Raw genomic sequence first — 144,179 nt, 5'->3', positions numbered from 1 at the left:
TATTGTGCTGTAAATCTTCCTGTCCTATTTTACCCTGATTTACTTAACTCTCATTTTCATTTTTTATGCCTTTCTCATATTACATGTGCATATACAAGCCATATCAAATTATATGAAGAATACATAAACACATCGTCTCAAAATAAACCTGTAGAATTGAATATGTTGACAACTCAGATGAAAATTTTAGGATAAAAGTAAACTAAGTAGACTGTGGAAAACAAGATGGAGTACACTCAAAAAATTAAAAATGGAATTCCCTTTTGATCCAGTGATGCCACTTCTGGGAATAAATCCTAAGAATCCTGAAACACCAATTATATATATATATACACACCAATACACCAATACAATGCACGCACATGCGCACACACACACACACACACACACATATATGTTCATAGCAGCACTATTTACAATAGACAAGATCTGAAAACAGCCTAAGTGCCCATTAGTAGACGAGTGGATATAAATGCTGTGGTACATTTACACAGTGGAATACTGCTCAGCATTAAAAAAAAAGAAGAAGAAACTCTTATCTTTTGCAACAGCATGGATGAACCTGGGAATATTATGCTAAATGAAATAAGCAAGGCAGTGAAGAACAAATACCATATAATCTCAATTATATGTGGAATATAATGAACACAATAAACTAATGAACAAAATAGAAACATCAACATATATACATGAAACAGACTGACAACTACCAGAGGACTAGGACTAGATGAAAGATGGTGATGGGATTAACCAAAGAACATTTATCCATGACCCATGGGCATGGTCAACAATATGGGGATGACTGAGGGAGAGGAAAGTGTGGGGTAGGTGGAAGTGGGAATGGGGAGGGGGAAACTGGAACAACTCCAGTATCGTAAACAATAAAATAGAAATAAAAATAAGTAAAAACAAGATGTTGCTGAAAACTATCAAACTTTTTGTCTTAATTAGTTTCTCCATAATTTGTAAACAATAATTTTGAGCGAGATTTATAGATTCAGAAGGAGAATAAGTATTAAAAGGTGTAGGAATTCTTTTTCCTATAGAATTTGAGAATTTGATTGCCACAGCAGTCTAACTTATATGCATGGAAGTATTAATTACTTTAAATGAATCCTTTGGGTGAAATGGTTCTGATTACTTAAAAATATTCATCTTTCACTTATTGTGACTCTTTGCTGACTTTATAGTTTTAATACTGGTGGAATACTTCATCAGATGTATGAAAAATAGATGTTTTATATTCTCTCTCATGTAACTAACTTTCTAGCAAGTTACACACTCTTTTGAAAAAATAAGCAAAATATTATAGGAGAATTGGCTGGAAATTGTCACACATATATCCTTATTACGTGAATATTCATCCTAGGAGATACCATTTCAAAATACTGACAAATAGAGGATAATGATTAACCATGGAGCACTTCAGGATTCTCTTTGGTTTAGTAGTTAAAATTTTTCCTTTAGGAGACCTATATCTTATTCTCAACACTATTGTTGACTGGTAGATTCAGCATTAACAATGTATCTTGAACAACAGCCTCATTAGGCTTTTGTTGGGCACCCACAGGGAAATTAATTTTCCCACTATGTCTTGGCTTCCCAAATTCCTTAGTATTTATTAGACAGGTACTATGTAAATGGTATTAAGTTTTTCAAGGAAATATGTTTGATGAGGGCAAGATGAAATATAAAATACATGATATGATCAAACATCAAAAATATATTAATGTTGCCATATGTTGAAAATAAATAAGAATTTTCAATCTCTCAGCAGACAAGTTTGTATGATTTCTCAAGGTCAACCAATGTCCCATACACTATCTTTTCATAAACCAAAAAGTAATCAGTTTTCTCCATCACTGCATAGGCTTTAAGAGCAGAGTATGTGATCATTTTTTCTTCCATTTTATTTACAAATTGAATTTTATCAGAATTGACTCAAATACTAAATTACTTCATATTTTTTCAATCATATTCAAGGAGCTTCTTTAAGAACTTCACCAATTACCTCCTCCAAAAATTGCAAAGCCTCAACACAATGAAACATGCAAAAGGAAAACCTTAGTTAGCACATTTTTCTTTTTTAATGTAAATTGAATGGGCCAAATTTTATGGTCTAATTTGATTTTTCCATGCTCTTACTGACACAGTCACAGTCTCAAAGGGGTTCATTATGTTGAATTAGTGCAAACTGAAGTGCATTAGATGATAGGCATTGCAGAAATTCTACTTCAGATAAAAACCCACAATTTTCAATAAAATGATATCTATTTTCTTGCCTATTATTTTCACAGAGATACAAATAGTAGGCTTTTGGCATTACACCTTGAGTTCTTAAAGTCAAAAGTTCTATTCTTGTTCAGTGATAGCTTTTGAAATGAAAGAAGAGGATTCTGGATTTCAATGACAATTGTCATATGATATTAGAAAGGTTCTTGAAAACCCAGAGACAGGCATCCTTACCTGTCTTATAACATGACTAGCATCAGATCTGATGAGTCATGCTTTAGCTCAAGGCCTTATACCTATTGTCACATGAATTCTTATTCAGATCTTTAAAGAAAGAACACCTATAACCTGGCTATTATATTGTAGAATTATTTAAAAATCCAAAATATTAAAATAATATAGTTCTTTTTGAAAGATGAAGTCAGGTATCAATGTGTAACAGATAGCTGAGTGAAATCTATGGCAGAGATGGACCAAGTAAATTCAGGAGATATAACTACACATCTTTCATTATTTCCATTTTTTCATTTTTATGTGGAAGACTTTCCATAGTATGAGAGAAATTAATTTTTTACTGATGATTAATTATGAGCTAATCAGTCTCTCCATTTTTCCAAACAATGCAGGAATCTTAACAGATTTTTATCCAATTAAAAATTATCCTGAGACTTCTGGCTAAGATGGAGGTGTAGGTAGACACACTGTGCCTCCCCTCACAACCAAAAAAAGGACAGCAACAATTTAAAAACAAAAAACAACCAGAGCTGACAGAAAACTGAACTATATGGAAGTCTGACAACCAAGGAGTTAAAGAAGAAACATTCATCCTGACCAGTAGGAGGGGCAGAGTCAGGCAGCCGGGGTGGAGAGGGCTTAAGGCAAAGCTGTGGCTGGCAGACCCAGCAAGGTGGTGGATTGTGGAGTGGCGTGCAGTTTGCAAGACAGCTGGTGGATTGGGTGGTCCCATATTCATACACAGATAAACCAGGTGAAACTGTATAGCAGGACAAACCACACAACCCAGGACCCCAGAACAGAGAAATAAAGTCTCAAACCACTGATTGAAAACACCTGTAGGGGGCATGAGATGCCAGGAGAAATTCCCAGCCTCACAGGAGAGTTCACTGAAGAGACCCACAGGGTCCTAGAACTTACACAGACCAACCCACATGGGAATCAGCACCAGAAGGGCCCAATTTGCTTGTGGGAAGTGGCAGACGGGACTGAAATCCAACAGAGAGTGGAGCAAGTGCCATTGTTTTCTCTTGGACTCCTGCCCCACATACAGCATCACAACTCAGTGACATAGATTACCCCACTAGCGTGAACACCTAAGGCTCTGACCCTCTCTATGTAACAGGTGTGTCAAGATAAAAAAAAATGGCCCAAACAAAAGAACAGATCAAAGCTCCAGAAAAAATACAACTAAGTGACAAGGAGATAGCCAACCTATCAGATGCACAGTTCAAAACACTGGTGATCAGGATGCTCACAGAACTGACTGAATTTGATCTCAAATTAGATGAAAAAATGAAGGCTATGCTAAGTGAAATAAAGAAAAATATACAGGGAACCAATAGTGATGGGAAGGAAACTGGGACTCAAATAAATGGTGTGGACCAGAAGGAAGAAAGAAACATCCAACCAAAAAACAATGAAGAAACAAGAATTCAAAAAAATGAAGAGAGGTTTAGGAACCTCCAGGACATCTTTAAACATTCCATAATCTGAATTACAGGGGTAACAAGTGGAAAAGTTATTTGAACAAATAATAAAGGAGAACTTCCACATTCTGACAAAGGAAACAGACTTCCAGGAAGTTCAGGAGGCTGAGGGAGTCCCAAAGAAGTTGGACCCAAGAAGGAACACACCAAGGCACATCATAATTACATTACACAAGATGAAAGATAAGGAGAAAATCTTAAAAGCAGCAAGACAAAAGGAGAGAGTTACCTACAAAGGAGTGCCCATAAAACTGTCTGCTGATTTCTCGAAAGAGATCTTACAGGCAAGAAGGGACTGGAAAGAAGTATTCTAAGTCATGAAAGGCAAGGACCTCCATCCAAGATTGCTCTAGCCAGCAAAGCTTTCATTTAGAATGGAAGGGCAGATAAAATGCTTCTCAGATAAGGTCAAGTTAAAGGAGTTCATCATCACCAAGTCCTTATTATAAGAAATGTTAGAGGGACTTACCTAAGAAAACGAAGATAAAAAACATGTACAGTAAAATGACAGCAAACTCACAATTATTACCAACCACACCTAAAACAAAAACAAAAACAAACGAAGCAAACATCTAGAACAGGAATGGAACTGCAGAGGTGAAGATCACATGGAGGGTTAGCAAAAGGGGAGTGGGAAGAGGGGAGAGGGGGAAAGGTACAGAGAGTAAGAAGAATAGATGGTAGGTAGAAAATAAACAGGGAGAGGGTAAGAATGGTACGGGAAATGTAGAAGCCAATGAACTTACATGTATGACACATGGACATGAACCATAGGGGGGAAATGTGGGTGGGAGGGGGTGTGCAGGGTGGAGGGGAGTGAAGGGGGGAAAATGGGACATCTGTAATAGCATAATCAATGAAATATATTTTAAAAAATAAATAAATAAAAAACAAATCACTTAAAAATTTATCCTTTCACATCTGACCTTTTGTTTTACAGGATGATGTTTGACCCACTGAGCTATACCAGTCAGGGCAAATAAAGCTCAATGGAAATAATTTAAAATTATATATTTTTTATCTACGAATTTCTCCTAGATTGTTTTCTTAAATTTCTTTAAAGAAATGCATTCTTTATATTTCTTCAGGCTAAAGTCTGTGGTTGATAAAATTTATGCATTTTTGTATGCTTGAAGGCATATGGATTTCACCTTCACTTTTGAATAGCAGTCATGACTCATGAAGTTCAGCACTTTGGGGATAGTATTTCATATGTCATCTTGCATCTATTGTTTCCAATATCATCAGTTTCTCATTTCTTTATGGTAATTTACCTACTCTATAATACCTTTTAGCATTTCATCTTTATTTTTGATACATTAAAGTTTCATCAAGCTGTGATTAGGGTGTGGGTTTTCTTTTATCCATCCTGCCATTGGTCTCATGCCTTGTTCATATTCTTTTTGTTTTTAATCTTCACTGGAGGACATGCTTATTGATTTTAGAGAGAGGGAAGTGAAAGGGGAAAAAGATGGGGAGAAACATTGGTGTGAGAAACATCAATAGGCTGCTCCTTGTTAGCACCCCCTCTGGGGACCAACCTAAAAACTATGTATATTGCCTAACCAGGAATGAAACCCATGACTTTTTGTCATATGGGATGATGCTCCAACCAACTGAGCCACACTGGACAGGGTACCTTGCTAGTATTCTTAAAATACTTGGTAGTTATTTTGTCTAATATAGCATTTTATTCTTATCTTCTATTTACTGCTTTAAATTTCTTTAAAAGACTCTGAACATCTGGAACTATTTCCTATACTTTAATTTTATATTTCTGTCTCAGCTCCTTGACAGGAAAGTGGACTGAGCAGAAAGAAAATGCCCCTTCTCATTCCAAACATATAAAAGTGCTAAATGGAATATTTTAAGATATGGAAGTGAAAGGTTGTTACAGAACACAACAAGGGGGGCGGGGGGGCTGGGACGATATACTATTATTGAAAGAAGGCCCCGGGTCCGTTATGTCCGCCGCCCTAGGAAAGACGTCTCTCAATGCCAGAGATTCGTGAAAAGGAAAGGAAATGTTTATTTAATGCTATACTAACTTAAAGTAGTGACCTAATATCTTTATCAAAAATCCTAAAGTCTCTAAAAACACCCACAAACACACAGTCTTTCCTTCCTTCCCCGCTTTGCTCAGTCCAGAGTACCATATCTCAGGAAAGGAAATAGAAGTCCATGGCTCAGGCGGTCCTCTGGTTCTTAGTCCTCCATCTCGACTGGGAGACCTCCCTGGGCTCCCGGCACCCTCGGCTGAGTCCCCAGGATCTCTGCTAAAACCAGGTGGTGGTTCCCCCTTCTAAAGCTGTGGGGGTCCCCACTCTGGCACAGGCATGTGGTCCTCTCTCCCAGGGCCACAGGAGTCTCCACTCTGTCAAGGCCACGTGGTTCCCCCTCCTCAGGGCTGTGGGAAGGGAGAGTCCCCACTCTGTCCAAAGCTGCGTGGTTCTCCCTCAATGGCTGCCATGTCTGGGTTTTAAATCCCCCGCACCAATCTTCTTCTGCAGGCCCATTTCCAACTCCTCCTCCACTTGGGCACACTTGCCCTCAATCTGCTGTCTTCTCCAGCTTTTCTGGTGGCCATCGTGGGTCTGGGCAGGTGTCACCCCATGTCATGGAGCCAATCTTCTCCCAGCTCCCACGCAGGCGCTGTAACTCAGAGGACCTGCCCCCCAGTCCCATCTTGGGGGGAGATCCCTTTCCATCCCCCTGGCCTTGAGCCTGGCCATAGCTATTTAGCATATCTAAGTGACCAGCCAAAGGCTATAGGTATGCTAAATGACCATGCCATGGATTAGCTGCAAAGCTGCCCTGCATGTTCTTGCTCTGTGTGCCCCTTCCCCCAACTCACACCTGTGGGGGGAAGGGGTGAAGACACCTTAAAATCTCCTGGACACCTTGAGTTCTGGACCCCATTTCAAATGCCTATTTGGGGTCCCCCCTCTTGGCTTCACCCTGTAACGAGGTGACTTTTCTCACAGTCCAGAAACTAAGAATAAACAGGCAAACTGGTAAGCAGCATTTGCAGCCATACATCTCAGAGGAGTGACATGGCTGCTCATGCATGATACTTCTAGAATTGTAACATGTGTAAGTGCAAGATGAGGAGAAAATTGAGAGTTGCTCCCCCCATTAAAAAGCAGTCGGAAAAAGACTGTGTTAACCATAGGCAGGAATTAAGTTTTTTTTTTCCCAATAGTGTACATCTATTACTCATTAAAATAGAGAGCCTTTCAAACCTAAGACTACATAACTTAGTCATGGAATGTGAGAATGTGTTACCTATATGTTGAAGTATACTCACTGACCAGCAGTGAGCATGGAATGTTGCGGATGGCTCGTCAAAACACGAGAAAGACATACACAGAGACAAGCAGTTTCTGTGGGGAAGTAAAAACAGAATGGCCACTCTCTCCAGAGGGGAGAGTGCCCTGTTTCCATTCCCAAGCAGATTTTTATTCTTCAATACTAATACCCTTTGCAAATTACAAGTAATTAGCTTTGAAAGGCACCGGCAGATCTCCCGCTGGGAACCTAAGCCAGAGTTTTGGGGGTTTTACCATTTAAAAAGACTACAGGACTTGAAAACTTAGTTTCATTTCTTCCCTATGCTTTCATATTTTAATTAAAGAGCATCCTCCAGCAAACAGATCTCACTGGATCTTGCATATTCTATGCCCCAGGCCTGATTACCCCAGGGATCCGCTGATTTTGGTCTGGGCTGCACCGCCCCTGCTATTTCCGCAGGCCTGAGTTAACAGAGAACACAAAGGCAGCCAGGAGACTTGGATTTCTCACAAGGACTCAGGCTTTAACAAAGCCTAGGGGACAGGGGTTGATGCCATCACCCCTTCTTATCCACAACCCCGAATCTCTTCCCTTAGGGCATTTTCACGTGATCCAGTCTATCTTAAGATCATTCTCTTTCCTAGAGAATTGTTACCTGTCATTGACTGCTGATCAATCAATAGGGAAGCCAGGCATTAGAACAGGCAGTGTTCATGCCAGGGAAATAAGTTTTGTCTCCTTAGTGGCTCCTGGTCTGGAGGTCTTTCACTCAGCCTAAGTCACGGGGGGTTACAGCTTCCTGAGACCAGGCAGGGAGGTCCCCAACAATATGTTGCAAAATGTGTGCACTAAGAAACAAATGAAAAAACTGATGTATGATAATTGAATATCCATGCAACCATCCATATTCAAGGCTTAGACTTGCCTGACACTACCTGCCAATAGTTCCTGCAAACAGGAGGTGAAGAGACAAATGATAAGTCACTTCAGAAAGTAAAATGCTAAGGAAGTGCACAGACTGAACGGGTTATGGAAGTTGAAACCTGGTGTAGTTGTAGAGATAAAGCCTGAGCTTCTACCATAAAAGAAATTTAAAAGTGCAGCACTTTAAATCCCATGCTAGCAAGATGATCCTGGCATACATTCATTGAGATTCCCAGGTTCCTTCCAGCTTATGACTCAGTGGCTGACACTGGATCACTGTTGACTGGGGCTCTGTCGTTCTGAGAGGCTCTTTCCTACTAGAAAATACTTGAGGGAAGTCAGCTTTGGGATCAAGTAATCACAGGCCTTGGACAACCAGGCCTGTTGCTTCATCGACAGTAAAATTTCCTAAGATGATTATAATTTGCTGTTGCTTCTTCTTGGCTTATCCCTCATTCTCTCCTTCATTCTGCTACCTTCCCACTCTGGCTATTGTGAAATAATAAGTGTGTTTGGGAAACAATATCTGGGTCCCTTTAATTGGCTGACTAGTCTTAATAGAAGGCCTTTGAGAAAAGTTTTAGGTCTTAATATTTAGAGGAACAGGAGTAGTTGGGTTCTCTAGTTCTAAGTTACTACAGAGATTTAGGGTCCATTTATTCCAGTTTCCCCTCCACATTTGACCAAGCTTACCTATGCTGTAGAATATTTGGTAAGAAAAGTAAGGTGCAACCAACAAAAATTTCTGGCTTTCTGATAATTTCCCTTTATAGCTACATACAAACTTTCACTTGGTATGTGTTCTGACTTCCAAGTCACTGGAAGCAACATTGTAATCAGTTATGCCCAAAGCATGACAAGAATGACCAGCTTTTACAACCTGCTGTGCTTCTCCTTTACCTTCCATGGCTTATCTTCTATATCAACACCATATATTTTAGATATTTCTAAGGAATCCCTTGTTCATGTAAAAAAATCCCATTTTAGTATGGTAAAGGTAAAGTTATTATAGTAAAAATATCCCAAATACAGTAACTTAAACAGTATAAAAATGTATCTCTCTTTCACGTAGCAAGCTAGTATTCCAGTTTGCTGGGGTCTCCATTCCACATAGTCATTCAAAGATCCTACTTCCTTTCATTTGTGTTTCTGCCATTCACTTAAGTGTTTGCATTTACCTGATTTATGAAAACTGGATCCTCAATGCATTTAGTGTCCAGACTTGAGAAATACATACCACCATTCATAATTTCCTGTTGGCAGAAACTCAGTTACATGGGTATTTCTAACTGACAGCAGGGCTGAGATACATTATTTCTAGAAACATGAATAGTCATGTTTCTGTTTAATTTAGTGACTTTATCAATAAAAGAAAGAAGGGGAGAATTGATACTGGGTCACTGTGAGCTGTCTTCACCTATAATCTAATGAAATTAAAGCAGTCTTCAAGTGCTTTAGAATGAGTACAATTAAAATGTTGAAATAAGTAAGAGGGAACATAACATAAAACCAGGAAATTAAGAAACAACATCCACTACAAAAAAATTAACAAGATCCAATATGGAAAAAACTCAAGCAGAAAGCCCACTGGTATGAATTTCAGACATTTAAATTAAAAAATGTACCCAATAAAAAATGTTAAACAAAAACAATGATAGTAACACAAAATGTGTGTTGTGCTTACTATTGTCTATCATAGTTTTAAGTGTTTTATGTATATTAACCTAATAAATATAGACTCGATCAGAAACAGGTAAAAAAGATTAGCGCATTGAAAGTCATATAGAATATGGTATAGGGAGTAGAACAGATGGAGAACAAGAAAAATAGAATAGGTGCTAGAACACAGTTTGTAAAATTTACTATATAACATTAATAAAGTGCTATTAAAACTTACTGGTTGGTAGATTTAACTGTGGGCAAAGCAAGAAACTATATTTTGTGAAAGTAACAAACACCACTTCCATAAAAATTTAGTGCTAATTCTATCTTCTTCCTTCTCTGCTTTCCTAATCCCTCCTCAAATTACTATTCCTTCTAAATGAGTTTCCCAGGCATGGAACTCACTCTTCTCTTTGTTTTGTCTCTTGATAACCTAAGCTACTTTTAGTATTAAAAATGTCACTTTATATAAATAATTCCAAACATATATCACTAGTCCTAATTTTTTTATTAGGTTTTTGGTGTTATTTCAAATATTTCTTCAAGAAATTTTAATATATTTTCTCAATTAATGTAAAATCCATTATGCTACAAACCAGACTAATCCTTTCCCTAAGAAGTCAATTTAGTTACTAAGTCTTTTCTGTCTTTCCATTAAGGGCCACACCTTTCTTCAGTTAGACAGTCATGAAATCTTTCAACCATTCATTTATGTAGCAAGTATATATTTAATAGCTATTATTAGATAGGCATCAGTGATAAAATGGAAAATGTACAGGTTAATGTACCTATACAGGGATCTTAACATTTGTATGCAGTAAAACAATACATTACATAATTATAGATGTTGTGTGTTTGTGACTCTGTGTGCATGTATGCACACTGCATAGAAATAGTGTGTTGTGATGGAGATCACTAGGGACAACCACAGGGCTGTCAGGGAAATCTCTTCTGTAAAGGGATGATTTAGACTAGTTGGGTTTGCCATAGAAAGGTCCCAGGAAGCATGTTCATGGACAAACATAAAGTCAGTACAACATTTTGACTTGAGAAAGAACATTTCATTCTGTTCTAGGAAGAGAAGGAATAACTGTAGTGTGAGGAAGAATACATGGAATGAGTTGGGAACTTTGTCACGGCCTCAGATATAAAACATTAAATATAGAGTATAGATTAAATTCAAAGTGAAAAAAAGAAACAGTCCTGTCCTTGAGGTTAAAAAATGTGAATTGTTATCACCTAAAGATTGGTAATATGTGAAATTGCCTTGGGAGATCATAGATAGGGAATAGCTTAGGTCACATACCCTACTTCCTTTGATATTGAGTGGTCAAAGTGGAAGATCTCCTATGGGGTGGTGGGAGTTGAAAGAGGGTTCAGTAAGACAAAATGATAACAAGGAAAATTTTATGAAAAAATGCAAGAGTATCTCAAGAAGAGAGACAGATGAATATGATGCTAAGAGAGATTAAATTCTTTTAAGGAAGCGTAATCATGCTCTTGTACTCAGACCTTTTTTGCAGGGGCATTTTTTACATGACATGATTTCGTTTTGCACTCAGCAGTTTCGTCTTTGTGGTCAGGAGTCCTTTTCAGTTTTTGTAAGCAAGTGTAACTAGTGACATATTTCAGGTATTAATAAATCTTAAGGTCTTTTTGATGATAGCATAGTGACAAAACTAAACCATTGTCAACTAAATGACAGTTTACTGATGACCTGGACAAAACTATACATGGCAGAGGCAGGATGCCTTTATTTAAAGTATATACATTTTATCTTTAGTAATTAGTCATATGAACATCTTTCTAAAATATGTTTTTTACTATTTTCTTAAATTGAAAAAATCAAAATAATTGATTTTGATAAATCAAAATAATTGATTCCTAAAGCTTCAATTCTCATTAGGTATATAACTCTTCATATTCCTGCAATTTGACATTATGGACATATGTGGGGCTGTTTATACTCACTCTACCTCCAGGGGTGTGTGTGTGTGTGTGTGTGTGTGTGTCTGGTTGTGTGATGGCTATTTGCTTGGTTTTTAAAATTTACTGGCTTAAGGATTTTTCCTTTTCCTATCTTAATTTTGGACTGCATGGGTTATATAACATGACTTCTTGCTTCACTGTCCTGATTACATAAATATAGTCTTGATTAAAAACAAAAAAAAAAAAAACTGGGTTCAAATTCCAGTTAATAACTTTGTATAATTTGTTGAAATAAGAAGTTAAGGCAAGTTATCTCATCAATAAAAATCCCATCCCATCTTTTCACAAAATGGTTGTGAGAACCAAATAATGTCTATGAAAGCAGCGGCAAAACCATGAAACATTACGTAATTATAGTCACTGGTATTATTAGATACTGAAAATTGCTATTCTAGAAACTCCATCCCTTAACTTACTTTCTGTACTCTTCTGTGAGACAGAAATTTTGGTAAAGATTTTTAGTATGAGTAATCAAAAGTAAGAGAATGCTTTTAGGTCAGAGGAGCTCTTGCTTTATGTTAACTGCAAAAGTTATTTGGGTCCATACACCCTCTTCTTTTCCTTTATGACAAGGCTATTAGGTTGTTAAGGTCACCTCTAAATGATATTTGGAATGTGCTTTACTCAGGCTTTGATGAATATTATGCAGCAAGACTTACGAATCATGTATGATATGTTTGCCTTTCATTGTACTATTATGTCTTTTTATTTAATTCCCAAGACGATAGTGAAATAAAGAACAAATAAGCTGTATCAGTGGCAACTATTGTTGAAAAACCAATCTTCTTATTCAAAATACCCAACTCATGGGCTCAGGAGTTTTGTAGTACACTTTGCTACTCAAGAAAGTAATAGTTCAATCTGCTAAAAAGAGCAAAATTAAGTTATCTAAACTTAGATTTAGATATCTAATCCTTCAGATTTCAGATAAGATGGCTCTTCCTTAGTGAAATTTTCCTAGGCCAGTCTTCTGTCTCTGCTGTGTGCTCTCCTTGGGACTGTTTATTGCAATTGTACTTAAATAATTAATTGAATAACTTGTTCAAAGTCAGTTCTCCTACTAAAATGTAAGCTTCAGAAAGCCTTAAAAATAATGTCTGACTTCATTTCCATATGCAAGGAATCAGTAGTGCTATTGGCTATGATAAATTAAAGGGTTTCACTTTGAGTTGGATGTTAGTTACATGGTGTTAGTCCTCAAGACCATCAGTTCATGGTACCTTTCCCTGTGTGGATGTCAGGTTAAGTCCAAGTGTTTATTACCTGGAGAGTACACATACATTTCTTTGTAATTGGAAAAACAGCATAATCGAAATATGGTCTCCATTTACAGTTGACTGCCTAATGTTCAGGATGATATGTTTGCCTTTCATTGATACCAAATTAAAAATAACAAAGAACACCATTCTATTATTTTTAATATAACAAATGCATATAGAAACCAATAGTTTTATTAGATCAGGGATTTCAAAACATCCTATATATATTTTACTTAAACATGATTAGTTTCTCCTAGCTAAAAAAAATTATAGATTTGCAAACAAGAAACTTGACACCTACTACTATATCCCACCTGCAAAATATGTCACATCTGTAAAAGTCTTTCCCACAGGCTTATAGTGAGGATTAAATGGGTTACCATGTTTGAAATTTCTTCACATACTCTAAAACACCATGCTGTTGTTAGTCGCTGTTTGTGTGTCCATTACAGAGAAGAGATAAAATAATTCTATTTTATGTTCTCAGTGGACATGGACTTGAAACACATTTATTAGACTGTCAAATCTTCCATGGGAGTTATGGTACATAAGAACTGCAGTAGAAATGCATTATGAGACCCAAAGGAAATGTTTGATTCTTAAAGATCATGTGCATGCGGCAACTATAAATGTGCTTGATTTTTCCATGCATAAGGTATAGATGTACATATGTACAATGCCACAAGTTCAATTACTTAAATTATATCTTTATGTGACACACTGAAATTTCACACACATACACACACAATCTCTGACTGAACTGAATCATGTCTATTTTTCATCTTCAAGCTAGAGAAAGGGTGCTGATTGGCCTACCTATAAAGTGCAAGTTTCAATTGCCCTGTGGGATATTTAAATTGCCTGGTTAATGAGAGACTAATGCCTAATAGTGCAGAATCTAATGATTCTAACTATTATTAATATAGACTGCTGCAGCAGATTAGAGAGTATAGAAACAGCTAACTTAATCACCTATGTAGTGCCCTTTGAGAACCAGGAAAATCTGTTCTCCAGTCTACCCCAGGAGTGTATCCTAGATGGGAGAAGCAGCATAAATTTAGAAGGACTATGTCTTCCTCCTCATAAAATGCCTGAGTTATTTCATTTTTGTCTGAGCAATGATGCAAGACTAAGACTCTGGCCAGTCCCACAGCATATAGAATCGCTGCAGGAGAAATCATTTCGCATACCTGTGACCTGCCTCCGATTATTTAAGAGGCACCCATTCATTTTGTGTAAATGTCGATGATAAGCTAAGCTTCAACAGTTATTTGGAGGAAATAAGGTTTGGCATAGCCCAGATGAAATTAATGAATATCTAACCTGTGAGCAGCAATATCAGAGCTGACAGCAGCAAAATTACAGAATCAGAGAAGCCAGAAACATTAAGGCGTAACTGGATGACATCCTTACGCCCAGGATTTTTAAAGGGTGGCATGGAATCTTGTGCACATCAAATTAGTCATCAGGTCAAATTGCAAGTGAATTCACCTTCTGTGTAAAACTTTAGAATTCCCACGGAGAGGACTTGGAAGGCAAACATATGGCTAGGTGAGCAGTCAGAGCACCTGATCCTGTATAATTACATGGAATGAGAATTTGATACATGACAGTAATTACCTAGCTGAAGGTGCAATTAGCCATTTGTGACCTCATTCTGAGTGGCAACTAATTAACCCTTAATGTTAAAAATGTCAACCTTCATCAAGATACCAAAGAGAAGTACTACATGATCAGCTAATACTTGCTGCAACCTATTAATGGTTGGATCTGTCATTAGAAATATGAATATATCATTTTTACATCAGCATTTATATTAAGATGTAGTATATGTTTCATTTCTTTTATTTTGTGGCTGCATTTTCTTTTATATCCTTGTATGGTTATAAATCTTTTTCTAAAATAAGAGTAAGTCTTCATGTGCATATAAAATCATCTCTCAGTGAGATAAAACCCAGTCAGGAGGTATAAAAAGAACTATAACTTGTCAGTGGCATGTGATGTCTCAGGATTATGGAAATGGTACTGAATCTGAAAAGATTTCTAACTATGCTGTCATTGTAATCATCACTTCCTCTCAACTCAAATATTGGCCTCACTGGAAATTGATTCTGGTATTTTGTTTTTGTTGTAAATGCTAAAGATATAAGAAACATTCTCTGAGATTATATGGAGAAGACTAAGATCAAGATACTTTTTAAACCACCAAATACTGGCCCAGTTATTTGCTGTCTATTTACTTCTTGTTGTTTACTATCAATAAAATCACAAAAGTTTAAAAATCTACATAATATATATGAGGTTGCTTCAACTAAGGAAAAGCACTGTATATTTTCTTCACAAAACTAAGGTTCAGAGAAGTAACCTCAAAGACAATCTTTCAAATAATTAGCATGGATCTGTACTCATTTGTCTGAAATAAATAAAATTATTAAATAAGATCAACATGACAAATATTTATATTGCAGATTGGAAACAAAATTTGGCACTGATGTTTCATTGTTTGGGACTCAACACTGGAAGCTGACGTGAGATGCTGAAATTCTGTAGGCTGTATGACTTGATTCTTTTCTTTCTTCAAGATTGTTTTAAAGGGTCTAAACTTAATCCCAATAATTTCATTTTTAAAAGAGATAAGTGAACTGTTTTCTCAAGCATCTTACAAACTCATGTTTCTGGAGCAGCAGGTACAATACAAATAAAAAGTCTGGCATCTTGTTCTTTGACTGGGATGTGTGGCAAGTTCAGAAAGGGTAACCGATTATAACTTGTTTGAAATTACATTGACATTTTTTATTATTTCAGATCACTCTAAAGACCTATTTTCCCTTAAATAAATTCTAAAATAAAGTATTACTTTGTCTGTGCTACATATAGAAAGGTATTTCATAGTGTATCAATTTGTCTGAAGCTGCCACAAGAACCTATGCATAGATGGGGAATGTTATGTTCAATTTAAGATGAGAAAAACCTCTGAAAATTCAATAATCTTTCAAACTAGAAAGAAGGTAAAACTTCTTATAGATAGAGAGAAGCAAGGAGTAAAAACAAAGAACAAAAGCAAACTATGACTTACTAATTAATGGAAAACAAAATTCCTACTAAAAAATTACACATAAAGTCATTTAGTTACAGGAGATGCTGTGCTTCCAAGGAGTTACTGAGTTTTTTCCAGTTTTCATTTGTTCAGGTTAGAAATTAAAACTATGTAACACAGATTGTGAGCTTAGCCACCAAGGTGGCACTTGAACCAGCCATTTCCACTGACTATTCAGCTTTCATGTCCACACCTCCAAGGCCCACACCAAGTAGGTCTGCTGCTGGACTGCTCACCCTTTCTGCTCCTTTTCAATGGAGGGGGGACGGCATTCTGGGCTCTCTGAATGAGAGCTAAACTCTGCCACTCAACAAGTGTGACTAATCCCATATTCCAAGGTATATTTGTTTATTCAAAACCATCTATTTCCATGTAAGGGTATGTGGGCCAGTAGAGAAATTTACATGTCAAACATGTATCTTAGCAGTTGATTTTGGCTTTTTTAATTGAATCACACATAATAAAATCTAAGAAGCTTGCCATAGCCACTTATTTAATGTGTGAATATAAGTCATTTTTTCATCAACAAGGTTTTCAGCGTTATTGCATTCTATCTAGATTTTAAATAATTGTTATTTGTAAGTATATATTTTATAAAAATATAAAATATTTTAAACATCTGGCTAAATATTTCAAAACACTAGCTGTGAATTTGTTTTATAGTTGAAAAAATTTTAATTGCCAAATGTAAAACTTTATCATTGATAAGAAATAAATTATTTTTAAAGTCACATAATTGAAGAGCATGTAAGTTATAAGAACTTACAAATAAATATCTGCATTCATCCAATTTTCAAAATACATAGCAGCATTTTTTAAATTTATAGTTTACCCATTTCTAGTCTTTCTTTTTAAAAAATAATGATCAGGTTCAAAATAGCAGCATAGGTAAACACGCTCACCTCCTCACATAACCACATCAAAATTACAACTCAACTACAGAAAAACCATCACTCAGAATTGTCAGAAATCAAGCTGAATAGAAGTCCTACAACTATGGAAGAAACTACAAGGTGACTTGCAGGAGGACTGGAGATGTGGAAGAGGCTGGTCCCACACCCACATGTAGTGGATAAAAATTGGGAGGGATATCTTGGGAGCAAAGGGTCCCTGACCAACACCAGGCCCCTAAGCCCAGAGTTCCAGTACCAGGAAGATAAGTGATAACTTCTGGCTATAAAAACAAGCAGGGATTGAAGCTGTGGAAGATGAACTGCTGAAGTCTCAGCCAGTTCCTCTTAAAGGGCCTGCACTCAGACTTACTCAGACTCATTTCCTCTGAGCTCCAGCACAGGAGAAACAGCTTGAAATGCACCAGAGATATATGGGGAGGAACTGAATTGCCTAGCATCAAGGCAAGAGCTGGGGAACAGCTTTCTCCCAAAGTGCTAGAAGAGGCTCCTTTTCTGAGCACACCCCCACAGAGCCACAGAGCCTACAGGTGGGCGCCATATCTGAGACTCCATCAATCTGGCTCACACTGTTTGCTCCACCCCAGTGATTTCCTGAGGCTCCACCCCAACCAACAGTTGGGTCCACCCGGGCCATTTCCAGTGGCTTTTCCATACAAATGGCTTGTCTTGGCTGGTGCTTCAGATTTTCCTAAATTCTCTCAAACAAATAGCATCTGGCCTCCATGTGCCCTGTGCCTATTGCTTAGTGGCCCCAGGCCTGGCACAAGCAGCAAAGCAGCTGGCCTTGGTTTATAGCTTGGACTCATTTAGGCACCTCCAAGCCCAGCACATGTATCAGCCACCTGCAGATTTCTTTGTAGCTTATTTTGATGGCCCCAAATAGAACACACAGGTTGGCTGACCTTGGCCTGCACATCCCAGGAGGTCCCAGAGCCAGCTGCACCCATAAACAGCTACAGACCAAAGCAGAGCACAACCACCCCATCACCTCACCAGGTGACACACTCAAGGGGCAGACTCAGTGGACACCAGAGCCCTGATGAAGAGAGTCTTTTTCTGTAGAATAGATTCCTGCACAGCTAATCATTCATGGTAGTTGGAGGTTGGTGATCAGTGGTCACTGCCAGATATTGCAGCTGATCGGTCTGGGTAAATCCCTCTGTTGACCTGCTAACAGCAATCAAGGCTTGGCTACAGAATGGGGGTGTACACAGTCTACATGATAGGTGTACCTCAGGTGCCCAGCCTGGGTGATTAGGGAGACTGTGCTACTGAACCTTATAAGACAATCACTACATTAGGCCACTCTGTCAATCTAGGAAGTCATAGCAGCTCTACCTAATATGTGGAAAGAAACACAGGGAGGCTGCCAAAATGAGGACATAAAGAAGCATGGTCCAAAAGAAGGAACAAAGCAAAACTCTAGAGGGAGAACTAAACAAAATGGAGACAAGCATTCTGCTAGATACAGAGTTCAAAACATTGGTTATAAGGATATTCAGGGAACTTACGGAGACCTTCAACAGCATAAAAAAATGTCATGGAAACCATAAAAAGAACTAGTCAAAAATGAAGGATACACTAACTGAAATGAAGAATAATTTACAGTATAGGGAATGGTGCTAAGAATCAAATCAGTGATTTAGCAAAAAGCAAAGTAAAAATACCCAATCACAACAAGAAGAAAAAAGAATCCAAAACAAATGAGGATAGTGCAAGGAACCACTAGGACAACTTCAAGTGTACAACATTAGCAACATTAGCATTAGCAGGGGTACTGGAACAAGAAGAGAAAGAGAAGAAATACTCTATCCAGCCAAGCTATCATTTAGAATTGAAGGACAGATAAAGAGCTTCTTAGACAAAAAAAGCTAAACAAGTTCATCCTTACCAAACCATTATTATACAGTTAAAGAGTCTTGAAGAAGAAGAAGAAAATATGAACAATAAAATGGTAATAATCACATATCTATCAATAACTGAATCTACAACAAAATAAATGAAAAAGTAGAAAAACAGAATCATATATACAGAGAACATTTTGATGGTTGTCAGATGGGAAGGGTGTCAAGGGTATGGGTGAAAAAGTTGTAGGGATTAAGAAACAGAAATTGGTTTACCTATTACAGAGTGGTCATGAGGATCAAAGTATAGCATAAGGAATAGAGTAGCCAAAGAACGTATGCGGGACTCACGGACATGGGCAACAGTGTAGGGATTGCATGAGGAAATAGGAGGGGATCAGGGTGGAGTGGGCCAAAGAGGGAAAATTTGGGACAACTGTAATAGCATAAACCATAAAATATAATTTAAATAAAAAATGTTCACATTTATTCATTGGATTAAACATTCAAATTCTGGATATATAATTTATACTTACAGCACATATTTTAGTAAGTAAAAGACCTGGATTTCAAATGCAGATGGCTGTGATTATCTCATTTGCAAATAATAATATTGTAAAAGAACCCAAAACTTAAAAATAAAAAGTCACCCTACACTTGAAATACAGAATTTGTTATACTGTGTTTCTTATGCAGAATATCCTATAGCAATCTACTTTTTTTATTACTTGCAGGCAAATCAATGTACCATAGAGAAAGTTATACACAAAAAATTATATGGAGATGTACGAGTTTGGAGATACATACCTCTAGCTAAGGCTTTCTCATCAGCTGATATCCAGAAGGGTGAGGATGTTTACTATTCTTAAACATATTATAAGTGTCTTCCAGATGGTGAGAGGAAAAGATTCAAGGAAAAAGTTGCTTTTGAAAAAGGCTTGATTTTAAAGTTCATCTAGATTTGGACAGCATTATTTGCATTAGAGAAATGGAAAAAGAATGTTCCTAAAGGGAAAATAATGTGCCAGTATATACGTACATGGATGTGTTTTGTACGTGTGTGTGTGTTGACATGGAGACATGAGTACAGAGGTGAAGTTCAGAATAGGTAAATCTATAGAGTCAGAAAATAAATTAATGTTTTCCAGAAACAGGTATTACAGACAAGGAATTTTTGCTAATGGATAGGGAGCTTCTTTTTGGCATGAGGAAATTGCTAGGGAATTGGATAGTGGTGATGGTTGTACGACCTTGTGAATATACTAAAACCCACTGAATTTTACACTTTGAAAGTATACATTTTATGGTATGTAAATTATATTTCAAAAACAGATATTTATGATTATGTACTGATAGAAATATATAATTATATGACTTAATTAGTGGAAAGCAAGTGAGCTCTTCCCCACAGTATAATTCCAATTAATAAGTATATAGGGAATTATGGAAAAAGATATTCATCATTTGACAAATACCATGGTAATAAAAATTTCAGGAATATAATAAAAAGATAGTAAAGCTAATAAGCAAATTTATGCTTAGAAACATGATTATTTGCACTGTGCAAGTATCTGCTCATTAAACAAATATAAAAGTAAAATGAAAAAAATATTTTTTAGGTGTGTCAAGGGCCATCTTCTCTCAAAAAATGTGTAAAAGGATCCTCTTCAAACAACAACAAATTTACTCTTAAGCTAGGTTTATCATATGTCATAGCTAAAGAGATCATGACATTTAAAATGTATCATCTTCCACCAGTTATAAGAATGCTCTTACACAAAATTATTCCTGTCTTACTCTATTATAATGAAATTCATGTTTTCAGTTCCATAAGACTTAGTGGAATTTCATCAAATTTTTGAATCACCACAGGCATAATATTCCCTTGACTGGAATCTTCTACTTCAAATTGTAGAAATATGTATTGGGTTAGCCAAAAAGTACATTTAGTTTTTTTTTTCCATAGAGCAAAAGACATATTTTTCATTTTTACCAATAACTTTATTGATATTTTGAGTATACTGGCCTTCTCCCACTACTGGCTTTTAGAAGTCAACAGTGCTGCTAAATATCCCCCAATGCATAAGACAGTCCCACAGCAAAGAATTATTTGGCCAAAATGTCAATAGTACCAGAAAACTTATCAAACCACTTTTGAAACATTCAATTAGTCACAACACTTTCTCCTTATACTGCACAAATCTTTTTTGTGTGTTTCAGTTGTATTTTTACCTTTCTTAAAATAATAAAGCATAATAATTTACCAATTTTGATGTTTTTTTAAATGCATGCTGATATGACAGCTGTCACAATACAATCTAACAAAATTGTCTCACATGAAGTTAAAGACAACTAAGCACTACTAGAGCCACCATATAGGAAAACTAAATGAACTTTATAGCCAATCCCATATTTCCTTCTGCTGTATCCAATAGCCCCATTCCCTCAGTGATTTTGATATAAAAAGTCCCCAGTACCAGTTTGAAGATTCTACCACATTCTTTTTTACCTGGATTTTGTTTTTATAATTTTTATATAATGTACAAAGAAAATATTTAATATACTCTACTATGTTATCAAATGCCTATGACATAAGAGGAAAGCAATATGAGCAATCATTTTTATTTTTTATTGATTATGCTATTACAGTTTTTCCAATTTTCCCCCTTTTTCCCCCTTCCACCATACCCCACCAACCCTCCAGCATTCTCCACTCCTTAGTTCATGTCCATGGGTTGCACACATAAATTCTTTGAGTTCTCTGTTTCCTATACCATTTTTAAAATCTCTCCCTGTCTATTTTATGCCTACCAATTATGCTTCTTCTTCCCTGTACCTTTCTCCGCCCCCCTCATTCCTCCCTTCCTCCTCCCCACTGAACTTCCTCCATGTAATGTCCATTTCTCTGATTCTATTCCTGTTCTAGATGTTTGCTTAGTTTTTGTTTTCATTGTTTTTCTTTTCTTTTAGGTTCATTTGTTGATAATTGTGAGTTTGTTGTCTTTTTACTGTTCATATTTTTTATCTTCTTTTTCTTAGATGAGTCCCTTTAATGCGTCATATGATAATTGCTTGGTGCTGATGAACTCCTTTAACTTGACCTTATCTGGGAAGCACTTTATCTGCCTTTCCATTCTAAATAATAGCTTTGCTTGATAGAGTATTCTTGGATGTAGGTCCTTGCCTTTCATGACTTTGAATACTTCTTTCCAGCCCCTTCTTGCCTGTAAGATTTCTTTTGAGAAACCACCTGATAACCTAATGGGAACTCCTTTGTAGGTAACTGTCCCTTTTTTCTCGCTGCTTTTAGATTTTTCTCTTTGTCTTTAATCTTGGGTAACTTAATGATGATGTGTCTTGGTGTATTCTTCTTTAGGTCTGACTTCTTTGGGACACTCTGGGCTTCCTGGACTTCTTGGAAGTCTATTTCCTTTGCCAGATTGGGGAAGTTTTCTTTCATTATTTGTTCAAATAAGTTTTCAATTTCTTGCTCTTGTTCTTCTCCTTCTGGCACCCCTATAATCTGGATATTTGAATGTTTCAGGTTGTCCCAGAGAATCCTCAGCCTCTCTTCATTTTTCTGGATTCTTATTTCTTCCTTCTGACCTGATTGAATGTCTAATTCTTCCTTTTGTTCCAAGTCATTGCTTTGAATCCTGGTTTCCTTCTTGTCACTGTTGGTTCCCTGAATATTTTGCTTTATTTCATTTTGGGTATCTTTCACTTGTTGTTTCATTTTTCAACCAAAGTCAGTCAGTTTTGTGAGCATTTTGATTACCAGAGCTTTAAATTCTCCATCAGATAGGTTGGCAGTCTCCTCATTGCTTAGTTCTCTTTCTGAGGTTTTGCTGTGTTCTTTCATTTGGGCCATATTTATTTGTCTTGGCTCAGCTGATAGGTTGTAAGGGGGTGGGGTCTTAGGTACTCACCAAGGCAGGGCAACCTTCTTTGCTGCATTTTGGTGCTGTTTATGTGGGAGGGGCCAGCGAGGGAACCGCACAGCCTGCCTGCTTGTCTCTAGCATACTTTTCAACAGACTCTTGTGTAAGACTGGGAGAAACTCCCACCGTGGCAACCCCAGCAGTAGCCCACAGTCAGCTCTGAGTCTCGGTTTTCCCCTTAAGTTGGCCTTTCTTGTACACCCTGCGAGCTCCGCAGCCACCCCCGCCCCTCAGCCACCTCTCTAGCTATTTTTCTGATTTGGTCTGAGTGGTCGTCTGCCTTACCAGTCTGGTTGTTCTGGTTGATTTTTTCTTTAACTCCTTGGTTGTCAGAGTTCCATGCAGTTTAACTTTCTGGCGCTTTTTGTTGTTTATTGATTTTAGATTGGTTGTTATCCTCCTTTTAGTTGTGCAAAGAGTTTCTACCTACACCTCCAGCTTGGCTGGAACTCAGATATGAGCATCTTATATTTATTTTTCCCCAATAGTGTCTATGGAAGAAAAAAGAAAAACTCATACATCAAATGAAAATTCTACCTCTATTGGATTTTTTCATTTTTATGTTAATTTATTCAGTTCAACTTCTATTTCATTTTATAAATAAGCCAATATACTAACATGCACTTGAGACTTTAATTATCAAAATAAGTTATAACACAAAGATAATAGTAAAATTTGATTATTGTGATTAAATAATTATTCTATGAGCACTTCCACAATCAAATTTGATTCAATTGAATTTAACTTCATGTGTTTTATAATGTTAAAATAAAACACATGATAAGATAAAAAATAAGATAGTATTCACATTTTAAGGATTTTTGTAATGCAGTCAAGAACAATAAGAAATAACTAACCAAAATGGCAGGTACTGTTAGTGATATGTCATTTTAGGTCTATTTCATAAGCAAAAGAGATTATCCTATTATGGTTTTATCACTAAAGCTAGGTTCTGGTTATGATTAACTATTTAGTTGGTTTGATATCTGGTTGACATACACAAGATAAAATATTTTTCAAATATATACATTCTGACAAGTGGTTCAAATTTAACTTTTTTATTGTTGTTCAATTACAGTTGTACCACCTGTTCCCCCATTGCTCTCCCTTACCCCACTCAGCCCCCAACTCCCACTATAAGTTCACATATATTTGCAGTATTCCACAGCATTCAAAATGTCAAATAATATTTACTGCTGAGGCATACAAGTTTTTCTTAGGAGATACTTATGCAAATACTAGTCCTATTTAATAATGTTTAGTTTATAATATGAGATAATATTATAATCCAAGGCAGCATAGTTCAAGGCAAAATAAAACTGTAGAAAAATAATTGAAAATCAAAAACCCAATGAAATTTAACAGTGTCAGATCTTTAAATAGAAACTTTCAAGAAAAAAATTCAGAGTATAAAAATTAGAATTATATATATACAAATATATATTTGCATATATATTATATATACACATATGTGCCCATAAAATGCATATATTTATATAAATTATGTATAAAAGTTTAAAGGGGAAAAATGGGAGCATCCTTATGTCGCCCAGGGTTTTCAAATCTCTGCATTCCTGTTACAAGTCACATCACCAATCACATCACCTCCTGCACCACAAGAAGAATCTCTATTTCAGCTTGCTTCCTTATTCATTTATTCTCCATTACAATGGAGCTCCTCTACACTTGTAATATTGTTCACAGATACTTCTTTTTATGTCTATAAACCTCCCTTTCAATATCCTTTACCTTTCCAATAGTTTTGGACCATATGTCAAATATATTTCTGTTAGCTTCTGCAATCATTCTCTAAGGATACCAATCAACAGTGATTCTTAGAATTGTTGATCTCCCATAATAATAATTAAATATAATTTCAATTATTTAGTAAATTATATCTTCCTTTTACACATAATATTTTAAGGTTTATGTTTTATTCCAACATACATTTTAAATTCTTCAAGAATAGTGAATTTTATTTATTTTATTTTTCATTTTCCATACAAAGGACATACCAAGTAATGCTATGAACAAATATATGCAAAATGAGTGAATGAGGACTTCTGGCCAAGATGAAGGTGTAGGTACATACACTTTGCCTCCTCACACAACCAAAAGAAGGACAACAACAAATTTAAAAACAAAGAACAACCAGAACTTCCAGAAGATAGAACTGTATGGAAGTCTGACAATTAGAAAGTTAAAGAAAAAACATTCATCAAGACTGGCAGGAGAAGCAGACACAGGCAGCTGGGGCAGAGAGGACACCAGTAAGGCAGAAGCTGGAGGAGTGGGTAGGGAGGTGGTGGCTGGCAGTCCCATGCTCGCATTTAGATAAACCAGGAGGAACACCTGGGGAACGAGACACACCAAACAACCCAAGGTTCCAGTGCAGGGAAATAAAGCCCCAAAACCTCTGGCTGTGGGGGATGAAGCAGCAAAAGAAACCCCCAGCCTCACAGAAGAATTTATTGGGGAGACCCACAGGGTCTTAGAATGTACACAAATCCACCCATCCAGGAGTCAGCACCAGAAGGGTCCAACTTGCTTGTGGGTAGCACAGGAAGTGACTGAAAGCCAGATGAGAACTGAGCAAGGGGCATTGTTCCCTCCTGGACCCCTCTCCCACAGACAGCACCACAATGCAGAGACCTGGTTTGCCCAGCCCTGTTGCAAATACCTAAGGCTCTGCCCCTTACTATGTAACAGGCCTGTTGAGACAAAGGAATATGGCCCTAATTAAAGAACAGATTAAAACTCCAGAAAAACAACCAAATGATGAAAAGATAGCCAATGTATCAGATGCAGAGTTCAAAACACTGGTAATCAGGATGCTCACAGAAATAGTTGAGTATGGTTGCAAAATAGAGGAAAAAGTGAAGGCTATCCAAAGTGAAATAAAGAAAAATATACAGGGAACCAAGACTGAAGGGAAGTAACTGAGACTCAAATCAATGATTTGGAGTAAAAGGAAGAAATAAGCATTCAACCAGAACAGAAGAAACAAAAATTCAAAAAAATGAGGAGAGGCTGAGGGATCTCTGGGACAACTTTAAACATTCCAACATCTGAATCACAGGGATGCCAGATGAAGAAGAGGAAAAGCAAGAAACTGCAGATTTATTTGAAAAAATAATGAAGGAGAACTTCTCTGATCTGGCAAAAGAAATAGACTTCCAGGAAGTCCAGGAAGCCCAGAGAGTCCCAAAGAAGTTGGACCAAGGAAGCATACACCAAGGTACCTCATAATTACATGAAGCAAGATTAAAGATAAGGAAGGAATCTTAAAAGTAGCAAGAGGAAAGGAGACAATTACCTATGAAAGAGTTCTCATAAGACTATCAGCTGATTTCTCAAAAGAAACCTTGCAGGCAAGAAGGGAAATGTATTGGTCTGGATGTTCAAATATGCATCTAAATGTGCACCATAATGTGTACTTTACTGCCAAAGAAGTTAGTTATGATCAATTCAACATATCTGCAAGTGTGCAGTTACAAAAATGTATGCTGACCCTACCAATCAAGCATCATGCAGGCAATGAGTGTAAGTACAGTTCTTAGCCATGAATTGCTTACTTGGTGTCTAATAGCTCAGCTCTGTAAGAGAATGGAAAATTACTACTATGTAAGACAATTTTACTGTTTGTTGGCTGAGCAGTGTATAAGAAAATGTAAATGTTCAACAATAAGCACATTATAAGTAAGAACTCTAACCTACTTATTCTCTTGTGTCTATTAGACATTTAGTAAACTTCAACTTGCAACAATGCAGTCTCACAAATAAATGAAACTGGATAGAAGGTAAAGGAATTTAGCTTTAAGGCCTTTCTTTACATTAGTATTGAGTGATTTAACAAAGTAAGAAAATTAAGCTATTAAAATACATGTATGACTTTCAAAGGAATAAAGTACCAAAAATTAAAATTATTAGAAAAAAAAGTCACCAAATTGCAATTTGTACCTTTAAAGACAAGACAAGATTTGGGAGGATAGGAGTGAGGAGTGAAAGTTCCCTTTTGTAGTCTACATATTAAACCTTTCTGTGTAGGCAGCTTTGAATGGTGGTTAAGACCATAGTGTCTGAAGCCACGCCATCTTGGATACATCTGGGCTCTGCCACTGATAACTGTGGGACAATTGCATTAGTTTCTTCAGCTGCAACATGGAAATACAATACTACTTACTTCTGGCAAAATCTTCTGCTTCACACTATCTACTTTCTCATTCTTTATTTTAGTAACAGAAACTTTTGAGTTTTAGCTGGTCACATGACATTCTACAGAGTTGAACTCCAAGCCTCCCTTGCAAGCAGGTGTGGCCATGTGTTTGAATACTGGTCAATAGTGTTCTAGGTCTCCCCTTAAGGACTAATAGCTTGTTAAGTTTCTTTGCCCCATATCACTAGCTAGTAATTGTCAATAATTGGAGCAATTGCACTTTATGCAGAGGTAGAAGTGCCTACTGAGGATGATAGAGCCATCACACTAGTCTGGTTCCCTGGACAATGCCATAGAGTAGAGCTTATATCCCCATCACAAACTATTAAACAAGAGGAAAGTAAAATTCTGTCTTCTTTAAGTGCTATAACTCTGTTCTTTTAGTACCTTAACCTATGTTTGCAGCATAACTACAACACTTAGCATTGTGATGAGAATTAAATGATCTATTATGTGCAAAGCATATAGAAAAGTGTCAGGAAAACACTTAAGTTCTATAGAAGTGTTTTCTATAATTATCTCAATTATTATTATCAATTTTAACCACACAGCAACCATAAAAATACCACTGTACTAAGAACTCATAATAATTTATAAAATTAAATAGAATTCAATATCTAAGATTAAACTACTCACCTTTAACTTATACAACATAAACAGACTCATTTTATATCTCACCATGACACAAAAGGCAGGGAAAATAGATGTGATACTTAGAAAACAGCATTGCATTCAATTTATTTTGTTTCTAATTAATGCATAGAATGAGAAAAATTAAAATTAAGAGTGACTTGATTAACAGGGTGATCTTTAGAATCTCAGCTTATGTCCCAGCTCTGAAATTTACTGCTTTGTCAAATCATTTGAATTTGCTAACCTTCAGATCTGCACCAATAAAATGATAGGAATACTAGTAAGTAAATAGCAGGCATTTCATTGCCTCTTTGCATCCCGTACTTTCCTGCTCCTTTGTACCAACCCTCTCTCAGGTCCAACAGTGGGACTGATCAGTCTAAGCCAATATGAGTTACGACCATTCCCTTGCCACAGTGATTAATTCATGCAATCTAAGCCAAGAAGCATATGGGCTGTGAGTGTGTGTATGTGTGTGTGTGTATTTAGGGAGGGGGAAATCAATGCAAAACCTGGTATTGTATGATGGTGTGCAGAGAAGCATTGCCTCTCTTTCCCCATGTGACTAAGAAGGTTAGTGCTCCAGTGGCAGCTTGAAGCCACTTCCAAACCTATTGCAAGTTTAAAATCCCCACAAAAGCAAAGTCTAGAGAGCCTTATAATAACAAGGCCAAGGTGCTTATTGACCCAGACAGCCTTTGGACTTTTCAGTCTTATAAATTGCCTTTGAGGTTTGAACCAGTTTAATCTTGGCTTTTTTTTAGACAAAATTAGACCCGGTTTAACGGTCTTATTATGTTTATTGTGTATAAATAAACTCTTATAGGAAATACAGTGATCTGCATATTGTACAAACCCATTTACTACTAGTTTTATGATGAAAAACAAGAGTAGTTACATCTATATTCACAAGAATTTTTGAATGCTATTACTCTTTGAAAGAATGTCCATTAATATAAAATGAAGCTGTTACATGTTTTCTTTAAAAAGTAGCATATGCACTTTCTAAAATACAATATGTTATATCCATTTCATGTTTTCTAAAAGGAATTTCATAGACTGCCTAGGTCATAGGAAGAGCTCACCCCCACCGAATGGTATTTTCGTATTTTATATATTAAATTCCATTGGATCCTAAATCAAACTAATTCTAGTTTTAGTTCATCCATTTTTAGCTGGTATTGGCAGTTATGTATCTCAAGAAACCTCCTGCCTGAACATGGAAGGCTTGAAACTGGCCAGTTAGAAACTTCACTTCTGAAACTGCTCAAAAATAACTCAAACTGTGTAAGTAAAATTAAATGTATTCCATATAATGGTGAAATATAAGATGAAAAGCAGAGGAACACTAGAAGAAAGGAAGTTTGGCTTTAATAAAAATGGAGCTTTAAGAGTTAAAATGTTTTAAAAGCTATTTCTGAAAAGATAGATCCAGAGGGTAAGATTTCATTGAGGTATAATCACAAACTTTGCTGAAGAGCACTCTAAGAATGCTTGCACAGATGTGGCCTCATAAATGACAGATACCTATCACACAGAACTACAGCCCCATCCCACATATTATCTTCCTGGACTCACTTAAACATACAGAGTTGAAAAATGCATTTATTGTATTGGTTATGCTTTTGTTGCTTTTTCTTGTTTGATGAATTGACCAACTCTGTGACTGCCACAGGCGACTATGTAAAGATAGTGTTATAGATACTGAGTTCCACAATTAGGAATATTTCAGAAAGGGGTGGGGGTGGGAATCTAAGTACCATACATGGAAATAGAAATATTACTTTGTTTAATGAGCTAAAGTGAAAAATAGAGCTGGTATTAGTAAATGACATCTTAAGAGGAAAAACATGATGCAAGAAACTGATATTTTTGAAAGAAATAAGAAAGTGGAATTTCTTTAATTTCAAGTGTACAAACAAGCATATCTATGTTCAGAGCAATACTAAAAACATCATGGGCTTTGGGTTTAGAGAGTTTAAAATTCTTTTCCAGGTCTGTAATTTTCTGGTTCTGTAATAAAACCTCTCCTAGTGCATTCACAATACAATAGAGATCTCTCTTTTGGGCTTGCTATGAAGATTAAGTAAGAAAATGGGAATATAATGGTTTGGAAATTAAAAGTCACTTAATGTCTATATAAAATTCTCTTTCATTGAATAAGAAAAAATATCATTATCATTATGTTGATTAGGGAAGGGCTGACTCCAGCAACAAACAATCCAAACATTGCAGTGGGTTAGCATAGCTATTTATTTCCAACTCATGGTCTACAGTGGGTGTTCAGGTTCAAAGAACAGCTGTCCTCTACATAACTACTCAGGATCCATGTTCATAGCAGCTCCACTGTGTTCAACACTTGGTTTACAAAGAAATTCGGATATCTACAATTCAATAAAGTAGAAAGAGATAAAGAGTATGAAGCAGATCCTTGCTTTGCAGGATATTGTATGGAATAGGCTGCTTTCATCCCGTTCTTAAGTGGACTACCTACCACCTCCATTTGCATGAAATATGGGAATCTACCTATATGCCCCGAGGAGAGAGGAACATGATGTTCTTGGACAGTGATTGGTCTTTGCCACAGCAGCCTCTCAATCCACCAAATATCTATCTGTAGCCTTCTTTCTATGAAGAGCACAGATAGTCCCTCCCTTAAGACAAAGTTCCTTTCATTAGTTACATCTCCATGAAATTCTAAAGTCTCTGGGTGATTCACAATCTTTTCCATCAGGTCTGGTCAAGGTTCCTCATGATACAACAATTTATAAAATAAAATACAAACCTTTTGCTTTACTCTACTTCCAATACACACATTACAAAGGATGAAGCCAGTATAAATAAGAGCAGTTAAATACATTCATTCTGAAAAGGGAAGATCAGAAAAACTTAGCAAGTACGAGACTCAACACAGATGAACTCCTACCAGGTAGCTGCTGTTTTAAACCCTTCCCCTGACAGTGGGAAAGAATCCTTGATTAAATTCACATTCTACTCCATGGTTCACTGTTGCTTTACTTTCTCTTATTCTCCAGAAATTTATTCAGTTATGGCTACCTACAGACTGTCTGAGGTATGGGTGTGAAGGGATCACATTTATTATTATCTACCCTTATGCTCACCACCTAAAAATAGATAATATGTTGAGTCCTTTTTCTAAATGAAAGTTCTTCAAAGCCTTTGTTTCTCAAGCATTTTTTGTTTTTTGCTTTTATTTCCTGACACTTGGGATGTATTCTTCAATAGATTTTCTAATAATTTGAGGCTCTTTGTTTAAAAAATGTTGCACATTTTGAATTTTTGCAATTACTGGCAGAGCCTCTCTTTTTTGCAATACCCTGCTAAAAGTTGCAAGTTTTTTCAATAGTTTCCTGGGTTTTTCCACTCTCCTTTCATAGAGCTAAAGTCTTGAAAAATACTTAGACCACATTCCAATTTGTTAGAGGCTAAATTTTGCCAAACATGCCACCACAGGATATGGGGCACCAGATTCCCAGCCCACTATAAATGTTTGTGTATAGCACTACCACTAAGCCAATGCAGGGCATGTTAGTATTTTTTACACTTTTTATTACAGTTTTCCCCTGCTTTCAGCTATAAATATCATCACAATAGTCAGGGTTTGTTAGCTTCTAAACTTCAGTAGACTCCAAATTTCAGTATCTTAATACCTTAGAAGTTTATTATCTTCTCATTTAGTCCTTGTGTGGATTAAGGGCAATGGAATACTTTTCTTAGCAAAAGGATACTAGAGTACAGTCTGAACTTGCATGGACTAAAACAAAGGGTGTTTTAAAAAACTTTGTGAGGGAGAGATCATAGGCCATGTGTTTTCTAATTGACTTTACTCAAAGGAAAAGTAAACTTTTTCTTATCTTCATGAAAGGAGGCAGTTTCACTACTTGGATGAAGGTGTCTCCTCAAATCTCATCAAATCAGGCTTCCCTCCTCCATTAGAAACTGGAAGATAGCAGCTTCTCGTTCTCTATGATAACATTTCAGAAGGAGGGCCTCTGGGTCCTTGAGAAAGGTATTGCTGGGTTGTAAAACTGGCAAGAATCTTTGTTAAAAAATTTACATCTTAACGGGCCAGAAAAAGAGCTTACTGCTATAAATTTTCTAAAGTAAATGCTCTAAGAAAGAGAGGTCAGGAGCCTAGAGTCTGAAATTAGCTGTCTAGAATTTAGTCAAGTTGAAGAGAACTTTAAGGCCTTCTTGAACAAAAGTCACTCAAGTCATCAGGCTGATGGCCAGTCTACTATCTTTAATACAAGGCTTCCAAGGTCACCCTGGAAGGTCAACAAAAAAGACAAAAAACATAAAGGAGCTCAGTATAGATTTTTCTCAGTTCTTCTGTTCACATGTCATTAAATATTTATATATATATATATTTCATCAGAGAGAATTTACTAACTTCTCATACCCAAATTCAGAGGAGGCTGGGGAATGCACACTTTATAAAGGGGATTTTGATAATGCACATTCTCTGCCACCATAAGGAATGAAACAGCCAAAGATATAAAAAGATGTAAAAATCTTTCCTCTTTCACATGAAACAGCAGCCAAGCTGAGGAAATTAGTGAAAACTTAAGCTAGAAAGGAATACTGTGTGATTTTAGCCACCGTCAATAGACAAATCAAGACAGCATGGCACCCTTACAAGACAATAGACTTCAGGACGACACTGCAGAAAATAGTACATATTGAAGATTATCTTAATTTTCAAGAAATCAAGTTTAGGTAATTTAAACAAAAAGGGAAACTATTTCTTTTAAAATATTAGGTAGCTGTAGGGTAAGTGAAGGCAGTCTGGTTTCCTCACCCAGGTGTCTGGGTAACTAAAGGAAGCAGTGTTCCCATAGCCGTAGAGGGACCTGGTAATTAGTGTTCTCATAGCCTTGAGACTGGGTCTGATAAACCATTTCCATAATATGAAGCAGGCTCACGTGCACAAAATTATGTTATGTTGTATATTGTTCTGGCAGTTTTCTGGTTTTGTTCCCCTCTAGTACTTACACAGGTAGGGACTCCCTACTGGGGTCAATTATGATGACAGACATGCAAGGGGACAGGTGCCACGATGGGTGCCACAATGGGGAGCAGGAGCCATGACATGAGACATGCAGATAGACAAGCAGCTTGCAGCATGCATGGCTCACCCACCCATGAATAAAGGCATGCCAGCCATCCCAATGGCTGCATGAATATTTTTCTGTCTGAACAAATACCATGAACCTGCCTGGCCTTGAAGGGTGGCAACACAGTAGCTCATTCAATCTATAGAAGTCTTAGAGAATATCCCAGTAAGAATTATTCCCTAACTACAAACAAAAGTGGGTCAAAGAAGAAACCTGCCAGAGCCAGTAGGCAGAGGCCATGGTTTTCCTGCTGATTCTCACTGTACAGGTGGCCGCTATAGTGAATGCTCCTACTAAATATGGTTATTGGATATTGTTGCTACCTCACCTGATTTTTATGTTTGCTTCTTTGTGTGATAAGTGACCCACTCAAAGTATGGAGTGGATGTATCTAACTGGTAGAGAGAAGGTCACAGTTTCATATATTAGTTACAAAGTTAGTCTGTGAATTTCAGTACCTGGCATTTTTATGTATGTATCTGTAAGATGCAGAAAAAGATGATGTGGTGAGATCAGCAACCTTCTCTGAAAAGGGGAAGGTATGAGCTTTAGGACCCTAGGAGCCTCACCAGAGGGCACACAAGCACAGGTGATGACATCTGAGTCAATGAGAATCATCTTATACTTTCTGGAAGCTGAAATGCTACTCTGTGGGGCCAGTTTCCTATCCAGGATCAGTCCTGGTCACAACCTTTTCTGGATAACAGTAAAAGATGTCAGTCCTGGGCAGGTGCACCTCATCAGTTTCAGTGTTATGCAATGCTTTATGTAATTTCTAGGTGCTGTGCACAAAAAAAGCAAATCTGAACAAACTTCCCACATATCACTTCCAAGCTAAAACAGCTTAAGTAAGTCAGAATCTTCACAAATTTCCTGTGTTAGGATCAGAACACATGTCACAAAGAAGTTTCTTAGAGTTATGTCAATGAACATTTCAACCACCTATTTGGGTGGTGGAAGAATAGAAAATTAGTAGGAAAATGAGTAGTTTCAATAAACCAAATATTTTAAGTATCAAGATAAAGCAAGGTAAACTATTTGCAAACTGACTATATACATCTAAATACTTAAAAAAGTAATAATATAGTGCTTTTGTGTAGTGACTTACATTTTTCAAAATATTTTTGTGTGGCAAATTCCTGCATAGGAATTTAGTTTAATTATAGAGCAAACTTAAAAAAATAAAATGATTGGTGTTAGGACAAATATCAGAAATTGGGTCTTCTAATTCCCAACCTGGTGGACAATGCACTATAATGCATATTACCTGACATAGATTCCAGGCTAGCTAGCAATTCAAGGATTCATAGATAATTCTGAAACAATATTAGGATAATGAATCTCAGGATAGTTATTAAAGTTGCATTTAACTTATTCACGCAATGGTATAACAAGTAGAATTTCATGGCTTCTGTATATAAGTAAAAAGAGTTAGAGCTATTTCATCCCAAAATAAACTTGTTATTAAGTGGATGGCACATCTAGGTTTAAAAAAATGTCATTCATCTAAACAGAGTGGATAAAACTTATGCTAAGATGACTTTTTAGAATGTAAATTTGTATAAATTTTAGCAAATAGAAAATCTTGACTACAATTTTTTTCCATTAGAACTATGTGGAAATTGATTAAAAGGTAAACTTCCCCAAAACAGATACTAAATAATTACCAAGCAAATTTTCAAGTGAAGAGCTGACAAAAGGATACTACAAGAAAATTGATTATTTTTCTGTAGTTCACTGTAATTAACTTCATCCTTGGGGCCCTTCTACTTCCCTATTTAGTGCCCTCTCCTCTGCCTCCTAAATTGTACCCAGATCAATATTCTCAAGTGACTTTAAACTATACACAGTCAAATATTATCCCATAAAAGTATAAAATATTAACACTAGTACTAAAGGGTTGGGCAAAAGGTTTATAGTTATGACTACATACAATCCAGTTTATTCTTGCATTATTATTTATTAATTACCACATTATTTTCCATATCAACAACTGTAAGCCTACTTTTTCCCTATTGTGTATTTGCACTTAGTAAGTGGAGGCTATATAATAACAGTTAAACAAAGAGTTTTTAAATTTTTGCCCTTTGAGACCTGGGTTTCATGAAACTACTTTTCTTAAAAGTTCCTATCTAGTACCCTTAAGATTATATAACCTAATAGCTTACTAACTACTTAGAAAATTGTGTTAAATTTGGAAAACAAAGAGAAAAGATGAGCAAAGAACAGAAATAAAAAAATAAGACTTTGAACAATAAAATACATAAGCTATACCTTAACAAGTTCCATTTAGATGGGCTTTTATATGTTTATTAAATTTTTTACAATGAGTTTGTTGTTTTGTCCTCATGTAAAGTTTATGGAAGGAATAGGAAAAGAAAGAAAACAGACCCATGCTAAGCAGTAGTAGGTGGCACCTACAAGGAATAATCATTCCCATTTTACAGCTGATGAAACTCCAGTTCATGTTCAACAAGCTTCTACTGGGAATTTATTGTGTATCTCATGCCAAGTACTTTTACATCTACTGTCAATGTAAACCTTTATGACAATCTTCAAGTTAGCCATTATTTTCTCTATTCTACAAATGATTGAGGCAAAAACATAAAGGTCCTCTTTTTTAAAATACATTTTATTGATTATGCTATTACAGTTGTCCCATTTCCCCCTTCACTCCCCTCCACCCTGCACACCCTCTCCCACCCACATTCCCCCCTTTAGTTCATGGCCATGTGTCGTAAGTTCTTTAGCTTCTACATTTCCCATACTATCCTTGCCCTCCCCCTCTCTATTTTCTATCTGCCATTTATGCTACTTATTCTCTGCACCTTTTCCTCCTCTCTCCTCCTCCCACTACCCTGTTGCTAACCCTCCATGTGATCTCCACCTTCGTGGTGCTGTTCCTGTTCTAGTTGTCCACCCAGTTTGTTTTTGCTTTTGTTTTAGGTGTGGTTGTTAATAATTGTGGGTTTGCTATAATTTTACTATAAATGTTTTTTTACCTTCTTTTTTCTTAGATAAGTTCCTTTAACACTTCTTATAATAAGGGCTTGGTGAATATGAGCTCCTTTAACTTGACCTTATCTGAGAAAGGCTTTATCTGCCCTTCCATTCTAAATGAAAGCTTTGCTGGCTAGAGCAATCTTGGATGGAGGTCCTTGCCTTTCATGACTTGGAATACTTCTTTCCAGCCCCTTCTTGCCTTATGGGCACTCCTCTGTAGACAACTGTCTCCTTATCTCTTGCTGCTTCTAGGATTCTCTCCTTCATTTTAATCCTGGGTAAAGTAATTATGATGTGCCTTGCTTGGTGTGTTCCTCCTTGGGTCCAAATTCTTTGGAACTCTCTGAGCTTCCAGGACTTCTTGGAAGTCTATTATTTCCTTTGCCAGAAAGGGGAAGTTCTCCTTTATTATTTGTTCAAATAACTTTTCCACTTGTTGCTCTTCCTCTTCCTCTTCTGGTATCCATATAATTCAGATGTTGGAATGTTTAAAGGTGTCCTGGAGGTTCCTAAGCCTCTCCTCATTTTTTTTTTAATTCTTGTTTCTTCATTCTTTTCTGGTTGGATGTTTCTTTCTTCCTTCTGGTCCACACCATTTATTTGAGTCCCAGTTTTCTTCCCAACACTATAGGTTCCCTGTACAATTTTCTTTATTTCACTTAACATAGCCTTCATTTTTTTCATCTAATTTGTGACCAAATTCAACCAATCCTGTGAGCATCCTGATCACCAGTGTTTTGAACTGTGCATCTGATAAGTTGGCTATCTCTTAGTCGCTTAGTTGTATTTTTTTCTGGAGCTTTGATCTGTTCTTTCATTTGGGCCTTTTTATTTTGTTTTGTCTTGTTGTACCTGCTTAGTAGTGAGGGGTGGAGCCTTAGATGTTCCAGGGTGGGGCAACCTAGTTGCTGGGTTGTGTTGCTGTATGTGGGGGAGTATGTGTTCCCCAGGAGGGAACAATGGCACTTGCTCAGCTGTCTGCTGGATTTCAGTCACTTCCCTAGCTTCCCCTAAGGAAACTGGGCTCTTCTGGTACTGATTCCTGGGTGGGTGGGTTTGTGTACATTCTAGGACCCTGTGGGTCTCTCCAACAAACTCTCCTGTGAGTCTGGGGTCTCTCCTAGCATGTCAACCCTCACAGGTGTTTTTAATCAGTGTTTTGAGGCTTTATTTCCTGGTGCTGGGACCCTGGGTTGTGAGGTCTGTCTCACTCCCCAGTTTTGCCTAGTTTATCTGCTCACAAATGTGGGACCACCTGGTCTGCCAGCTGCCTTTTGCACTACACCCCTCCACAGTCTGCTGCCTAGTTGGGTCAGCCATCTGCTGCCTTGTGAGTCTGGGATCTGCCAGCCACTGCTTTGCCTAGACCTTTCTCTGCCCGGCTGCCCAACTCCATCTCTCCTACCGGTCTGGATGAATGGGTCTACTTTAACTCCTTGGTTGTCATACTTCCATACAGTTCAATTTTCTGTCAGTTCTGGTTGTTTTTTGTTTCTAAATTGTTGTTGTCCTTATTTTGGTTGTCCGAGGAGGCACAGTGTGTCTATCTATGCCTCCATCTTGGCCGGAAGTCTCATTATTAAATTCTTAATTTTGAAATGACTATTTCTTGCTGAAGATACAAATTATTTTCTCAAGAAATTTATACGAGTGACACATTTTTGAGTTGCATATTTAATAAGGTTTTCTGTTGACTTCAGAATTAAATGATAATAAGCTGACTACCTATAGCATTTGGGCTTATAATATTTGGCCTCCAAAATTCTGTGAGAATAAAATACTCTGCAATTGTTAAAAAGAATGATAAAAATCTGTACAATCTAAATCGCAACACAAACTGTAACTAAAGTTTGCAAACTTATATTTAAAAAATGCAAAATTGTCCATACAGAATAATGTAAGTTGTGATGATTATTTTACTTTATTTTGTATTGTTGCTCAATTATACTTGTCCCCATTTTTCCCCATTGTTCTCCACTGCCCTGCCCACCCCCACTTCCCACATAGTTTTAAAGTGCTTGTAACAGTTCTCAGTTAATAGTAGATGCTATGAAAGCACATATTAATGTATGAACTTTATCTGTCTCTCTATCTTATAAGTAAGTATGGACTGTTTTTAGTGGGGGATACCTAAGTAATGGCTAATATTAGTTACCTTCAGGTCAGGGACCAGGAGACCAAAGAATGAATAGGGGAATTCAATTTTAATTTTACTCCTTAATATACAGTGTGAATTTTTAATATGTGTACAGATTATTTTCATTTAAATATCTTTAAGAAATAAAGATAAAAAATCAAGCTAATTCTAGAAACAATGCATTCTTTTTTAAAAATTAATATTCCAAGTAAAAATTATGAGAAAAACCTTACTGTTTGTATTAATTTGACTTATCTACTTGTTTTATCTGTATGTTTTCTTTATTTTGAGATTTTATAAGGCCATGTTTTACCTGATTATTTTTTAAACTTTGCTTTTATAATATTAAAATCCTTTTTCTTGTAAACTTGAAATTCTTCTTCCTTATTTCCTATGGTATAATTGATCATTACTTCTATTCTAGTTCCTCTTCTTTTCATTTGAGAATACGCACATTTTATAATTTAAGACATCATTCTAACTGTATCAGGTGTCCCTTTTTTTCTCAAGGCTCTCATTCCTTTTTTTTTTTTCTGCTGTGTTCTGGATAGGCTGCTCAGTGTATACAATCTCCTACTGAAGTCGTGCTTTACAATATCTGATCTACTCTCAACTGGCACAAATATAGATTATTTCATGTGTACATTTTCAAATTTCAAAATGTAGATCTTTTTGTTTTATTTTCTTCTCTCATTTAATGTAGTGAGTTTTTTTTTTTCATTTTGGTGGTGAATACAATCAGTATGTGTCCCTGCTCCAATTTTTAGAGGGCATACTTCATGTCATATTTGATGACAATAAACAGGTGCTCTAAAATATTAACTTCATACTATTTTATGTAGGACACTATTTATTAGACTATGATATTTTTGAAGGCAGAGATTTTGTCTCATATACTACTTAGATACACAATATGTAATTTTGCACTAATTACTTTGTAATTTAAATAAAATCATGCTAAATGAAGTATACTATGGTGGATTGAATTCTTGAACAGTAAAAAGGTATCAACAGAAAAAGCTTGTGATTTCTGAATAAAGTTCATAGTCATATTAATGTGCCAATGTTGTTTTCTTAATTTGGACAAATAGAACAGTTATATAATATGTTAGCATTAGGGAAGACTGTCAGTACCCAGAAAATCTGTACTAAAATTATTCCAAAATAAAATGTTTATTTAAAAATTATAATGAGAAATTTATCATTATCATTATTACATTTACAAATGACATCCAAAAAATTTCACAATCTGAATTGGTTCTGGGCCTCAGCTGTTATAGATAATAATGAAATACATTGCTAATTTCTTATCCCTTTTCTGTTATTAAAGACTACTCTTCCCCCACTAAATCTAGCTGGTTGAGTCTAGAAATACTCAGGGGTGGTATAAAAGCAATCACACAACTTTGTTTTAAGTTGTTCCATTCTGGCATTTTCGTAAACTGCTTCTCTCAAACTTTTGGAAAGAGTCTCCCTTGCAGCTTCTGGGACAGGCCAGTTCTCTGCCAGTTCACGGATCATTGCCATTGAACTCTGGACAGAGTTAAGAGAATGCTCTTCTTATCACTCCCTGCTGTTCCCTGTCACCTTGTTGTAAAAATGGTCCTGTCAGCTTTACCCTTTGCCTTTTATTGTCCATAGAATGACATATCTGGTCCTGTAGTCTAACGAGTAAACACAAACCATTCTATTCTCCTGACAAAATTTAGGATACTCTTGACCTTCCTTCAGTCAAAAAGTTATAGACTACAAGCCTTCAACATGTCTAGAAATAGGCATGGGTCCTACTTTATACCCTAAGCTGGGCCACTTTGCTACAGTTTATATTTTCAGTCTAAGGTTAATAGGAAAGTCATAGGGAATGCTAAATTTAGACTTGACTGTGACCTGGCCTTCAGACTGGAGTCAGTCCAGTTGGTCATCCTGACTAGGAAAACTAATGACCAGTGGCAACCAGGCAATACAGTGTCTGTCTGCTTGTTCACATTGCCAGAGGTGAAAGACCTCCTGTTCCATTTTAGAAACTCTATTCAAAAAGAAAGTATGTCTAGAAGATATTGTTTACAGTTACTCCACACATTTTAAGGAGTTCTTGAAAACCAGTGTCTTCTGCCCCTGAAAATAAAGATCAATAGATGTAATTTTGAATGTATACTTGGAAAGCTTGAAATGGCTTTGGGGTGAGTATGGGTCATTTTCTACTTTCATGAATTTGGCTGTTCTTGTCATGATCCTGTCAGAGTTTCTGCTGAAGCTGAGAACCTTTTCAAGTTCCTTGCCCTGTAGACTTCTCTGTGTTAGCTGAACAGGGTGTTGCCTGGTAGAATCTTGGTTAATGTCCATATATCTAAATGGATGCAGCCAGCGGATATCAGAAATGGTTTTTCTTCTCAAATAAACCCCAGCATTCTAATTAAAAAAGAAAATGCTATATGATCTTACTTATAAGAGGAATCTAATGAGCAAAATAGAACCAGAGGCATAGAATCATGGAACAAACTGACAACTGTAAATTGGGAGAAAGAAGGGGGGAGATTGATTGAAAGAAAGCAAAGGGATTAGTCAAAGAACATATATGAAGGACTCATGGACATGGACAATGGTGAGGGACTGATATGGTAGTGGGAGTGGGCTGGGTAAAGGGGGGTGAAGGGGAAAAGAGTGGGACAACTGTAACAACATAAACAATTAAAAATAAAAATAATAAATAGTAAATAAAATTGAGAAAGAAAGAGAGAAATAGAAGACAGATTTTTTTATCCACTTATTTATGCATCCACTGGTTGACTCCTATGTGTGCCCTGATTGGAGATTGAACCCATAACCCCAGTGTATCAGGACAGTGCTCCAGCCAGCTGAGCTACCCAGCCAAGCCTGTCTCAGCATTCTAAAATGTAACAGCTACCCGGGATTCAGTCCACTATTCTTCATTTTTGGGTAATAATCACATTGGTGTCTCTTATCAAAAGAATTTCTATTTGGAATAATGCCAGAGGATATAATGAATATAATTTGTTCTTAATGCCTTTTCTAATTGCCCTCATTTCCTTAATATTTTACACCATGTTCCAAGAAATTAAAAGATTATTTTATTCCATTTTCATATCATCTTATTTTTAAATGTAGTTTTTCATGACAAATACAAATAGGATATCAGGCCTGAATAATTTAGAGTAAATACTAAAGGAGGACTTCTTGGCTTACCAAGCAAGGGTTGAGAAGTTTTAAACTGAAGCATAAATAAGAACTATACTATATGTAGTGTAAAATGGCTAGCGTTTGTCAGCACTTAACATATTGTTTGTGCTCAATAAATATTAAATGATAGCATTTACTAAAATGACAATTTCATGAGTCACTACCCTTTCAGAACAGAAAAAGAATTGCCTCCAGCTATTTTGCAAAATTTTGAATAAAATCTCTAACTCATTTAAAGAACAGGTATTTTATACTAAAAGGATATTAAGAAATAAAAGTGAATCAAATTTTTTCCAAATTCAAAATAAAAAGGTAATTGAAACTAAATTTATTAGATCTCTAATTGTGTCAAGACAAATCTAATTTTCTTCTGAAATCATACTCTATTCGTGAAATTTTATTGATACCCACATGTTTGCTATTATTTTTATTTTGCATAGTTCAGCACTCTCATTCATTAAAAATGGCTCCACACTTTTAGAATGCTTGGCCAAAGGCAGAGGCACTGTAGTTGTGTTTTCTGCACCTGACTGCATATTGGAATCATCTGAGGGTTTTTCTGTCTTTTTGTTCGTTTGCTTGTTTGTTTGTTTTTAATATAGATTTCCAGAGCTCTCATCTAATTTCTAAATTATAACTTCTGACATTGAGGCACAGGAATCTGTATTTTTTTTCTCAAGATCTTTAGGGATTTCTGATCACCAACTGACATTCAAAAATCATTACTGTTTGTTATTAGTATTTTTAGAAAAGTATTCAATAAATGGAATCCATTGTTGTTAACAATTTAAAATCCAACAGGAAAAAGACCTGTCTTGATATCTTTTTAAATTAATCTAGCCCTTCATTTCTACATTCTTTTTAAAGAAGAGAGGTGTTTTTCTAGGCACTTAGCCCTAGTATTTAGAATAAGCCTTAGCTTTCCTCTCCACATGCAGGCTGTCCCTTGTTCCCATGACTGTACGGTCCTAAAGTCTTCTAAATTAATTGTTTCCTTTCTCTTTTACAATACTACCGCACTAACTCAGATAATAATTATGGTTCTGCTTTACATCTTTAATTGCTTTCCCATTACTGGAAAGAAAAGGTATACATCTCAGCTTGGTAAGAGAGTACCTAGTAGTTTGTTTGGGTCCAGGGTTTCTCATTGGTTATATTAATGTCACTACAACATGCCACACTGAGCTGCTTCTTTCCTTTTCTTTTTAAATTTCTTTGGGTTTTTGTTTGTTTGTTTGTTTGTTTACCCTCTGCATGAGGAGTAACATTGAGGATTATGGGGAAATGTGTTGATCTAAGAATTATTTAAATTGGATTATATAGGAAGGGTAGGGATTTTTCCAAACCAAGGAGATAGAGTAAAATAAAGCAGTTTTATATAAAGAAAATAGAGTAAAGCACCTCAACATCACCTCTTTATCTTAGGTTACATCTAGTCCAGGACTATATTTTTCATTACAAATTCTACTGAATAACATGCAATATATGTGATCCTAGAGATACTTTGACCAGTAAAGCAGGTTAAATCTGGCAAGTACATTTCCAAAAATCTTCCAAATTCATCTGTGACCTAGTGGTTAGACACTGAAGCTTTTCTCATTAGATAAAAATGTAGGTTATATTTCTGAGGAACGTGGAAGTCTCCTTATATATAACATGGATATTTAATTTATTTCCTAATTATGACCACCAATATCTCTTGATGTTTCTGAATAATTATAGTTCTTACTTTCTGTGTCAGTCATTGTTTCTACATAGCATAATTGAAAATAATGTATGTTACAAATCAAATATTCAATATACCATAATTTCTTCTGTATATAAATTGTTGGACAAAATCAATTTAAAAAAAAAAGGAAAGAAAGAAAATTGTGATGTCATCTTAAAACCCTTCATTTTACATGAGAGATACACCATTCTAACCAAGCTATGATTGGTAATGCATTTTCTTACCTTTCTAATACTATCTTTTGCTTAAAGCACAAATTTCTCTCATGTCTTTTCTCTGAGTCTGTAGTCTATGAGACTGCTTTCTCTCTATTCTTCTGGCCCTATCATAGTTTTTGGGTTGTTTTTTTTTTTTCTGATTACCAACTGTGGTGCTCTGAGATATGAACACTGGCTCTCTTTTTTAATCAGAGTACTTAAGCTCTCTTATTTTAAGCCCTAAGAGGGCATGCATGACTTTTCTTTAGCCATATATCTTTGCTAAAACAGTCTCAAACAAAAGTTTGCATACTTATCTACCTTTTACCTACTTCTCCAGTTTATTCTCTCACTGTCTTTAGTCATGCCCTACTTCCACCTAGGATGACCAACCATCTCAGTTTGCTCAGGAATGTGGGATTTCCCAGAATAGTCCTTAACAAACAAGAAAAGTTGATCACCCTAATGCTATCCTATTTTCTTTGTCTGGGAGATTGCTGATACTTGGTCAATGTTTGAAAAATGACATGGCTTTTTCTTCATCCAGAGCACTTCTTCCTACCAACTAACTCTTCTTTTGAAACTCATTTCAGGCAGAACCTCCAGAAACTTGTCTCTGAGCTTCCAAATCACCTGGCATAAAATATCCTTTTCAGGGAGTTTCAAGGCATGGATTATAAACATCCATCTTCCATTTCTAAACTGTGAGAGCTATACTGTATCTCCAAAATGCAACTCAGTTCAAGAAATATAGTTTGTATGAATAAAGGAAAGAATTTCTGTCTATGGAGGAAAAGTAACTCTTAGCCTCCATACTTTCAAGCATTCAGTTAGTAGTAATTGCTACCATGTCATAAGTCCACAGTGTGCCCCAGGTACTTTTCAACATGACATTGTTCACTCTCCCCACATCTTATAATTATGCCAGAGTCAAGTAGAGCTGCTTATCCAAGATCATCATGTTAATAAACACACATACACAAAGAAAGGTCCTGCCCTTTACTGCATACCTTTGTGAATCAATATGCTTAGGAAATCAAAATTGTTCAAAATTCAGAAAGCTAATAGAGTATATGCTTTATAATATCAAACATCCTAGTATATTCTTAGTATACCCTGTAATCAAACACATTAGTAGATGAATATTCACAGTAAATAGCATACATAGCAGCTATAATCTCTTATTAGTTCAGATTAAGTTTTGTCTTCACGTGTATTTTATAGGACATTTTCTTTTACTTCATATTTGCTTCTTTTTAATATTCTTGGAGGATTTTAGATTAAAAAAAACACGGACATGAGGTATATCTGGTATACCTAGGATTTGCAGTCAAATCTGATGTCAGAGCCCAAGATCTCTATGATATATATCTTGCTGGATTACTCTGACTAACTGTGATGTTCAACAGAACTTTCACTGCCCTGCAGCTTAGCTTTCTTAGTGTTTCCTGAAAAAGGAGTTACTTTCTATGACATTATAGTATATTACAAACAGATTGTAGTAAAGATCATTCTTAAACAGTCAAGATAGCTTCCTATAAATACTGAATTAAAGGTAATGTAGTATTTCTGATACAGGGTAGGTATACCCAAGAGTTGTGGACTTTTAATATCTTGTTTGATAATTATTTCAATTAACAGAAGCTATGTATTTAGTATTGTGCCAAGTAATAGAATTTATACGTTATGACTAATGATTTCTTTGTTTAGTTTTATGATTTCATATTATTACAACATATATATCTACTAACATTAATTTTATCTTAAGAATGTTTTGAGGGGTTCATTGCCTCCCTCGGGAAAACATAGAGCTCCCTGGAGTCCCAATGATCAGGGCTCATAAACCCAAGAGTTGGCTATTACACAGTGCACATGTGGGTGATTTGCCATTTGAAAGTCCTAAATGCATATTTTGTTTAAATTGTTCTCATATTCTGCTTTACCTCAGCTGCTTCAGAATTTGTCATCTCATCAATCATATTTATTAAGATTTCATACCCTTAAAATATTCTCCAGTTGATCTCAAATTGCTTTAATTTTAATCCTGAATTTTGGACCATTACAGGGAAAAATTAATACATCTTGATTAAGTAGTCATTAAAATAAAATGAGAAAACAATCCTTTAGAGAACAAGGCAGGATTACTTGTCAAAAACTGGTTATTTCTCTTGTTTATTCATTTTTGTCCTTGAGGCTCAATCTTTAGTAAGTCTCCTCTTTTGTTTTAGGTAGAAATTATATTGGTAAAAAATCATATAGGAGTTAGAGTTTATAAGATTATTTATCAGTTCTAATTTTGCTTAATAGATGTTTACATGGTCTTTAGTTTGTTTATTTGTATGTTAAACATGTTGGCTAACAGTATTATATATTAGATCTTAAATGTATGGTATTTTTTATCTTGCTCAGCTAAAACAGCATAAAAGTGGTTCTTGACTTTGCTTTTTATCCTGGTTATATTTGTCTTTGTTGTTATAATTCTATATATAAAAGATATAAACTCACTTTTCATATTTGGGTAAAATATAAAGTATTCAGTTACCCATCCAGTTGGTTTAAAATGCCCAGATGTTTGGCCTCTTGCAGGCGAGCAACCTAATTAATATTTCCCCTTTCACTGAGATGTTTGCCTTGTTCTGACAAAGTGTAGTAGAAAGAGCAACGTTTATAGGGTCATAAGACTTAAAAATTTTCCTTAATTCATTTGTAACATATGTGACTGACTATAAATTCATGAAATTTGGTTAATGAAGATACAGGATCAAATATTTCAAGTATTTTCTTAAAGAGGACCTTCATGTGGACTTCCAGCCAAGATGGACATATAGGCAGCCACACTATGCCTCCTCGCACAACAAAAATAAGGACAACAAAAATTTATAAACAAAGCCCTGGCTGGCGTAGCTCAGTGGATTGAGCACAGGCTGCAAACCAAAGCAGTGCAGGTTTGATTCCCAGTCAGGGCACATTCCTGGGTTGTAGGCCACGGCCCCCAGCAACGGCGCATTGATGTTTCTCTCTCTTTCTTTTTCCCCCTCCCTAAAAGTAAATAAATAAAATCTTTTTAAAAATCTTTTTAAAAAGAAATAACACTTCTTGATCTTTAAAAAATTAGAAACAAAAAAACAGCCAGTACTGACAGAAAATTGAACTGTATGGAAGTCCAACAACCAAGGAGTTAAACTAGACACATTTATCCATCCTGGTAGGAGGGGCGGAGTCGGGAGGCTGAGCGGAGAGGGGTTGTGGCAAAAAAAGGTGGCTGGCGGACCCAGCAAGGCAGCAGACTGTGGAGGGGTGCAGGCACATAAGGCTGCTGGTGGACTGGTGGGTCCCACAATCGCGCTCAGATAAATCAGGTGAAACTGGGGAGTGAGACAGACTGCCCAACCCAGGGTCCCAGTACAGGGAAATAAAGCTTCAAAACACCTATTTGAAAACCCCTACGGGGGGGGGGGGGGGAGGTGGAGCTGCCTGGAGAGACTCCCAGCCTCATAGAAGAGTTTATTGGAGAGAGCCACAGGGTCCTGAATGTACACAAGCCCACCCACCCAGGAATCATCACCAGAAGTACCCAGTTTCCTTGGGGGAAGCAGCAGAAGGGACTTAAATGCAGCAGACAGCTGAGCAAGTGCCATTGTTCCATCTTGTATCCCAGTCCCATATATAGCATCACAACCCAGCAACTAGGTTGCCCCGCCCTGGTGAACACCTAAAGCTCCACCCCACACTACTAAACAGGCATGACAAGATAAAAACAAAAATGGCCCAAAAGAAACAACAAATCAAAGCTCCAGAAAAAATACAACTAAGTGACCGAGGGATAGACAACCTATCAGATGCACTGGTAATCAGATTGCTCACAGGATTGGTTGAATTTGGTCACAAATTAGATGAAAAAAATGAGGGCTATGTTAAGTGAAATAAAGAAAATTGTACAGGGAACCTATAGTGTTGGGAAGGAAACTGGGACTCAAATAAATGGAGTGAACCGGAAGGATTAAACATCCAACCAGAAAAGAATGAAGAAACAAGAATTCAAAAAAAAATGAGGAGAGGCTTAGGAACCTCCAGGACACCTTTAAACATTCCAACATCTGAATTATATGGATACCAGAAGAGGAAGAGGAAGAGCAACAAGTGGAAAAGTTATTTGAACAAATAATAAAGGAGAACTTCCCCTTTCTGGCAAAGGAAATAATAGACTTCCAAGAAGTCCTGGAAGCTCAGAGAGTTCCAAAGAATTTGGACCCAAGGAGGAACACACCAAGCAAGGCACATCATAATTACTTTACCCAGGATTAAAATGAAGGAGAGAATCCTAGAAGCAGCAAGAGATAAGGAGACAGTTGTCTACAGAGGAGTGCCCATAAGGCAAGAAGGGGGCTGGAAAGAAGTATTCCAAGTCATGAAAGGCAAGGACCTCCATCCAAGATTGCTCTAGCCAGCAAAGCTTTCATTTAGAATGGAAGGGCAGATAAAGCCTTTCTCAGATAAGGTCAAGTTAAAGGAGCTCATATTCACCAAGCCCTTATTATAAGAAGTGTTAAAGGAACTTATCTAAGAAAAAGAAGGTAAAAAACATTTATAGTAAAATTATAGCAAACCCACAATTATTAACAACCACACCTAAAACAAAAGCAAAAACAAACTGGGTGGACAACTAGAACAGGAACAGCACCACGAAGGTGGAGATCACATGGAGGGTTAGCAACAGGGTAGTGGGAGGAGGAGAGATGGGGGAATGGTACAGAGAATAAGTAGCATAGATGGTAGGTAGAAAATAGAGAGGAGGAGGGCAAGGATAGTATGGGAAATGTAGAAGCTAAAGAACTTACGACACATGCACATGTACTAAAGGGAGGGAATGTGGGTGGGAGAGGGTGAGCAGGGTGGAGAGGAGTGAAGGGGGGAAATGGGACAACTGTAATAACATAATCAATAAAATAAATTTTTTAAAAAAGAGTTTTGGAAGTGATAATATAAAAATTAAATTTCTGTATTAAATTTTTGAATCTCAATTGAATATGAAACAAAACTATATACTATCATAAGAGATATACATAATACAAAATAGTGAAGTAAGTATCAAAATTAAAGTATGTACTAATCTATAGCAGCTTAGCACAAGTGAAAAAGAAAAGTAACAATATTTATATTAAACAAAATGTAATTTTAAATAAATGGAAATGTGAAAGTATTTTATAAATACATAATAATCATAAAACTGTACGTCCTAAAAGCACAGAATTAAAATGTATGTTCAAAAATTACTCATAATGTTAGATTTGAGAGAAACACAATTCAGATGACATAACTGATAATTACTGACAGATCATTTAGGATATGAGCTGAATACACACACACACATCATAGAAAATACTTACGTATTTTTAATTCTCTTTGTAAGTGCCCTCAAAGAGGGCATATGTGCTACAGAAATCTCAATAAGTATTTTCGGTAAGAACTGTAGAACAAACATTTTCTGAATGCAATGCCATAAAACTATGAATGTATGATATAGAGATAATATAACTAAGGGTTTATTGCATATGCAGGCATTGTTCTTGGCACATTATATATATATATATAAATTATTATATATATATATAAATTAAAATCTAGCATACTAGTAAGGAGAGACTGACAATAAACAAAATAAGGAAAAAATATATAATTTGTTCCACAGAGATTAGAAACACAAAGAAAAAAGGCAGGAATTAGTAAAAAGGAATACAATTCTAAATGATGGTGTTCTGAAATGTTTCTCTGGGACAATGACATTTGAGTAAAAAATAACTGAAGGAGGAGGAAGATTATTCCAGGCAACTGAAGCAATTCAGGCACAGTTAAGAGAAATGGAATAAAACACATTCTATAGTAAAAACTGAAAAAGATGTTGAAAACTTATGACTTTAAAAATTCTATGTTTGGACAATTTGTGATTTACAAAAGCACAGTTGTTAGATATTTTGGCACCAAAAGAGAGCACTATAACTAAACAGTATATATATATCATTAAAATTTAAGTATTATATTAAAGGAGGAATTATTTAATTTAGCATGGGACTGTTCAAGTTGGCTTCCAGAGAGGTGATAATTTAGTCTAGAAATAAAGTACAAATAAGAATCTCTAAAGAATATAGGAAAGTAATGCCAACTTAGACACATGATGTAGAAACGTGAAACACAGAGAAATGAAAATGTATGGATATGTCTAATGTCACACGGCAAAAGTTACATATGGTGAATGTCAGTCTGCATTTTGCAATCTACTGAGTAATGGAGAGGAGCATTTTAAGCAAAATTTCCTTTTTTATGCCAATTATCAGTTATTTTATGAAGATCTGTGGATGTTTGATTGAAGAGAGGGAAAACATGATAAAAAAAGTTGGATAAAAGGCTAAATATATCATCTTGGTGAGAAATGACAAAGGCATGGCCTCAGTAGTAACTAAAGGAATCTATTCATTAAAAATGAATACCAACCTCTCCATGCTTGAAGATCCACCTCTGTTAGCACTCTTGTGATCTCCCTGTGTGAACATAGGCACTTCACAAAGGATCTTTCTATGGGAGTCTTCCTTTACCAAATGTGCAGATCAAGACAAACCATGACGAAACTTCCAGATGTTCTGAAGTCATTTACAATACCACCATCTTTCATTCAGTTGGTTTAACATCTGATTGATTTCTAGCAAAAAAAGAATAAAATCCTGTACATCCATTTGAATAAGTCTGGACAGCTATTGAGAGCCCACTAACACCTGTCTAAGATCCTCATTCTTCTTATCTACTTAAACAAAAGCCCTGGATATATGAGAAGACATCCATGAAAACTCTTTCTGCCCACATTTTATCTAGTCAAGGAACACAAGCTCATAATATCAAAATGTCTGCAGTCATGGAGTGGGAGTGTCACACTAGAATCAAAGAAGTTCAGGCATACTTTGGATTGCTGAAAATACTCATGATTCATCTTTCCATTTAGGAGGTCTATCCAGAAAAATTACAGCCACTGTTAATATAATGAGAACAGTTTGCATAATGTCAGTGTAAACTCTCAGCCAAGGAGAGAGGACTGGAGTGCACATGTATGAACAATAACTACATCAAAGTACCAGTCAGTGAAGGGGCAGTAGTTGCTGTTGAGTGAGCATGTGTACTGTGTGGCCATCACATTCAAAATGACTGAACAAGTAGAGCAATGACTCTGCATCAAATTTTGCATTAAGCTTGAATATTTCTTCATGGAAACTGTTCAGATGATTCAGAAGGCCACAGCTATGGGCAACTGGTGATTGACAGCTTCATCATGACAATGTGCCCACTCATCCATCATATCTTAGGCAGAATTTTTCTGTGAAATATCAAATCACCAGGTGACTCAGCCCCCCTACAGCCCAAATTTTGTGCTCTGTGACTTCTGGATTTTCCCCAAAACTAAAATCACCTTTGAAAGGGAGGAGATTTCAGGCTGTCAATGACATTTAGGAAAATACAACCAGGCAGCTGATGGCAATTAGGTCCACAGGTGCCTACTTTGAAGGGAGCTGTGGCATCACTGTCCTGGGTGCAATATTCCTTGTATTTTCTTCAATCAATGTCTCTATTTTTCATATTACATGGGTAGATACCTCCTGGAGAGACCCCAGACACAGATCATCTGACAATCTGTTCTAAAAGGACCATGCCATTACCAAAATTCTGCCACCATGTCCCTAAACAGTAATTGGGAAGAAAATTTTTAAGATATGTGGAAGAGTCTTCACTAAATAGGGATAATGTGCTGGAAATTAAAGATTCAAAAAAGAGTGGAACAAGATAACTTTTAACATCACTTCCAATTCTCTAATTATATGATAAACTGTCTTGTAAAACAATAAAATTTACTTTGGAAATGGTTGAAAATATATCTACATATATCACTGCCATTATTTTATAGGAAATAGAAACTGCACAAGCTGTGACTAACTCAACATGCCAAGGAATTTAATGTGATATATGGCCAGACTCATTGGTCTAGACTACTTTATTGCATTCCCCAATATCAGCAGACTGTCAAGAGCTGAGAGTATGTTAAAGCTACTTTAAGCACAATACATTAAAGGAGCAGAAATACGTTAAATGTTATAACCTCTTCCCTTATTTTTCCCCTACCTGCCCCCTGACATGCCTGCATTCTCCAATATACCCCACCATATACAAAACCTTATTTACTTTACCTTAATTTGGACAATTGTTAACACCTCTTTTAACTTTTTTTGTTGCAAGAATTTCCATTCCTACTATACCAAGGCATTCTTCTTTTAATGCAATTTTTGTATCTATCAAAAATACATACCCATATGGTTTTAGATAAGTCAAATAGTTCTCCTAGGCTTAGAATAAAAGGTAGCTGTTCCCTCTGTCCCTGTCCCCAAACTGATTATCTACTTCTATGTTTCTAAATAACAAGCTTATTGGGCTGTTTCTCATTTTTTCCCCATTTTAGGTATTATCCATTGAAGTCCCACTATGGAAAATGAGGACTTTACCCTGTTTTTCTCCTCCCTTCTCACACACAAAATTCCTATACTTTATCCCTCAATATTGTTATGTCTGTGTTAATAATCAATATTAGTCTTCAATTCTGCCTCTACCTTTTTTTGCTTTTCTTGACTATATTTTATCATTATTGCATGTAATTATAATTCTATTATTCATCCCTAAACTTTCAGAAATAGGTAGATTCTGCCTAAATACATTGAAAGACATCAATTACTTTAGAGACTGACTTTCAAATAACCCTGTTTTTACCCATCTGCACTGTAACTTTCTTAAATAATTGGCACTCCTGATTCTTACACTTTTTGGCATTCTGTAGTGTGAACCCACATGCTTCTGAATCTTCCCTTCCTCCTACACCACCAACTCTCCCATTTACCCACACCAGCTGACTTTTTTCAGTTTCTTACATTTTGTTGCTATCATCTCTTCTCTCCTTTTCCTTTGCTTGTCTTGATTTAAACCTTCATAAATCCTTTTAAAATATCAAAGTTTAATATTTTCCTTTTCTTTTTAATTGTAAATCTTCTACCCAGTATAGGGTATGTCTTTCTCATGCAATAATTATATATTTTCTATTGCAAATCTTAGATTGGGCATCTTAGACACTCATTTTCTTAGAGCAAAATTTAATTTACTATTTCTTGATTTTTTGTGAGCATAGGTTATTAGGATAGGCAAAAGAATGCAATTGTTCTAGTGCCTATTATAAGTGAATGTCCTGTTTACAAAAAGAGATGGATAAAATTTGGTACCAAGAAAGGTAATAATAGCAGGTAATATCAAACATTCACTTTATTGTAGGTACTGTCCTAAAGTGCTTTATAGATTCAATTAATTAATTAATTCACTTGATCCTTCCTCATGGCAACCACAAGATCTCAGGGTTTTCATTTCTTTGTCATTTCCACTACTGTAACTAATTAACAAAACTCTGATATATGTTTCATATCTGATTTCAAAAATTTTTTGCCTCTGGGAAGTTTGAGACCTGCTTTTCACATATTCATGGCAGGCCTTGTTCCTTCTCTTGGACAACAGAAGGCTCCAACCTGACCACACCTAACTGCTCAAGGATTTAGTAGTTAACATTATGTGCTAATTTGCCACAAGACATAAACAATGTGTCAAAATATCTGATAAGCTAACACATAGATTTTCTATATAAAATATATCAGCCTTAATAAAAATACACAAATTAAATTTACAGATATGGATATCTTGGATGAGAAACAATTTATCACTACTATTCTACTATGTGCCATAGGCCATACAGTGATGTGGTTCAAGTCTCAGCTCTACTATTTCCTAGCTGTATTATCTGCAGCAATTTATGTAGCCTCTCTCTGTTTCAACTCACTCATCTGTAAATGGGGTTAGTAACTCCCACCTCATAGAGTTGCAGTATGAACAAAAGATGTTTGTTCTACATGAATAACATTTGAAACAGGATTTACCATGTAGGAATAGTTTACGCCTTTACCTAAACTATTGCCAAATCTCATAGTAACTGCATTTCTTTCTAAGTGAGCCTCAAAAAGAGTACACTCTGTCCCCTAACTCCATGGTTTCCAAGTAGTAGTTTGTTCAGAGCTGCCAGTGTCAGTTCGATGAACTGAATAACATATTACTTGTGAAAGAAAAGTGTCTTCTCATAATATTCTAAGTGAAAGAACATGGAAATGATGAACTATGAAGGTCTACTAGACCCTAAGCTTTTCTGTTTTGAACAAAAATATTCTGAAAAAATGTAACTCTGGAAAATAAGAACAATTTATATAACAATGTTATTATTCAAAACTGATTTTCAATATTAATACTTGAGGATATTTTCTGAAATTGAAATGCTATGTTTTTAGTCACACCAAGCTATGCTTAACATATGCTCTTCTCTCAAACTGGAATGTGTTCCCTTCTTACTCTTTATGTGGCAAATATTTGAAACCAAAGGTCCTAATTTAATATATGATTTTGATTTAATATGAAGCCCAGATCTTCTATTCAGTTTATTCACAACATACCCTGTAAGACTGAGCCCTTTCCCTTAAAGCTCAGAGGTTGAAGCCAGCATAACAAGCTGAATGAAGAAACAGATAATTCCTATGTGGTTGGTGTACATAGTGCAAGAATGAATATCAAGAGATGAGACTAAAAGACATTGGAGGAGCACAATTGCACGTGACTGTAGTGACAAAATGTGTGTTTAATAGTCACTAACACCTGAAGCAGCAAGAAACAATGGCCATGCCTTGACACAAGCTACAAGTTTCTATGAAACTAAAAATAAAATCTTGACCTCAGTTAAATTTCATCTCCTGAGCCCTAAGGTGGAAGACTGTCCTGGCTAGTTTCCCATGAAGCCAGATAGAGAGATGCCAGAAAAGACCTCAGAGCTGTTCTCAAGACCTGAAGCAATAATGAATTACCTTAACTTCACCTCCAACCAATCAGTTCCCAGCACAACATTGAATCCCCAACCTGTGGGGGTGCTCCACCCGCAGGGCCCCCCACTCCCTGGCCACCACGGATGAGAATAAGTCTACCAAGACATGATCTGCTTGGTGAGGAAAGGTGGCCGATCTCTCAAAGGAGAAGGGCCAAGAGCCTTTTCCTCAATGGCCTTTTATTGGGTTCATTTGCACAAGAATATAGGTAAAGCTCATTATCACTGTCCTGCAGTAAGGATCAAACAATAGACAACATGGAAAGAACTACTAAGGCATATTCTGAGTCAGGGTCAGATAACTAAAGAGCTGTAAAACTTTGAGGAACAAATTCACTTCTTGCTTGGACCCTTATCATTTAATTGAGAGCATTTTAAACAAAGCAGGTTTCACAGAATTTTACATATTCTTTCTTAGGCCTGATTCCCTGGGGAACCTGCCCTTTCCAGCACAGGATTATACCACCCTCTGTCATTGTTTCAGGCTTAAGTAAGGCAGGGGAAGTAAGGCAGCCAAGAGATTAGGAGACTTCTTGTGGACAGAATGAGGACTCAAGCTTTGTCAAAGCCAAGGGGCGAGGGTCCATCACCCCTTTTTGCTGTAGCCACCCAAGTACTCCCTTGGGGGCCACCCACATGATCATGCCTGTCTTAGATTGTTCTCTTCTTTGGGGAATCTTATCCATCATTGGCTAATCGACCAAGCACTGGGGACCAATTATGGATGAAGTAAAAGGAGCAGAAGCAGCACTCCTGCCAGGGAGATAAGCTTTGTCTCCTTAGTGGCTTATGGTCCAAAGGCCGCTCCCTCAGCCTTAGCTTTGGTGGGGGTTATAGCTTCTGAAACCAGGCAGGGTGGTTCCCAACACCAACCCACAATGTCTGGGATTTTGCCCCATATAATATAGAACATACACTCCATCTCAGGAGCCTAGTCTTTAGGGCATAAGCTTCCCATCTTCATATTGGCCAATCCAATAATAAACTATTTTTTTCTATACTGCAAACTCCTAGGTCAATGTACACAGGCAAATGGACTAAAAAAAATAACATGGGGATTCCGATACATTAAGTTTTGGAAGTTTTGTTTATAAAGCTAGGTTTAAGTTTTTCTCTCCACTTACTGTTTTGATTTTATGGGAAGAGAAAAAATCCTTTGCCATTAAAGAAGTCAAGGTATGCTTCTATCTAAAATTATTTTGATCTCTTCTCTAAACTGTTTGAAGGTGAAAATAATTCATATTTTACAGAAATATGACTGAGAAGAGTTTGTACTCTGCAAAAGTTATTCAAAGTTCCAAGTATCTTTTCCATAACAAAAACCCTCCAGACAAATGACCCCTTTTACTGTGTGCCGATCTGACTGTATAAGAAGAAAATATTTTACTTATTAATGCTTAAGGGAAAAGTCAGCATCACTGGGCTTTCGTGGTTAACCAATTGTCCCTGTTATACAGTCTTGTAAACATGCAGATGAGATGATTGGGATTCATTTTAGAGATCATTAGAAAAGAGCTGAGATCGACTAAGTGAAATTTTAAAAGTCACTACTTAATCAAGAGCACACGTGCAAAAAGACAGAATGGAATTTTCATTTGACATGCTAAATATCAGCTCCAGGACTATTACTGTAAAACAGAGCTGATTCTGTAACTCCCAGCACACTCAAACAAAATTTACCACTAAAGTCTAATTTGATTTCCTTATCAGGCAATTAGTATATTATTAAAAATTCACGGCAGGATCAATCTCCTGTTGATTTTCAGAATTAAGTTATGTTCTCTCAGTTAAATTAAGGGAGTTTTATTCATTTCTGGGGCAAAGTTTTAAGGATGGAATTTTTTTACATCACAAAACCAAGGTATTCATCACCATATGTGTGTATATGTATGTATACATATATATATATAAAAGTATATATATATAAAAGTATATATATATATAAAAGTATATATATATACTTTTTTAACTTTTCATCTTTCAAAAAGTTCAAGCCATCAGAATCTAGCAAGAGGTGCCCAATTCTTTCTATTCACTTCTCTGCTCACTCATTCTTTCAAAAATATTAGTAAATGAAGTTATTTTTCAATACATGCTGAAAGCTTAGTGTTTCCTGAGAAGGTATTTGATGCCTGTCACCAAGAAAAAAGAATGCACATTAGTGAAAGCCAAACTTTAGGAGGTTTACAGGATTGGGTTAAATTAAAAAAAAAGGCAAAAAGAAATGTTTTCTAGGTTGTATTTAAATTACCTGAATTCACAAAGTTTGGCTAAAGACTTCCTCTTTAGAATTTTTTTTTGGGGGTAGCGGTTAATACTTTTGCAAGTGAAGAACAATTGCTTGTGGAATCCTGCTTTGGATTTTAGATCCAGAAACTTTAGAAGTATGAATTAACTTTTTTAAAGTTTAAATTTACTGATTATAAAACAGTGTAAGAGAGGAAAAAGTTTTCCTTGACTCTCTTAGGTCCATGACTGGATCTGAAAATTAAACTGAAAAGACAGATTATCAGGAGAACATACAGATTTCTCTGAAATTTTACATGCACATGGGGGTCTTCACAAAAGAATGAAGACCTGAAGAAGTAATTAGAAAAAGAAACTTTTATACCTTTTATACAAAAAAAAATACTGAAATACATTTGTGAAGAATTGACAAGACAATGGGATTTGGGAAAGGGTAGGGAATGGTGTAGAGATAAGCAGGAAGACAAGGGACAGTTTAACAAGGTTTGTTCACACAGCCTTGCAGGCCCTAAATCCCTCTTCTGTGACAAGGATGTCTTATATCCTTCTAGTACAGGGAGGGGACCTTCCCATGGGAAATTTATCTCCTGCTTTTAGGGAAATGGGCAAGAGTGGGGGCAGAGCGGAGAGGTCAGAATGAACTTTTTGCTTCCTTTTTCTCAACTCTTTCATCAGATGCCAAGGTGTCATATTTTGGGGTACTATTTCCTGAACTTTATTAACAGGTTGTTTCAGTTTATACTTTCAGTTTATTATCCAATATTTACTGGGAACCAGGCAATATAGAAAACAATGAGGTCAACAAGTTTAATAAAGAGTACCTAAGAGCCCAGATGTTCACCTCTTGGGGACAATAAGATAGTAAATTTTTCTATATTAAGTAGAATCATTAATTTTTACATCTGGATTTTCCAAATCACCTTCAATTCATCTCCAGGAAAGAGAAAGATGTAAGAAAAACTATTAACAACAATATCCATTGCTTAACACCATTTCTTTTTAAATCTGTATCTCTGTTAAGATTTAGGGTGAGTCCATGTATTTCTATCAGCACATAGCAGGCATTCAGTCAATGTTTGTGGGAGGAATAAAAGAAGAAAGCAGAAAAATTAGTATGCCCTTGATTTTTAAATTGTTTAATTTTCTTAGGATGCATGAAATTAGTATATAAATTATACATTATTTAAAATGAAATGGATTTTCTCAATGCTAGTCAATTAATGGAGAGTAAGAATATTTTTTGTTTTCTTAATATATACTTCCCATTTTACATAACTACATGATTTATCTCCAGAAACAGTTTTCTAAACCAAAGTAAAAATTTGCATTTAGACCCCAGTAATAGTCACTAATACACCATGTAATATGGACTATAAATGATCATGGCTATCATCTGATTTGTTTCAGAATCCTAGTAAGCCAAATAATTTTTCAGGGCCATTAAGTAAAATATACTTATAACTTCTGTTTATTTCTATTCTTTATATACCAGGTCTGGCTAGAAGTAGACCATCCATTGTTAGTAATAACAAGAACAGTTTGTGCAACATTGATGTAATCTCGAAAGCAAGGAGAGGACTGGAGTGTGCATGTATGAACAATAACTACATCAAAGTACCAGTCAGTGAAGGGGCAGTAGTTGCTGTTGAGTGAGCATGTGTACTGTGTAGCCATCACATTCAAAATGACTGAACAAGTAGAGCAATGACTCTGCATCAAATTTTGCATTAAGCTTGAACATTCCTTCATGGAAACTGTTCAGATGATTCAGAAGGCCACAGCTATGGGCAACTGGTGATTGACAGCTTCATCATGACAATGTGCCCACTCATCCATCATATCTTAGGCAGAATTTTTCTGTGAAATATCAAATCACCAGGTGACTCAGCCCCCCTACAGCCCAAATTTTGTGCTCTGTGACTTCTGGATTTTCCCCAAAACTAAAATCACCTTTGAAAGGGAGGAGATTTCAGGCTGTCAATGACATTTAGGAAAATACAACCAGGCAGCTGATGGCAATTAGGTCCACAGGTGCCTACTTTGAAGGGAGCTGTGGCATCACTGTCCTGGGTGCAATATTCCTTGTATTTTCTTCAATCAATGTCTCTATTTTTCATATTACATGGGTAGATACATTCTGGACAAACCTCATACAGGCTTCCATTTTCAACTTCAAATGTGAAAGTTCCCCAATTTGACATAGAATTTCCATATTTTATAGAATATTTAGAAAGAAGCACATGTTGGAGAGGGCAGAACAGAAAAAAATGGTAAGCAACCATGCTCAAAATTTACATATAATACTAGAAAACATTATTAAAATGGTTCATTATTACTCAAAATTTAGGTTTACCCTGTCTCATATTCATTACAATGGAAATTTCCACAAGATAAAATAAAGGCAGAAATAATTTTTGATTTAAAGTCAAGGCAGACACACTCCTTAAAGGTGCTCTTGAAAGAATGCTCATTTGAACAGGCAGAGAGTGAATGATTGACACTCTGTATAAGGGCTTTGAAAGTCAAGACATCGGTGTGTCATTTGTTAGAAACCCTATTATAGCAACTGACAGCCATACCCAGCAGATGCACCATAGAGATGTTGTGCCAATTTGTCTCCTAAAAAACATTAAAAAATTGTGAATTTTGATATGGAATATTTGGAAGCAGAAACCAGTAGTGCTATTTCTTGTTGACAAGGTGAGAACTAAGCATCATGCACAAAATTCTAAAAGGTATAAAGGTTACAAGTGATGAAAATCATATCAAAGAGTTACAAGAGCTCCACTAAGCCAGGTGATTTGAGAACTGGGAAGAATAACAATTTAAAAGTACAGACTTTGTTTATGTATAAAAACATCATTTTGAGGGACGAACCTTGAAATTAGCATTTAAAACTTACATTAAAATAGTAGATAACACAAAACATTTTATCACACAAATTATGGGTGTCTAAGGAATGGATGCATTATACAATCCCAATTCACTGTTGAAACAGAGATTTGCTTAATATTCAAACTCAAGATGGTAGCAGCCAAGAAATAGTGTTTAATCTCTCTCCTACTTGCTGGAAAAAAAAAAAAAGACCATGAAGAAAAGATGAGAGAGACTACACTGAATTTTTGTGAAGGAGAATTGAGCAGCCACACTGATCACCTTTTATCACCTCTTCCATTTCCAGAACTTGTACTCTATACTTATGTAATTTGCATAGCTTTGAAAGTGATGGGTTTCAGAAAACGTACATAAATGCTGCTGACTGCTTATCTTTCCATTAAAGGGAAGGTGTGGGTATGCGGACAGGAGCAGAAGAAGATGAATAAAAAGAGGGCAGTGCTTTTCAGCCTGTACTGGGCAAACTGTAAAGGTAAGCCTGTTACAATACATACTGTCATCCTCTTCCTTGCTCCATCTGTGCTAACTTAGGGTGTCAAGAACAGCATTTGAAACTGAAGGGGTTCTGAACAGGTGTCCTCCCTAAGATGTGCCACTTTGTATGTCACTTATTTTGAGCTGAAGGAAACCATACAAGCTCATGGGAAACTTCTACCCCTCTCTTAAACAACTTAAGTTTGGAGTCTTGCCCTTAATAAGAGTTGTCACCAGAGATAACATTTCATGATCTATCTATAGGGCAGGGCAAATTATTAATTAATGAACATTTGCTTTTCTTATCATCCTGAGAATAATGATCCTCACTTATGAAGCCCCAATGTGCTTTACCTCATCCTTGTTTGAGAATGCCATGTACACCCAATTTTAACTTTGTCTCTGAACCTCTCATGTATGTGGGGTTCTCATTATGAATTTGTAACTAAATTTGGTTATTTTCTGTTGTTCATCTGTCTTATGTTGATTTGATTATGCACCACTGAAAGGACCTAGAAGGGTATAGGAAAAATTCTTCCTCCCCCACAGCACACTACAGATGTTCAATAAATATTTGTTGAATGAATAAGTTAATTTAGTACTTTATTCTAAAAGAAATTGTATTACTGCCCCCTGTGGCTTAATCCAGTGATACTTCTATGACATTAGTTGGAAACTAAGTCACATTGTAAGTGGGTAAGTTCTGGGACACAATGAAATATCTACCCTGTGAGACCTGGCCCACTAATTTTTCTTTTCCTCTAAAAGTAGTTTTCCACACCCCACCCTTTGGTTTATATAGGGGAACATAGCATCTGATTTAATATCATTTTCCTTTAGCTAATATCAATGCATGGAATGACTGGAAAAGGTCAGCCATTTTTATTTCATAAGACTACTAGAATGTTAAAAGGTAAAAATTAATTCTTGCCCATCTGATAGCAGCAATTTACATTGATACTTGGATATTGAGAGAAGGGAGTTTCCTAAGCTTGAAAGCTAGCCTCTGATCTAATTACAAAGCTTTTTAAATGTCTCATTGTGGTTTTCACCTAATGGTTTATTGAAGCCATTATGCTCAGTATAAGAATCCTTAGAAACTGGCACCCTGAATGCAAGCCTAGAAGGCATGTATCCTATTGATTAACTAATGAATTAATTAATCCAAAGAGCTTGCCTATGTTCCTTACCAAAGATCTATGTATTTTAGGCTCAGATGGTGGGGGGGATAATTGAGAGAGGAGACAGACTATAAATATATGAAAATATAAGTATAAAAATTCAACTTTTTTTCTGCAAAGCCTAACCTGCAAAGACAGGAGCATTACCTCTTTGCTGCAAAAGTGTTAGAGGTGATTTTGAGAACTTTATTACTAGTCCTTGTGCTCCTCCCATCTGCATGTAACTTCTTGATTAGGGAATTAGCTTACAATACCCCTAATTAATGCTAATTTATGCTCATTTAGTGACCATAAAAATGTGTCACCAAATTTTAATTGCATAGGGAGGGTAGATAGATGAAAGTACTAAAGAATTAGTGTGTCATTTACTAAAGAGACCTTTAGGAACAATGAAGACCATCTCCCCTGTCAATCTCCATACCCTGGAGACAACGCTACACCTTACGATCCCAATGATAAATAAAATCGTCTGCCAATGCAATGAGGGTAAATGTTGCCCTTCTTCATTATTTGTGTCAAACTAGGATAGGTGGAACTTTTAGAGAGACAGCTTGTTGCAAATGCTGACTGTTCATTTTAAAATTAAGTTTTACAGGTAGCAAAGCATTTTTATAGAACAAAGGTGACATCTATTATCCACTTAGGTCTCAAGAGTATACTTTTCATAGGTTGTTAATTAAATAGTTCAGGAGGCAGTTTTTGAAATGTATCAGGTGAATTCTGTATTTATGTATGCCCCAGATTCCCAATATTTATGTACTTAAGTGAGAATTCCATGTCAGTAGGTTTTGCAGACTGCAGCAATGCTATTTCCAGGTATCTCCTAAACTTTTCTTTATATTTAACACTTTTGGCTTCACTAGCAACTGACTTCAACACATAACAAAGAACACCTAGTGTTCCAAACTTCAAGGAGGTTCAGCAGGCAATAGAAAGCATGTTTTATGCCTTGTGCCTAGTAAAGAACCTGGCATGTGGCACAGACTCACCAAATATTTGTTGAGTAAGTGCATGAGTGGATGGATGGATGATTTCAACCATCTGCTAACATGGTCTCTGTTCTCCGTAATAATTCCTGACAATCTGACAGTTCTTTCTTCCAGGCTCCTCTAAAAGTAGGAAGGAAAATCAATGAATATGTTCAAAGTAATGATAACTGCACCCAAGATTCTGTCACAAATTCCTATTAGGTTATACCAGGTTAATAATATAATTGCTGATGTCTTTGGTACTCTATCCTCAAACCTTTTTTTTTTTAATTGGAAGGATTCAAGATGGTTCAAAAGGTTTTCTGGCTTTTGTTACTCATAGTGAGTCAGTAATTTCTCCACTCATAATCTCACAGCCTGTATTCCCAGGGACAACTGTTCCTGAAGCACTCTTTTCTGTGCCTCCCTGTGGCTGTGCCAGCCACTACCCACAAAGAGTGGACTCAGAGCCCTGGGATGTGACAATGCTTCTTTCCACAGCAACAGCAAGAGTTGACTTCTCTGTCCCCATCCAGGATGACCACGGCCATCATATGCAAGCCTGTGAGTCTCCAGATTTGGGGATGTAGCCCTGAGAGGTAGAATTGTCTTTTTAATGAGTGAGGAAGCATTAGTCTAACATAGTGCTTGCTTGTATTGAAGTCTGGTGACAGTCTCACAGTAACTGGTCAAGGAAGAGATTTTTTAGATTCTTACAACCAGGCAAGGAGTCCCAGAGAAAGGGAAGAGCCAAGGCAGCAAGGGTGTTACATTTTCCTGTTGGGGAGATCTGCAAAGAGCAACTCAGAATGACATAACATTTTTAAAAATCAGCTAAAAAGAGTATGGCTAATATGAGCACAATTTTGTTAAAAAATATGTATGCAAATGTATACTTTTCTAATTTTTATTCCATCTATCTATCTATCTATCTATCTATCTGTCTATAAGCTTATGCAGCAACCAAATCATAGAATGGTTATTTCTGGGTCATAGAAATAGAGATATTTTTATTTACTTCTTAATATTTGAAATATATTGAGAAAATATATTTATTACGACCAAAAAGTGTAACATTTTTATCAGTGGCTTGGCCATCATGAGCAGAGAGTCAGGGGTGAAAGAGCGAACCCCCCAGAGGTGGGGCAACATCAAGGTAGCACCACACATATGGACAGATTACTGGGTGCAGGAGGTAGTCATTGTGCTGAGCCTGCATGAGAATAACAAGAGTGACTGACAGAGGGAAAAGCCCTCTTCCCCACTTCTAGGCCCTGATTGAAGGGGAGAAAAGGGAACATACCCACATGTGTATCATAAAGGTCAACATGGCAACAGGGGGAGATGCTGTCCTACCAGTCTAGCCTGGGAAAAGGATGGGATTAGCTAGGGGATCTGGACACTCTCAGGGCCGCAGGGAAGTTTGGAGTAGGAGATTTAAACATCAGGAAGGTAGAAACACTCTCTCTTCCCCTTGGACCCACTTCACAGACATGTGGGCCAGGGCTAGAGTGAACTTGCTGGTCCTGCAAGCTGTGGGGCCCATGGCAGCTCTGAAAAGGAGGGGAACCCCAGGCCCAACAGTGGCAGGGAAAGAAGCTGAGCTGCTTGGATGATTGTGCAACAAGCCACCTGCAATTCCCAAAGGATAAAACTTTGAAGGGGAGAAGGAACTATGGGTATAGCCTTGGACTGGTCTGGCAAGGGGTGGCTGGGTTTTCCTCTGGCTGTTCTAGAGGGGATGGGATTGAAGCAGAAACTAACCATTCTTCCAGATTGTGCAGCTTTTGAATAAAAGACTTCTTTCCTTTTTTTTTACCAAACCTCTGCGTCCTGAATGTGCCCAGTGGTGATGGTGGGCATCTGAATCCCACTGTCTCTTCAGTAACAACATTATCTCTCCACAAATTTTTTACCACTTTAAATAGCATTAATAATAATTAAAAAAATATTTGGTGACTAAGATGCTCAGTGATTCTTGGCAATGATCTCTCTAGTTTTGTGACTTCAGAAAATGAAAGTCTTTATTTGGAGGATAAGGAAAATAACCCCATCCTTCGCTTATAACCTTAACATTCAGAAAACACAAATACTGCTAATGAGGCAAGTAAGAAAAAAAGATACAAGATTTCACTATGTGGTTTCTTGGTATCACTTTAGAAGCACCAAAATTTTATCAAATCAATCATCTAATGTACTAATCATCTAACCATCTAATCATCTAACATTCATGTTATTTCTAAAACTCTGTCCTAATTTGGAAAACTTACTTTAAAACCCTCAGTGAGCACCTACATTCACTTGTATTTGGAATGCCAGGCCCAACTGACAGCACTGCTGAAACAGGAGTGCCTATGAAAGACAAAGGGCAAATTCTGCAATTTTCCATAAGTGTCTAAAACTGACATCTCTTACTTGAGTTCTTTGACGCCTAAGCATTTTATAAAATACGCTCTCTTTTCCAAGCAATATATTCTTTAAACAAACTGGCACCATCATCTCTGTTAAAGAATGTGACCAGAATTATTTTCTCCTTATTTTAAGGAGTCCTTTTCCTTAAAAGTTGAAGTCATGAAATGGCACACATTATCATCAGGAATTTTAAGGCCATTTAGCCCATTGTATTGAGTCCCATAAGACTCTAGGGCTGTATCAAAGACATGAAAGGAGCAGAAAATGAAAGAGGTGAAACAAAACATGATCAAGGTAATCTCAAAAATAGACAAGAAAAAGAAAACAAAAGGAAGATTTTCTTACCCCTCTTAACCAAATTCCCTTGGGTACAGTCTTTAATGCTCTAGAAGGTCTTAGGAAGGAAGAAAGGTTATGTTATTGGCATCAGGAATGCTATCCTGGGGATATTATTACAGGGGAAGTGAAAAGGAAGCCCCGATTCTTTATCTGGCTCAGGGTCACCTCTGTAGGTGCCGTTCCTTGTTCCTTATGTCCGGGCAGCAAGAAAAGCACATGGTGCTTCTCAAACTACTCTTACTAGTTAATTACATGAATAGAAACTGAGACTTTAAAAAATAAACATCATATTTAATCGAGTAATAAATATTTAGAGGACATTTCATGAATAGTCCTTTTCAATTTTAAAAAAAAACTTTTCATACCCGTAAATATCGTTTATTTGTATTGTACATACTTACTTCTATTCTTCCTTTTCTAGCACAAGGTCATTTTCATACAGACAATATGTTGTTCCCCATAAAAATGAAATGGTCCTTCTTCATACATGTAGGCTATAATTAAAATACATAAAGATATGTATGTAGCAGCGAACTTTAAGACACTTGAATATGACTGCCTGTAACAACTCTAATCAACTAGTGAAGAGACTAACAACTAGAATTTCGCACTTGCTGACATATAGAGATTGTGCTGAGATATATATGAGAATATATGTAACAAAGAAGTGATAGGGAATCTTAGCTGTGGGGCTGAGATATCTAGCTAACCTTTGGTTATTTGGAGAGGAATCACAAATTGTGTATGGCTCTTAAAGGATTAAGTGCTTGAAGTCATACGATAACACTGGTTATCACATAGAGTCAATAAGGATATATTGATGAAATAATATTACAAAATGGCCCAATAAGCACAATAGATATTTTATTTATTTATGGTCATGAATACTCTGAAATTTGCTTTCTGGCTTGCTTGAAATGAAAGGAAATACTACTGAGTATGTGAATCTCGGAAAATTCAGACTGAGATAAGCAAACATAAGGAAAAAATGAAAGGAATGGTTTCAAGTACAGGGAATAAAACAAGGATACATACAAACACAAGGACTTTCAGCTCATCATGTATTTCATTCTTTATGAAGATGGATAAAGGCAAATTAGAAGACAGTTCAATAGAAATCCTTCATTGTTAGATTGCTGACAGCAGGAAGAGACAACTGAAAGGATCTTTTAAAGATTAGATATATGGTTTGCAAACAAAACAAATTTAAATGAAGCAGCCCAGGCAAATATTAGAAAATAAAATAGTAACAGCTGACAGCCTGTTGTTAAGGAAAGTTTATATGGTTAGCTATTCTGTACTCTCTTATACACACACACATATACACACGAAAAATAATTACCATCTTGTCCTTTAGGCTATTTTTGTTGTGGAATAAGGAATGATATCACTAGCAAATAAAAGAAGAGAAAGAGAAAACAGTAAGGTTGTAAAATGTACTAAACTCATAAATAATTCTCTAAATAGAAGTTTTGAAAGTGTTACAAAGTTTGTTATAAGTTACTATAATAATTTCAACTCTTGATCATGCACATGGTGGATCATGCACATGAGATACTCTAAAATGTTAATTTTATGTTTTTCATTATATTTTACTCTATATAAGTAAATAAATAAGTATTCTGTATTTATTTCTGAAAAAAAAATCCTAATGATAAATATGCTTCAATAACATGTAAAGCTAGATTTAGAAGAAGAATGGAAAATATTTATTTTTCTTGTCAAAATTTTCTGAAGCTTAATCTATATAGGAAAACAGAATGTCGCCTCTTGGATTACTGTCAAACGTTAGTCTAAAATGACTTGCCTTTTTTCATTGTCTAACTCTTTCTGAAAAAAGTCTAATATGTTTACATTTCAAAGATATTTTCCTACTAGGAAATAGGCAAGTAAGAGTAGAGAGGAAAAGTACAAGAGGCAAAGGGTGATTTAGTCAGAATAAATGATATTGTTGTCAGCCAAAAAAAGTTTTTTGAATACCTACTAAGTATCAGCAATATTTGTACAACAAATAAACATTCTCTGGGTTTTCAAGAGAAATAAAAACCCATTAAAGTAAATAGAAAAGTATATCTAAAAACCATATGATAAAGAAAGTATAGTAATTTGAAAAAATGGGTTCAAATAGCAGATCTGAAATATGTCATGCCTGATACAGTTGATTTCAACAAGTGGAGTAAGAAAGAAGATAATTGTAGGTACAAAGAAAGTACAGATTGCAGGAAACAAGAGAAATATTTGCATAATACTTAGAAGTCTATTTGACTAAAGCATTGGACTATATGTAGGAAATATTATAAAGAGAAAAAAGAAGCTAGAAAAACTAATAACTGAAAACTCTTCCAGAAGACTTGATGATACTGAGGATGTCCATGATAAAAATAAGTTTTGCTTTTCTCATACTTTTCTGATTCCACTGTTTTTCTAATATTCTCCATGGTTATATCATTGACCCAATATTCAAGATATTCTCCATGGCTGCATGGATTAATACTCTTTACATCCAATCCCAACTATCAACGACATCCTAATGACTCTCAAATGTGTGTTTTTTTTTCATTTTGAATGTCCAAACCCCTCTTCTGAGCTCCAAATTCATGTTTCCAACTACATAATGGATTATTTATCTCAAATACTCCTAACACACCTCATAATCACCCTGTCTTTGCCCCTCCCCTGGATTTTGTAAACAACACTCTCATTTTCCAATTAGGACAGCAGATTCCCTATTGAGCATATATCATTTGTGCACTGAAGGAGACTAACCTATTAAAGGAATAGGCTTGGAAAATTTATTAAGGATAGCAGACCATTTTATCAACCTTGTAATCTCCTCCTTTTCTCACAGGGGAAATCAGTGGTTATCTGCCAAAGGACAGCTCTTCTGTATGCTGGCTAGTGGCCTAAGAGGGAAGTTGGTGCAAAGCATTGACAAATAGAGAAAATATTGACCAGATTATTTAGATAACCTTTTAGGAAATGAAATTTGAAGTGTGAGAAGATCATTAGCATGTTAAGCAAGTGACAATTTTAACTAAAGTGCAAAAGGCACTAAAAGGCAATGAAAGAAAGGTGGTTGGTTGAGTTATATTAATGGTGATACGTTGGAGAAAAGATAATAAAGATAAAACAAGTTTTATGGCCCATCCTTATATATCTAAGTCTAGTACAGTGCATGGCATTCAGCAAGTATTTGATAGATACATGTTGACTTTGTAATTTTGAATGAGAATATACAGACACTAGAACTTTCTGACTTTCTGGGTCTATTTATCAGAGAGAAATTAGGGAATAAGGAAGAACTGATATAAGAGATAAGAAGTAAACAGGCCCTTGAACAGTATAAGAATCAAGAGGAAGAATAGACCTGGGAGAAAAATTTGGAGATATTTCTCCTAAATTTACATACTATAGTTAAAATTTTGATCCAAGTGATTGAGCCTGAATATACTGAGAAAATGCTAAATCTTCAATAACATTATGACATTTTAGAGGAGAAGCTGGTTTGGTGATGGTATGGATGAGTTTGGTTTTGGAAGTCAAGGCTGGACATGAGGCTTATGGAGCATAACTAATGAAGAAAAAAAGTATTAATGGAATGATAGTATTTTTATGGTATTTAATATTATTTTAGTACCATGTACAGAGTATGAAAATAAGTACTATTAAGCATACTATAATATAGTTTTTATTTAGTGATGTATAAAAAAGTATGTATTGCCTTTCATATAATTTTCTATGCTCCCAAACAGAGAATCTGGGATTATTTATGAAATAAATTAAAATATTGTTATAAATTCTATATCATAGAATTATTTTCCCCCGTAAGTCTACAGTTTCCTCATTGACTCCAATATTGCAATGCCCTACCATTCAGCTGTGTTTTTCCATCTACATAACATCATGAATTAACTTTCTCAGCTTAGTTGATCACCAGATCAGTAGCACCTATTTTCTACAACAAATAGTTGAATTTATTTTATAATTTGCTAAAAAATCATATTTACTGTTTATTAAGTTGTCACTGCAATGGTTCTTTGGCACTGAGTACATTTCTTAAATTAGCCTCTTACCTTAATATTTGCAATTGTTTCTTATTTTAAAATTATAACATAATTTTTCCCTTGAATCTGTTTTCTCACCTATGAAATGAGGCAGTGAGGATAGGTGACCTTAGATCTGTGCAGATCTAACATTGATTAATTCTTCAACTCTTGTAGAAGAGATTTGACAATGTCTTATACTAAAATTGCATAATAACTCTGTTATCCTGGCTCATTATATTACATTTGCAATGTCATTAATATTAAACATTGAGGCAGCTTATGTAAATAACTTAGTGCTATGACCTACAGCACTTACACAAACTCTTCTGTTACAGATATGATAGTCTGCCCTTCCCCCAGTTGATGCCTGAGGCTGTGGATGGTACTAGACCTTAATCAACTCCTTCAACTCTGCTGGAAATGTGACAGCAGCTTCTTCAATGGTAGACACAGCCTCTCCTATAATTTACGTATTTTTTCAGTCCAGACTTATTCCTCAATCTGTTTAACCAGGCTCTGCTTGCAGTAAATGACTTGGTGTGTCACTGGTTTCAGGGTATGCCTTGCTGAAGTCTTTGTATGGACCCAAAGCCTCTGGCACAACATACTGCTGTCATTTGGGACATATTTTCTGTCCATGTCTTCCACCCACAAACTTAATGCCTTTTCTGTCTTAACTAAGTATTTACCATACACAGTGGCCATAACTTTTGCACTTTCAGGTACAACAGCATAACCAGCACACACTTTTTCCATTTCCGCAAATTCATGAATAGAAGATTTGTTTAGTGTAGAGCATAACAAACTTAACATAATTTTTTTTCTTATTAAGTCAAGAATTTTCATGTTTTCACTTAAAGGAATCACTTTATAGTTTCTCTTTGGCATATCCAAATTGCCACCATCACTACTGTTGTGCTTTGGGCCATTATTAAGTAAAATAAGGATTACTCAAAAATAAGCACGGTGATATCTCCACAGTCAGTCTGATACTGAGTCATCTACTAAGTGATTAGTGGCCAGTGAGCACATAGTGGGTGGAGATACTGGATGAAAACATGAGTCATGTCCTGGGTGGGACAATGGAAGGATGTGAGATTTCATTATTCTACTCAGAATGGCCCACAATTTAAATCTCATGAATTTTTCATTTCTGGAATTTTTCATTTAATAGTTTTGGATCATGGTTGATCACTGGTAATAAACAATGCAAAACAAAACTATGGATAAGGGGGGGGCTACTAGATTTCTATATCTTTTTTTTAATATTTATAATTTTTATACATATTGAAAAAAATTCAGGTAAGAAACAGAGTAGGTAGAAAAAAATAGGGGGAGGCTTAATGCTTTGGCTTATAAAGATGCCCTTTATGGTGATGTCAAAAATACGAAGTTATTTTATTTTTATTGCATTTCTATCTATTCTTGCTTGAAGTGCAAACATGTAATTTTGTTGGCAACTATTGGCCTTCTTGAATATTTATATTTCAGAAAGAACGATATGTTCTCTACAAAATGTGTTATGTTTTCCTTTATGCTCCATTTTTAAGTTGCTGATTTATACCAGTTGAAATGTCATTCACCATTCAAGAATGATGCTGCAACTATAAGGTTATTGAGGGGTTATGTCCAGGATCCAACTGAAGAAAAAATTAACTCAACTCCTCATTTTTAATCAACATTATAGAAGGCTTTTAGATTCATTTGGAATCTTACTGCACTGCCAGCCTTTGTCATTTTTACTCCCCTACTGTTATCCAAAATAATATATTTTTTCATTTATAATAAATGTATAAATTTGATTATAGATTTAGGCAATCAAATGCAAAGTTTCAGTTTCTACTTTATAATGATAACTCTGCTGGATTATGGGATGGGAATAGGATGAGAACAAATGGGAGTGGGAAAATGAAAGAATGGGAATGAGAAAAAAAGAGATCAGTGTTAGAAGTGATAGATGATCATGACCTGAACAAAGGGAATTCAAGTGGGGATGAAAAGATTTAAACGGACTTTTAAAATATTTAGATAATATATCACTAGATTGGAGGGAAAAACAAATTGAAGGTAATTCCATGTTTCTGGCTTAAGTAACTGGGTGGATAGTAGTATCACTCATTCAAATTGAAAATATTAGAAAAGAAGTAAATGATGGGAGGTTTGACATAATGTAAAGTTTCAGTAGCAATGTAATGGGCTGCTTATACATACTAAGTTTGAGGTACCTATAAGATAACATAATGAACACACACTTGGAATTGGACCTTGTGATATCCAGGCTCCAGGACTGCCCACAGTGATTCCTCCCACATTTCACTGGTCTGTGTGACCAGTAAGAATATGGCAGAAATTATATTATATGTCACTTTAAAAGCTAGATCATGAAAAGACTTATGGCCTCCCTCTTGGCTCCTTCTTGTGTTATTCCAAAAGAAATCAGCAGCCATGTTTTAAGGAAATTCAGACAGCACTAAGTACAGTTCCACATGACAAAGAACTGAAATCCTCTGACAAAGCCATGTGAGCCAAAGATCTTCATATTACTGAAGCTCCCATCAACAGATTTCCTGTAATAGTTATCACACATGGAGTCATAACATCCAGTTAAGCTGCTTTCGGGTTTCTGACTTCAGAAACTGTGTAGGAATATGTATGTTTCCTGTTTTAAGTTGTTATGTTTTGGAGTAATTTGTCATGCAATAATAGGTAACTAATGCAGCTTTCAATTAAGACAGGAAATAGACATGAGAATCTTTGGCATCGATTTCATAGTTTTGGATGAGTTTTACTTCAATGTTATCTATATAAGACAAATAGAAGGGAAACTCTTAAATATGGTAATATCTAAAGGCCAGAAATCAGGGGAATAATCCAGAAGAGAGTAAAAAGTAGCTAGAAAGGCATAAAGAAAATACTTACTAATTTTTTTTAGAGAGAGGACAAGGGAGGGAGAGAGAGAGGGAGAGAAACATTGATTGGCTCCCTCTCACACGACCCCCAACTAGGGACCTGCCCTGCAACCTAGGCATGTGCAACAGGGAATTGAACTGGCAGCCTGTCAGATCTCAGTCTGGCGCTCAATGCACTGAGCTACACTAGCCATAAAGATTTTATTTATTTATTTTTAGAGAAAGGGAGGGAAAAAGAGGAAAAGAAACATCAATGTGTGGTTGTCTCACACTCCCCCCTACTGGAGACCTGGCCTGAAATACAGACATGGGCCCTGACTGGTAATCCAACCAGCAACCATTTGGTTTGCAGGCCACTGCTCAATCCACTGAGCCACAGCAGCCAGGACTGGCATGAAGAAAATAAAAAGGGACGATGTTATAGAAACCACGAGTAGAGAATTTTTGAGGAAAAATGTGAAGGGAGAGGTTAAAGAATTAACAAATTCTGCTAAGAGTTCAAGTCAAAGAAAAACAAATATAGTGACAGTCATAAGATCATCTGTATTGAAAGCAGCTTCAGAGAAGAGTTAAAAATAGAAACTAAAAATATCACCTCAAAGTAACATTGAATTGTTCTGAGGACAAATGCGTATTAATGGACACTGACACAACTTAATGCGAAACTTAGGTACAGCAGAAAGATTTAATTTTGGAAGGGAATTAAACTTATCTCTCATGTGTATCATATTCTTCATTTCTCAACAAAAACAATGAGTAGGTTTTTAGATTTCCAAGGGGAAAGATGTACCCACTATGAGATCAAATTAAATAATAATAATAATAAAAATACACAGGATACTAATCACCATGAATGAGCATGAAAAAAAACTGATTACATTCTCAAGAAAATATTGATATTTTCTGAAAAGAATAAGAAAGAAATATATCTAAATACACAGAAATTAAAATATGGGCCCTGGCTGGTGGTTCAGAGGACTGAGTGCTGGCCTGCAGACCAAAGTGTTGACAGTTCAATTCCCAGTCAGGGCACATGTCTGGGTTGCAGGCCAGGTTCCCAGTAGGGGTACTCAAAAGACAAACACATATTGATGTTTCTCTCTTTCTCTTTCTCCCTCTTTCCCCTTCTCTAAAAATAAATAAATAAAATTGTTAAAATATGAATTAACCAAATGACCAACCATCAAAATAATTCCATAAATGAATAGGCAGGACTGAAGAAGAATGAAACAAGTTTCTAAAAATAAAATTATTGAAATTAAAATATCAAATGGATATGTTAAACAGCAGATTGGATATAAATAATACAATAATTAGTTATTGCTATAAGCTATTTCAGTAAAATACAAAAAATGGAGACCAAAAGGGAAAAAAAAGGTGAAATTAGAGCAGAATATATACATATGTGTGTATATATACATATGAACACATATATACATATATATACACACACGTTTTTATTTATATCTCTCTAGTAAACACTGGATCAATATTTAGAAATGATTCAGAGTTCAGCAGAAACACGAATATGGAAAAAAATGAAACATATACATTAAAAAAATAAATGAGACATGGAGGATAGAATGAGACCAATAAAAAAAACAGTAACAGAACAACCTTGTGGTAATAACATTTAATATCTATTCTCTTAGCAACTTTCAAGTATATATATAGTATTGGTAACTATAGTCACGATGCTGTACATTAGATCCCCAGAACTTAGTCATCTTATAACAGAAAGTTTGTATCTTTACCCTCTTTTTTTGAATTCATTGGGGTAACACTGGTTAACAAAATTATACAGATTTCAGGCACACAAATCTACAACCCATCATCTGCACACTGTATTGTGTGTTCACCACCCTGTCAAGTCTCCTTCTGTCACCAGTTATTCCCTCTATATATACCATCCTCTAAGTTTTACCTCTTTTTCTCTTTTTTCCTTAACCCCTTCATACCCCCTTGCCCAGCCCTCCAACCCCACACCTGACAGCTATCAGCCTCTTCTCTTTAAATTTGTCACTATTTTGCTTGTTAGTTCAGTTTGTTCATTAGATTCCACATATGAGTGAAATCATATGGTACTAGTCCTTCTCTCAGTGGCTTATTTCACTTACATAATGCTCTCCAGATCTATCCATGCTGTAACAAAGGGTAAGATACCCTTCCTTTTTACATCATCTTTTTTATATCTTAAACTTACATATTATATGTCAATTATCCCTCAGTAAACCTGGAAGAAAGAAAAATGAAAAGAGAGCAGGCCAACCTATACATGAAGTAAAATAATGTATGACACAGGTGACTTTGCAGATTACTCAGAACAATTCCATAAATGATACTGAGACAAATTATATTCACATAGGGAAAGATAAAACTATATTACTACCTTGAACTATACAAGATACAGTCAACAAAATCTTACTGAGCAATTACCATGTGAGGGTGGTGCATTTTTATTAGGCATTGAGCAATGATAGTTACAGTATTTTTTCATCGATATATATTATACCATGCCTTCCTTTCCATCTTTTGTCATATTTGGATTATTGAAACATCCTTCTAGATGATATTTCACTTTTCCAGTGTGGCTTTATTCTCCAAACTCCTTCCAGAATAATCTTTCTATAACGTAAATCTGGTTATGTGTTTCTTGCTTTAGTAACTTCTACTCTCTTTGGAATAAAATAAATACTTCATAGGATGGCATGCCAAGCACTTTTTCATCTCTATCTCACCAGCTTCCCAATTTACCATTCAAACGTGGCACATAATGTCCTGAATATTCTACTATTGTCAGTTTCTAAACCCAATATTCTCATATTCTCTCATCCCTCTATGCATTTGTCTGTACCACTTCCTATCACAAGATGTACCACCACATCTAGTTTTATGCCCATGAATAAGTTTTTCCTCATCACTTTTAGACTCAGAGTAAACATTGTGTCTTCTGTGAAGCAGAGATTTCTTCTCCTTACTTTCTGCAGAGCTTTCTGTCAGAGCACATGAACATTAATTTACAATGTTTGTTTATTTTCCACCTTCCCACTAAAATATAAGCTCATTGAGTTTAGAAAAGTGGATACATCACTAAGGTTTAGAACAAGGCTTACACATTTTTTGGATAGCACCTAAAAATAAATAAATAAAAATATGTTTTAAAAAACAGTCAAAAATCACCAAAAACAAAAATAAACACAAACTTATGTATTGATTATTTCTGTAATTAGTTTAAATCACATTCCGGATGTGTTAATGATATAATATTAGAGAAAACTACAAGAAATAAAGGTCCAAAATACCAGAATGGTAATATGAAAGAAATGATTGTAATGACAGTCTCTGCCTTTGGCTTTGGTCCTATGGTTTGCTTTAGTCAACAGGATGTTAGCAGAGAAGCTACATTCAAGAACCTGGTTGTGCTAGAAGGGCAGGTGTTAACTTCCCTTACTTCTTCTGCAGCCATGAGAAGAGAATGTCCCAACTAGCCCACTGGAGATTTTTTTATTTGCTTGTTTTGTCCTTTGAAAAGGCACATCCATATGTAATAATTTCTTTCAGGTAATAGGATTCTCATTAAAATTCTCTATTGAACTGTGACTTATCTCTGTACTTAGAATTTGCAAATTCTAATGAATTTACCTATTATCTCATGTGCAGCCTGGACATCCAGTTCACTTTGCTCCCACTTGACTTCCAGAAAAAACAACGGTCTAGGTCCCATGAGGGTCACAATGTAGGACTTATTTACTTACCCAAAACTGTTCACCTCTGACAGTCACACACAAATCCCAACCCAAAGCCATGCCAATCAGGATCCTAACTCTAAGGTGGACTATTCCTCCTAGACCAGCACCAGATCTGCTTTCCTATTGAGCACAGTTCAACAGACAGGCAGAACTCTTCCTGAAGCTATTTGAATCAGTCTGTAAAAAATTTTAAAAGTTTTGCCTGACTCGCAGGAGCAACATAAAAAAGAAGACAGCCCTGAGACGGGGAAAAAAAAATGAGGTCACAGCAAGAAAGGAGTACTCAGGTTACTCAAAAATCTTGAACACTGTAAAAAATAAATTAAAGAGCCCTAACAGAATTTCTGGAGAAATCAGTGCTTCGGTAACTTGGCAGCTCAGTTTATTAGACTACAGTGATAATGCAGCCATGCTTTAGGGTCCTGATTGGACCACTTTGGCTGTGCTCCAAGGACATACACTTCACCCCTAACCCAAATCAGTAGCAGTGAAGCAATCGCTGTCAGCTACAAGGAACCTGGGAGAAAGAGTTTTGATGGAACAGTGCATATCCATCACTGCCCACTGAAAAAGCAGGTCAGCATATAGGTCCTATTAAGCGAATATGTGAGAGATTGAGGAGATTCATCTCAGAATAGAAATACAGTGTTGCAGAGCTAAGGATTTATGAAATGTCAGTTTTTGCTTATGTCCTTAGTTAATGTTTTCTTTCATAATTCATTACCCCCAAAATGAGCAAAGGGTCAGTTATGGTAGTGGGTAACTTAGTTTCTTTAATCCAGATCAGAGGATATCTGGGCTCTGACTAGCCCACAGGAAGAAAATGAGTCTAATATAAAATATATCCTTGAAAACAGTTCTAGCAACACTACCATAACAATCTACATTTTAGGTTTCCAGCTGAATGAAAAGACATTGTATGGAGGAAGTACAAGGAAATGCTATTATAGTTTAATATATCTAAAAAGTTAGTTTTTATTATTTTATTGACATTTTTACTAATGGTTTCTATGTAGACTTAATGATTAAGTTTCCTAAGGAAAGCAATCATTCATATTCCATTTACAAATTCTCAAAAATGGCTGTTAATAAGAAATACTTTTTAGTTGGAATGTTAACAATGAGAAATGTTAATAATAATGAGCCAAATAGGCATTTGGTATATGAATTAAATGTTTATACATAAATTCTAATATTTTCTACTTTGATACCTTTATGCAGAGTTCCATAAATAAACTACTACCTAGGGCAAAATATAACCCTTTTTACTAACAAATGGGCCACTATTAAGTATGAAGTAAAACATGATATAACCAGGTAATATCACTTGGTACCCTCTGAAAATGTTGTTGCTCCTTATAAAATTAGCAGTGATATGACTGAAAATTTAGTGCAAATATAAAGTTAGGCACTAGGTATTCATGATTCTGTACAGAAATATTTTTTAAAAGTTATTAAAAAACAGTACTACAAAAAAGGGGAGAAGAGAATGAGAAAAATTGTTGAGTTTTAATAGCAGTAATATTAAAGAATTCAAATTGCTTTCTCAAATATTCTTCCTTCAGAATGGTACAGGCCTGACAATCACCCAAATCTGGAAGGAAGCCCTATAATAAGAGTGTATACATGTACATTCAAGTGAACGACACACAGTTTCAAGCTCTGAAGGAGCAAAATGTGCCCCAAGGAGAGTAGACCATCAAAGAGGTAAGTGTAAATGATACAAATTAGCATTATCAAGTTTCACAATTGAGTGCAGTTATAAAATCAAATTAGAAATTAGAAAAAGAAGACTACTTTAGAATAACATAGAAACAAATAATGACTATCAATGAATAACTAAAATTATCATAAACAACAAGTATCTCAGGTAATTAAGAAAAATGTTTTAATAAAACTCTAAAGGGCAAATATTATAAACACATTTACTTGTCATAGTCAGGATTTACCTCATTCTTTACTATATTAACTTGTTTAACTTTAGTGAGAACCAAATGATGAAGAACAAATAATTCAAGAAACATTTTCATCATTAGAAAATGACAATGTCCAGGGACTGGTGTGTATATTTAATAAATGCTTGGTAGGAGACATATGACATAGAAGCCTGAAAAAGAAAGTTGATTTTTAAAAAGTCAGGAAAAGTAGAAAAGACATGAAAAGCTTTTCTCAATATAAAAAAGGAGATGATCAAATAGATTGAATAATATTGCCTAATTGATCACAATAGATTGATAACTTACATAAAAATAAGTTAATGAAAATATTGAAGTGATATTAAGAATGTATTCAAAAAATTATAGAAAAAAACTAAAAGGCAGAAAAATGACTTGTCAAGCAAAAGACAAGAGTGTTAGTCCTTTAATGATACAACACATTCACTTAGATCCTCATGCTTCCAAATAAAAAGAATTGGGGATTCCAGAAAAGTGTTTTAAAAGTTAGAGATGGGATAATACAATATAGAATAACTGTAAGAAAGGGAAATACGTAGAGATATAATTATAGTGTCAAATTTCTATGCACATTTTAGTGGCAAAATTTTGCTCACACAATTCATTAAAAAATATGTACAATATTTAGCCCTGGATGGTGTGGTTCAGTGAATTGAGCTCTGGCCTGCAAACCAAAGGGCCACTGGTTTGATTGCCAGTCAGGTCCCCATTAGGGCGCACACAAGAGGCAACCACACATAGATGTTTCTCTCCCTCTCTTACTCCCTCCCTTCCCTTCTCTCTAGAAATAAATAAATAAAATCTTTTGAAACAATTATGTAAAACATTTGAAAATCTGTAATGCTCTATTTTTAAAGATTGTTAAATATTTTTTGTTTTAATTATTTTTTATTGATTATGCTATTACATTTGTCCTGATTTTCCCCCTTTACCCCCTCTGCACCCAGCAGCCCACCCTTCTGCAGGCAATCCCCCCAGTATTGTTCATGTCCATGGGTACTGGTTATAAGTTTTTTGACTACCCCATTTCCTATGCTATCTTTTACATCCTCATGGCTATTCTGTAACTACCTATTTGTACTTCTTAATCCTCTCACCTCTTCACCCATTCCCCCACAGCCCCCTCCCATCTGGCAACCATCAAAATGCTCTCTGTATCCATGATTCTCTCTCTGTTCTTCTTGTTCGCTTAGTTTGTTTTCTAGTTTCAATTGTTGATGGTTTTATATGTTTGGCCAATTTTTTTTTATTGTTGTTCAAGTACAGTTTTCTGTCTGTTACTCCCATCCCAACCCACCACCCCCAGCCCTCCCCACCTCCCTCCCATTTTCACCCCCCTCCCCAGTTTTTGTCTACATGTCTTTTATACTTGTTCCTGTAAATCCTTCCCCCTTTTCCCTGAAATTCCTTCCCCTCCCCTCTGGCCATTTTAATGTTCATAGTTTTGATCTTTTTTTTTCTTAAATAAGTCCCTTTAACATTTTATATAATAATGGCTTGATGATGATGAACTCTAGGTTTTTTTCTTCTCTAGGAAGCATTTTATCACCCTTCAATTCTAAATGATAGCTTTGCTGGGTAGAGCAATCTTGGCTGCAGATCCCTGCTTCTCATGACTTTGAATATTTCTTGACAATCCCTTCTACCCTTCCAATTTTCTGTGAGAAACCAGCTGACAGTGGTATGGGAACTCCCCTGTAGGTAACTATTTTCTTTTCTCTTGCTGCTTTTAAGATTCTCTCTTTATCTTTAACCTTTGGCATTTTAATTATGATGTGTCTTGGAGTGGGCCTCTTTGCATCTGTCTTGTTTGGGACTTTCTGTGCTTCCTGGTCTTGTATGCCTATTTCCTTCACCACATTAGGGACGTTTTTTTTTATTATTGTTTTCAAATAGATTTCCAATTTCTTGCTCTTTCTCCTCTGCTTCTGGCAGCCCTATGATGTGAATATTGTTCTTCTTGAAGTTGTTCCAGAAGCTGCTCATTTTTTTTATTGTTTTCTTCTTGTTGTTCTGATTGGTTGTCTTTTGCTTCCTTATGTTCCAAATCATTGATTTGAATTCAGCTTCATCCATTCTACTGTTGTATCCCTAGGAATTTTCTGTATTTCAATTAGTGTATCCTTCATGTATGAATGGATATTTTTATTCTGCTGATGTCCTCACTAAGTTCCTTGAGCATCCTTATAACCAGTGTTTCAAACTCTACATCTGATAGATTGCTTATCTACATTTTACTTCATTCTTTTTCTGGAGTTTTGATCTGTTCTTTCATTTGAGCCATGTTTGTCTCCTCGTTTTGGCAGCCTCCCTGTGTTTGTTTCTGTGTATTAGTTAGGGCTTCTTTAACTCCATGTCTAGGTAGGATGGCATAATATAATAGGTGTCCTAATATATATGGCTCAGTGTCACAGCCTCCCCTTTTACCCATGCTGAGTATTCAAGGTGAGCCCTTTGTGTGAGCTGAGCACACCCTCCTCTTATAGTCGAAACTTGGCTGATGTTGGCAGATCAATGGGAGGGATTTACCCAGACCAGTCAGCGGCAAGTATTAGCTATGACCCTCCATGGAGGATTAGCTTTACAGGGTCAGTGTGGTGGTGCTCTTCTGTGGTCTGTAGCTGTACTGGGTACACTGTACCTGGGGTTTTTTGGGTGGTGCAGGCAAAGGTCAGCCCCCACCTGTGTTTTTCCCAGGGCCACCCTGCCTAAACTATAAAGCAATCTGAGATAGTTGCTACTTGTTCTGGGTTTGGAGATCCCCAGGTGAAGCCAAAGTGTGAATCTAGGCTGGCTGGCTGCTGCTAGTGCCAGGCCTGGAGTCAACTATTGCTTCTTTGATAAGATTTAGGAAGTTGTGAAGTATGATCCAAGAATAGCCATTCATATGGAAAATTCCTTGTATGGGCCTATAGTTGGGTGGGACAGAGTCTCTGGAGAGCTCCCAGGCAGGTCAAACAGTGTTAGCCAGGTTGATAGAGTCTCAGTTATGGCACCAGTTTGCCAGTTCTGTGGGGAGAGTGATCAGCAAAGGGACAATGGCCTCTGCTCACCCCAGTGCCAGACATTTCAGTCTTTCCCTGCATACCACTGGTGCCTTTCAAGCTGCTACCCCATTACTGGAGCTCAGAGGGAGTGAGTCTGAGTAGGTGAGTTTGTATGTAGGTTCTTTAAGAGGAACTGCTTGGGGATCCAGAAGGTTCTTTCATTGTCTCAATCCCTCCTGGATTTTGCAGATAGGAGTTGTGGAGACTTACCTTCCTGGCACTGGAACCTTGGGATGGGGGGCCTGGTATAGGTATGGGACTCCCCACTGCTGAGATAGCCCTCCTGAATTTTTACCTACCACACCTAGGTGAGGGACCAGTATGTTCTGTGGCTGCACCCCTACTACCAGTCCGGGTGGATGTGGTTTCTTTAATTCCATAGCTGTTCCATTCAACTCAATCTCTGATGGTTCTGAGTGATGGTTGTTCTATATTTTAGTTGTAATTTTGATGTGTTTTTTTGGTGATGGAGCCATGTTTACCTATGGTGCAATTTTGCCTGGAAGTCTGTAATGTTCTATTTTAAATGGTTTAGCAACTAGTTAATGACAAAAAAAATAAGAAGAAAAAGAAAAGAATAAAAAGAAAGGTTTTTCAAGATTGTTCTTTCATTGAACCATGATGCTAAACAATGATTTGTGCCTAAGTTTTTTCATCTTCTTAACATTACTTTCCTCATTTCTATAGAAGGAGGTATGGTACTTTAAGCTTCTTCAACAGTTTAGTGTAGACAAAGTTGGAGGTATCATGTACTATAGTTCTCAGAGTCTGTAAGGTCAAACAGCCCTGTGCTGTCTGGCTGCCACCCTATCAGGCTTGCTCTGGATGCCTAGCAGCTCTGCCCTCCCCCTCACCCAGAAATATCACCCCACATGCAGCTTTCACAAGGGGTACACAGGATCTCAGAGGGTGTTGTGAACTGAATTATAAACTGCTCCAGTCTGAATGATCCCTTAATCAAAAGAGTTGAAATGTATCCTAGAGGGACAGGAGTCTAAGTTAGGACCAGAGACTGTGCACTAAGATACCCTTTCAAAAGTCTAGAGGGAAGGGTTCAAATAAGATGGCTGCCATTAAAAATATTTGTGTGACAAGAAATGTTCAAGATTTTACTGTCTGTGTTTTCTTCTAGGATTTTTATGGTTTTGTGTCTAACATTTAAGTCTTTAATCCATTTTAAGTTTATTCTTGTATATGGTGTAAGAAGGTGGTCCAGCTTCATTCATTTTGCTGCAGATATCTGTCCAATATTCCCAACACCATTTATTGAATAGACTATCATTTTCCCATTGTATGTTTTTGCCTCCTTTGTCAAATATTAGTTGACCATAAAAGTGACGGTTTGTTTATGGGCTTTCTATTCTGTTCCACTGAGCTATATGTCTATTTTTACAATAGCCAAGATTTGGAAGCAGCCCAAGTGCCCATCAGTAGATGAGTGGATACAAAAAGTTATGGTACATTTACACAATGGAATACTACTTGGCCAAAAAAGGAAGGAAATCTTACCTTTGTGATAGCAAGGATGGACCTGGAGAGCATTATGCTAAGTAAAATTAGTCAGAGAAAGACAAGTACCACATTGTTTCACTCATATGTGAAATCTAATAAACAAAATGAACTAAAAAGCAAAATAGAGACAGACTCAAAATTGAGAGCAGGCTGACAGCTGAAGGCAAGGGGGTAGGAGTGTTGAGTAGGGGGAAATGAAAGGACTGAGAAAAAGAAAAAAGAAAAAAAACATGTGGAAGAAAAGGTGCTTAATCAGTAATATTAAGATAAAAAAGAATCTGCCTAGAGGTGTCATGGCAACATTCTTAGAATAACACATCTACACAAATTCAAAAAGCCAAATAGTTTGGCCTCATTTTATAAGATTACTCTGCAAATAAAGAGAAAGTGACCCTTTTTCTTTATTTTGCAATTTATAATTCTGCTCACTCTGTCCTAGTGAAGAATATTAAAACAGATCACTTTCCTTCAATTTGTGTGGAGATGAGATGGGATAGAAGTGCCACATAGCTGACAGGTCATACTTTAAATTAAGTTTCCCAAATAAGAATTTAATCTCATTTCAATAAAAGAGTTATTAACCACATTTAATTAGGAAAGGCAGGCTTGAATCTAGGGTACTTCCTTCAGCTCCCAATACAAGGAAATTATCATTAGTCAGTGATGATATCAGGGCTTGCCTTCAAAGGGCTATGATACAGAGGCTCACCAAACAAACCTTGAGAGAATGAAGTACACTGCTGGGGATATTCTAGAGATCTGTTTGGCTTGATTTGCAATGACTTTACCTTGATATCAATACATAGTCAGTCTCTTTCTAAATTTACTAAAACTTTTGGCAGTCACTAAGTAAGGCAAACCAGGACAACTCAACGCTAATAAAATATGAGTTCATCATTACCACAGGAAAGAAAGCTGTATATACCTTGTATATCCATGTATATTGGCAGACTAGAAATTTTGCAACTTAATTATGTTTTTCATGGCATCTGCTTGATATTCAATAACAGAGTTCTGCTTTTACTTGTCAAATTACAAATCAATGGTAGATTTAGGCTAAAATGGGATCATGTGACCACAGGCAAGCCACCTTTTCTTATCCACTATACATGACTCTCAAACCCTGATAGATATGACCAAATAAAATACAAAAATGGAAAAGAACAGATATTAGTGAAAAGTTAAAGTGATATCTACCACTCTCATTCTATGAACCTGAAGACATTTCTTCCAGATTAGATACAGGCTGAACTGAAGTCAGGATAAAACCAACTTGTTTCATTAAAAAGCTTAGTAAGTAAACAGGAGGAATCTTTTTTAAAAATACATTTTATTGATTATGCTATTACAGTTGTCCCATTTCCCCTGCCTTCACGCCCCTCCATCCTGCACACCCTCTCCCACCCACATTCCCCCTCTTTAATTCATGTCCATGTGTCGTACTTATAAGTTTTTTAGCTTCTACATTTCCCATACTATTCTTACCCTCCCCCTGTCTATTTTGTACCTACCATTTATGCGTCTTATTCTCTGTACCTTTTCCCCCTCTCTCCTCCTCCCACTCCCCTGTTGCTAACCCTAGCAGGAGGAATCTTGATAAAGACTCACAGCTACTTCTTAACTTGAAAGAGAGAGCAGACCACTAATGGATACTAGCATGATGTTAAAACTTCCTATTATGGAGGTTACATAAAATGAACAGAAAGCCACATAGCAGAGCTTCTTCTTAAAGTGACAGAATACCAGTTCAATGGGGAATCCTTTAAATCAGATGAATAGCAAGCAGTCTACATTGTTAAACTTTATTTTGAGAGCTTACAAGTACATGAAAGCCTTCAGGGACCTGCTGCCTTTCTGACATGGGTGACTGTAACACACAGAAGTGAGCAAGCAGAAAAATCATCAGACCTGTGAAAAGGTTTAAGGTAGAAGGGACCTCTCTGAAGAATCTGAATAAAAAAAAGTCACTATCTAAAGTAGATATGCTGCATAGTATTCCAGAAATTACTGGCTTTGGCTTTCAAAACTTTTGTACATCACAGTGAGGATTAATAAAAAAAATCAGGAAACAGGATTTAAAGATGACAAGCATAGTTGTGAATTAAAATATGTTACACACAGTAAGAAACACCTGGATCACTACAGAACTAAGTGAACTGAACAAAATACTCAAAGAATTTACCCAAAACCTGGAGAGATATTAATATTGAAAAAGGAAATGGCCAGACATGACAGATCCAGGATTGCCAATATACCGATAACTGGAATTCTAGAGAGATAAAAACAAAAGTTCCAAACAAACTATAAGTAAAGAAAATACAAGGGGGTGACACACATACACACACATAAAAAAACTTTCCAAAGTTGAAGAAATAACTGAATGTGCACAAAGATTGAATGGATTAACTAAGCATCAGGGGAAACTGAAAAAGAGGCTAGTGTGTATCAAGATAATATTTAGAATCTCAATGATAACAGAAAAAAAAAATCCAAGAAGAGAAATTTAAAGATTCCTCAAAAATTTTAAAATAATGTTTACTTTACATGTTTCAAGATGCCTGAAGATTTTGTAGAAAAGTCTACAATAATTTTAAAAGAATAAATTTTTTCTCAAGAATTCTCTAGGAAGTTGTATTTATATGTGATAAATAGATAAAGATAGCCACCCATATAAAGGGACAAGAAAAACATCACCCATGTATATACTTAAAATGTAGTTAGAGACTGAACAATTAATTAAAACAAATAGGAAAATACCAATATAAGACCATGATAATGGTCAACAAAGAAACCCTGAAAATATTAAAGGTATAGTTTAAAAGTATTGCCATTTTGGTTATAAATTAACACAAATGAACTTTGACTTAGGATATGTAATATGTACCAGTTATAAAAGTCTCTAATGGCGATCGGAATCTAAACATAAATTAGATCAGTAAAAACTCTAAACTGAGAAGTTTGGAAGAAAGTAAACATTTACCATCTAAAATAGACAAATAAATACAAACTGTTGTTTATAACTAGAAAAATAGATGTGTTTTCATTTGAAAGCAACTCTTAAATCAACATATTAAAAGAAGGAAAATAGGAAATGAAGCTAACAGGGCAAGCAATGTTAGCAAGCTAACAGGGCAAGCATATCTACTTCTTCAACAACACTACATTGATTCTATAACCACAATAAAAACACTGACTCTCAGAAGAGGGAAAAAATAAAAATTTAGTGATATACTCTTGACAAAATGTATAACTAAAATAAATTATCAAAGAAAGACTAATATGCAAAATAAATTATGTGCTTGAATGCTTATCACTATATAACTGATAATTGCAAAGCTATACAATTTTAATAAATCTATAGGACCTTGCTAAATAACTTAAGACATTTCTGTCTGAGAGTGCATTTTTTAGCATATTATTGAGATATAAGAAAATGCTTTAAATGTCAAAAAAAGCAGATGACATTCAGATTGCTATTACCTTTGCACAAGTTTCTACTTCTTCATATTTTATCTGTGTGGTAGGAATATGGGTCATTTTATTGTTTTTATATTCTACGTGTTCTGTAATATATTTAGAACATAGATTATTTTAATTACAAGGAAGAAACTAAAGAAAAGATGAATATACGAATCTTGCCTATTCCAGAAAATATAAAAGTTCCTGGTTAAGGTTTCTGTAATGAGTTGTGCATCTTTTCCCATGAGTACAGCTTCAGAGAGAACAAATATTAAGGTTTTATTTATAGGTTTGTAAGTTCCAGCCTCATTTTCTCTCTCTTTCATTAATGTTATATTCAGCCACTAAAAGTGAAGGAAATTGAATAAAAGCAAATTTGAAATATGCAATAGCTCACACAAAATAGTTTAAGGACCACCTTAGAAATTGCTTTACATAAATATAACACCCAACACTTAATTGTCTCCTGCTTTTTAATGTGCAACTTGTACTATTAAAACCAATTGCTTTCTATATCCCTTATGAAACAAAAATGTTGCTGTCTCCTCTCCAGAGAATAACCTGATAGAACTTTCTAACCTCAAAAATCTCCCTTTATGCCTTTCCTTAAAAATGCCTCTTAAACCATAGACAGGGCTTACTACATAGTAGAAATAATAAGAATCAAAACACTAAATCTAAACTGGATCCACACCAACTAAATGTATCTATATTATTCAAAATAGAGATGGTAATGAGAAGAGATAATGCAGCCAAGGCACATGCAGTAATATACTCAAAAAATCTTTTGCCTAAAGAATTTTGGGAGAGAATATGATCATTTTTGTGAATGCTCAGAATAATACAAAACATCCATCATGATGATTTTCTTGTAAAGTTAGCATTTATATGATAACAACTTTGTGAAATTAAGAAATATCATTTGTATTGATTATGAGGTTTTCAAATTTTATAAATGTATATGCTTAAGTAACCACACTCCCAGGTGATAGTACTTGCTTGGACACCAGTTGGTAGTTGGTACATGCCTTCTTTTTTTTTTATGTTACTTTTGATGTTCATCCCATTTCCCCTTCCTTGGTAAAAACCAATCTCATATATTTGAGTTATTTCTTTAAATACTACATCCAAGATTACTCTATCCAGCAAAGCTCTTATTTAGAATGGAAGGGTAGATAAAGTGCTTCCCAAATAAGGTCAAGTTAAAGGAGCTCATCATTATCAAGCCCTTATTATATAAAATGTTAAAGGGACTTATCTAAGGAATGGAAGATCAAAACTGTGAACAGTAAAATAACACCAAATTCACAACTATCAACTGAACCTAAAAAAAAATGAAAAAAAAAAAACCTAAGCAAACAACTAAAACAGAAACAGAATCAGAGAAATGGAGATTACATGGAGGGTTTTCAGTGGGGAGGGGGATGGGAACAATGGGGGAAGAGAAGGTACAGGGAATAAAAAGCATAATTGGTAGGTATAAAACAGATGTGGAGAGGTTAAAATAGTATAGGAAACAGAGAAGTCAAAGAACTTATATGTATAACCCATGGACATGAACTAAGGGGGGTGATGCTGTAAGGTTGAGAGGCATAGGGTGGAGGAGGGATAGAAGGATAGAGGGTGAAAAACTGGGAAAATTATAACAGCATAATTAATAAAATATACTTAAAAATAAATACTTTGTATCTGTATAACATGCAGTATTGCTGTTACTTGTTTTTAATTTATTCTCTTTTCTATAGCCTCTTTCTAATTAATTATTTTTATAGCAGTTTCATTAGACACTCTATTTCTAAGCTCTGTCCAAATTACAGTAACTTAAGCTTTTGCTTTTAACTGTCGCATATTATTCCACATTTTACTAGTGTATAGTTTAGTGGTAGACATCTCTAGTTCCTAACTCCTAATTATCAGGGACAATACAAAGATAAATGTAATTATATCTATCATTGTAGAGATTTGTGATATAAAAATAAATATAAATATAAATATAAAAATCATAAAAGTTATAAAATATTGTAACTATGTGTATGTGTGTGTATATATATATACATATATATATATATACACACAAAGTATGCACAGGATATTGATTATCAGGCAATAAGGAAGAGACATTCTTCATTTCAGTAAATATTGCCATATGACTTAAAAGCATGTGGGTATTATTTATAGTCACAAAGAGGGATAATGAATTCCCTTCTCTCTAAATGCTTGCAAATAAATTCTCAGACCTCTCTAATTTTGGTGACTCTGATAGATATTCTTTAATTTGCATTTCTCTGATCATGAGTGAATTTGAGCATGTCTTCATATAGTTACTAGTCTTTCAGTATCCCCCTCTATGGATTCATATCTCTATTCACATCCCTCTTCATGCTCTACTGGTATTCTAGTTACTGTATTTTTGTCTTGCCAGCATTCCCTATATATTCACATCACATCCCTATATATCACATCACAGAAGAGGGATATTTGCAAATGAAAAGGCAAAAGTGGTTGAACTGATTACACTCATCCTTGGAAGGTTTAGCATGGATTTTAGGAAGTTACTTTGCAGTAAATGCCCTCAAATCAGGGTGAGGGAGTTTTTAGCAAGAGCAAGACTCAAATCAGCCTAGGCACGTTGAAGGCCTGATTCCCCACAGGAAAACCTATCCATGGGCATGGGTCCTGTACATCTCCGAGTGGGAGCTGGGCACACGCCATGCAGAATGGTCTTCAACCATCTATTAAATAAGTTACCTTTCCTTCATTACTTCATAAAATAACTATATTTCCACTTCTTACATGCAGTTCTATGTTTGAAGTCTATATTCTGTAATACCAAGTTTATCTGATTTTATGCCAACAAAATACTAATATTTATGGCAATGACTTTGTATTATTTCTTAAGATAAGGTGAGAAAAGTTCTACTCTCTTTGTTCTTTCAAAAAAAAAAAAGAGCCTAGCTCAAGTGGGCCTTTATTAAGCCCAAAATTTTGGAATGATTTTGTTGGATGTCTCTAACAATCCAGGTGGACTACTTTAACTACTTTCATGATATTTATTATTATCTTTCATTATAATCTCCCTTTAAGGTCATTAATAAATTTAAAATTTATATTTTATGTATAGTTTTGTGCATTCATGGTTAATTCTTAGAAAACTTTTTGGTTTTGTTTTCTATTGTGAATGGTGTTTAATTTTACTCTGGTACTATTGGTACTATTGCATTTTCTGGGGGGAAGCTATTATTTTTTTATACTTAATAAGCTTGCTGAAATACTAATATTCTGTTTGTATCCATTATATTATCTATTAGGCAATTACATCATCTGAAAAATGACAGATTTATCCCCTCCAAGCATTACAGTTGTGTTCTTCTGGCCTTACAGCATTCACCATATTTGCAATTCCATCTTTAAGAGAATTAATGTAAGCAAACATAATGTTCTTATTTCCTATTTAAAATGAGAATATGCTAAAGTATCTTGATTAATTATTTTGGCAATAAGTTTTGGGCATATAGCCTCTAATAAATTATGGAACTTCTCTTTTATTTCTAGATTATAGATTTAAAACTAATCAAATGTTTCTTCACTTTTATTGAGATAGTCATATCATACTCCTCCTTTATTCCATTCATGTAGTAAATTATAATGGTAGTTTTTCTAAAATTAAATCAACTTTGCATACACGATAATCCCTGTTTGATCAGGATGTATTATTTAATTAGCAAAGTGGATTTCATTAGCTAATATATTAAATTCTTGCCCTAAATTCACAATTGAAATATACTCTTTGGTCTTCGCTGATTCTTGTTGCTCACTTATTGCTGGTATGTTTTCCATCAAATTTTTAAACATATTTATGAAAGATACTTTGAAATCTTTGCTATATCTAATATCCAGGCCTTCTTGAATTTCTACTCACTGCATATTTTCTGAGTGTAGATCTCTTTCAACATTTCTTATAACATTTGATGGAATATTAAACATCATAAGTAATATTTCAGCAACTCTATATTCTGTTGTATTCTTCTGATGATTTTTAACAAAAATAATTCTAGTACAGTGGACTTGCCTGACTCAAACTATAAAAGGGTATATCTTTTGCTGTACGTGGCTACTGATGCTTCAACACTATTATTATGGCTCCTAACTGCCGCCATCTTTTCCTAAGGCCCTTGTACTCTTCCTTGTGCCTGAAAATTTGGTAGTCAACCACCAATATGAGCAGAGATAAATATACCCTCTCTATGGTTTCCTTGCTGCTAGCACTCTCCATACTTTCAAATTTCTAATTATTCACTGTACTTCAACATTTCTATTTGTCAGGATTCACCCTTCTTCTACATGAGCTATACACTTTTCAGGAATACAATTATTAACACCAAACTCACAGATATGGCTCTGTACAGTGCTATCTTTCAATAATCAAGTGTTTTCTGATCCTCTGATTTTTCAATGTTTCTCACGGGGCTTCCCCACTCACATGCAGTTTAACTGTCAGCCATGAATTAGGGGCTGTTTATGCTTTGAATTTAGATCTCATTTCTTCTTCAGGTCTCATGCTGTCATAATTTCACTTTAATTTACAGCAGCTTCCAGTGTCCTTTTCTTTGACCTCTAAAACTTTAGCAGAGAAGACTGCAGTTTTGTCAGTGTTACGTTCGCTATATACAGCCATGGTGTTTGGCCAGCACTTTGACCATGAAGTCGGGAAGCCATGATCCTATTCCTTCTAGATGCAATTTTAAGAATTCAAACTCTCTTCTGGTCCTTCCTACTTTTTGACATTTTCCAATGTGCAAATAGTTTTTGTTCTTAATCTAGATTTTTTATAAATACTCTCTGCATCGGGTTTCTGTAACTATGTCACTGTTGCTCTTTATAGGGCTAGAAAAGAACTGGGACAAATGCCAGGGCTGCTGCTACAGAGTAATTGATGTCACCCTTGGAATCATGCAATATCACAAGCCTGCGCAATATAGTATCTTCCCTCCCAAAGTTTACTGGGAAAATGAGCTGAATGACAACTCAAGCCCTGCCTCATATGAGAAGAGATCACCCTGTTTCTTTACTGATGGTTGTTGATTGAGGTTGGTTGGCAGTACACGGGATAGTGCCATGCAACAAAGCAAAAGCACTGCTTAAAAACACCCCCCAGCAGGTGAACATTTTTGACTTTGGCACAGAAACCAACTCAGTACAAAAGGGCTTACCTGAGGAATTTTACATTTAGAAACATGCCCTTGTCCATGTTTGCTTCCAGCTTGGCAACATGGAACTGGAGTTCTCCAATCAGCTATGAGGTTTGGGTTGTAAGAGCCACAGGCTATAATGAGCTATCTCATTATGCTGTACACCTCAGAGTCTTAGACTTAAATCTCAAGCAGAAGAATTTTCTTTGGTCCTCACCACTATTTCATACCTAATTCTGCATTTTCTTTGTCTGTATGATGCTTGCTATTCCATTACTCAAATCTATTTCAGTTTGAGTTAAAGCTTCTATAATTGCAATATTTTAAAAAATCCACTTAAAAATTCAATTTAAAAGGGCAGGACAGTCCTACCTTCTAGATGTTAGAGCAAGAAACCAGAAAGGCAGAGACCAAAACTCTCATGACAACCTAATCTCTGCTTCTCTCACTTGACCTAAGGTATTCCATTTACCTTCTCCATTCTCTCTTTTTCCAAGCAAGATTTGTATGTCTTAGTCTTCTAATAAGGACATCTTACACCAAATTCTCCATAGAGTAGATTTCTCAACAATCTCTCAAAAGTCTATGCCAAATTATACAGAGCATATATGGGAAGTAGGGGAGCCTCTTTTAATTGTCTGGGCAAAGATGCTTGCTCCACCAGACAGACTAATAGCCCAAGAAATAGAAAATGGGCTTTGAAACACAATACTGATGAGATATTTTCTTACTGAGATCACTATTTACAAATTTCATCTTAATGTTAAGAAGCTTAAAAGAATAATTTATATTCTAATTTAATTATAAATTTGTCCTAAAATGTACAATAATTCCATTTCATTGATTTTGATTTACTTTTATACTCCTTCTTTCAGAGTTGCATATACCATCCTCTATCTATAGTGTAGTACTTTGTAAAACAAAGGCATATTACATAAATGGGAGAAGTCATTATCATGTACTTACTATTCAAGACTGTACAATCAATGCCCAGAGCAGTGAAGGGAAGGGAATTCTCTGTTCAGAGCAATTTTTTGCATGTTGCTGATACATTTCTCAAATCACAATCATTTCCATGGTAACACTCTGTGATACTGAAAAGACAATCACTGTCTTTTAAGATCCAGAAGAAATATAATCTTGTTTCTAAATGCAAAAGCTTCTTAGTCAATCACAAATATTGTCAATAATTAGCAATAACAGCAAGGGGAATTCAATTACAGGCAAAGCAAATTGCTTATTATTTAAATGTTCTCTTTTTAATGCATCTCAGTATGAAAGTCCCTCTTTAAATTAGTGGAAGCATGTGTAATTTCAACACCTCCACTGGGGGTTGTAGAAATAGATGTAGTCTTGCTCTTTGGTTGAGTGTTTAGAGGCTTAGGACAAAATTATACTGCTGTTGTACTTTGTAATGATAGATACTGATAGTAATTTAGATAATTAAGTATATTCCAGCTTTATTTCAATTTTATCCAGCTTAATATATTTATGTAAATTTAAATACAATCATAACCATTCTGTAATCTTTATCAAAACAGGTGGGGCCATTTCCATTTCATTTTTCTGATGCATTTTAACCTCATATAAAGGTCCAGCAAATGTTCTATTAGAAAAGAGCAAAGAGGACTCATTTCATCTCGGTTCCTGTCAATTGGGTTTAATTTTTGCAGTAGGTGTCACTTTAGCAAATAGTAGAAATGTGAAAAATTTATGAACAGGAACCATGACATCTGGAGAAATAACCTGAAATGTGTTCCCTTCAGTAAGTTCATTAAAGAGACAAGAATGAAAGAATTTAATTTGGGCACCCAGGGGAAATTTGCCTTGAGGTCAATGTTTATCAACTGTTAAGAACTTTTTATTATATAGCCCTTTATTTCACTTTTTTAAAAAGGACACATATTCCTAAAAGTGGCTGTTCTGCCCATTGATTTGTAATTTGGCACAGAAGCATAGGATATGTAAATGATATTGCTAGCAGGGTTGAGAAATTTGAAGTTTGGAAAACATAAGCCATAAGCAACATTCTCTTCTGAGGTGTGAATGCCAGTATTTTCATGTTATCTTTCAGGGTGGTCCATCTTAGTTTATTTAATCTATGGAGTATTAGAATTTGGATTGTGGCCACAATGCAGGCAATTTAAGTGATGTCAACTATAAGCACTCAGATGATTTTTATTTTATTTATTATTTTTAAAATTTATTATATATTGTGTCTCAATAACCACAATTCCATCAAGTCTAGAAACTGTTGCTGAAAATTAACCCATGATCTAATTTGGGGTACATTGCACAGAGCAAAAGATGAATGTGCTGGATTAAATGTAGCTAAAACATACTTTGATACTATTCACGCCGAGAAGCAGATACCAATCCCTGACTCCCTAAAACTTAGCTTGAATTTGTGCCTTGCTTAACTAATAAAACATTGTAGAAGGAATGTTCTGGGGCTTATAAAACTAAGACAAAAGAAGTCTTGCAGTTTCTGCCCAAGTCATTTGAAATATGCTCTCTGCAATCCTGAGCTTCCAAGTAAGAAGTTACTTAGGAAGTACATAAATGGCATTTTGTGAGATCTTCAGTTGAGTGTTCAAGCTGAGTGCAGCTTTCAATCTATTCCAACCAACGTGTCAGATATGTGAGAAAGCCATCATAGACCCCCCAAACCGGTGTACCCACCGGGTGAATACAATCAAGTTAACTTGATTGATGCCACATGGAGTAGAAAATTCTGCTAGCTGACTTCTGATTGAATTCTTGAACCACAAAATCTGAAGACATAATAAAATAGTTGATGTTTCAAGACTCTTTGTTTTGCGATGGTTGGTTATGCAGCAACAGATAAACCAGAATAAGAAAAACTGTGTCATAATTCGGGGGGTTTGTAGAGACTACAAAATTTTTTTTCTACTAACCAGCTAGAAACCTATTGTTATCTGTTAATCTCCACAACAAAATATAAATGTAAACTTGATCTAATGATCATACACCACTTTCACCCTTGAGCACCATCCTTATCATTGATATACTATATATTTTTCTGTCTTATCATTCTAAATATTGTATTCAGCCCTGGCTGGTGTGGCTCAGTGGATTGAGCTCTGTCCTGAGAACCAAAGGGTCACTGGTTCAATTCCCAGTAGGGGCACATGCCTGGGCTGCAGTCCAGGTCCCCAGGAGCAGGTGCATGACAGGCAACCACACGTTGCAGTTTCTCTCCCTCTCTTTCTCTCTCCCTTCTCCTCTATCTAAAAATAAATATTTTAAAAAAATCTTTAAAAAACATTAAAAAATAAATAAATAAAAGTTGCGTTCTGATAAAGTTAATAATGATCTTTTCTCAATCAAATAAAAGTGTTTTGAAATCACACAGATATCCTCTACTATAAATCTTAGAAAGTGACCTAAATTATTATATTTACATACTATAATGTTATAAATGTGTTAAGAATGAAGAAATTGTAGTAATAAAATTTCTTATAGTGGAACAAGCTCAGTGTTTTTGAGGCAATACATTATTATAAAATATAAAGAACATCAAAATGTATCATAATTTACAATTAAGATCAAGGAAGAAAATACTTTGAAATCATGAAAAAAATCAATCAAAGGAAAGTAAAATGTCTAACTTCAAGCTGGTGGTTCTTACTTAAGGAGGTAAGTAAAAGCCTAGGGGTGCTCTAGTTAACAAGTGATACCATATCAAACCCAGGTTTGGCTGCCTGCACCTTGAAAGCCAAAAATTGAGAGACAAGGGTTGGTGGAAGGAAAGTAGGCTTATGCCAGAGCTGACAGCTTGAGAAGACGGTGGACTCCCTTGCAAACACAATCTTAACAACTGGACACAGGTAGAGGTTTTTGTAAGGAGGGGAAAGGAAGACAAGAAAAGACAAAAAGAAATAGAAAAAAGAAAATGAAAGGAGGGGGTTGACAGTTCTCTGTTGAGGGGACTCCATGCAAGCCAACACAGTCTGTTCAGATAACTGGTTGAAGGTCTGCAAATATTCCAGAGGGGGCATGTCCAAAATTCGGAGTGTGCTTCTTCTGAAGTTAGTTCCTAGAATTCTTAAGCAAACACACTGTTAATCTGCAATCACATAATAGTTAACAGGTCATCATTTACAGAAATAATGTTAAAAGAATGGTGGGGTAGATTAAACAAGCACGGACCCTAACACATAATTCCACATATGAATTTGCTAAATTAATAAATTAGAAGCTAAAGGATTTCTAGACTGAAGAGAAATATATTTTAATGGGCCATAATGAAAAATATTTGAAAAGATACAAGGGATTCAGAACTGGTATCAAGAGGGTTAGAAAGTCAGAGGACATACAAGAAAGCAAACATAACAGAAGAAATTCAATATAATCCAACCCTTACTAAGAGATAAACAATTTCTCACAGGGAAGATACATAAATACTATCTAAAAAAGCAGCATTATACATTCCACATTTAAAAAAGTAAAATTAACATAGGCACAAACCACAAAGAAGCATTTGAACTCTTGCTAGAATAAAATCGTCATGGTGCATGTGGATAGGCCCTGAGGCAGCCAGATTGGAGTAGGGAATCAAAAAGAAATTTGAAGTCAAATGTCAAAAGAATTTTGAAGTCATGTTCAAATCTCCAATTCCCTACTTTCTCAATTCTCAGCAAATTACTAAACTTTCCAAAGATTTAATGTTATCATCTCCAAATTAAGATAACATCTCTCATTAATTAATTAACTTTTATCTTTCAGAAATATAATAGGTAAACACCCAAGAAACGTTACATTTTCTTTTAATTAAGGGGTATGGAGAATACCTCTAATCATGTGGTATGACTCTAGAGTCATGGAGAATAACTCTAGAGTTATTACTCTAATGTAGAAGTAATTTTTTTTTAAATTTAACCTTTATTGAGTTTTTTCCATTACCATTTAGTCCCCTTATATTCCCTTCTTCCCAGCAATCACCACACTGTTGTCCATGTCCATGAGTCTTTTTTCCTTTATGCTCCATCCCTCCACCTTCTAACTGCCCTCCAGGTGACATGTGCACTCCATCTATGAGTCTGTCTCTGCTCTCCTTGTTAGTTCAGTTTGTTCATTGGATTCCACATATGGGTGAAATCATATGGCATTTGTCTTTTTTGACTGGCTTATTTCACTTAGTATAATGTTTTCCAGGTCCATCCATACTGTTGCAAAGGTAAAATTTTCTTTGTTTTTTTTATACCCAAGTAGTATTCTATTGTATAAATGTCCCATAGTTGCTTTATCCATTCACCTACTGATGGACACTTGGACTGCTTCCATATCTTGGCAATTGTAAATAACACTGCAATGAATATAGGGGTACCTATGCTCTTTTGAATTAGCGTTTTGGGGCTCCTTTTATATATTCCCAGAAGTGGGATAGCTGGGCCAAAAGGCAGATCCATTTTTAATATTGTAAGGTATCTCCATACTGCTTCCCTCAGTGGTTGTACCAGTCTGCATTCCCACCAACACTGCAAAAGTGTTCCCCTTTCCCCACACCCTCACTAACACTTGTTGTTTGTTGATTTATTCATGATAGCCATTCTGACAATTGTGAGATATCTCATTGTGATGATCAGTAACATTGAGCATCTTTTCATATGTCTATTGGCCATCTGTATGTCCTGTTTGGAAAAGTGTCTATTAAGGTCCTTTGCCCATTTTTAATTGGATTTATTTTTTGCTGCCTACTGGGCATCAGGAGCAGTTTCCATCCCTGCCTCTGAGTCAAGACCTCAGTGGGAGGTCCTGAGGCCACCATCCACTACAGCTTCTGGAGCAGCACTTGAAGCCACCACCACAACAAATGGTGGAAATGACCCAAGTAAGTGTGAGGTCATTGGAGACAGTAAATCAGCTGTGGTTCCTCTGTACATGTAATACTATGAAAAATTGGAAAAGGGATGTGAGATTTCTGAACTGTGGCATGAAGAGGTCTCCCAGACATCTCCTCAGGCACAGAGGACCTAAGGGGTTTCCTTAGGTGGGAGAAAGGGGATTTAAAAAAATCTATCTGTCCTGCCTTTTATTGACTTGTGTACCTGATGCACATACAATATTCTACAATGTCTTGGAGAGAAGGGGTTAGAGGGTCAGGGTGAAGGGCTGCTGTGTGGAACTATATATGAGGCAATCAATAAAACGTGACATTCAGACCTCAAAAAAATTTTTTGGTGTCGAGTTTTATAAGTTCTTTATAAATTTTAGATATTAACCCTTTATCAGGGATATTAGTGAATATGTTCTCCCATTCAATGGGTTGTCTTTTTATTTTGTTGATGATTTTCTTTGCTGTGCAAAAACTTTTTAGCTTGATATAGTACCATTTGTTTATTTGTTCTTTTGTTTCCTTTGCCTGGGGAGATACATCAGATAAAATATTGCTATGAGAAATGTCAGAGATTTTGCTGCCTATGTTTTCTTCTACTATTTTTATGGTTTTCAGTGAACATCTAAGTGTTTGATCCATTTTGAATTTATTCTTGTGTGTGGTATAAGAAGGTGGTCTAGTTTTATTTTTCTGTGTGTATCTGTCTAATTTTCTCAACACCACACATTTCCCACATGTTTTCCCACACATTTATTGACCAAACTATCTTTAGTCCATTATATGTGCTTGCTTCCTCTGTCAAATATTAATTGACTATAAAGGTGTGGGCTTTTTTCTGGGCTCTCTGTTCTGTTCCATTGATCTGTCTGTTTTTATGCCAGTACCACTCTGTCTTGATTACTATAGCTTTAATAGTATACTTTGATATCAGGTAGTGTGATTGCTCTAACTTGTTTCTTTTTTCTTAGAATGTTGTTGCTATGTAGAGCCATTTGTGGTTCCATATAAATTTTTGAAATATTTGTCTTAGTTCTATGACATACTTCATTGGAATTTTGGTAAGAATTGTGTTGAATCTACAGATTGCTTTGGGTAGTATGAACATTTTAGTGATATTAATTTTTCCAATCCATGAACACAGTATGTGCTTCCACTTCAGTGTATCTTCTTCAATTTCTTTCTTCAGTGTCTTATTATTAATTTTCTAAGTACAAGTCTTTTATATCCTTGGTTAGGTTTATGAATAGGTATTTTAGAAGTAAAAATTTTTATCCATCCTGAAGAAGTTAAATTGAAAATTTTCTCTAACTTTTAATTCTATTTTTCTGATTATTTATATGAAAAAAGGACAGTTAAAACAACAGCATATATCTGCTATGTTTTCTCTCTTTAAGTCTTATAGAAAGTATAGTTAATGTTTTCCTCTCTTCTAAGAACTGAAGGTTATGACTTTGGCAAATAATAGAAAATATGCAAATTAATTATATCTGCTTATTTGTCTATTAATAAAATAAATTCCCAGATTCTAGAAAAGAGCCTTTATTAAATAATAGGAATGAGGAAGACAATTTTGAGTCCATTATAGAATATCAAAAAATAGTTGCAAATAATATATTTCTGAATTCAACAGATGTAATTTAAAAAGCATCATGGAAGTATTGTCCAGTAATTCTTAGATCAAAAACAATGAAATGGGAAGGATATATGCTCTTAGATATTTGAATACCTTTGAATAATAACAATCATAGCTAATGTTAATTGAGCAGTTATAAATATAGAGTTACTCCTCACAATTATTCATTTTTAAAATTTAATTCTGAAAGCAACAGATACAATGAACTTGAAAACTTCACATGAGGAAGTATAAACATAGATATTATCTATTTTTGAAATGGAATATTGTATAAAATGTTATGGTGGGTGATTCAAAAGACTCAGATTACAAGGAACCAGCAGGAAAGCAGTTCTTTGATCAAACACAAGCTTCAGGCTTTTCTTGAATGTACTTGGTCCCCCTTCCATTTCTGCAGTTTCACTTCCAAGTTGTTTTGGAGTCACACACCAGTTCAAGTCTCCCAGATGCTTACTAGAGGTAATACTAATGTAATCCATCAACACTAGTCAATATTTGTTAGTTGTCTATCTGCAGCCAGTCTCTCCCATTTGCAACCAGTGTGTCCAGGTTGATCTTCATAAAATGACCCACCTCCTGTTTTCAGCTCTTTAACAGTTAGATGAAAGTGACCAAATTCTTAGTTATAGACTGGTTTGGGAATGGACATGTGATACAGCTTTTGGCTGACAGGTTCTGAAGAGTAAGTTTCCTCTCTTTTCTGAAAGCTACTAGAAAAATTCTTTTCTCTTCAGTAGATGGCTTGTTGCATAAATGTAACAATGTGGGAGTGTGGCAACCACTGGTGCTATCATGGGGAAGAATTTGAGAATCAAGATGATGGAAGAGCCAAGATAATTTCGAGGAAGTGCTGATGGGGTGTGTGAGACTTTGCAAATCTCTGGATCAGATCATGCTTGACACCAGGTCTAACACTGTATTTTTCAGTTATGCAAGTCATCCAAGTTACTTTTTAAATTTAAACTAGGTTCCATATGGTACAATCTCACAGAACAGGATTTCCTACTTCAGCCCTGTTGATGTTGGCTCAGATAGCTCTTTGTGGACTGTACGGTGCACTGTAGGATATTGAGCAGAATCCTTGGCCTCTGCCCACTAGATGCCAGTAGAACATCTCCAGTCATGACAATAAATGTTGCCAAGTGTTCCCTGAAGGGCAAAATCCCTTCTGTAAGAATCACTGTAATAGAGGTATTTTGGGTACCTTCCTACCAACCAGTCCCTCTCTTTAACTATCCTGATTCTTATTCATGCATCCACACATCCTTTGATTCTTAAACTAAACCATGTCATCATATTCTTTGACCACAGATCTGTTTACAGGTAAGAAAGTGATGAAATTTGGGCTGCCATATTTCAGGAAAGGTTTGTGATTTTAGCTAAAGGAAAAACACTTCTGTCTTCTGATAAAATTGGTAATGTTGTTAGATTTGTAGAACTCTGTAGTCCTGGAAATCATAATCATGCCATGTTGAAAAAGCAGCCCTTAGACAAAAACTGACACAAATAAGAACAGAAAGATATATATATATATATATATATATACACACATATATATGAATTATATATACATATATATGAATTATATATATGCATATATATGAATTATATATACATATATATGAATTATATATATATATATGCTATTGAAGAAGTCTATATGCAGTTGAATCGAACCTCCTTCCCAGTATAAATGAGTAAATATATTGCCTTTGTTGATGAACTTGTTAGAATTATGTTGGCTATTACTTACAATCTATGTGCTTTATCTAATTCAAAGAATTTGCTTTCTCTTGGGATATTAAAGTTTCAAACAAATAAATAGAGTTTCATGTTGCTAATAGAAATTTCTATAATGATGAGAATGTTCTAGATTTGTGTTTTCCAATCTGGTAGCCATTGCCATACATGGCTATTGAGCACTTGAAAATTTGCTAATGGGACGAAGGAACTGAATTTCTTTCATTACTAATAAGGTAAGGACACGTAACATGAGATCTAACCTCTTAGAATTTTAATTGTATAATACAGTATTGTTAACTACAGGCACAAAAATGAACAGCAGAACTCTAGAACTCAATTTATCATATGTAACCAAAACTCTATACCTATTAAGTAGTACCTCTCTATGTCTCCCTCCCCAAGACCCTGACAACCACCATTTGGTTTTCTGTTCCTATGTGTTTTACTAAATATTAGATACTCCATAAAAGCTACAATTTTAATATTATTTAACTTAAAGTAATTTAAATAGCCATTTGTGGATAGCAGCTACTATATTGGACAACACAGGTCTAGAATATATTAAAATAAAACATGACCATGCAGTCATATTTTTGAGTAGTATTAAGTCACAGACTATAGAGATGGTCAGGGGAGATAGGGCTTTTAGGAAATCAATATATGAGAAAACATAAGACTCAAAATTAAATTGTGAGATGGACAAAATAAATAAACAGGACAATTAGGCAATAACCAATGTTCCAGGGAGTGCCAAAGTTGGCATGTTGCTCTGAAGGCTGATTAAAGTAGACATGGATTTTGAATTTGCACAAATCCAAAGCATAATGTATTAGTCTTATGTTTAGCAAAATGGTAAACATCTGGATTGAAGATCTTGGGTCAGGTGCCCACCAATTTTCAGTCACCTATGGCCAGAATGGCAGGCAGCATTTCTGTGTAATTTCCTAAGTAGACATTATAAGTATTAATAATGATATATACCCTTGTCTTTTTATTTGGATTTCTTCAGTCATGTGAGATGAATGTTATTATCCTTTTTCTCTTAAGGAATAAATACAGCAATAAAGCTCTTAAACAAGTGCTATTATTCCTGCACATACAAGCCCTCAAAACTCCTCTATTTCCTATTTAGTCCGCTTTCATCACGCCAGGAAACAATTCTAGAGATACTTAGATCAATTTCAAAATACCACACATTGCTTTATTTAAATTGTTACTCTCTATGAGGCATGTTCAATGCAGAGACACAGCTTGTATCCGTGCAGGTACCAAATCCCACCACCTTTATATCAATGTGAGGAATGTGTGCCTGAAATGATGCAATGACTGCTCCAGAAATCCACAAGTAACAGCTGTCCTGGTGTCTTTAGAGGGAATGTGTGGTTATGTACTTGGATTACAAAATGGTTAGCAATTGTGGGGAAGTTTCTTAAAACTTTTCACTTACAGAGCTCTCTAAGTCAGAGCTGTTTCAAAAGTTCAGAAACCGAAGGAATCCATGGGTGGGTCCTACTCTGTATGTATTCAGCTATCTTCAAGAGCCTCGGTACCATGGGGTTTTGCCAACGATTCTCAACAGTAAGCTCAGTGGGCAGCATCCTAAACGGGGTGAACAGCCAACAGGTGGGGCACAGCACCAACAGCAAACCTCAGTACTTATACAAGAAGAGTTTCAAAATCAAAGCTGTGTCAGCAGGTGCAAGCTCCACATTCCAAGCCCTGCAGTGCTGTTCTCTGGTACTTTTCTGCCTGTGGCATAACATATAAAAATCTAAAAACTCAAGAATCTGCAGTTTTTGAGACAACTGACCGGCAGCATTTCTGGGTTCATATTAAACATTGCTTCCTCTTTGGGGAAAGAGGAGGAGATATACTTGAAACAAAGTTTACCAAAGACTGAATTTATAATCTGTCATGTCTGTGGTGACTTACTAAGTGGATTCTATGATGATCTTTAACAAAATGGTTGAAAGGAAGAAATATAAATATCTCTGCTGAGAAAAAGTATTGTACTTTGCCAGCATTGTTGGAACATTTGGAGAGATCATAAGCAAATATTTAGGTTAGAGAGACATCTGCCAAGGTTAAGGTCCTTCAGTAAAAAGGACATTACAAACTTCTGACTGGAATATAACACTTTGCCCAATGGAAGTATCAAAAGTGAGAATAAAATCATCAAAGGTTGATAGTTGGTTTGTGGGAAAAGAGGGAAAGGATTAGAGGAAAAAATTATCTGTTTTAGCATCCAAATATAAATAAAAATTTTAAAAAGCAATCCTAATTAAAATATCCATTTTATAAAATATAAATATATAAAATGGAAGAGTAACTTAATAGGGGGGGACAAGATATGAGTTGCCTGGGGAGGTAAATTCCAAACTTGAGCTAAATGTTCTTTCCAGACTATTCTCTTTGGAAGTATTTCCAGCCAAAAGTATGCTCCGAGGCACACCTTGGGTGATGTATTAACATTCTGAAAGCTTTTACCTAAACCAGTAAATGAAACTCCCTGATTAGCTATAACCCCTGTAGACTCAGTAACTTTACTCATTAATTAACAAAGGCACAAGTGAAAGAAAGGAGAGATGTGTAGGGAAAAGAAAAAAAATCTTACCATTTCTATTAAGTCTTAGGATGATAACAGAAATTAAAATTATGATTTATGGCCACTGTTTTCAGGGCAATTTGTTGAAAGAGCTAAATTTTGGATTTAAATAACATAAACTAGCTCATCAGTGATCTGTGAGTGTTTGGACTTGAATGTGTATATACAGTTTTTCACATACATACATTCAGAATGCTACAGACACATATAAATATTTATGGCACATTTATAAATTCTGTTTAAGGAAATGTTGTTATAGATAGTTTCAATTGAAAAATTGTGATGCTGAGACTTACAGAAGATTATAAATATATTTTGTTATAGAAACTAAGTACACATCTGCTAATAAGATGAAAGGCCTCTACAATGATTTCCCTTTCTGCTCAGAAGTTAAAATGATGGCTGGATTTTACAGATAGAGAGGATATGTGGCAATGAAATATTTATTAACTTAGACAGAAATATCAGATATAGGAAATTTTTTCTTTATAAACAACTGATCTGTTTGGATAGGAAAATGTCACATTGAAATACAAAATTATAAGGAGTAGGGATATAGAGAAGATTGGTTGCAGGAATTGTAGATGAATTTCAAAGTAACAGCAGCATTGAAGAGTTTGATGGTATAAAGAGTGCAGAGGTCATGCTTCAGCATGGAGAAGATTGAGAAAAGTACACTGTCTATATCTAACATGAGTTTAATATAAAGTGTACATCTGTTCTGTATAGCTCTATAGAATCACCAAATACAGAACAATAAATTTCATCTACACTAACCTGATCATTTTTTCTCTAGAAGGTGGCAGTCTTTCTTAAGAATTGTTAAACTGAATTCCACAGTAATCATAAATAAAAATTAAATATGCTGATATGATTTTAATGTACAACTATGTAGTTATCAAAATTTACATCATAATTAGGATTATCTAACTGAATATTTAGTGATTATTATGTCTAAATACAAGAATTAATAAATATATTAAATTCTGAATTTTAATTAAAATATTTGACTAAAAATCAAGATATTTTATATGGTAGTATTACCAAAATAATCTTTAAAAATAGAAAATTTTCAATCAGTTAACAGATCATCTCTAAGGTAGTTCATTTACAAACTCATATTCATTGTGCTAAATCATTTAGGAACTAGCCCAGATTCTGAAAATATGTCTCCATACTTAAGGGTTTCTTATTAGAAAACTAGATAATATGATAAAATATGAAACCAACTGCAAAGACAAAGTTAAAGAAAAGAGTAAATATGAATGGGCTGGGGTAATGTTAGTACACTTTATTAAAGAAATAGAACTAAAATATGCCTGGAAAGATAGAAGTTTCTATAACAAGTATTATGTGTTTTGGTGATGGAATATGCAAAATTTGGAATGAAGAAAATATATTAATTTCTGAGCATTAGTCTTAGAGATAAATATCTAAAAAATACAGTAAATGACACTGAATGATTTTTGCCAGACCACAATGTGCTTGAATTTATCAATATATTTTTAAAAGAATTTATTTTCTAGGTTGCAAAGGAATCCTAAGAAAAGACATCAGAGGAAAATGGCAGTGCCTATGTCCTTGCTTCCCAGGGAGAAAAGCCAAGTTATTCAGAGGTTACCAAATATGTGACCCATTCAGCTTCCCTTAGTCAGAATCCCTGATCTCTACACGAGCTTCCAGCTCCATGCTGTTCTTTCTAAGACAATGTGATAGACATTAAAAACCGGAGTAGTACTCAAGTTAAGTGTTGCCTTTGAAGACAGCCATTCAGACTTATAACCTGGCTTCATCGCTTGTTACCTATACATGTTGGGTAAGTTACCTGAATTCTTTATGATTCAGTTTCCATATCTATAAAGTGGGCCTGATAATAGTGGATACCTCAGAGTTTTGGGGTGAATTATGTAGATGTAATACACTTAGAGCACAGGTGGCAAACACAAGGCCTCTGGGCCAAATCTGGCCCTCCACCTTATTTTATCTGACCCGGCACCTTGTTTCTACCTGGCAGCAGTGCCAAGCTCCTTGCCCCTAGTTAAGGAGTAGTTACATTTATACAGTCCTAAATTACATTCGGCCCTTTGAAGGCAACTGTGAGGCTGATGTGACCCCTGGTGAAAATGACTTTGACATCTCTGACTTAGAGGAATGACTAGCATATAGTAAGTGACCAAAATTTTAAAGTACTCTGAATTAGCTCTTCAAAAAGTCTATTTCTACTCAAATATCATTTAAATATCAATTTGTCCTTCATGTCTATTCTTTAGCACAAATCCATAAGTACTGAATTTCACCTGTGTTACCAAACCCCAAAGAATCCTGCTCTGTGCTCATCTGACACAAACTCTGCACATTCAACCCAGGTGGCTACCCTTGCCTCCCGGAAAAAATCTTCCTTTTGGGTTTCCATGAATCCCTGTTCTCCTCACTACATGCTCTTTTGGTCTCTTATATTTGCATCACTTATTTTAGTTCACTTCTCAATGTTAGTATATCACAGATTTGGATCCATGTCTATAACATTTCTGTAGCTTCACTCTGTACAAATTGGATGTGGGCTTCAGTTTCCAACAGCAGTTATATGGTGATAAATGTCAATCTCACATATCAAAATGATATTACTCTCTAGACTGCAGACATCCAATAAACTGATATCCCTCCTTTGTTGATGTAAATAGCATCACAAGCATGATATTGTTCAAATGACACTGTTTATTATCTCTTTAAATGTTTTACTTCTTTAATCATCCCCAAGACAAGACAGGGAATGAATTCCTACCAAGTGCTTAAGTTAAAAGGACTAAAACATTACCCTTGATGAATCTATTTCTTTTATCTTAAACATCCAGTACATAAAGATGTCCTTGCTTTTACTTCCAAATATACCTAAAGTTCATTACCACTTACCATAACCACTTTCAGCATAAGAACCCAAGGCACCAACCATCACCATAAAGACCACTCTCATGTCTCATGCTTTTTTCTCTAATGGTTATCTTGTTCCTATGCTCTCCCATTCTAATCCAACCTCTCCATAGCAGCCAGAGTAGTCTTTTAAAAAATCAGATCTAATTACTTCCCTTTGAAGACAATGTAATGGTTTGTTACTGCACTTAGGATAACTTTGAAATAATAATCAATGACCTTTAAGTCCTTGCCAACCTATTTATTTAATTTCGCCTGTACAAATCTCCCAAATACAACTTGCTATATTCCAACCATATTGCTCTTCTTCCTGCGGTTAACAAATTGTTGTGCTTTTAATATGTGCTATTGTTATGCTAAGTAAAGCCCCCATTTTCATGAATATACAGTCTAATGGAGCTTGGAACCAAAGTATATACACATACCTGTAATTATGTATTTTAATACTGTTGTATAGGAAATAAACACAAAAATTTAGAAATTGTGGGGGAAGGAGTAGGTGGAAGTGAAAGAGGGTATAAGGGGGAAAATTGTAGCAGAAAATATAATAAAAATATTTATTATAAAAATAATTTAGGACAGAAACAATCATCATGATTGGTGGAAAGCTAAGCTGAAACCTAAAAGATGAGCAGTTATTTATACAAAAGGCAGAGAAAAAAGTTTCCAAGCCTAGGAACACCAGAGGGAGAGGTCCTAAAAGCTTGATGTAGATAAGCATATGCTAGTATTTCAGGACAAACTGAATGTAGTAAGTGAAAGGGAAAGGGAAATAAGCCCAAGACATGGTTGGAGGAATACGGTACCCTGACCATGAGGGTGAGTTTCTCAACCTCAGCAGAAGTCTATTAACAAAGCAGAAGTCTGTGCTGTGGGTGGCTGACCTGTGTAACATAAGGTGTTAAGCAACATTTCTGGACACTACATTAATGTAGCTCATGCCCCCAGTGGTGACAACTAAAACTGTCTCCATATGTTGCCCAATGACCCCTAAGGAGCAACCACCTTGAGTTAAAAATCACTGGAATGTAGTAAGAAGTTAGAATTGTGTTCTAAATGTGAATCATGAAATCTGTGCAATATATTAACTCATTTAATGATTTATTCATTTATTCTGAGTATATCATTGAAAATCTAATATGTCCCAAACACTATGACAAGTGTTAGAGAGCAACAGCAACCAAGACAAATCCCTTCCCACATGGACAGGAATCTGATTCAGGAGAGAGTTTCTAAACAAATAATAACATAATTATTTGCTTACATTTGTAAAAAGTACTACCAAAAAAGTACATTTTCAGTTGCACAGTCACAGTTGAAAATAGAGGAAAATAGATTTAATCAATTAATAACCCTTTACATATGAAAATCTCCTTTGTCTAACATATAACTAATGCCCAATGCTTAAATTCAGATTTCAGTGTATTTATTAATATTTTTGACTTAATAATACATTTTTAAAAGTTTTAGCTCATAGCAGATAGCATTTGGGTACTTTAGGTTAAATGATTCACATTGACTAAACAGTTTATGAGAAAACAATGCAAGGCCTAAAAATAGGATTTGATAGGGCTTAATGGGATGGAGATTCAACAATTTTCATAAATGAAAGAAGACATCGTAACAAATTGTCTAGTGAAACAAATCAATGAAATAAAGACAATTTAAAAACCTTTAAGAAGAGACAGTAAAAATATGTTACTATTAACAGATAGGATATATCCAACTGAGTGAAGGGGATACATTTCTCTCAGTCATATGGAGTCAATAGTTATTCACAAAGAGCATTTAAGGGAAGTCCCACAGATCAGTGGAAATATATAATCATGAGAGATCGTCACAATCACCATCATTATCCTAACCATTTTTCATATGCCTAATTGCACAAAGTGCTATGCTAAATGTAGTGCAAAGAGAGCTATACAAAGTGATAAGCCTAATTTTCATATAGAACAGGTTATAAAAAGCAGGAATATTGTTGGTGCAGTTTCATATGTCCAGCATAATGGACATTTGGAGTTATTTTTTGTTAGGACCCAGGATGTAAGGTCCACACAAGTAGTTTCTGGCCTTTTGTACAGTATTATCTAAGGAGTCCTGTAAGAGGCCATGGTAAAAAAAAATGAAAGCTGACAAATATATTGTGCATAACGACTGGTCTCTGGGCATGATAACCAAGATTGTCCTAAATAAGCAAATATGTGTTTGTCTTCAGTGCTAAAAGTAAGTGTTTCCATTTTTTATGTTGACAGAGAAACAACCATTTACTTTATAAAGCTACCTTTTAACTATGAACCTGTGTCTAAATAAAGGTCTGTTTACTGACTACTGACAGACACTAAATCTCTTTAGAAACATTGCCAGTATGAAGGTGACTGCCCCAAATAAGCATCATTAGATAATGTATGTGGCTTTGGTTATTACCACCCATCTCAATCCATGAAATACTTCATATTTTTAGAATGGGAAGATAACTGTTTTATAAATCATTAAATTAATCTGACAATATTGGAACAATATAGCTGTATTAAAATTAAACAAAAACATTCACTTTACAATTTGCCAAAGCCTTATAATCTATTAAATTGTTTGTTATGGACTGAGCTGTGTTCCTCCAAAAGTCATATGTTGAAGCCCTGATTGCCAATATAACTATATTTAGAGATAGGCCCTTTAAAAAAGGCCCTTAAGGTTAAATGAGGTCTTCCACGTGGGGCCCTAATACAATCTGCATTCTTTTAAGAAGAGAAAGAGGCCCTGGCTGGCATAGCTCAGTGGATTCAGTGCGGGCTGCGAACCAAAATGTCGCAGGTTTGACTCCCAGTCAGGGCACATGCCTGGGTTGCAGGCCACGGCCCCCAGCAACCGCACATTGATGTTTCTTTCTCTCTGTTTCTCCCTCCCTTCTCTAAAAAATAAATAAATAAAATCTTAAAAAAATTAAGACTTTGGAATTTTAATATCTTGTCTGTCTGTTTTAATTACTGAGTCTCCCCCTCTCCTTCCTTTCCCTAAAGAGAAAGAGACACCAGCTATGTGAACACACAGTAAAAAGGCAGCCATTTGCAAGCCAAGGAGAGAAGTCTCAGGAAAAACCAACTCTGCCAGCACTTTGATCTGGGACTTCAAGCTTCCAGAATTGTGATAAAATAAATTTCTTTGGTTTAAGTTACCCAGTCTGTGGCATTTTGTTATGTCAGTCCTAGCAAACTAAAACATTGTCCAATTTAACACCACCATTCTAAATTAAGTTCGGTACTATAATTTCTAACTTCAATATAAGGTAAGTTATTTGATCTAAGTTATAGAGCTAGCCAGAGACAGAACTGGTACTCAACAGAGATTATCTGTATCATAAAAAAATAAAACATCCTATGGCCAAACAATGGGATGTGATTTTTTCCATAATCAAAAAAAAATAAAATAAAACTTTATAATGTAATAATAGAGGAAAGGTGGTGCTTGTATAAAAAGTCACATTTTGATATAATTATTCAAAAAGAGGTCTAGTATGCCCTGGCTGGCATAGCTCAGTGGATTGAGTGCAGGCTGTGAACCAGGCATCGCAGGTTTGATTCTCAGTCAGGGCACATGCCTAGGTTGCAGGCCATGGCCCCCACCAACCATACATTGATGTTTCTCTCTCTATCCCCCTTCCCTCTCTAAAAATTAATAAATAAAAATCTTAAAAAATAGGCCTAGTAATACAAACAAGCCAGAAAAAAACCTGAAAAATAGAAATTCATTTAAAATATTCCTTTTATAGAGCTATTTATAGACATATTCTTATTTATACTTAGTGCTTATATTATTTTCATTTTTAAAACTTAGTTACATTCCCTGGCCAGCATAGCTCAGTGGATTGAGCACAGGCTGCGAACTAAAGCATCACAAGTTCGATTCCCAACCAGGGCACATGCCTGGGTTGCAGGCCACGGCCCCCAGCAACTGCACATTGATGTTTCTCTCTCTCTCTCTTTCTTTCTCCCTTCCTTCTCTAAAAATAAATAAATAAATCTTTAAAAAAACCTTAGTTACATTCTAAATATTAATGCTTATATTTTAAAGCAACTTTTAAAATCTAAGGCACTTCAAAATTTAGAAGGTCCTTCCCCTATATATCTTTATATATGTACACACATTTCTTGATAAATGAGATTCATATAACTTAATATGAAACTGGTGTTATTGTAGTTATAAGTAAATAAAGAATATGACACTGAAACTCTTATTTACATTAGTGATTAGAGATATCTAATCACTAATCACCAAGGCTATCTAGGTGTGTGTTTCATTTCTTTAATGAGTAGTTTCTCCTTGATGAAAACAATTTTTCCTCATTATGAGTGGGCTCATTATTATAATAGAAAAATAGAAATGTTGACACCAAGTTTAACATTGCTGTATTTAATTTATGTTAATACTTTAGACTTTAGTCTCTGGAAGTTTCAAGTGATAATAGAATTGTATAGGAATTTGAACACTTTCACATTCCATATCATACTCTCCTTTTCAAAACTGTAGTATAGCCAATCTTTGTTTATAGGATAGTTGATAAGGCTACCATTTTAAAACATGTAATTCTAATTATGACTGTAATTACTGACTTTGAGAAAAAAACATGTAGGAATGTAAATTACTCAGTACAAAATTCCTTTCTATTATATACTGCTTTCTAAGAAAGTAAGTTATCAAAATTATGCTAAGCAAAAGAAGCTAGACATAGAAGAACCTCTTGTGTAATTCAATTTATGTGAAATTCTACCAAAGGAAAACCTAATCACAGTGACAAAAAGCAGATCAATGGTTGCCTGAGGTAGGGGACTTGGGAGGCTATGGTGGGAGAGACTGACTATAAAGAGGCACAAAAGAATTTGGAGTGGTAACAGAAGTGTTATATATATATATACTGATTTTTGTAGAGATTACATGGCTGTATACATTTGTCAAAACTCACTAAACTATAAATTTCACATGTATTAAATATAAATTATGCTTCAATAAAGTTGATTTATAAGCTGATTGAATGAATTAATAAATAAATAAAAAACTTGGAGTCTGTTTGAAACATTTTTTAATCCTTACCTGAGTATATGTTTATTGATTTTAGAGAGAGAGGAAGGGAGAGAAAGAGCAAGAGAGAGAAATATCAGTGTGAGAGTGAAACATCAATCAGTTACCTCTTGTATGTACCTCAAATGGGGGTCAAACCTACAACTTAGGTATGTGTCTTGACAAGAGACCAAACCCACAACCTTTAGATGTACAGGTTGACATTCCAACCAACTAAGCCACTCAGCCATGGCAGAAAGTAAACTTTTATTTATTGGTCACGTGATAGCTGATTTTGGCCACATTTCTGCTACTAAACCTTCACTAATAAATATTAATTGATGTTAGATTTATTGTGGTAACTATTTCACAATACATAAAAATGTCAAAACATTGTGTTGTACACTTGAAACATGTTACATATGAATTATATCTCAATATTATTTTAAAATTAGAAACAAATAAAAATATTAACTGATGATTTTAAGAGTTGGGAAAAAATTAAATTAAAAATAGTAAAGGGAGAAAACTGTACTTGAAAAATGATTAAAATAAAAAAATAAACATAATAAAAAATAAATAAATAAAATTAAAAAAAATAAAAATTAACATTCTAGTTTTGCCCTCTGATGTGCAAATGGCAAACTAAGAAGCTACAGGCTAATCTTATTCATAGGAACACTGGTTAACAATATACACACCTTTGTGTGACTCTAAAGACCAGTTGAAAAGCTATAGCATTAGGCCATTGTAAAACTAAGGATGGACCACAGTGAAAGGGGTAGACATTTTTTCACAGAATATCATATGCCCATTTATGCCCATCATGTTATGTGTCATAGCATGGAAGAATGAGGAGGATCACCTCATACTGAAGCTCCTACCTTCAGATAGAAACAAAAGAGTTCAAAAGACCATGCATCCAAAATTTGGCTTATCTTGGTAGAGGCGGGAGGTGTGCATGAGAAACTGGTTTCTGCCTCACCTGTCCCAAAGCATTGTCCATATTGAATCCAGAGTTTGGAATCTGCTGAAAACAGAGGTAATCAGAATGCAATAGCCCCAGTTCTGTAGGCATATGCTAACAGAAGAGAGTTCATAAAAGGTCAGAGAGGTCCTATAACCCCCAGTTGGGCTGTTTTGTGTAGGTCTTCCCCTACACAAAGTCAATGTTCATACACAAAGACTAATAGATGAAGTAATTTTTATATGCCCAAATTTCAGCAAAAACATTTGTAAATTATACAAGTAAACAGGGAAATATATCCCCCATTAAAGGAAGAAAAATATACCTTGATTTACCTCTTCTAAAGAAGTGCAAAACTATGAGCTGCTTGATAAAGAATTTACAACTGTTGTAAAGTTGCTCAGTCAGCTAAAGAAAAGAACATAAACAACTAAACAAAGTCAGAAAAACTATGCATGAACAAAATGAAAATATCAACAAAGAGATAAAACATATTTAAAAAAATCAGAAATCCTGGAGCTGAAAAACACAGTAACTGCTCTAAAAAATTTATTAGAGGTATTTACTATCAGATTTGATTAGGTAGAAATGCATCAGTGAACATAAAATTCATAGGAAATCAAGTCAGAGAAGCAAAAAATGAAAAAAGAAAAAGAAAAGGGGCAAAAAAGGAAAAGATAAATGAAGAAAAACAAAGAGAGCTTGAACTTTTGGGCCACTATCAACAGAATAATGTAAACATCATGAGAATCCCTGGAAGGAGAAGAAACAGAGCTTTTTGAATAATTAATGTCTGAAAACATCCCATATCTGAGGATATAACTGGACATAAAAATTCAAGGAGCCTCAAAATCTCCACCTAGAACTACAAACCATACCAACCCACATTAGAACTAAATTCAATTAGTTCTAATACAATTAGAACTAAATTGTATAAAATGAGAGAGAATCTTGAAAGCAGCAAGAGCAAAGTGACTTGAAACATACAAAGAGCTTCCATAACATTATCAGTGGATTTCAGAAGAATATTGCAAGCTAGAAGGGAATGGCTTGATATCCACATGCTGAAAGAAAAAAAAAAATCTCAACCAAGAATCTGTATCTGGTAAAGCTATCCTTCAAAAATGAAAAAGAAATTAAGGTTTTCTCAGGTAAAAGAAAGTTGAGAGAGTTCCTTACCACTAGACCTACTCTACAAGAATTGTTAATGAGATTTCTTCAAACTAAAATGAACCAATGATGGACAGCAACATGAAACCATACTAAAACAGGTTCCTCAGTAAAGGTAAGTGTATGGGCAAATATTCTAGCTTTCACTAGTGTGAATTTGTGCATAGAATTTAAGTGACAAAAACATAATGAAAAACTGTAATCTATGTAAGAGTATACAATATATAAAGATGTAACTTGATATTTATAACACGAAGGGTGGGGGGTTCTAAAGAAGTGGAGGTTTGTTCTGCAATTGAAGTTGTTAACACAATAAAATAGAATCCTATAATTTTAAGATATTCTATATCATTGCAATGGTAACCGAAATTAAAATATCAATCACTATAAGAAAAATCAACAAAATACAAAAGAAGGCAGTAAGAGAAAAAAGGAGCAAAAAAGACATACAGAAAACAACAAAATGACAACAGTAAGCCCTTCACTACTGTAATTACTTTAAATGTAAATAAATTAACATCAAAATAAAAGTTTAGATTGGCTAATTTTTTAAAAGATTTTATTTATTTATTTTTAGAGAGGGAAGGGAGGGAGGGGGAGAGAGGGAGAGAGGGAGCGAGAGAGAGAGAAATGTCAATGTGCGGTTGCTGGGGGCCATGGCCTGCAACCCAGGCATGTGCCCTGACTGGGAATTGAACCTGCGATGCTTTGGTTCACAGCCTGCACTCAATCCACTGAGCTACGCCAGCCAGGGATATTGGCTAAATTTTTTTTTTAATGGGATCTATTTGCTGTCTACAAGAGATTCACTTTATACATAAAAACATACATAGGATAGGAGTCAAAGAATGAAAGAAGATATTCTATGCAAATGATGAAAGAGAGGCATAGCTATACTGATACCAGACAAAATGGGCTTTGAATAAAAAAAACAGTACAAGAGACAAAGAAGAACATTATATGGATAATATGGTTGATCACCAAGAGCATGCAACAAACCTCAAAGCTCCTAAATATGTGACACAAAATTGACAGAATTGAAGGAAGAAGTAGCAATATGAAAATAGGAGAATATTTCATACTTCACATTCAATAATAGATAAGACAATCTGAGAGAATATCAATAAGGAAATAGAGGACTTGACACCACAATGGATCACTTGAACCTAACAGACATATAAGAATACTCCAGCCAACAACAATAAATTATACATTTTCTCATGGAACATTTTCAGCGTAAACTATATGTTAGGACATAAAACAAGTCCTAACAAACTTAAAAAATATAGGAATAATACAAAATATTTTTTCAGTCACAATAGAATAAAAGTAAACCAACAGCACAAAGAATGTTTGTAAAAATCTGCAACTATTTATTAAAAGACAATATATTCTAAACAACCAGTGAGTTAGAAAAAAAGACAGAAAAATTTTAAAATACTTTGAAACAAATGAAAATGAAAACATAACATACCAATACTTATAGAATGCAGCAATGACAGTGCTAAAATGAAAGTTTATAGCTGTAGGTATGTACATTAAGAAAAAAAATAAGCCCTGGCTGGCATAGCTCAGTGGATTGAGTGCGGGCTGGGAACCAAAGTGTCCCAGGTTCGATTCCCAGCCAGGGTACATTCCTGGGTTGCAGGCCAGAACCCCCAGCAACCGCACATTGATGTTTCTCTCTCTCTCTCTCTCTCTCTCTCTCTCTCTCCCCCCCTACCCTCCCTAAAAATAAATAAATAAAATCTTAAAAAAAAAACTCTTTAAAAAAAAGAAAAAAAATAAAACAACTCAAGTCAACAATCTGACTCTAGACCTCAGAAACTAGAATAACAAAAAAATCCAAAGTTAGCACAAGAGAAGAAATAAAGATTAGAGTAGACATATGAAAATTGAGAATAGGAAAGAATAGAAAAAATCAATATATATGATTTGGTTTTCTAAAAAATTCAAAAGTTGACAAACCCTTTAGAACAAGGGTGCCCAAACTTTGGGCTGTGGACCAATATTGGTCTGTGGCCTGTTAGAAACCTGGCCACACAGTAGGACATGAGCAGTGAGCAAGCGAGCATAGCTTCACTCATGTAATCGCCTGGGGTCCACCTCCTCTATTCCCATGCCCCCACCACCCAGCCCTCTGTCTATTGACAGATTGCCTTCCATAAACTTTTCCCTGGTACCAAAAAGGTTGGGGACTGCTGCTTTAGTAGATTAACCAAAAATCTAAAGAGACAAAGAAGGCTGGAATAACTAACATTAGAAATAAAAGAGGAAATATTATAACCAAGGCCACAAATATTAAAATAATTATAAGTGAATACTATGAATAATTGTATGCTGGTAAATTTAATAACCTAGAAGAACTGGATAAATTCCTAGAAATACATAACCTACTAAAGCTGAATTACAAAAAATAGAAAATCTAAACAGATCAAGAATGAGTAGGGAGACTGAATCTGTAATCAAAAACCTCCCAACAACAACAGCAGCCCAGGACCAGATGTCTTCATAGGGAAATTTTCCAAAAATTTAAAGAAATTATACCAATCCTGCTGGAAACTTTGCAAAAATTTGAGAGGATGGAAAACTTCCAACTTCATTCTATAAGACCAGCATTCTGTAAGCCCACATTACCAAAGCCAAACAAAGACATTACAAGAAAACTACAGACCAATACCCTCAATGAATTTCATGCAAAAATCCTCAACAAAATACAAGCAAATGAAATTTAAAGGCACATTAAAAAAATGCATCATGACCAAGTGAAATGTATTCCTGGAATAAAAGGTTGGTTCTTCATGAGAAAATCAGTCAATGTAATTCACCATAGGAATAGTATGAAGGACAAAAATGGCATTATCTTATCAATTGATTGAGAAAAAGCATTTGACAAGATTCAACACTCATGTGATACAAACACTACATAATAGGAGTAGCCCAAAACTACCTCAATGTATTAAAGACCATTTATGATAAGCCCACAGTGAACATCATACTCAATGGTGAAAAACTGAAAGTGTTTCCTCTATGGTCAGTAACAATCAATAATGTCACTCTCACCACTTTTATTTGACATGGAATTGGGAGTCCAGCCACAGTAATGAGGCAATAGAAATATAAAAATACCATTTAAAAGGAAAGAAAGAAGTAAAATTATCTCTGTTCACAGATAACAAAATCTTGTATTTAGAATACCCCAAGGATTCCACACAAATACTGTTTGACCTAATAAATTCACTGAAGTTACAGGATACAATAGCAACACACAAAATTGGGTGTGTTTCAATATACTAATAATGAACAGTCAACAAGTAAAGGAACAATTTCATTTATAATAGCATCAGATAGAAAAAAATACCTAAGAATAAACCTAATCAATAAGGCGAAACATTTGTACTCTGAAAACTACAGAAATATTGTTGAAAGAAAACTTTTTAAAAAACAAAAATAGGAATTCAGAAGATGGCAGCTGAATAGGTGGAAGCTGAGCCCATTTGCTTGTGCCCCCAGCATGGATCTTGGCTGATCTTTTGACAAGTGACCTGAGCAATCAACAGAATCTCAGTTGATATGAATTTCTGAAGCCAAGTAGTACAGAAGATGCTTCACCTTGTCCACTAAGAGATTTTGTAAGTTGAAGAGGAAATGCCCTGACCACAGTGCCTGCAGCAGAGGAGACAACAGACACAAAACACAACGCAGTGGCTACTTGCCCTCCCGGAGCAAGTCCCTGGTCCCACACAGGGAAACCACCAACTCCAATCAGAAGAGACTTGGAAGTATATACAAAGTCTGGGAGACTTAAGCTACACACACACAGTAGGTAGCACATCCATAGCTGCAGCATAAACCTGGAGAGTTCCAGAGAGAAACTATCTCCTAAAACTGTCAGAGGCAGTGGCAAGCTGTGGATAGCTCTAACTGAGAGAGATTTTGTGCTTTTGAGGGAGGTGCAGTATGCAGAGAACTGGCCCAGAGCTCCATGCTGCAGTGTGGGGGCCACATAGAGACTCTTTTTAAAAGAGGAGCTGAGGTGAGACTTGGCAGGTACCCTGTGGTTGTGTGTGCATACGGCAGCTCTGCCAACAAAGAAACCAGACTGCAAGCACAGTTCAATCCCACTGAGTCCAGCTGCACAGGAAGAACAGAACATATCATGCTGAAAAGACTATGGGACCTGACCCAGCATGGCTGGTAAGCAGAGGGGAGTTCAGGCCTGAGTCTCCTGAAAGAGTGGCAGACTCTCTCCTGAATGCATGTCCAGCATCTTAACACCTGACTTTGCAGCCAGGCAGGTCCCCTCAGAGGCAGGTGTGCTTGACCCCCATCTGCAGGATCACAGGCTCTGCAGATCAGTGAGACCAGACTCAGGAACCCCTTGCTTGGTGCATGTCTACAAGGGAAAGAAGGAGAAGTTCTAGAATTTCTAGAATTTCTGAATTTCTATCAGACACTGCTAGTGACACTGTTTTCCTCTGGCTCTGATCTACTGAAACCAGCAGAGCAGAGAGATTAAAGACAGGCATAACAAAGAATATTCAAGGCCCATCCAGCATTGGCTCTTACACAGAGCTGCCATCAGCACCAAGAAGGAAAGGGCTGGCCCTTTTACACAGATTTGCCCCTCATAGGAAATAGCTAACTCAACAGAAACTATACATTATTGGAAATAATCTGGGACAGACCAAGAACTGTGGTGAGGGGGTGGGGAAATACTCCCACCCATCTTCCCTGAAGACTGAACAGCACCCCCTGGGGCTGTCCCAAGGATTCCACACTCTTACTATTTCTTGTTTTTATTCCACTCTCTTATTGTTTCTCCCTCTTCCAGCCACTCAAAACCATTTTTCTTGCCATTGCTCATCTCAAATTCTTTTTCTCTTTCTTATAATACCCTTATTCTCTCCCCACATTTATTAATCTTTACTTGTTTATTGTTGATATGGTGGTTGTTGTTGTTGCATTTCTTCAATTTTATTCCTGAATGTTCACCATTCTTGTATTTCAGATCTCAAATTTTACTGTTCCCCTCTCCCACTTCATTTGCCTTCTTCCTGCCCTTCCTTTTTTTAATTTTAAATTAAAATTTCCCTCTCTTAGCCTGTTTTTCTTCTTTGCTCTTATTTCTTCTCCCTCTGTCCTCTCAAAATCACATTTCTTTCCTTTAGACATCTCATAATCTTTTTTTCTTTCTTTTTTCCTTTGCAATCCTTTGCACCTTCATTAATCTTTGCATATTTGTCATTGATATTGCAGTGGTGAATGTTTTTCTTCAACTTTGTTCCTATTTTTTCACTATTTTTTAATTTTTTAAACCTCATATTATACTCTTCCCTTTGCTTCCCCCATTTTGCCTCTCCCCTACCTTTTTCATTTATGATATAACCTTCTTTTCTTTCTTTCTTTCTTTGCTTTGTTTCTATTCCCTACACTTATTTCTCCTCCCTCTATCATCCCCAAATCATTTTTCATTCCATTAGTCATCTTATATTCACTTTTCCTTTCTTATAATAATCTTAATCTCTTTCCAACTTTAGTAATATATGCTCATTTGTTGTTGATAGTGTGGTTGTGGGTGAGGATTATATTTGCAGGTGTGGTTTTTGTTTCCTGGGTTGTTTTGTTTTGTTCTGGCAGAACCTTTGCAACAGCATACAAAATGTGGTGGGCAGTGTAACTCTCAGTCAGCCAGCTGGAGGGAAGAATACATCTAAGAACAACCCAACAACCAAAACCCAATTACAACAAGAGAGCCCACATAAACAGCATAAAGGGCATCACAAGAGCATCTAGCTCAGAAGATCAAGGAGACTGCACCACTAAGTTCCACAGGTCTCCTACCATGAAGACAGGGAGGCAAAGTAGATTGATCTAATATGTGGGAAAAACAAAACAAAACAAAACAAAACAGAAAGAGTCACCTAAAATGGGAAGAAAAAGAAACAACCCCAGTCAAAAGGAAAGGAAGAATCCCCAGAAAGAGAGCTAAGTGAAATTGAGGCAGGCAATCTATCAGACATAAAGTTCAAAATAATGGTTATAAGGATGTATAAGAAGCTCAATGGGAACTACAAGGAACTCTATGGAAGCTACATGAAACTTACTGGAAACCACATCAGCATGAAAAAGGACATATAAACTGTGAATAAGAGCCAGGAGGAGATGAAGAATACAATATCTGAAATGAAGAGTAGACTAGAAGAAATGTAAAATGGGCTAGATAAAACCGAAGATTGAATTAGTAAGTTGGAGGATGAGGTAGGAAAAAACATCCAGACAGAAAAACAAAACAAAAATGACTCTAAAAGAGTGAAAATAGTTTAAGGGAGCTGCAGGACAATGTGAAACATGATATTTATATCACGGGATGCCAAAAGGAGAAGAAGAGAAAAGTGATAGAAAATCTGTTTGAAAAAGCTTCCCTAACTTGCTAAAAGAAAATTTCTTACAAGTCCAGGAAGCACAGAGGATCCCAATCAAGATGAACCTATGGAGGCCCACTCCAAAACATATCATACTTATAATTGCAAAATTTAAAGAAAAAGAATTTAAAGGCAGCAAGGGAGAAACAGCTAGTAACATACAAGGGAGCTCCAATAAGGTTATCACCTGATTTCTCAACATAAACACTATAAGCCAGAAGGGAATAGCAAGAAACATTCCAAGTAATGGAAAGCAATGACTTGCAACCAAGACTACTCTACCCAGTGAAATTGTCATTTAAAATGGAAGGTGAAATCAGGACTTTTACAGACACATAGAGGCTAAAAGAGTACATCTCCACCAAATGAGTATTACAAGCCATGCTAAAGGGACTGTTTTAAGAAGATGAATAAAAAGAGGGAGAGAGAGCAACATAGGTAAAAAGGGAAAAATGACAATGAATAAGTACCTATTGATAATAACCTTAAATGTTAATGGGTTAAATGCTACTATCGAAAGATATAGGGTAGCTGAATGGATAAGAAAACATGACCCACATATATGCTGAAGAGAGAGCTATCTCAGAAGAAAAGATATATACAGGCTGAAAGTGAAGGGTTGGACAAAATATTCCAAGCAAATGGACATGAATAAAAGAAAGTTGAAGTAGCAGTACTTATATCAGATTAATAGACTTCAAAACAAAGGCCATAATAAGAGACAAGGAAGGTCATTACATAATACTTAAGGGAATAGTCCAACAATAGGATATTACCCTTGTAAGTATATATGTACCCAAAATAGGAGCAACTAAAATTATAAGGAAAATCTTGGAGGATTTCAAGAAAGATATTAACAGCCACACAGTGATCACAGGAGGTGTTAACACCCACCTGTCAACAATGTGTAGATCTTCCAAACAAAGAATCAACATGGATATTGTGACATTGAACAACACTCTATATAAAAAGGACTTTACTGATATACACAGAAGCTTTCACCCATAAAAGCAAAACACATTTTTTTCAAACAAATATGGAACACTTTCAAAGATACACTGCATAGTAGGATACAAAACAAGCCTCAACAAATTCAAATTGAAATCACATCAAGCATCTTCTCTGTTAACAATGGCTTGAAACTAAAAACCAACCTCAAGGAAAAAAAACTCAAAAACATTGAAATACATGGAGACAGAATAACATGTCATTAAATAATGAATAGGTTGACAATGAGATCAAAAAAGTAATCAAAATGTATCTGGAAATAAGTGAAAATGAACATACAACAACCAAAAACCTATGGGATGGAATGAAAGCAGTCCTGAGAAGGAAGTTCATAGCAATACAAGCCTACCTAAAGAAGAGAAAAAATTTTCAAATAAACAACTTGACATTACATTCGCAAGAACTAGAGGAAAAACAAAAAACAAAGCCCAGAGCAAATAGAAGAAAAGAAATAATCAAGTTCAGAGCAGAATTAAATGACATAGAGACTAAAAATACAATTCAAAGGATCAAGGAATCCAGGATCTGGTCCTTTGAAAAGATAAACAAAATTGACAGACCTTTAACCAGACACATCAAGGAAAAAATGAGAGAGGACCCAAATAAATAAAATCAGAAGTGAAAGAAGTTACAACTGATACCAAAGAAATACAAAGGGTTGTAAGGAAATATTATGAACTATGTGGCCACAAATTTGACAATCTGGATGGCATGGATAAATTTCTAGAAACATACAATCTTCCAAAACTGAATCAGGAAGAAGCAGAAAACCTGAATAGGCTGATAACAATTAGTGAAATTGAAGCAGTAATCAACAAACTACTGACACACAAAAGCCTTAGACCAGATGGCTTCACAGGTGAATTTTATCAAACATTCAGAGAGGAATTAATACCTATCCTTCTCAAACTATTCCAAAAAATTCAAGGACAGGAAATAGTCCCAAACTCCTTTTACAAGTCCAGTATCATCATAATTCAAAAACTGGTTAAAGACACAAAAACGACAACAAAAAGAAAACTACAAGCCAATATTTCTGATGAACATAGATGCTAAAATCATCAACAAAATAATGGCAACCCAGATCCTGCAATACATTAAAAGATCATACAACATAATCAACTTGGATTCATCCCAGGATTGCAAGAATGGTATAATATTTGCAAATTAATAAATGTGATACACTGCATTAAAAAAAATAAAGGACAAAGCCCTGGCTGGCATAGCTCAGTGGATTGAGCATGGGCTGTGAACCAAAGTGTCGCAGGTTCAATTCCCAGTCAGGGTACATGTCTGGGTTGCAGGCCATGACCCTCAGCAACCGCACATTGATGTTTCTCTCTCTCTCTCTCTATCTCCCTCCCTTCCCTCTCTAAAAATAAATAAATAAAATCTAAAAAAAAAAACAGGAAAAATAAAAAAAATAAAGGACAAAAATCACATGTTCATATCAATAGATGCTAAAAAAGCATTTGATAAAATCCAATACCCATTTATGATGAAAACACTCAGCAAAGTGGAAATAGAGGGAGCATACCTCAACATAATAAAGGTCATATATGAGAAACCTTCAGCTATCATCATATTCAATAGGCAAAAACTAAAAGCTTTCCCCTTAAGATCAGGAATAAGACACAGGTATCTGCTACACCACTCTTATTCAACATAGTACTGGAAGTTCTAACCACAGTGACCAGACAAGAAAAAGAAATAAAAAGCATTCAAATTGGAAAGGAATAAGTAACATTTTTATTACGGACAACATGATAGTGTACATAGAAAACTCTCTAGTCTTTGCCAAGAAACTACTTGACCTAATAAGTAAATTTGGAAAAATAGCAGGATACAAAGTCAATATCCAGAAATCAAGTACATTTTTGTACATCAACAATAAAATATCAGAAAGAGAAACTAGGAGAAATATCCCATATACTATAGCAACAAGTAAAATAAAGTACCTAGGAATAAATTTAACCAAGGAGGTAAAAGACTTGTACTCAGAAAACTATAGAACACTGAAGAAAGAAATTAAGGAAGATACAAATAAATGGAAACATATACCATTTATATGAATTGGAAGAATTAACATCATTAAAATGTGCATACTATCTAAAGCAATCAATAGATTCAATACAATTTCTATTAAAATACCAATGACACATATCACAGATTTGGAACAAACATTCCAAAAATTTATATGGAACCAAAAAAGACCCCAAATAGCCTCAGCAATCTTGAGAAAGAAGAGCAAAGTAGGAGGGATCACAATACCTGATATCAAACTATGCTATAAGGCCACGGTAATCAAGAGTCTGGCGTTGGCATAAGAACAGACATATAGATTAATGAAAAAGAATAAGAAGCCCAGAAATAAACCCATGTCTCTATGGCAAATTAATATATGACAAATGGGGCTTGAGCATACAATAGAATAAAATAGCCTCTTCAATAAGCAGTGTTGGGAGAATTGGACTAGAACATGCAAAAAAAAAAATGAAACTAGACCACCAGCCTATACTGTGCACTAGAATATACTCAAAATGGATGAAAAAAAAACTAAATATAAGCTAAAACAAAATTAAAGTCCTAGAGAAAAACACAGGTAGTCAATTTTCAGATATCCCATGTAGCAATATGTTTCCCAATATATTTCCTAGGGCAAGGATGATAAAGGAAAAAAAAATAAACAAATGGCACTACATCAAATTAAAAACTTCTGCATGACTAAAGAAATCATCATCAAAATGAAAAAAGAACCAACCTTATTGAAGAACATATTTGCAAATGATACATTGGACAAGGGATAGATCTCCAAAACATATGAATAACTCATCTAACTCAACACCAGGATAACAAGCAATCCAATTAAAAAATGGGCCAAAAAAATAAGGGCAAAAGGCCTGAATAGACATTTCTCCAAGGAGGACATACAGATGGCATATAGGCATATGAAAAGATGCTCAATGTCACTAGCCACCAGAGAGATGAAAATTAAAACCACAAGAAGATATCACCTCACACAGGTCAGAATGGCCATCATTAATAAATCAACAAACAAGTGTGGTGAGGATATGGAGAAAAGGGAAACTTGTGTACTGTGGTAGGAATGGTGCAGCAACTGTGGAAAACACTATGGAATTTCTTCAAAAAACCATAAATGTAACTGCCTTTTGACCCTGTGATTCCACTGCTGGAAATATATCCTAAGAATCTCAAATTACTAATTCAAAAACACGTATGCACCCTTATGGTCATAACCAAGTGCTGCAAACAGATTAAGTGCCCGTCAGTAAATGAGTGGATCAAAAAACTGTGGTACATTTATACAACGGAATACTACACAGCAAAAAGAATGAAGGAATTCTTACCCTTTGCAATAGCATGGATGGAACTGGAGAGCATTATGCTAAGTGAAATAAGCCATATGGTGAAAAACAAATACCATATGATTGCACCTATAAGAAAAATCTGGCCCTGGCTGGCATAGCTCAGTGGATTGAGCATGGGCTGGGAACCAAAGTGTCCCAGGTTCGATTCCCAGCCAGGGTACATTCCTGGGTTGCAGGCCAGAACCCCCAGCAACCGCACATTGATCCCTCTCTCTCTCTCTCTCTCTCTCTCTCTCTCTCTCTCTCTCTCTCCCTTCCCTCTCTAAAAATAAATAAATAAAATCTTTAAAAAAAAAGAAAAAAAGAAAAATCTAATTAACAAAATGAACTGGTAAGCAAAATAGAACCAGAGGCATGGAAACATGGAATGGACTTACAGCAACCAGAGGGGAGGGGGCTAATGGTGGAATGAAGAGAAAGGGACTAGTCAAAGAACATGTATGAATGACCCATGGGCATAGACAACAGTGTGGAATTGACTGTGAGAACAGGGGTTGGGCTGGGTGGAGGAGGGTAAAGGGGGAAAAATTGGGACAACTGTAATAGAATAACAATAAAAATTTAAAAAACAATAATAACAAAAAACAGAATGTATTGCTTAATGTGTATAAGTAATCAAATATATGTATTTTCAAATGTATATCACATCTATAAAATATAAAAAGAAAAAGAAATGGAAAGACATACAGTGTTCATATTTTGGAATATTTAGTACTGTTAAGATATTCTTGCTATCCAAAGTGACCTACAAATCTACTGCAATCTCACTCAAAATACCAATAGTATTCTTTTTTTTTGTAGAAACAGATAAATTTAAGCCAAAATTCATATGAAATCTAAAGGGCAGAAAAGTCAAAATAACCTTGAAAAAAATTTAGAGGATTCAGACTGTCTGATTCAAAAACATATCACAAAGCTAAAGTAACAAATAACAGTGTGGTACTAGTGTAAACACAAACAAACAGACCAGTGGAATAGAAAGCCTGGAAATAACCTTTCACATATGTGATAAAATGATTTTCCACAAAGATGCCAAGCCACTCAATGGATAAAGGATAATCTTTTTAACAAATAGTATTTGGGTAACTATATTCACATCCAAAAGAATAAAGTAGATCCCTTATGTTAGACCACATGAAAAAAAATTAACTCACCCTGGCTGGTGTGGGTCAGTGGATTGAGTGATGGCCTCAAATACTAAAGGGTTGCTGGTTTGATTACGAGTCAGGGCACATGCCTGGATTGCTGGCCAGATCCCCAGTAGGGGGTGCATGAGAGGCAATCACACATTAATGTTTCTCTGCCTCTCTTCCTCCATTCCCCTTTCTCTAAAAATAAATAAATAAATAAATATTTTAAAAATAACTCAATTAAAAACCTAAATGTAAGACCTAAAACTACAAAACTTCTAGAAGAAATCATAAGAAATACATTTCATGATTTGGCAATGATTTCTTGAATATAACACCAAATGAACATGCAACAAATGCAAACATAGACAAATGGGACTACAACAAACTTAATTTTTGTGCACCATAAGACATAGTCAACAGAGTGAAAAGACAATCTATGGAGTGGAAAAAAAACATTTGCAAACTATACATCTGATAAGGAGTTAATATCCAGAATACATAAAGAATTCCTACAACTCAACAACAAAAGACCAAATAATTCAATTTGAAAAAGAGCAAAGGACTTGAACAGTTATTTCTCCAAAGATGATATACAATGACCAACAAGCATATCAAAAGATGTCAGCAGCATTAATCATAAGAGAAATGTGAATCAAAACCACAATGAGACATTGCTTCATGCCCATTAGAATGTCTAATATTTTTAAAAAGAGAGAGTAAAAAATAAGTGTTGGCAAGGATGTGAAAACATGGGGACCTCTTTGTACCATTAGTGGGTTACTAAAATGGCAAAACCACTATAAAAAACATTATGGAAGTTCCTTTAAAAATTAAAGTTATAACTACCATGTAATAATTCAGCAATCATACTTCTGGATGTATGTCCAAATAGTAAAGGCAGGGTCTCAAATGGATATTTGTACATATGTTCATAGCAGCACTATCCCGATGACCAAAATGTGGAAGCAATCTAAATATCCATGAATGGATTAAAAAGTCTGGTATAACACACAATAGAATATTACTCAGCCTTAAAATGAAAGAAAATCTTGTCACATCCTACAATATGGATGAAATAAGCTAGTAATAAAAGTATTTTTTGTAGAATTCCACTTATATGAGGTATCTAAATTTGTCAAATTCATAGAAACAGAAAACAGAATGGAAAGTTCTGGAGGGAGGTAAAAAGATGAGTTGTTACTTAATGAGTACAGAATTTCAGATTTACAAGACAAAAAGTATTATGTGAGCATAACGCTACTTAACTATCTACTTAAAAATGGTTAAGATAATAAACTTTGTATGTGTTCTTTTAACACAATAAAAATTAACATCTGACATGGTATCTAGAGCTGTGGTTTCAAATGTTTTGCTCTTTCACCTTTATAAATATGTTATGTATATGCATACAGATGTATACACACATACACATCTATATACATGTATGTGTAATACACATCATCTTCAAAATTATATTCATATACTAACATAACTAGCTAATATTTCCTGGTGTAATAGGTACATAGGATAAGGGTCAAACTTAATGATAGTGCATATAAATTCATATTTTTAAAGCATTCTTAATAATATTAATTTTCAGAATTTTGATATCTACCACATCTAATTAGTTCATCATTTTAGATGTTTTGTAATGTGACTTACAAAGAATTCATATGGAAATAAGTGTCAGTTCTGCCATTTCCTTTTTGGTTCCCTATGCTTGTATAATTAATATCATTTCAATTTGAAATTTTCTTTGCAGGAATATTTTAAGGCACTTTCTCATTTTTTAAGCTGAACTTATTACAGTTAAATAAATTCACCCAAATGATCACATGTAAATTACAATGAATAGCAATATAATGAAAGTAAATAAATAAGTAAGGATATCAATGTCAATCACTCCATATTGTACAATGTCCCATTACCTGCAGGATCTCTCAGGTACTACTATTAGTGACAGATGACTGATTGACTGACCCAAGGACCTTTGGGGACAGTAGGGCTAATTAATATATTAAACAGTGTTAAGGCTTAATTTGTTTCATATTTTTAGATGGAAAATAAATATAAGTAGATACTTTAGTATTTCCTTCCTTCGGGAGTTTGGAGTTCCACTTTCTTTTTTTTAATCTTAAACAAAGACATTTTTAGTGAAAGCTGAGTTTCTTTAGCAATGTGGTACCTAAAAATGAATAGGCTTCTTATCTATTTGATTTCTATCAGTTTTATGTGTTAGTAATAGCCCAGAGTTCTTTCCCAGACAGAGTTCTCAAATTTGTTTTCTTTGTTCACAAACCACCATTCCCCTATTATGCCCTCTGGTTTCTCAACTTAATGTCTGAGATCTTGAAATCATCTGGCAATCAGTTGCTATTGATAGGGTGGTGCATCTGCAATCTTACTTTGCTTCAAAGTTGAATCTTGGTTCAACTGAGATATTTTAGTGTGTGTTTATCTCTCAAAACTGTTTTAATTCTTCTCTCTCACGCTTTCAAGTCCAGAAACAACAGCTTTGTGAACCCTATCAGGCCCCTGATATCTGAACTCCCCTCTATCCACTCAGTCTCTCCTGGAAACCACCCATTTCTTGCCTTCGTTTATCCTTTGTAACACTTTGGCAAGAGACAGCCAATAATGGTCAACACATCCTAACCCTTTGGACTTTTCCAATTACTTCCTAGAGCTATAGGCTTGGAGGTATAGGGTTTGCCTTCCAAGTATCTCATGAGGGAGTTTTGCCAAATGTTTTACAGCTATAGAACATGAACCATAAGCTTCTCAGCCACTAATGCAGTTTCTTTGCCATGCCACCTGTCTCCTAATTGCTAATCCAATGCCATGCATCAAGTAAAACTTCACTTCAATGTACACAATTCTGTGTTAGAGTAATTCTAACTGCTGTAAAAAATAAACCCCAAATCTCAGTGGCTGAATTCAATAGAGGTTTATATCTTCCATAAATTATAAGTGGTAGTAATGCAAGTTTGAGGAAGGGAAAATATCTACTCCATGTGACCACTAAGATATTCAGGTTCCTTGTATCTAGTAGTTTTATTTTGGCATTCCCTCCATTCAGCTGACAGATGGGGAAGAAAGTGATTCATTACACATTTTATTTTATATGCCAGATACAATATGGATATGTATTACTTTTACTCCTGAGCCATAGCCACAGTAACTGCAAGGGACACTAAGAAATGTAGTACAGCTGAGTGTCCAGAAAAAAAGGCAAACAATTTGGAAAACAACCAATCTCTTCAACACAGAGATGACTTAAAATAGTCTTCCAGTTGGTTCCTGGCTTTTACCTTTGCTCTTCTATAATTCTATTCTCAATACAACAGCCAACAATTTTCTTTAAATATAAATCACATATTTTCACAAAGCTCTTCAACACACCACAGTAATGCCCCATTTTATTTTTAGTAAAGGCAAAGTCATTACAATGGCCTATAGCACCTAACATGTTCTGGCCACTGTATATCATTGTCCTCATCTCTACCAGTCTTCTCTTACTCAGTCTGCTCCAGCCACAATAGCCTTCTAAATGTCCTTCAATAGGACAAGCACAGCCTGGCCTCCAGATCCTTGGGCTGGCTCCTCCCTCTGCCTTGAGGGCTCTTCTTACAAACATCTGCATGACTAAGTTCATTATTTCACTTAATCTTTCTCATATGTCACCATCTCAATGAGACCTTTGTCCTCCAAAGAAGCTAATGACTCCAGGATCCAATATACCTGCTGTGGTAATCATTAGTAGAGCCTCCCAAATAGTTCCTGTTCTCCCCACTAAAGACAATTGGAAGGAGGGTACTTTCTGCATGGCCCTCTTATGGGACACATAACAACACATAACAAACTCTTGCCACTGACCTATAAAAGGAAGTCTGGTATTTCCTTCCTGGCCAGAGTCCCAGCTGGCTGGGACACTCTGGGCTCTCTTTTTCTCTGGCATGGCAATGGTATAGTTTCAACCACGGTACATCAGTCCTTTCTAACATCAGACTGCTTATTTGTTATATTTACTACTCATTGTCTATCTCCTGAGGCAAAATATAAGTTTAAAGGGCAGGAATCTTTATCCGTTTTATTTATTACTGCATTCAAAGATCTCAAAATAATGTCTGTTATATAATAGATGTTCACTAAATATTTATCAAATTGATTAATGAATAAAAGATAACTTCAAAATTATATTCTACATAATAAATAAATTAATAAAATGAAAGGGCACAGAATGGGCTAGAAAAGACTCTAAGGAATAGTTGGTGACAATGAAATATTAAAGCATGAAAAGGCAATCTAAATTCTGAATTATCTCAGAATATATGTACAAATATATTTTATAAAGAACAATGTAAATAAATATATTACTATGCATAACCATGTTTATTTTTGTGTATGTAATAATTTTTATATTTTTCTATATTTTTTCCTCTAATTACATTAAATTCTATACAATTAATACATAGTATCTGTATAAACCTCAGAGATTGGGACTTAAGAGTCTTCAAGTACAAGGTATCATCTTCCTCCTTTTTGTAAAGGGATTCCTCTGCTTTAGTTGGATCTCTACATATAGTATTTTTCATTTCCTGTTATAGTTTGATTTAACCATGTGTTTAAATTTGGACCAAGGGCTATGAGTAGAAGCAGTGGGTGGGAGTTCAAGATCTTTGCCTGAAAGGAGGTTGCCAGAACTCTCTGTAACCTGCCTCAGTACTGGGTAAGAAAGGCCAAACACTGAAGCAGCCAGTTGCAGTGACAGAGCTGCCCTGCCATGCCTGTTCCATTACCCTCTGGACTGTGATATGAGACAGAAATCAGTTTCTAACTTATTTTACTCCCATTATATTTTATAATCTCTTTATTATAGTGACTTATATGTTATTATAAATACCACTAAATCCAAGCAGGAAGTGACACAAAATTAGTTCGCACTATTTGTTGTTTGATATAAAGGCATAAAGATATTTCCTCATTTCTTTCTCAATGAATGTGAATATTTATAAAGACTCAATCATAAAGTGATTCTCCCTTCTCTGAAGAACAATATTGGTAGAAATAAAACTAAATTACCACATTTTTAAAACCTTGTTTTATTATTAGGTATTTTCATGTCTTAATATATATGAATATTTGCATAAATTAACATGTTAGCTTCAAGAATTGATGCAAAAAATGCCTAGGCAAAATTTTATATGTAGGGAAATATAGTATGAAGATATCTACGCTTACTCATGTAAGTGCTCTTCATCAACACCCAAAACAAAATTAATGAACATCTGCATAAATAAAAATGACACTGCCTTTATCACCAAAGAGTAACTCTTCAGGCAATGGTATTTTATTTAAAATACATCCTTTGCTACACTTTACTACAACATGAAAAAAATGCATATGAGGAACATTCTGTAAAAGCATGGCCAATCTATATTTTGTATGATAATATTTGTAAATCTTTATTTTAGATCAATTTGGTGCAAGTTATTTTTACTTGTCCATAGTTTCCCTGTGTCTAATACACAGAGGTACTAAATTCACAACCCCCAAGGCTGTCAGGTTAAAGATTAATGAGCAAGGCTTGGAAAGGTTAGGCATAATTACAAATGGGTATTTTATACAATGCTGGAGATGTGCAAGCTGGTTTTTTAAAAAGGGCAAGAAAAAAGGTAATGAAACTTATGGGATTCATGTCAACTATTATATGTAAAAACAAGGTCTTGTTAAAGTGAGAAATTAACATATTAACTAAAAGGACTGTTAAATTTTACACTTTGTTTTTTTCATGATTAAAACACACAAACACTATCAACTACCATGTGGCAGAAATTTGGTATAATTTCCGGCCTATATTATCATAGGGTTTTAATTTTACCTTTTTTCTTTACTAAAAAGTACTTCTTCATATTTAGAGTAAAAAGAAAAGTTATGACTGAAAATAAACACAAGAGCTAAGCATTGCTATTGGAAAAATTAAATAGTATTTACAGAGGAAATATGTAGTTTCCTCTTGAAATTTTATAGGTCACCATGAAAAGAGCTACTTTCCATGGAAAAATAACTTAAAGCTTCTTTAGAGGTTCAGTTACACAATTATTGTTAAACATAAACCAAACATCTGGCCATCCCAGCACAATGGGGATGATATTAGGATTACAGTAATTAAAAGAAATCCAGTCAGTATTTCACTAATTATAAAATGTTATCAGGGTTAAAACATTCATGTTTAAAAAGTTAGAAAGCTGTTGACCTAATTGCAGGTGTTTTTTCAACAAATGTTTCCAAACAAGGCAATGTGTTGGAATTAACTTTGATCAAAAGGGAAAAAAATGAGAATATTGATCTCTAAATGTTGAGTTGAGAAGTGAGGTTTTTTTTTCTATTTTTGCTTTATTTTGTTTTTTTTGTAACAAAGAGATTAGACATTAAAATTGCTAATTCATTACCTTTCAGATGCCTACTAAGGGCATCCCACCACTTTTTTGTTACATTTCTCCGCTTGCTCCACTCAGTGACTTTGCACTGTAGTCACTCATACATGCATTAACATTTTTCTCTATCAAATAATTTCCAATAATATGAACAAAAAGTTTTCCATCTCATTTAAAAGTGGAAAAGTACAGCACTCTTTTGACTCTATTACCATCCTATATATCACCTCATTTTACTCATTTTCCTTACAGCAAATATCCTTAAAATACTTGTCTATTTTTCCTGTCTCTAATTCCTTGCTTCTGAATCTCTTTGAAATTCACTCAATCAGACTTTCAATTCATACCAATTACCTGAAATGGTTATTTTCAAGGTTATGGATTACCTTCTTAAATCCAAAATTCAATCACCATTTTCCTCCTCCCTGGCCCATTGTCATTATTTGGCATCAAATTCCTTCTTAATACATTTCCTTCACTTGGCATCCAGGACATCTGTAAGCAACTGGTTTACACCCGCCTCCCTTGTTACTTCATCTAATTCTCCTTGTTAGCTTCTAATCTCCTTTCTGAGTTCTCAGTGTTGTAAAGAAATGGCCCAAGATAGTCCTTGAACATTTTCTCTCCTTTATCAAAACTCTTTCCCTTGGTGAGTTAACCCAGTTTCGTGGCTTTAGATATCATTTATAGGCTAATTACAGATGGGCAAGAATTTCTACTCTTGACTAGATATCCAAATTCTTCCTCACATTACCTAGCCCTCTTGTAGTTAGGTGATGATGATGTTGCTACATGGTTATGGTGGAGACCTCACAGTGAAATAGTGGAGTCTTGAAATGTTCTCAACTCAGATGTCTGAGTCAGGTGCTTGGAAGTGAGCTGCTCTGAAAAGAATGAGGAAGAAGTAAAGCTTTTTACTTCAAGTATGGGGTTAGGAAAATTTTTCTGCACAATGATAGATAATAAATATTTTAAGCTTATAAGTCATACTGTCTCTGTTGTAACTATTCAAGTCTGCTATTACAGTGAGAAAGCAGCCATAGACAAACTGTAAATTAAGGAGTGTAACTGTGTCCCAATAAAATTGCATGTACTAGAAAGGGTGGTGGACTGAATTCAACCTAGCAACCATTGTTTGTGACCCCTGCTTTAAGCCACTGAGGAATGGGTGTATGATTTGTTTATTATCACAGTATATAGCCTAGTGTACATTGACTAATCCAGCTTTCAAATTTACGTCTTCATTCCAGAGCTCCAGGCACATGCACGATTGCCATAGGATCCTAATTGCTCCTTTCTTTACTTACCTCAGTCTCAACTCTGAAAATCAGTATCATATCATCAAAACGTGTCATATTATGTCACTCTTTTGATCAAAATTCTACAAGGGCTCTCAGTCCATTTAACAAATGTCTAAAATTGTTACAATAACCTGCAAATACAGTAACATTCATTTCAGTTTCCTAGAACAGCATTCAGATATAATCATTAAGTTTACCTTCTTTCATTTACAAAAGTGCAATAAGATGATGGGTTATATCTTACTATGAAACCTGTGAGGATTTGTTCCCTCATATCTTCTTAATGACCTCATCTACTACTATTTTCCCATCTTTCATATTTCTCCAGGTTTATTTGCCTCCTGGCCACTTCTTTAACACACAAGACTCCAAGGACTTTTTGCATATGCTATTCCTATTTACTGGTATTCTTTCCTCAGACATATTCTTGGAGTCCTCCTCACCTTTATCTCATATTTCCATAAATGACACATTCTAAATATAGTCTTTCTCAACTTCCTTGTTTTAAATTGTACATCATCTACTAAGTCACTTTCTACCAACCTCCCTGATTTATTGTTCACCATAACATTTATGACCATCTCTGATGTATGAGTATAATATAATGCCCTTACTTACTTCATTTATTGGATATCTTTTCACATTGGAATACACTCTCCATGAAGAGAGATGTTCCCCCACTGAATCTAAAACAATGCCTTCATATAATAGGTACTTTATGAATAACTTTTGAATAGATACTGTCTATAATGCAGAGTAATTGTTTAGGTCCTAAAAAGGGTAGTTTTTCTCTTCAACTTCAGTAGTGTTCAACTGACTTAGGGATGATCTGTGTCTCAGCCTGGATCTCCTAGAACAGAGGCTTAGTAAACGAGTAAGAGGCAATACTTTATCTGGAAGGTTTAAATCTCCAGTAAGAACAACAACAACAAAAAGAATCAAGTGGATGAAAACATTATGAGAAACAATGTAAAGTGATGCATTGCAGTGCTAGCCATTGCTTCACAATGAGCTGCTGAGAGACCCAGGAGGTTCTTGCACAGGTGATTTTGCTCAGGCACATGAAATATCTCTTGAAAGTCCAAATGGGGAAACCCTGCCGTGGATTAGTCTATTAGAGGGAGAGAGGAGAGCAAATTGATCTATTCAATTCACTTCTATTTCATGTTTTCCATTGGCCAAAATTAGCTGCTGGGATTTAATGTTCTTGAACTACCTGGTTATATTATTTGGCTCTTCTGCAACTGCTTGGAAAGCCAGACCCCAAACTCTGTGGTGTGGTGTTTTATTTAAGTTTATTTGTATTTTAATGAGCCATGGACACCAGTCTGGTTGGCTTCAGGCAGAAAACTTGTGAACCCATGCAAGGATGGGAGGTCAGGGTAGCTGCTAAGGGAGCAAGAGGTTGAATGTCTGGAAGTCAAGGAAGTCACAGAAAATTTGAGAGGGTACGTAGGATGTGTGTTTTTTAAACTGCTGTTTTCAATTTGTCACATTCATATTTTAAGGCCACAATTAGTATGTATATATGCACCTCTTTTTTTCACGGAAATACACATTTATTTAGTTTCCTTCCTTTTATATTTCTTCCTTATACATTTCTTATTAGCAATATAATGTTAATTTGTTGGTAGTTTAGGTAGCTACCTAGACTGAATATTCAGCCTTGAATAACAAATAATTAAAGAAAAGACACACTAAAAGTGTAAGAGAAAATGCTATATACTTAGAATATGACATGCAGAACATTTGGAAACTGACTTGTATGAGCTGCTCCATCAAAGGCTAAATTGTGAATAGGGAGGGTGCAGTCTGGTAGATAGTGGAGAAGCAATATCCATTACCAGCTACTCAGGGTACAAAATTGTCAAGTGTCAACCCTCTTCCCTCTAAGAGAAGGCTGAGGTCCTGTCCTCATAACCATAGGGCTGGAATTGAAGCGGAACAATGACTAATACTGAGTTCTTCAAAAGTAAATGTGACCTAGCATAGAGAAAACAAATGCCTTCCTTATTCTTCTGGAAAGTGTGCTATACAAGCTTCTTTCAGAGGCATGTGTGTTGCATTTTTCCCCATAAAGTAAAACAAATACTGCTTTTGCATTCTTAAATTACTGTTCAGACCTACCATTACTAACTCAGTTTAGACACAACTCTGGACAGAGAGCCATCCTAAGAAAAAATAACCAGATTGCTTGATGGCTGGATATTCAAGGTCCCCTCAAACATGCAAAGCCCAAAGCAGGACTCCAACTTTTAAAATCCATACATACTCAGGAAACAAAAATTTTCCTAATACCCATTACTTCTGTATTTAAAATGTAATGTTCTTATGGATATATAAAGGTTTTGTCTCCACATCTTTAAATCATGTTTCAGTGATGATCAATTCATTGTTGACACAGGAAAATATCCTAAACTGAAATCATAAGATCATTACCTAAGCTACACATTTAAGATCATTCAGAATCAAATGGAGAGTGTTACACAGTTTAGCTCTATTTTGAATAGGCTGGCAAGTGTAATTATTAAGTGTTTGTAACACTGTCTCATAATTTCAAAGATAGATATTAAATTAGACAATGTTATATAACTTTTATATTTTAAAGACAAAACTAATTAGAGACAAAAATAAAAACTTCTTTCACTCTGAGGTGTGGTTCAGTTGGTTGGGCATTGTTCCACAAAGTGAAAGTCCACCAGTTCCATTCCCAGTCAGGGCACATGCCTGAGTTGTGGGTTCAGTTCCTAGTTGGGACAATCCCCAACTGGCATGTGTAGAAGAGGCAACTGATCATATTGATGTTTCCCTCTTTCCCTCCCTACCCCTCTTTCTAAAAATAAAGTCTTTTAAAAAAGAACTTCTTTCATCTATAATTAACATAGTTTTTTTCATATTCTTAATAAAAAAGGATGAGATGACCATTACTTCTTTATTATTTTATTTAGTTTATCTTTAAGTAATACTATGTTAGAGAAATAGGTAATAACACTGATAAGATTAATGGTTTGGAAAACTTTACCCACTTCCTGACCAGATCAGAATGCCTTTACCAAGACTTTCTTACCAAGGAGTCCTCGACACAAATGATATTTACAAAACTAACTATACTGGGGTAGAAATTGGTAAGGAGACTGTTTCTAAAAGCTTGCATAGTTCTCATTCTTTGATTAAAATGTTTGTTTCCTGGTTTTGATCTCAGAGGGGATTTTTGCTGGTGTTTTCCTAGGAAAATTGACACTAATGAAAAGGTGCTTCAATTTAATAGCTTTAGAGATACAGTAAGATTTTGTACATTAAAAGGAGTTATTTTCCTATCAATAAATAGACTAATGATTGAAAAATAAACATGATAAAGTCAAAATAAGAATAGAGAACAAATTACAAAAAATAAGAAGGAAGCCTGAGGAGGTGGGACCAAACCAGCAGTACAACTTGGGACACAGTACTCTGGAAGGTCTGGGGTAGCAGAAAAGAGCACATGTCAGCATTCAGCAGCCATTTATGTATGTTAACTTATGTGGCCTTCCCAGAAACCTGCTCAGTGCTCATTTTCTAAAGTATCACGCACACACAAAATAAGGTTCCAAAAGGTTTAGAGCCTTGTCCCAAATCACACACATAAATACTTGTCAAACTTCTGAGTGCAGTAGAATCACTTGTGGAAGTATTAAAACATCCAAGTACCATAGTTCCATACCCAAAAGCTTCCAGTTAAGGGTTTAGTCTGCAGTTTTCACAACTGTTCCTCTGTTTACCCTGAGTATGAGAAACACTGACTTGAACAGCAACTAGAGAAGCCAGAATTTGAAATTCATTTTCCTGTGTTCACCAAAAGAAACAAAAAGGATCAACAAAAACCAACATTGGACAAGAAAGAAAGTTGTTATACTTTATTATAAACAGTGTCCTTTCTTTTATGCTCATTTGATATTAACATTAGACATGAGATTAATTAACCTTGGACATAAGAACTTATTTCCCTTCAAATTAAAGTTCTCTCTGAACAGTTATTTTAGAATTCTGTTTTACATATACACAGCCTATCCTAATTTTTGGTTACTGTTTTGTTAGATATTTACATTTAGGTAGTCCCAAAGTTTGTCTAGTAGCAATGTTGTAGATAAATGGGAAATATGGTTAATGTTCTGTCAGAGAAGTAGGAATAACCATTGATGTGACTGCTTGCTCCAAGGAGGCTTGCAGGAGCTGAAGCTCTGAGGTTGCATGGTGTTGCACATAATTGCATTCAGCAGCACACAGATTTGGAAGCATGCCTATTTATCAACAGTAATACGTGAATGCGCCAGGTTCCAGTAAATTATGCTATCAGAGTGTTTCTTCTGTTAGTAAATATTTATTGAATTATAATAAATCCTTCCTTTTTTCAAATGAGAAAGGGGACATGAGTTTTTCAAGACATGAAAGCACTTACCCTAAAAATCCCAAAATTAATCAGGCTGAATTCACAAATTTCAGTGTATTTGCTTTGGCAAAGATAAATCAATGAATTAAATAAGAAAAGATTCATGTCACAGTTCTACATTTTCTGTACTGTGCCAGGAGGAAAATATTATAAATTCTTTTATTAAGAAGCAATAGTTTGTTTTCATCTCCCCTTAAGTCAAAGAGCACATGATTATGGAGTTCATCCTTGCATTTATTTCCTATTTCAACAAACATTTATTGGGCATATTATTTATAAGTATTTCTATTAGGTATTTTGGGTCTTTCAAAGATGAACAAGAAGTTATCCTGTCCTCACAAAGTTTACAACTGATTTTAGTGAAAAAGAAATAGCAACCAATTCACTACAAAATAAATCACAAACACTATCTAACAAATACTTGCAACACAGATGAAGACAACCGATAAAGGCATTTCAGCACAGAAGACCAGAGCAGTGAACCAGTCAAGGCACTGGGTGAGGGAAGATCAGAGACAGACCCAGGGGTAAGTATGGGGACCAGGATGTGGAAAACAGAAGATTTGGGGATGGAAGAAAAGAGGGGGACAAAGGAAAATGGTGGACAAGAAATGGATATGCAGATAGAAAAGTATAATGTGCATGAAGAAAAATAGATCTATTTTCCTGTAAAATGTAAAGAGGTTCTAAAATGCTTGTGAATAAGAAATTGATTTTCAAAGCTGCACTAAAAAAATCCACAGAAAATAAAGCTAGACAATATCCCAATTATTTGTGGAATTGATAATGTGATGAAGCAATCATTTGTTGTTGGTTGTTGTGAACTGGTATGCATTCACAATTTAGCATGACAACTAAGACGAGCAGCTGCCAGGCATCTGGGTTCTAGTTCTGACTTGTCAAATGCTCTCACATGTACATGTCACAGCTCCTTTGAGATTTAGTTTTAATAATGGCACCAAGCAAAGGACAGGCTGGTGTAGAGTCGGGTGAGGAAAGATTTCAGTTACAGTATTCTGACGTGGTAGCATCTATTGTAAGGACAGAACAGGAAAATAGTATAAAGAATAGCATAAGGGCATTATGTACAGTCCTCAAAACAGGACAGCAGAGAAAAATTTATTATGATACTTCATGCAGGAAGCAAAATTGAAACCAGTGTTGTAACAGAACTTTTAACAGTTTGGGGAAAATGCAAAGGGAAAGGCATGAGGAGAGACAAAGTGAGAAAATATGTGCTTAGGAGGTGGCAGTGCTCCAGTTTGGCTTAAGAAGAGAAAAATTACAGGGATGTGGGAGAGAAAAAGCTAGTCAAGATTCAAAGAGTGGGCCTGAAGTGAATCTTGTAGTTTAGGACTATATAAGTTTTCTTTTTAACATCATTATATCTTTGTTTAGGGTAAAATCTCATTTACATGACCCCAGCATCAACTCTTCTTTCCTGTGGCCCCCTAGCCAACCAACCATTCAAGGCTTTTCCCACCAGCCTCTCTAAATCCATGTCAACATAGCCAGCTTTAACCAATCCAAAAATAGGAACAGAAAATTTAAACTCTATTTTCTAGTCTTACTTTTGAGATATTAAACTAGTACTGAGGTAAAATGGAGCCAGAGGTATATCACTGGGCTGGGGACCTGGGAAGTAGAAGGAAGTGAAAGATGAGACTCACTAGAGAGGCTTTGCCTCCTGCAATATGAGAGAGGTAAGGGGATGGGAGGCCACTGCAGGACACTGAGGTGTCTGCCAGCAACCTTGCAAGAGTGATAGTGCTCATTAGCAAAAGGAGAAAGACTACAGAAGGATGTGAGGGGCAATCTGATTAGGGCTCATTGGAGATTGGTGTGGGCAGGGCATATTTAACAGGAATGGGCCTTACAGCACGAGAAAGAGTCAAATAGACTGGATAAAGAGCAGCAATGTTTCATATAAATATAAAAATACAATCAAAGATGGAAATTAGCTACTGTTTGTAGAGAAGTGAAGCCAGTAAACTCTGAGAACACCCTTCCTAATGGGAAAGAGGCGATGCGAGAATGCCTAGCAGGGTGGAACTGATTATGAGATGCCCCACAGTATCTTCTTGTTCTTCTAGGGCTTGACTGCCTTCCCTTTTTATCATTATATTCAGTGTGGCCAGGGCAGCAGGATCCCTATTCACAATCCACATTTTGAAAAATTATGGTAACACAAAAAAGCCCGCAAAATGTGAAAGACAAGAATGCACATATAGAAAAGGTCATAAATAATTTCATAGCCCTTATCAAAGGATTTGTTTTTGGCATTTGTGTTTGATGTGTATAATATCTGCTCAGTTATGCTCAGTTAGTGTAAAATGTTCCACACTACAACAGGCATTATGCAGAATACAAGGACATTTTTCTGAATAGTGTGGTCTGTCTGGTTTTGTATTTAATCCTCACACGTGTAACAAACCTATGGCCTTCCCCAACACTCTGCAATCAGCATCTGCTATCACTGTTATTGAAGACAAAGTCATTATGTTCAGTGACTCAGAATTTTTCAATCTGAATTCGCAGGAAGGGAAAGAGGGCTTCACCATATCTATGGGAGGGTTCGCTATCCAAAAGCATTCATACACTGAAGGTTCAGAAGTTACCTCTACTATCACCTAAATTGAACCCTCGGGTCTCACTGAGGTCATCTCTGGGTAATGGTGCTATATTAAAGCTCAGAAAAGGTACAGCTGGTGCTAGAGTTTCTAATTGATTTTAATCTCCATATTTGAGTTTGTTTAATTGTCAGGTGATGGAATAGGAGGAAAGAAACTAATAGCAACTATAATTAATGTACATTCACCAGCTAAGGTGGGTATTTAGCAATGCTCAAATGCCAGTGCACTAAACTTATTTTTATCACCTGCCTTTTTGAGGAGGAAATAGAGGGAAGAAATAAAACACCATTGCCATAGACCTCCATGGTTGTACCTAATATTTCAAATACGGGTGATCTGGGTCAAAAGGTTTCAAATGCCAGACATGAAGCAAGCTGCCCTGACTCTGATCCTCCCTGTGGGAGATGAACAATGACTGGCCTCCTCAGGCTGGAAAATGGATAAATGGGTTTGGATGCTATTTGCTAAAGCAAGGTCACCACAGCTGAAGAGCAATTTAAGGTACATAACAGTCAGAGACATTTGGTGCTTGGTAGTCTGTAATTTGAGTTATTACATTTGTAAGATACTGTTTTTAATTTACAGTTTCAATATAATTGTGTTTATTCAATTCAAGTTGTTGGACATTGTAATTTCTGAGTTCTAATGTTTTTTAAAAAGCAGAACAAGCATTGATTGTCCTCATTAAAGTTTGAACAGCAGCTATAAAGCAGCATGATGGAGCTGAACATCAGCTTAAAAGAAAAGAGTAAAGAAATGATGGAAACAGGCCTTGGAACAATAGAAAAAACTCAAGTTTTCACACCTGTTCTACATGCCATCTTTCGTTATTTGCTATGGGGAGAAAGGCTCTGAAAAATGAACATATGAGAAGATGAGGCATGAAAAGTTGTTGATAACTAGAAGGATTTATTCCAAATAGTCCAAAGGCAGCATTGGAGAGACCTAGGGGTCTGTAAGCAGGAGCATGATTAAGATAAATATGTTGAAGAAGTGTCACAAAAGTTTAGAAACCTAGGGAAAAGATAAGAAAGGAAAACAAGTGTTGGCATCTGGAGAGAACTTGAAGGCTGAAGCAAATTTTCATTTGCATGCTTTTCTTCATCTTTCTTTTAAAACATTCTTTTTCAAAATTGTATTTCATTATGACCTGGTAATTTAATGTTCTTCACCTTAAAAAAACATCTCCGAGTTAGCAAATGAAATGACTGTTGCAATCTATTGTGTTACAATGCAATTAGACTTATGATTAGTCAATAGCCTAAGATGAATGGTATAATACAGCTCTTGATAACTTTGGGATCTCTTGGACAGTTAATCGCCTTTGGAAAGAAATACTACTCACACTTCAAGTTCCAGCTGAACTCTGCATGCTACAAGGGCAGGGGAACTTAGACCAGATGAGTCCCTTTCACGAGCACATGCCATGCTGTGTGGATCCGGCTGTGGAAGCAGTTTGCCAATCTTATCTTCAGAAACACATAGTCGGTGTTCAGCCAATAATGAATGTCAAAATAATACTTAGTTTCCCTTTGGGTGATTCAAAAAGCTCTGGCCAGAAAATAGGTGTAATAACCTTTCTGCTATTTTTCTCATTAATCGTCCTTCATACTGAGATTTTCAGAAGATTGTTTGCTTGTGCTGAAAGATCAGGGAGCAGTGAACAGTGTGAAAGGTACTGAAGTGGATAAAATCATTGTGAATGATATACTGCATGAATAGAAATGGAAGTACAATCTTGGCACTGGGATCTGCATAGGAATCTCTGAAAACCTTCTGCAGATCTAATGCTATGTTAGAATAGATAACTGCTCTGTTATGTCTGCAAAATGAAGATTTACATATAATGAGTTGTGTGTGTTTCCCCTTTTTCCCTCTATCCAATCAAACCTCCAGTCCTAATTTGAGAGCAATAAGAAAAAAGCCCCAAAATCTGGGATCAGAGAAGAGGGAACAGGAAATACACAAACCTTGTAGGGACATATGGAATCAGCACTAAAAGAAGGGCCACATCCCAAAAGGGAGCAGTTGGTAAATATAGGTTCTGTCTGGGTTTTACATGCACAGCCTACTTCCCTTCTAGACAAAAGAAAAATGATGGTAGAGAGTAGAGAGACTGTTGTAACAAAAATAGCTCACCAAGGTAAGTAGATGCTAGCAGTAGACATGAAATACCAGTTTGGATCCAGAAAAACAAGAGGAATGAATGATAGGCCAATGTCTCATAAAATAAGCATGGTCGAGGTCCCTTACAGGAGAAATGAAATTGGGGCCAGTGGGAGAAAACAAGGACGGGCCCCTGAGAGTTGGTAGGGCCAGAAACTGAGGCAATGAGGTAATGACTCCGTGAAATATTCAAAACGTGTTTTTCCCAAGATTCTTGTGTGAGAGTAATTTCATACAAGCTGTTAGTGATGATAACAGAAGGGTTTCCAGAGAACACATTTCATTGAACCCTCTAGATTCTTTGTTCCCAGAAAATGTTTAAGGGTGTTTTCTTACAGATCCCAATATTCCCCTTTCACCTTTATTACTCGGTTCTTGTTGGTTTACACTGATTTTTATTGGTTTTGGTTGCATTGTAACTATGTGGGTTTTTTTATTGTAAATGACTTCTTGAAATCCTTTCTTTTTGAAACAGTAGGGTATGAATTGATATTAAATTTTTAAAATACTGTCCAATCTTGGTCCTTTCTAGGTTTTTCAAACCAAAGAAAATAAAGATTAAAAGAAATATATATATATATAACATAATAAATATATTTTACATTAGTATAAATATACACATGTATGTGTATATGTATTCTATAAAAGGAAGAGGGTAGATGTATAACGCATTTTTAAAAAACAAATTAGTTTCATGAGTCTTTTGTTTAAAGTTAGCAACTGCTTTCACATGAAACTTACTTTCAGGAATATTTACAATGCACTTAGTTGAAGTAAAAATTGGAAAAATGTTTGCAACAATTCAGATTCTCAAAATTGGAATAAGAACAATAATGTAAAAATTTCAGAATCAGAGAAAATAATAGAGATGATGAGACAAAAGCTATTTTCATATCAGTGAAATAAAGCCCAAGTATGCTAAAAAATGTCACCAGTTATATACATTTTTCAGAAGCTTGTAGGATAAAACAGTTTCTTTGCTATTGACATTATATAGAGGAGACTGCACTTTGCCAAAACAAATGCATCTATGAGAAAAAGAAAAATAAGTGAATAAAAGCTACAAAAAAAAACCAGAATAACCATGCTATAATACCAACTCTGGAGGCTCACTATAAGCCCAGTATGGTTACATACATCAGTGCACATTCACTCATTAAATCCCCAACTGCCTTATAAGGATGCCCTGAGAGGTTTTGTTGTTTGTCTCAGGCTGTACACCTTATCAGTGGCAGAGGCAAGATTGAAACTTCTGATTCTAGAGTTTACTTGACAAAGTGGGGAAACATAACAGTTTTCCATTTCTAACAAAGTTTATGAATGAAAAAGCTTATGAAGAAATCCATGTTGAGAAGATTGAATGAAATATGCAGTTATATTTCTCAGACTAACCAACTTATTAATCAATATCTATCTATACAATACCTAATATTTTCAAAACACAATGCCAGTTGTTTGGGAAGATACAAGAAATCTCTTTGACTTCATCTCTCTCCTGGGATTCTCAGTGGTTCCCTGATACCTCAGTGGGGGGAGGGGGGGGGAGAAAAACAAACAAAAAAGAAATAAAAACATGAATCCTTAATTTGACCTGAGTAATCTAGCCTTACTATCAACATTGCCTTGATAGTTTACTCTTAAGCTATTCTAAAAGCCAAAGTCATCTCTCATATCTCAGTAAATTTCCATAGTCTATTCCCTCTGCCAGAAACTGTCCCTTACATGCTGCTCCCACCTGGGCATCCCTCCTTCTTCTTCTCACAGCCTGTCCCATTACCATTTTCAGTTTATATTTCTCTAGTACTAAAATCGAAAGTTTTTTTCAAGCAGGAATTTGCTACCTGCACTAAGATTGGCCATAGAAGCTGTTGGGGGCTGGGATAAGCCTGAAACAGTCTGATTCAATCAGACCTGAAGGCTGTGCCTGAATGCTGCGGTCAGGAGCCATAGAACTCCTCCCTCCTGGACATACAGGTGGCACACCAATCAGTGCCTCGATCACGCGCCCGCCATACACCCCCCGGCCAATCGCAGGCTAGAGCACGCTTTGAAGCCACCTATCCACTGCACTTCCTTCACTGCCCTCCTCTATATAACTCCCTCCATTTTGAAATAAATTTGCAGCTTGATCAGAATCCTTTGTCTTGCTGTCGTTCTTTCGCGCCTCCTGTCCCATCCCTTTTTATCCGTTACAGATATATCGGCGGACCCCATTGACTGCCTCGCGGGCCGAGGCAAGAAGCCATATAAAAATAGTTGAATTAATTAATAGAAGAATTACAATTTTTAAGTAGTGAATATATGAAACACATGTAATAGATAATTATCAAATTTTAAAAATAAATAGAAAATTAAGAGAAGTAAAAATAAAACAGTATTTGAGTTGTTCTTAAAGCCCCCTTTCTGGGCCCTGGCTGGAGTAGCTCAGTGGATTGAGCGCGGGCGGGGAACCAAAGTGTCCCAGGTTCGATTCCCAGCCAGGGTACATGCCTGGGCTGCAGGCCATAACCCCCAGCAACCGCACATTGATGTTTCTCTCTCTCTCTCTCTCTCTCTCTCTCTCTCTCTCTCTCTCCCTCCCTCCCTTCCCTCTCTAAAAATAAATAAATAAAATCTTTAAAAAAATAAATAAATAAAGCCCCCTTTCTCACTTCACAAAGGGTTTGAAGCATCTTAGAAAAAAATGTTTCAATACAAGAGATAGACTATATAGTTAAGGGAATCGCTACAGAGGGCAAATCACATCTTGGGTCAGATAAGAACACTAAGAAAGCATTCTATATTGTATCATAGAAGAGTGGGG

Source organism: Phyllostomus hastatus, unplaced genomic scaffold, assembly GCF_019186645.2.
Source record: "Phyllostomus hastatus isolate PE091 unplaced genomic scaffold, TTU_PhHast_1.1 phas_contig_29, whole genome shotgun sequence".
NCBI lineage: Eukaryota > Metazoa > Chordata > Mammalia > Chiroptera > Phyllostomidae > Phyllostomus > Phyllostomus hastatus.
Note: the sequence above shows the minus strand (reverse complement) of the source record.